We start from the raw sequence: 120,643 nt of genomic DNA, 5'->3' as shown, positions 1-120,643 counted from the left end.
TAACAGACACAACCAATAATGTAATGACATGGATAAATGTGACCATTTTAGTTGTAATAAAGCCAGTAATGACAGTGATTTTCCCCTGAGGGCCGCTCATGCAGAGCCAAAGGGCCACAACTGGCCCCCGAGCCTTATGATGCCCTCGTCTGATTCATGACCTCATTAAATAGTGATGTTACACCTGATTGATGCTTTTAACCTGAAATTGTAATTAATAAACAGCAAGGCCATGCCTGAGCAAAGAGGAGCACATACAAAACTAATGTGAGTTTCAAACAATTCCACCTTTTTCATGAAGCCATATTCAGGATACTTTATGTTTCCACAAAATACCTTATGAAGCAGGAAAGTCGTACCGTGTAGGAATTTATCCAATTCAAGCTAGAAATTGAGACATTTATGTTTTGTTTTTTTTCCATATCATGCTTTTTAAATTGTATAATCTTTAATGTGGAAACTTTAAAGGTGTTTTCCTTTTTTTTTATCTTAAATTTTTATCAGAAAACAACTTTTCCTTTCTTTTTTTTTCCCTTTTACTTAATCTTGTTCTTACAACAATACGATTGGTCCAGAACAAGTTCATGACTCAAGCGAATCAAAACAAAGTCTCTCAGTACGTCGTTAAATCATTTCAGTATTCCAAATTCAATCCCACAACTGCTGTCCGTTTGTTTCTGTTCGTTTCCAAATATAACGTTTATACATAATCCAGGATTGGTTTGTTCAGGGACGTCAAACCGGGAGACAGTAGTTTAACTACCTTCACATATTCTTGTGATTTGTAGTATGATCTCTGATCTACAGTCCAGTTTGTCGGACTCCACTTTGTGTGTGACGTCGTCCGCCACTTCGCCCAGAGGACGCTGCGTTTGCTCCCGCAGTGTTTACCATTCACGCTCGCCTTCCATTAGCCGTGGCGGCTGAGAGCGCCGTCTCTCGCGGCTCGAGGGCGCTTCCTCCTGCAGGGAGCGTGGAAGCGCCGCTGGTGCTCATAATTGGCCGTGCTGTGGGAGTAATGGAACGGGATGGATGGGAGCCAGTCTGACTCGCCTTCTGCAGATAATGAGAAAATATAAAGACGGCGAGGGAGCTGCGGCGCGAGCGGCGGGGCAGACGGCCGCAGAGCGACGTCCAGTGTGTCCACTGGCAGGAGAAGGTGGGAGAGTGCATTCCCACTGGCAATCTGGTGAGATTGAGGGAAGTAGCGGGGTGGATGAATGGAGCACAGCTCATGAGGGTGAATTCGCCACAGGACACACGTTCGTCTGTGGAGTGCGTCGGAGGCGGGAAGCTGCGACTTCCAACGCCTCTGCTGACACACACACGAGCCTCAACAAGTGTGTGTGACCTCCTTCACACTCCCTCCACCTGCCTCTCCCTGAACACACACACACACACACACATGTCCAGCTGGAGTCGTGCGGCCGTCTCGTCTCCGTCACTTTCGGTAAGTGGACACATCGCAGTCCGGAGCTGCAGCTCGACAGCGGCCGAGTGCTTTTCCTCCTTCCTCTGCGGCTCCGTCTCCACTGAGCTGCAGCTTGGCCTGTTTGCAGCTTCACAGCAGGTGTTCATGTCTTGAAAGAAAAAGTCCTCTTTTCTCGGTGAGGCTTTCAGGCTGGAGGAGAGACGCTGCCTGCAGCGCAGAAGGTGGACGAAGTCTGAAATGTAAGAATACCCTGAGCAGAGGTTTCTCTGTGAGAAATCTATAGCTGAGGTGAAAGGGAGGAAGACTATGGGCTGGCAGGCCGTTCCTGTGCGTACGTATGAAGGAAGAAAGTTTCAGCTCTGAGTGATGGAGGTTTACTCTGGCTCGGGGCTGAAGAGCATCTGGTCACAGCTGAAACAGGAGTTAGAGTCCATCCTGATGAAGCCAAAAGCAACAGCCGGAGTCCGTCTCTTAGTCCTGCCTGAGTTTAGTGTGTTTTCACTGGATCCAAGCAGCACAGATCATTTTTAAGTCCATCGCATTTTCCTGTCAAACCCCTTTGAGATCCATTCAATAACAAAGTCATTTCTAACTGAAACCTGCCCTTTCCTTTGGTCTGGCTGGTTTTTTGTCGTATTCAGTAAGCGCATGATAAAAATCTCTCAAATACTTATTTTTCACTCGTTAGCTTTTGTCTTCTTCACAAGCTCCCACTTGCTGATATCAGATCATAAGATTGGATTTTCCTGTATTAGACATTCCAGGTGTTGCAAAGGAGAACATAGATTTATTTAAAAATTAGAGTATGTTCATAGTATAAACCTGGGCTGTCAGACATGAGACCCATGGGCCAAAAAAAACACCCACAAGAGACTCCAATCTGGCCAAACCACCAAGCAAATAGTAAACATTAAAAAAACATTGATTTCTGTAACAAATTTCTCAGGATTAGTGGACACAGCACAACACTGAGATTATCAGCGATGCTGCCATGAAGGCATCCACCTCGTTGCTGTCAAACTGGCCTCAGAGCCGTGATGTCAGGGGCAGTTTGTAAGTACTAATTGTTTGCTTTTGTGAAAAAATAGACACTTTCAATACATAAACTCTGCACCACAACAACAAAAAAGTTAACATTTAAAGATTATTATGTCACTATTTTACCCGTCCGGCCCACTCAGAATAAAATTGGGCTGAATGTGGCTCCTGAACTAAAATGTGCTTGACACCTCTGGTATAAAATATTATATACAATACACAATATAGAATAATTTATACATGTATACTCATTATGAGAAGATAGTTGTATTATCAGGTGATATGTATACAATACAGGTGGGTGTAATAGATCTGTGTATTACCAGAACCTGCTGATAAAATGTAAATCACCCCTCATACCCCTCATACATATATTTATGCTGCCTATACAGTGTCATCATCCAGCAGTACGTGAGGATCAGATTGAAACCTGGATCACCTGGTTGGATGAAGTGCCAGCGTCTATATCCTGAGCCAATCAGCAGCCACGTTATGGAACAATAACCTCCAGCAGCATGTGGTCAAGTGACAAACAAATATCTGTATACAAATGTAAATATGAATATTTGCATGCCAATATTTATCATCAAAATGGATATATTTCCAAGTCAAATAGGGATGAGTAAAGTGAGGCCGCTATGAGCTCAGCCTCCCCTTCATTTGTACAATATCACACAAACTGCGTTTTTTACATTCTCAATGTTTTTCACTTGTAGAAAAACCTGCTTTTTCACTGCCAAGCAGCCATTTTTAACTCGAGCCAGGCTGTATGTTGCCTATTACTGGTTGTAGCCATGAAGCAACCGGTTAACAGTGAAAACAGAGATAAAAAGCACAAACTTTCTTCTCTCTCTCTTTGAGCTCTAAAACAGCTTTACTCAGCAGTAATAATAAATATCAATTCTACTCTGCAGTAAAAACCTGTTAACAATGATTTGTTTTCACCTCTAAATTACAAGAAACAGGAGCATGCTGGGAAATACTCATCTATTTCTCATCCAGAGGTCACTCAGAACTTAAAAGAACTTTTCCTCACTTTCATTATTATCAGTTTCATTATTCAGACCAGAAGTGTCGAACATCTTTCTGGACCGGTTTTGGCCCACGAGCCTTCTGTTTACCACTTAGACCATTTCATCTTGATTTCATGAAGATTTCTTATTGAGTAAATAATCACTTTTAGGCACATCAGGATTGTGATTATGACCTCTGACCTTTAAAGAGTCCACACTTTACCTGTTTCGAGGCTCCCGCCAATAAAAAGAAGTTTTATTGGAATGATTTTAGAACAAAATGGGCTGAAAGCAGAACTGCTGGCTCTCTGGGCCTGATGTCGTGGAGCTGCACTCTCTCTCAGCAGGCTCCACATCATGTCACTTCTTATTGGCTGCTTGTCATTTTTGGGGTTTGTGAATTTAATCTCGTTCCGCCGGGTTAACCTGGATCAGACCAGCAGCTCAATCCCCTGGAAACGTAACAGCTCGGGCGGGTTTGGGTGATATTACCTGTAGCTGCGTCTGTGGAGCAGCAGCACAAGCAGCCCCGATATGAAGCCCCGGCTGCTCGGGAATCACCGCCGGCCCTCTCCTGTTCACATGTCAGCTCCCATTCCCCTCAACCCCGCCTCCTTATTAGAGGCCCAGAGAGTGGGCTGTGATTTCACTGTTTACTGCCAGGCAGCCTGCAATGCACCACCGAGCAGAGGAGACACAACACTGATAAATAGTCTGAGAGGAATTGTGTGTATGTTTGTCACCACCCGCTCCCCTCCAGCAGCCACTGATGTGTAATCAAGCTGTATTATCCACCGTGTGCCGGCGCCGCACACACACATATATATATACCGACTCAGATGGAGTATCGTGAGTCCGTCCAGCGTCTCTCCACCTTCACACTGTCCGCTGGAACGAGGCTCGCTCTCCACGCGGATGGAGACAACATTACTTCCAGTGTGAAGGAATCGTGAGCTGAACGGAGACGGAGGAGACCGAGTAGCGAAAACACTCTCCGACAATCAAACAACAGCTGGTCTGCACCCTGTGGAAGGATCAGCAGTCTACAGTCACAATCACTTGTTGCAGCAATGCAGGAAAACCTCAACCTGAGTGTCAACCGCCTGGTGAACGCTGTTCTGTGACCGTCGAAGAGTTTCTGATCCTGCAGCTATCACTAAGTTCATCACGAAGAGGAACAAAACATTTCTAAGTGTCTGGGACACATTTCTTTGTCCATGTCCAGATGTAATGCAGCGTTGATAGTCCAGTAGCTTCTGTTCCAGAACCTTCGGTGAATTAGTTCCTCAGCTCTCAACCTCGACGCTTTGATTCCACGATTCTTTGTTTTCTTCATTGCAGTAATGGTTTCTCTGCTTCTCTCCACTCTCTCACCGGTCTGTCACACTCTGGGCTCTTTCTGAGGCTCTATTTCTGTTTCCTGATACAAACTCATTCATTCTTTGTTTAAATTCCGCTGTGTAGCTTTTTCTTTTTGGCCACATATTGTTTGTCCTGTCAGTCTAATACAGTAGTAATGGAGACTTTTCTGGCGCTAACGCAGCATTCACTGTTATACAGTGACATCTAGTGGCTCCAGATGGTATCTGCAGGTTCATTTTGATGTACAAGTTGCATGAGCAGGCAAACGAGTAAGAAAAGTGATTGATAATCCAGAAAATATCTGAACTAAGAATGAACGTACCCAAGTGAAGAAGAGTTATTGCTATTACTGAGCACATTGAGAGGACCGGTCACCACTGTGGGTCCATGAGCTTGACCCTTGACCCCCATCAGCTCCTCAGTGTGGCTGCTCACGGCATCCTAGAAATAGGAGGAGTAAATGTGGAAAAAACAATTTCCCCAATGGGATTAAGAAAGCGTGATGAGTTTGTTTATTTTGGATTTGCTGGCTGCGTTGCACGTGTTGTGGATGCAGTTTAATCTTTTGTGCTTTTTTCCTCGCATTCTGCTGCATAAGTCTTATCGTTTCTGGCTGACAGGAGGTGCAGATAGAACACCTCCTGGCAGGAGGAGAGCCACAGAGCTTCGATTGTCCAGAGTCCATCGGGTAGAACATTACACCTTCATGTTAATCTCACCAACTCGTGTGTGTTTCTGTGCAGGCGATATATAAGATGGTTTCCTCCGTGATGAAGATGCCCGAGGACGAGTCGACGCCCGAGAAGAGGACGGAGAAGATCTTCAGGCAGATGGACACCAACAGAGATGGTAAGCTCACATCGTCCACTGCACTGACCTCACAGAGGGTTTTTATTCTTCACTCTTTGGAAAACTGATGATTAAACTCTTGTCAGTGAAGCAGTGGTGATGGAAGACGTCGAAGTTATCATCACCTTCGATCCTGTGGTGACCGTCAGACTGTCGTACCCAGGGTTATGAAATCCGTGACACACAGTTCGGACTATGTAATGAATGGACCTTTGGCCAAGCCCCGCCCCCATTAGTTACTGTTTCTAAGATCTACAAGCCGTCGCAGCTGACTGCATGTTTACATGGAAACAGTCAGTGTAGAAACCACACCTCAACTGACACTGGACAGTGCTCTGCGCTTGTTGTTTGGGTTTTCAATAGAGTAAACGCCGCTGTTTATCCTTCCTCGATGCCGCGTGTCACTGCTGCATGAACCCCAGGCACATCGGTTGACCATTTTTGTCTTAAAGGGGTCTTATTCTACAGCTTTTCAACACTTTCACTTTGGTCTCACTGTTCCAAAAACATTGTATTCAAAGTTTATTGCCCTAAATCCAGCTTTTCCTTGATTTTCCTCTATTTGAATATTGGATCATAGGAGCTGCATTCAGAATCTGCTGTGTCTGTGTGAGCTGGACTGACTCCGCCCACACATGCCCATCTTGGGAAGAGGAGGAAGTACTTCCTCTCGTGGTGCCATGTGCCAGAGCAGAGCTGCCTAAATGTGGGAGGAGTCAAAGGGAGGGCCTCCCTTGATTGGGATTGGCTAAACCCCCGATGACACTATATAGGGTTTGATTTCTTATTGGCTGGTTGGAGCAACACACTTTTTAAAAACTGAAACCAGCCAGGGAGAGAGAGGACAGACTGTCTTCACTTCTGGAACGTCATTCCAGGTATGGGGACGATTATTACTGTTGGAAAACCCAAAAGTGAATTTTGTATAATATGACCCCTTTAAATGACTCAAATAGCCCAGAAAACAACAAAAGTGTTGCCAGCTCTAATGGTTCTCTACGGAGCTGAGAGTGTCCGTCCGAGTCTGAGCAGTTGGTAGTTGAATGCTTTTGGTTCAATTGCGTTGGGGGCGGGGCTTAACAAAAAGTCAATTAAAGGTTTAGGTATTATTCCCATATCAATACGCCTGGATGAGCTCAAACATTTCTGGCCTCGTTTACGCGACAATATTTTCAAGTGAAAACAGAAAACTGGAGCCACTGAAAACACAACTTTATGAAAAAGACGGCTCCAAAGGTGGAATTTTTTGAAAGCGTTCCCTCTCCATGTAGACGGAGGAAAACACAACTTTTCTGAAACGCTGCTACTGCGCATGCTCATCACAGCCGTGGTAAATCATTCTTCTGCACATGCTCAGTAGATGGACGATGACCACAATGTTTTGCCTCCAGAGTTGTCGTGACTCTCGGTCCATATTCTCCTGGGACTTGCTGGTTTTATAGTTTGCAGTCACCAGAATAAATAGAATAAAAAAGGAGTGTTTTCTGAGAGAAAGGAGGAGCAGCCTGTATTTACCTTGTTAATGTATGGAGCCACTTGTCACTGCCACCTGCTCAGCTGGTCGACAGCTGCTGTCATCACACACACACACACGCCTGCCTCCTCCCTCACACCTGACCTCACACACACACACACACACACACACACACACACACACACACACACACACACACACACACACACACACACACACACACACACACACACACACACACACGCACGCACTGCACCAGCTCCGTACAACATCAGAGAGAAGGCGGCTGATTGGGGTGTGTTGGTGCATTCTGTTATAGTAGTGAGCGTGGTGAGGGAGAGACTTCACAACACTGCCATCTGCTGGTGAAAAGGAAGCAGGAGGACCAGCTGAGCGATGCCGTAAACTAAATCTCTCGGGTGTAACGTCCATCCATCTTCCGTTCGCTTGTGACGCTCAAACCTGAAGCGTTGCCGACGCCTGGGAGTTCGTTCAAACAAAGTAGACACGACTGAAAGTTTTCAGATCGACCAAAGAGTTTAGAAAAAGACACTGAGAACCTGAACACAACGGGAAAGCCACCGCGTATATCCAAAGGAAAAATATAATTTAAAGAAAAATCTACAAGTCATGTTGTTTTTCTAAATGACTCAAAAATCCAGAAATAAGCAGCAGAATCGTCGTTCTGCTCCAAATTCAACGTCAGCCAGCAAGCAAACAAAACTCCAGCTGTGCTGATGTCATGAAAATTAACCAATAAATCAGTTATCTCAGCCAAACTAATCCCTGAAACAATAAAAGTGGACGCACTGAAAGAATAGAAGTCTGATCTCGGCAGAGTGAAAGCAGGTTTCAGTCTGAGGCACTTCAAATGCAAAGAAACACAAAACACACATGGAGAACATGCAAACTGAAAACAGCTCCGACTTTTGACTCCGTATAACTCAAACCTCGACAACGACTGCTTGGTTACCTTCATTTATTTCTGTCTTTAAGGCCCCGGTGGTGAATGTCGAAGTTGTTCAAGGTGTCCCAGCGGTTTTCACCTCACATCCAGTGAAAGTTAACATGAAGTTTATCAAGTCTGTGTCGCACACTGACCATGTAATGAATTCTATACACACTTATGAGTCGCTTTGTGTTGAAACATGTGGAGTCGATTTATCAGCAACACAAACTTCTAAAACAGCGAAATAAAAACAGGATCTAGCGATTACTTCTTAGTACTCGATCTATAAATAACCCCAGGGTTTATTGTGTACACTACACTTTGTAAGTCCTCGTGTGAAAAGGACATGACAGAAACACCTTTTTATGTGCCGAGCAGAATATAAGGAGGTGTTGCATTAACGGAACCCCCCCCCCCCCCCACACACACACACACACACACACACACACACGCAGAACACTTGACAGTGGGACTGGTGAAGCCACTCGCCCGCTGAGTCGCTGTGCTGGTGTGTGTTTCAGGGAAGCTGTCTCTGGAGGAGTTCATCAAGGGGGCGAAGAGCGACCCCTCCATCGTCCGCCTGTTGCAGTGCGACCCCAGCAGCGCCGGGCAGTTCTGAACCCGAGGCGCCAACCAAACCCCTGTGAGTCCCACCGAGCCACGTTCCTCCACCTTCCCTTACAGCAGGGGGTGTCCAAACACGAGGCCCTCGAGAGGCTCCAGTCCAGACCAACGAGCCTGCGAGCAAATTGTCCAAACACCCATAATGCAACAGCTCCAGGAGAAGTTTCATTTAAAGTCGTTTTATGTTGAGATTGTAGTTATTTTCAGTAGTAATTGGGTGAGCTTTTCCTCACATCAGCTCGGCGCCACAAAAAATCACTCAGGATGAAACTGGACTGGATGTGTTGGACGCCCCTGGAGTAGGTTCTTCAGCTCCTTAACAGCATGAGTTCAGTTTTAATTCTCACTACCAATCAAGGATCAGAGTAAAGCAGTTAGAAGATCAGTATCTCTGTTATTCTGCTTTAAAAAATCCATAGAAAAAAAGAGATGAAATGTGTTTTTCCTCAGAGGCGTCGCTTTTAGCTGGTTTTCATTTTTACCGACTGGCGTCACACGGTTCAACCACATTGAACTCGTCACATTAGAACTGATGCTGGTTTCATTCAACGCCTGTTGCTGCTCCGATGAATCCACAGTAAAAGAGATTAAAGGGGTTTTGATGGAGGGATAGAGAAGAAGCTACTCAGTGCTCCACTGAGAGTGTCACTCGCTGACCGAAGATCAAAAGAAAATAGAACATTTAGCCTCGTGACGGTTGAGATTTCTTATCATCACAACGTGAAGAAAGTCAGCTCACTTGTGTTTGACGGAGGTGAAGCTGCAGAGTTTGAGGCCTCGAGTCGAGTCGTGTTGCGTGGCGGACCGGGCTTCGCTCAGAGTCGTGCTGAGGAGGAGGAGGAGGAGGAGGAGGAGGAGGAAGACGGCCACCGACGCTTCGTGCCTCGCGGGCCGAGAGCTGCAGGGAGTTTATTTGAGGGAGGGAGCGCGGCGTGGTGCGGCGCAGGACGTGGGAGAGGTCATCCACCACGTCATGTAAGAGAGTTTGTGGGAGACGGAGCTGCTGATTCTGCTGTGGAGGAGAGAAGCTCCTTCTGAAGGCGCTGCAGTGAGTTTGGCGTCGGTGAAACCAGCTGAAGTCATGACGGTTTGAGACGGGCAGTTAGATTAGACTCTTATAGCATTGATTAGAAATTCCAACTTTTATTTTGGTAACTTCGTTGAGCTGAATTCCGGAGGTGAATTGAAGTGACTCAGCACGTTTGATAACTTCCCAGTAACAGTCCTGGACATGAACACTATTCTGTTTGTCTTTTTAGCATGTTCCTGCTCCTGACTGATGCTTTGACTTGTAAACAAACATAACAACAAGCACAGCTTGACAACACAGAGCACATATAAGGTGTTCGATTGGAGCGGGAGATCAGTGTGATTCTGCTGGGTTTGATGGTCGACCTGCAGATTTGATTTAGTATGAATTAATGACATATAGGATGAGATCTCCTGTTAGGTAGCGTGACTCCATGAGAACTCCATGAGAACTTGATGAGAACTTGATGAGAACTTGATGATAACTTGATGAGAACTTGATGAGAACTTGATGAGAACTTGATGAGAACTGAGGTTTCCTCCTGGTCTCCGCAGCGCCGCTCGGTGACCCTGAATGCCTGAAACTCTCCACTGGCGGAGCAGACTGAAGATGAAGGATGACACGATGATGACGATGATGAAGGACGCGAGCCTTCAAAATGTACTGAGGACTTTCAAAGATGGGCACAGGAGCCACATCTCCCCTCTTCCTCCCCCTCCTCCTCCTCCTCACTCTGTATCTCGACTGATTCCGGGTTTGCAGTCGATGGTGTACATATGCTGTCTGACCCGGAGTCTTTGTGTTTGATCGGCTGGTGGCGCCGGCCCTCGGCGTCCCTCCCTCCCTCCCTCCCTCCCTCCCGCCCTCCCTCCCTCTCTCTCTTCTCCTCTCTCTTCTCCTCTTTTTCTACCCTCACAATGTGTTCGTGCGTTTCTGTACTTTCCTATTATTATTTTTCTGCAAACTCGGCGGACTTTCCTCTCCCACGTGGAGGCGGGGACGACGCGCCGAGCGACCGAGCATCTCCAGCTCTTGTGGTGTGGTGAAGCGCCGCTCCTCCCTTTCTCCCCCCTCCTCCGCCTCCTCCGCCTCCTCCTCCTCCTCCTCCTCCTCCTCCTCCTCCTCCTCCTCCTCTTCCTCCTCCTCCAGTCCGGTGAGACTCGGAGAGACTCGGAGAGTCTCCGGCTTCACGTCAGACCCGTCCTGACGAGTATTTGTAGATCATTTTTAAAGCAACACCCAGCGTAGTCCGGAGCGCTCGGCTCAAGAACAAATGTCGTGAAGTAATAATAATATTAGCTGTTTTATTTAAGACCGGATGTCGAGCATGCGAAGCGCTTCTCCTCTTTTCCACTCCTTTATCAGACTTTTCGATGTTTTTCAGCGCTTGCATGTGAAATCCGGGGTCATGGCGAGTGCAGGGGAGGGTGTGTGTGTGTGTGTGTGTGTGCGTGCGTGCGTGTGCGTGCGTGCGTGTGCGTGTGTGTGCGTGTGCGTGTGTGTGTGCGTGCGTGTGTTCCTCCAGCCCCGCGCTCGCCCGCTCGCTTCAGTGTGTCAGTGTGGTCAGTAGTCGGTGTCGTGAGCTGCCGCAGCGGAGACGAACGCCGCCAACAAACACGTGTACATACCGACCGGTTCTCTGTGTCACAGCCAAGCACACCTGGAGAGCAGCTGTCGGCACCACACGAGTCGTTCGCAACGACGTCGACGCCACATTTCAAAGTAAAGATGAATATGATCAGAAACAGGGATTTTAGTGAGGTTTTTTTCTCTCTTTTTTTTGCAATTTTTATAAATGTAACTTCTATTAGAGTAACTTACGGAACAGGACAGGACAGGAACACACCGTAGCATCCCGACGGAGGAGACAAAATGTGTGACCTCTACTGCTTCACACTCGACGCCAACGATCCACAGAAACTGTGTCTGGAATCACTGGAGAGGAAAAGCTGCGATGGAGCTGCAGCAACGGCCAAAACACAGAAATGGATTGAATCCAATAATGGAATGGAATATATGAGCCTTTATCATAATGACAGTTTTACACTCTTAACAAGGATTTTTTTTATTTTTAATCTTTTCAAAATTCAAAATGTGCAACAAATATTTAAATTATATATAAATATGGCAGCATTTTTTTTGAAAATACCTGTTTTTGTGTATGTTTCTAAGTGTAATGAGAATACATACATTGAGGATGATATTTATTACAGAATTGGCTTTATTACATTCAAAATGGCCCAAATTATTGGAATAGATACAGATTATTTCATTTGGTATGGGAATTATGTTTTTGTTTTGCATTATTCTTTATTAGTAATCGACTTGAAGGCCACCGGCTGCTGGAGAGAGCTTTAATATTTCACGACGCATCGTACCAATGAAGGCCATTTTAATGCAACATTTCAAGTATGTAAAGTATTTTTGAGCATTTTGTTTTCTGCATCTAAAATAAAACATATAATGTGCTTTAATAAAAAATGTAAAAAAAAAAAAAAAAGAAAAAGAACAACACAGTGTCCCAAAAGGAGTTCCATTTCCCTCTACATGGGGAGAGGTGAACGAGTGATTTCAGACACAGATTAGAACAGATATCTCTTTTAAAACACTGACCAGGTGAAACTTGTTTCTTCACCCGCTGGTCCAGGTTTTGTCTCCTCGGCTCTGATTTTCCTCTCAGAAAACACAAAAACGGGGTCAAAAGTGACATTTGCAAAAGGTCCGAGCAGGATCCACGTTCTCCTGAATGTACCCGAGCACCCCCCCCCATCCCCCCAATTAGAAAATCTTTGAATGTTCATTTTTTAAAGAAAATCCTAGACAATAAAACAGATGCAGACCAACAAACAAACGAGAGAATCACAACTCCTGCAATGATACTGTCACTAAGTTGCTCTTTTCTCTCTTTATAGATTTTTGTTTTTGTCTTTAAACTGAGAAAAACTAAATCTGTGTCAGACGTAACATTTCTGCTAAAACAACAAAACAGCATCTTGTGATCAAGTGCCAAATAAAAAGAAAGAAACAGTATTGTATACATTTCTACTGTACAATTGTTATATGTTGAACAAAATGTTTGTAATTGTTGCATTTTGTAGGTTTTGTATGGTATCCTGTATTTTAGTGACTTCAGTTTTTGGAACACAGGATTCTGTTTTATTTTTGTTTTTGTTTTTCTTTCTGGTCAATTTGAAAAAGGCAAGAAATAAATTTACAATATATTGTGTGCTAAGGATTGGTGTGCTGTGAGGTCATTCTCTCACTTTGGGAGGTTTTATTTATGAGCCGTTCTCTTCGTGGTTTTGGTGCAGAGGTCTTCAACGCGGAAGAAAACATGTTGATCTTATTTTTAGTTTGTTTTCAAAATGACTCTTAACTCTCGGCTAAAAAGGACTTTTAAAAAAAAAATTGTAAGAATAGCTAAAACGACCATAAATGGGGAAAATGCTCAAATGGCTGGAATTACTAAAAGTCATTAAAAAAAAACAAGTGAAATGGGTGAAAAACATGTACATCTGCTTGAAAGAGGCAAAATAGTTAAAAAGGTCATATGTCAATTTTCTTTAAAAATAAGAAATTTTTAAAATCAGTTCCAAAAATGGAATAAAATGCTTCCCTTCTTAAATCGCAATAGAAACTTCATGATTACAATCTTTCTGTACGTCTCTCAAAGCTGCACATTAAACATTTTAAAGGTTCTGCCTGTTTTGCGGCTCCACTTTAATGAGATTTGATAAAAAGGGAGAAAAACTTTGATTTTGGCCGTCGAGGTTGCAGACTTCTGGTTTAATGGATCCAAAACTTCAAGACTCACACCTGAAACTTTGTCTTACTGCGGCGTTCAAGTTAAAAACTGCTTCACGCCAAGCGGGACCAACACCCTGCTGGAATGCAAGAAATCTTTATTATTATTATTATTATTATTATTATGTCCTTTTCCACCAGAACTGCTGCATTTTTTTGCCGAAACAACTGTGCGTGAAGTTTTGCACACACACATCAAAAGTAGCAAAAATGTGATATTTCACGAGAATTATGCACGCGTGGCTCCACAGCGCCCCCTACAATATTTACACATCTGTAAAGTTCACTGGGACGGGCAGCAGGTTTCACCTACGTCCACGGAGTTCCACGGGCCGAAGCAGCGGGTCCAGCCGCAGGAAAAACTCCCCGACTGTCGGACCAACAGGAAGTCAGGAATTTAGCCTTTACTGTGAAATGTTTGTGAGGATTTCCTCCTCGGGGGCCGCAGTAAGTCCAAGAGACCTGAAATTTGGCCCGGATGAATGAAAAGTTATCAAAAGTTTCCAAATCAGCTAAAAGAACCACTCTCATGGCGACGCCCTGGAAATCAACCATGAAACAGGAAGTGAGGTCTCTGCTCTTTTTATTTTCATTTTATTTTTTAACACTGACGTGTTACTTCATTCATTTTTCATAGAGAACACAGTTGAGATTTGTGTGGTCTGGTTGTCACACCCTGAAGTGAGCCTCCTGCTTCCTCACAGTCCTTTTATCCTAAACTTGCTTTTTCAAAATAAAGTCCAAACCACTTGTCAAGTTCTACACATTTATTAAGCAAAGTGTCGCTTAAAGAAAAGGACATCCGAGTGTCAGACTTTGGATTTCAAATAGTTTTTCCTCCAGGTTTGGTCAAACCCACGACAGGCTGGGCTTTACGCAGTTGGTCAATTTTTAGGAAATGACATGTTGCCAAAAAGACGTCCCATCAGACAGTTTCCATGGCGGCTTCGTGAGAAGGAGGCCGACTGGACGCTGTGGAGGCCCGACTGGAGGAAGAGGAGAGGAGAGAGAGCCAGACTGGACATCCAGACCCTCCGGCCGACTGGACGAGCAAACTGGACGCTGTGGAGGCCCGACTGGAGGAGGAGGAGGAGGAGAGAGAGCCAGACTGGACATCCAGACCCTCCGGCCGACTGCTCAGCTCAGAGTCCAGGGTGAAGGACGCCGAGAGGAGGCGCAACGAAGACATGGAGGAAAGAGGAGAGGACAGAGAACTGGGTTCACCTCCCTCCCTCCCTCCCTCCCTCCCTCCTTGTCATTACATCGTACATCATTTCCAACTTGTAAGTAAATTCCTCTAAACGAAAGCTGATGTTTGCTCATGTTTGGTAAATGAAGGTTTCCTTCAGATTTCAATCATCTCGTCCAGTAAACAACAAAACAAGCGTCCAGAACACTCGGCACGTCCACTGCTCGGCCCACAAATCACTGTTGATTTGAAAAAGGCACCCAATAAAAATATTTTACAATAAAATGTGTTAAAACAGAAGCAATCCAAATGAATTAGTTCTCCTGCAATGTACAGAATGAAAGACAAAATGTTAAAAGTAGTCGAAACAAAATGTTGAGAACTAGAATAAAGGGATTAACTGGTCACAATTTGCTTCGTGCATAAAAACTAAAGCAGCTGGAAGGAAAAATCAAGTATGTGAACTTCATGAGTGAACAGGTGGTTTTCATGTTTTCTACCTTTTATTTTGTGAAGCCGTCCTTCAACACAGGAAATCCCGAAAGAGTTCAAAGGTCAAACACCTGCTTTTCTTTCTGCAAACACTATTGAGACACTGTGCAGAGGATGATGACGATGATGATGATGATGATGATGAAGGTCCATGACTAGATGAGCTGTTTGGAGAATCATCACCTGAATCCTAAAGGTTTCATTGGTCGCCCGGCAGGAAATCATCACTGCAGTTATCTCAGTAATAAAAACCTGCAATCATCCGTTTGATATGAAGAAACTGTTTTAATTTGAAAGAGTTTGATAAAGTCTCCCTCTGTCACTGAAGCACACTGGCTGATTTAACGTTCACTTCTCGAGCTCCTTGCTGCGGTGAGCAGACACGCTGTTCCGTCTCTGCTGAATGAGTTTTAACCGGGCTGCAGGGAGAGAAGTTTCTGGAAACACGAGAGGGAGTTTAAAAAAAGGGATGAAACTGAGGCCACGTTCACACGAACCCAGGTATTTTATAAAAACTATTTTTAAAAAAGGTGTCATTTCTGGCTTTGGGCCGCGCAGTTACACAAAACTGCAGCTACGATTCACCACAAACCATGATTCCTGAGGAGTCCGGCCACCGTGGACGTCCCAACAGTCCCTCCTATCTCCTTTCCTATCCACTTTTCCTTAAACCCCCAAAGTGTTTAAGCGGCGGCCACGATAAGAAACATTTGAATCTCAATAATCTAAAGAAAGGAGGCTCAATACTTCCTTTACAACCTTCTTTAGCCTAAGAAACACTGATGCTCCCTTAACCAAAGGAGACCAGCTCATGCTGACCCACATTACCTTGTGGTGACATTTAAAGGGACCGGCTCATTGGAGCGTTCAGGGAAACTCAGGATGACTGAAAAGGGAGCAGATCATGTAAATGAACTTTAAATAATCTAAACCAGATCCCAACTATGAATGTTCTGTGGATGTTGTAAAACCAACACAGTAAACTTTGTGTAAACTTATTCTCAGTTTGATTGGTTCTTTATTCACCTGGCAGCCGTTTAGCTTTAGTTCCTCGTAGCCTGGAGCCTCTTTTCCTTTCATTTACATTCAGACCTTCTGATATTTGAGATTATATCAGTGGTTAGAAGGGGAAAATGTTAGAAATGCACTTTTTGTAGTCCGATGTCAGAAAGGTGTAGTTTCTTCACCACGTCACTAATCTGCACCACCGTTGGATTATTATGTCACCAAGTGAAAGAGCGGTCTGACTGTCACAACGTGATCGCCTTTCACTAGCTCCTTTAAGAAGCCTAACACCTTTACCTTAACCCCGTGACATCATCCAGGGGGGTGAAGGTAAAGTGGATAGGAAAGGAGACAGGAGGAACTATTCAGACACACCCTCAGTGACTCTGCATCGTAGGCGAAGATTTACGTCACAAGTAGTGAGGGTTTTTTTTTCCAGGGTTCCGATTGGCTATCACTGCTTCATGTTTGTTACACTGCCCCCTAGAGGTTTGGCTGCTCGTAGCAGCTCTGAACCGGGTGTTTATGTGGGGGCGTGTTTTAGATTCTTGTAAACAGGGAAGGAATAACAGTTTTTTGTATAATGTAAACGTGAAAAACTTCTTGAAACAAAAAGGCGAAGCTGTACGACGTGTGAACTTTAAAGGCACACAGACGACACACTTTGTACAAAACTATATTTAATGACTCGTTCAAAAGACCTCGTCCACCCTGGAGCCGCAGAGGAAGACTGACATACTAAAGTCAAACACACTGATGACTGCAGAGGACAAAATAAACAATAAATACATGCAGGCAGTAAAACAGTTCAACAGCATCCTGGGGACCAGCAGTCTTCCTCTCTGATGCTGCTTTATGGAATCAATCAATGACCAGCAAGAGGAACCGTTCCTCCGCTGGAACCAACAGAACATTGTCAATATCAAACATTACAAATACCAGCAAATGGCTGATCAACACACTTCTACTTCTACACAAGACTTTGTGAAGCTTTCAAACTTCTCATGATCACGTCAAAGCTCAGAGGATTAAAAAAAAAAGAAAAGAAAGAAAAGGGTCCTGGAGCTTCTGGTTCCCGAGCTGGATCAGCTCACACTCCGATCAATCAGCCACTGAAGATCTAGAACAAAGCTTCGTCGTCTCCTCCCAGCGTGGACTTTTCATTTCACCTCGCCGCTCGGAGACCCAGGTTTCCACTCCACGACTCGTTGCGGTTGGATCGCCGTTCAGACGCCACGCCTCCCGGCAGTCTGGGCCACCGGCCGCCGTCAGATCTCCGACAGGATGACCCGCGTGGTGTCGGCCGAGCTCTCCAGGGCCAGGATGAAGGTGTCCTCGTTGGAGAAGTGCTGGATGACGTGGTCGTCCAGGTTCACCAGCAGCCTGAGGACCAAGTGGGAAGTGTGAGAGTCAGACTGAAGACGTAATGTTACTCTGCCGCCGTCACTTTACGCTCATTTTTAGTGTGTTGGTTTTTTTTTTATTTTACATCTACAGGAAGTTCCACTATCTGATCGATCACTTCGTATGGACGTCCGTCTCGCTCACCCCTTTTTGCTCTTCTGGTAAACTTTGCTCATCTTGGCGACGGGCACGGCGTACTTCTCGGAGATCTGCGAGGGCAGAGTGCAGGTGGAACCTGGTAAACGTGCAGCTCAGACGCTCTAAAGTCAAACGTCATGAACACTCACAGCCTCCATCAGAGCGCGGAGCGTCGGGGAGTGAAGCATCAGGGCGTCGAACACCTCGTCACACTCCTTCCTCACGTAGAGGAGGACTGGGGGAGCCAACGAGACGTCGGGTTTAAATACTGCAAGGGGAAGGACGAAGCCGCGACAAGACACGACTCACCTTTGTTCTCCAATTCTCTTTTGAACTTCTTGGGCTGCGGTGGGCAGACGTTCTCCTCGGGAACGCTGGGAACCCTCTTCATCAGGACGCCTCTGAGGGAAACAAACACCGTCAGAGCGCTGCTGCTGGTTGGAGGTCCGTGGTGCGCCTCCAGCAGGTCCGCTGCAGGGCGGGTCGGAGCAGCTCCAAATGTTTCTAATGAGACACGTTTCATCGCCGCGGCCGTTTCCAAAGTCGTGTAGAGAAAAGTCTGAATCCAGACTGATTTTTTCCACTCATGGAAACTCAGTTCATTTTATCCTCCGTTAGACAGCACTGCTTTAATATCTATATTCTGTCAGCATTTCCAAGACTCATCCAGCCGACATATTAAAATATTGAGGGGGTGTAGTAAATCACTGACCAATCAGCAAACGGCTCCTCAAAACCGGACCTGTTCCATCCTGTCCCGAGTACTCTGACGGATAAACTCTGTATCTAGTATACCAACTATATTTGAGTCCGTTCCCACAGCGTGGCCATAAACAGGCAGGTGTTCAATAAGGATGAAAGCCAGACAACTTCCTGTTTAAAAGAAAAAACTCCCACCAGAAGTTTTGAGAAAGTTTATCACACTACAAACTGGGTGCTCAGACATTTTGTGTTTCATGGAACCTTTTCTTGTTTTTCTTGTATAGAAAAAAAAAAAGACCCCATCGTTTTTGGAGTTCTGTGAAAATGAGCCCATGTTACTGTTTGCATATTTTGTTCGTTACAATATTTCACATCCTTTTTCTCTTGCAAATGTCCTCAGTGGTTTTGTCTTGTTGCCAAATCAAGTTTATTTGTAAGTCCATGTAATTATCCATAAAATGTCGGATTAATTAATGATACAGAAACATGGCAGCAGCAGCGATGGAGCAAAACATAAGAGTTTAAAGTGTTTATCCGTTTGTAAACAGTGCATTTTGTATATTTTCCAAAAATATATCTAAAAAAACTGACCAAAATAGATATGGATCTTTTTTAATTTTTCCTGGCTTTGTAGTGAGGTGAGAGCAGGTGGAGTTTGATTTTATTGTTTGCTGCTTTTTATTAACACACAAAGTTCTTTAAAAAAGTTTCATGTTCAGATGAACAATATGATTGTGATTTAGAAATGCGTTTTCCTCGTGTACATATGTAAACTGCATTCCAAAAATGTTGCAGTATGGAAGTCGTCTGCACTAAAACGGCGTTGGGAGTTAAAGGAAACTAACAACCAACCCAAGTTTTCACTATTCATTCCTTCGACTGTGATTATATAATCGAATCAACAATGGACAACCCTACCCAGGAGCAGGGGTTGCAAAATTCCAGGAATTTTCAAAGTGGGAAACTTTTCATGGGGGAATTTATGTGAATTAATGGAAAGTTACAGGAATAAACCAAGAATTTACTAAGTGGAAGTTTGGCTCTGAATGGGGAGCTATACGAGCATAATCTTGACTAAAACGACCAGATTTCATGTTCAGTACAGTTGAATGTTGACGCCTCTCCTGAACCCCAAACACACAAGCTGCCTGCTGAGACGACCCGGCCCAGCGCACAAGACTAGTGAAACCTGTGGACGACATTAAGAGAAGCCGGGTTTGATGATATGTGGTAGTAATCTAACTACTGTCTAATGTTTAACTTAAATATCACACACAAACACTCAGAGTGTTGAATTTAATCACTTCTACCATGCACGGTGATTCAGACGTTGACGATTCTACATTGATGCGACAAAAACAATCGGTTAGAACAGAGGTTTCCAAAATTCCCCAGCTTGGCTTCCATCTACTGGAGGTTTTCCGGCCCTACCCAGGAGTCACTCACCCCTTCCTGTCCACGTCCCCAGTGCGGAAAGACAACACCTGAAACCAGAGGAGAAAGACATTGAACTAAATGCATGTGGACATTTCCTGCGAGGCGGCGGCTGGTCGGTCACCTGTCCCGCTCGCTGCAGGTTTTCAAAGTAGACGTCGGGGATGAAGAGGACGGGCTGGGAGTCCAGGTCCAGCATGCTTTGGAACAGCGTGCAGTCGGGCTTCTTGACCATGGAGGTCGACTCCGAGCCGACGGGTTTCTCTGAGAGACGGAGACGGCAGGGGAATCAGACCCCGTTGCCAGGCAACCACTAAGGGTCAGGGTTCAGTGAACCCTGACCCTTAGTGGTTGCCTGGCAACAGGGTCAGGTTCAGTAATACTTTTGTTAGGGAAACGTATAAGTTAATTGTATTCGCTTTCAGTCTTAATATTATATTAACATGTATTTCTAGAGAGCGCTCCATCGTTTTTTTTCCCCCCCAAGAGTTTTGATGTCAGCTGCAGACTCTTGATCCAAGGATTGGTAATAAAAACTCTATTCAGTGACTAGAACGATGTGGCCACTGTTCTGATCTATATCAGGGGGGGGTTTGTTTGTGGGTTTTTTTTAAACCTTTGGGTGGTTTCTTGAGCTGCTTCTTCTCCTCGTCCCGGAGTTTCCTCTCAGCTCCCTGAAGAACACCAGGAAAAGCCAGGATGGAAAAAAAAAAAAAAAAGATGCGGGCAGTGTGATTTGTGGACTTGTTGGTTACATCAGACTCCTCACCTTATCGCAGAAGACCTTGATCTGACTGAAGGCTCTGTGGATGGGCCGGCTGCTGCCGCGGTTGTAGCTGTAGGTGTCGATCTGAATGATGAGAGGCATCCCCTTCACGCCCTTCTGCGAGGAGAAGTCCGTGCTCAGAGAGTTCACTGAGATAAAGACCTGGCAAAGGGAAGGAGAAGACAGACACACAATCACAAGGGAGACATTCTGAACATCTTCACAAAGCCAACAATAAACACCCGAAAACGACTGAGATGTCATTTTCCACTTCGAGTTTCTCCACTCTCCTTCATAGGAAGGTTTCAACTTTTCACCGGAATTAGATTTTCAACTCTGGGTTGTGTTTCTAACCACCGTAATTTCCAAACTATAAGCGGCTACCTTTTCCACACAGTTTGAAACCTGCTGCTTAAACAATGATGAAGCTAATTTATGTATTTTTATGGGTTTATAAGCTTCATGCCGCTGATACAAGAGTGACGCATTCAGGTGCATCACGTAACTCCTACTTTTATTTATTTTTTTATTTATAAATATTGTGGATGCGACTTATTCAGGTGCACTCAATAGTCCGGAATTTAGAATACAATTAATTTTGTGAGGAAAAATACAAAAGTTTCACATTTCCTTTGTAAATTTGACTCTTTCCAAAGTCATTCTTCTGGCTGGTTTGAACCTGAAGACCAAGGCTGTATATCTGCTAGCCCTGCTCCACTGTGACAATAACCTTTGCTAAAAGTGGATGAATCTTCACACACTGAGAACCAGAGCGGAAACAATGTAGTGCACTTCCAGCTCCCCCCAAACATGTCTGACGAGTGTCATTTACCTTAAAATGCTCGATTTTAGGGACTGCAGTGTACTGAAAAGCTGCCTGATAAATCTGGGAGAGTATTACGTGACGTCAGCAGCAGGTCGACAAGAGAAGACAAGTCCGATAAGACAGTGGCATCAGTGCATCCTTAATGGATTTCATCTTTTCCAGATATGATAACCGGTAATGGGCAGCTGAGAGCCATAGGCAATAAAAAAATATATATATATATTTTATAGTCAATTTGGTTGGACTACCAAGTCTCGTCCATGTGGACTGGAGTCACGACACCATGGTGGGCAGACGCAGTAGCAACGTGTCAGAAAAGTTGTATTTACACAAAGTCGGACCATTTTCAAGTTTCACTTTGGGAGCAGGTTTTAAAAAAAGTTTGCATTTTCAGTGGCTCCAAAGAACGGTGTGAAACTGCAGCCTTGGAGCAATGCAGGAGCTAGTTGTCCATGTAACTACTGACTTGTTATTGCCAGTAACTAGCAACCAGTTTAATAGAAACAGCAACTGTGTCCAGGTATCAAGAAACCGCAAACAGCGATTTTGTTCCGTAACTCCTTTAGCCTGCCGTTAACTTGCTTCATCGCAGTCTGAGTCATTATTTAACATGTGAACTCGGTCATAAGGTTTCCAGTAATTTGACTCACTATAGACTTTGTTTTCTATCCGGGTGGTTTGCATCAACTGAAAACGAGCAGTCACTCCTCAACCAGTCGGGACAAGTTACGAAGCCAAACAAACTCGGTGGAAGTGAAGATCACTTCTGGAGGCAGGACGGAGCACAGGTCTCTTTACTTTGAAGTCTCGATTTCAACAATGTAAACTCATTATCCGCCGACGTTGTCAAACTACACCGGGATCGAATACCTCGGTAATCATCGTTTGCTCCAAAGAAAGACGTGGAACTCTGGGTCCATTAGACATTTAAGCTTCAAACCCAAACACGCACTCATGAGCAACACTGATGTAAATGTGGATTTTATACTGAATCATCAGTGCGTATTGTTCCAGGCGCCTCGGTAGATAATCCCTCTTTCACAGAGCTGAATACCTGTGAAACTAAAGCTACAGTCAATAGGTTCACTCAGATCGCAGTCAAATCTAATCCATTATCTTCTACTATAAACAGTACTTAGAGCACAAAAAGGTTTGCAGATTAATCTCATACAGTGGAAAGCCTGATTAGTTCATTTGATTAACCCTTTACAGGGCGATCACCGGGTTACAGCTGTGGCTTTTTAACAACCAGCTCAAAGTTGAGATGCAAATAAAAAAAGAAATCTGCTGGAAAGTCAAAATAAATTAATTCAAGTTCTAAACGGGTGAAAATTCTCATTGGACGTCTTCACAAAGCTCTCAGCTTCTGTTGACAGTCTCATCACCACATGCTCCTAAAATAAGTGTTTTTATCAGAAGGTGACATGTTCTGTAATTGTTAAAAGAAAAAACAAAACACTATTTTGCATTAAGTATAGCATTTGCAGGATGCGTCGCAGAGTAAAGTAGGCGTGTTGCGTCTAGATTTATACCTTTTAACGTCAACGTTTCCTCAGTATTGGCTTCCGAGCGCTATGCACTGGCTGCTCTACGAGCCATGACTGTTAAGCATGTCGAGGAAAATTTCATTGTATGAAAAGTGTTGGAAAAATGAAGGTCGATTAATTTGAAAAGTCCCAAAACTTCCTTTGTGATTGATCCTCGTTCGTTTTGAGGATTCGTCAACTTGAACAGACTGGAAGCTCAGACGTCCTCCTCATGCTGCTGTGGTGTCGCGATCGTCCAAGTTTCATTCAAATTGGCTTTAAGCTGACATTGTAGTAATTTAAAAAGGTTATTATGGCACTCTTTTAGCAAGATGAAATTGGACTGTATATGGCCCCTGAAGTAAAACGTGTGCATGAGAGCTTTTGTGCCGTGATGGAACTTCATTCATCGTCTCACACCACAAAAACGTTTCTTATTTTTGTGCCCATCAGACACTAAACGGTCAGCAACTCTCTGGGTTGGCAGCGAGAGAGAAGAGCACATATACTCTGCTGCTCATCCCACAAATGCATGCTTCTTAGAGATATAAAAAGGTAATAAACAGCTTTCCAGTGTTGAGCTCTAAGGTATCGTTCCGAAGAAAGAACCTCCCACAAACGTCCCTTCAGGCGTGTTCGAACACTCGGTGACGGCGTAGAAATTCTCATGATTAAAGCCAAATCACCTGAACATTGTAAACTGCAGCCGAGTCTTCCAGTCAAACCGGCTCAGCAGCTCCAGCAACAAGTCAACGGAGACCAATAACAGTGGATATTCCTCACCGCAGCCCAACAACGTTCTCACTGCACAGCGTCGTGTCTCAACCTGAAGGGGTGACGGCCGATTGGTGGAGAAGCCACGAGCGCACCAGCCTCCTACACACCCCCACAACACCTCCAGACCCCAGCGAGCAGCCACTTCACTCCGAGACGTGCCGGGAAAAACAATCACAAGTCCTCCCCCTACAAAACGTAATTCACACTGTCCTACAAGAAGGATGCCCACGGTTGCCCGGCAACAGCTCAACTACGCCCAAAAACGCAAAGCATGTGCACCTAGTCAAATTACATCTAGAAATGTGAATTTCCAGGTTTCACTTCACAGTATTGGATGAATTTACAGCGGCAGCATGAAGTCTGAGTGACAGCCCATCTCTTATCTGTGCTTTTCACATTTCCTTGAATTAACTAGTCATGGGGCCAACATCACAATGAACACATCAACTTTCTAAAATGTGCTCGGTAAAAATGAAAGATATAGAAAGTAAATCTAGAAGCCAAACAAATGCACAGTTTGTAGATCTGGTCGTCTTCATGCTTGATCAAGAGGTTTTGTAGTGGAGATTCACCGTTTTGTGTGATCATTAACCATCTGTATTAGTAAGTTACACTCAACTTCAGAGTCTTAACTTCTTGTCTGCTCTGTTGGAAAAGCGCCGTCAGTTTTTTTGTTTGTTTTTTACTCCTTCAATGTGAAACGATAAAAACACCTTGCAAAGCTGGAATCCAGCATGCGTTTCACTTTTTAAGTCAAAGTTCTGCCACAGGCCACTTCTGCATCCTCCAACAATAAATCTTCAGTTTCAGGAGGCAAAATAAAAGATGGAAGGCAGCGAAGCAAACGTCGCTCACGGTGGGAACGCACCGTTTGAACTGGAAAAACTCGGACTTACATAAGAGATGTATAAAAAAAATAAATTAAAAACATTGAAACAGTCCATCAAAATGAAAACTCAAGGAATTTTCTGACAATTCTCATGTCTTGAGGGATGATGGAATTAAAAAATGTGTAATAATTCAGCCATGCCACATGATGCAACAATGTCAGTGGTTGCGTGATTCTGAATTTAACATGTTGACGACCAGAGTCTTTTCAAAGAATCTCTTCATGATGCAAACATCAATAAATATGACTAGAATGGATCTGGTACATCGTCCTGAAAATTAAGCATCAGGTTTATGCTCTAAAGAACATTTTTTACTTTAAATTTGCAATCCCAGCAATTGTGTGTGTAAACAATCTATAGTCAGGTCAGTTAACCTTGGCTTTACTTTAGATTTCTTATACCAGAGGTGCCAGGTGCTCGAGGCCTCATGCTGTGCCTTGAGGAGATACAAAATCTTTTGTCAGTGATTGTAAATTAGAAATCATGTTGAGTTGAACTTCCATCCCAGTTTTTCTTAAACTGAAAACTTTGCATCCACCAGGACGAGCAACAAACTCCTTAGTTTCATCACCTGCTTTCCACAGGGAGGTTGATGGTCTGCTGCACCAGTATTGCAGTTGGAAAGAAGAGGAGTTGTCATTGTTAATGTTAGATTTCTATTAATAAGATAAAACAATAAACAATGTTGCTTCAGTATGACAACATGTCAGCAGCTGAAAAAACAAGTCAATTAAAAACGGTTCTGTAATCAACCTATAACACTTTAGAATCCAGGCCCTACTGCAAAGCCCAATTCTTGCCTTTGCAGGACAGTACCAAATTCTAAAGACCAAGTACGGTGGTTTGTTTTGTCATTTAGAATCTTGAAGCATCCAAAGATCGTCGAGGGAAACGGATTGAGCAGCACATTTGGAAAAAATGGGTCATCAGTGTAGTAAAAGGTGAGAACCATCTTTCCCTGCTCAGGTCTCAGAGCAGCACCAGGTCCACTACACTTCCAAGTACATGGATTAAAAAAAACCTTTTGCTCTCTGTCGTTTTAAAAGGTTTCAAGGTCATTCCACCATTTGTCCCCTTTTACACTGCAACGTCTACACAACTGGGAGCCACTGAACATACAACTTTTTGAAAATTCTCCAACTCCGTCTGTGTGTAGACGGCGAGAATGCCGCTACCGCTCATAGGAAATGGCCTGGCATTCTGACTACGTCATTTTCAGAGTTTCTGTCGTTTCCGTGTAAACTGACATGGTTTTGAAAACGTTGACATGGAAATGTCGCGTAAATGGGGAGTGGGAGAGTCACGTTTTGACACCTCTACTTTAGAATAGACCAATCCATCCCTCCAGAATGAGGCTCACCGTGTTGACCATGTCTGGTGTCCAAAGCCTAGAGTCACTAAATCCATTGTAGGATCAACCAAAAGAGTTCAGAGTCTAATGAAATTTTCCAACCGAGAGTTTCAGGATTCTATGTTAAAGTTTTGGATGACCATTTTGAAGGATTCGTTTTCAGTAGTTCATTAATTGGCTGTGTTGTGTTCACACAGGAAGGAGATGAACCTTTTAGAAAAATCAGTCACTCTGCACCAACATCTGTAGGACAAGGTGAAACTGAGCCGATGATGGAGCAGACTGAAGACGTTCATATCGACGGAAAAGACTGAAACTCTCCCATTGAAACTGGAGTTTCGGACTTCAAAAAAGGTAAATCGACAATTTAAACTGGGCAAGAAAATGTTTTTTTTTTTGTTTTTTTAAATGGACGTGGACGTTTATGAGGCAGAGACGATATTAATGGGAATGTAGGACCGAGTGTTCTCAGGCTCAGCTCCATATTACAGATTAGGAAAACGGGCGCATGTCTTTTGCTGCATCAAGTTGGATCCTATTCGTTTTATCTAAGTCAGCATTGCTTTATTCACCATTCAGGTCGGAGCACATCGAGCTGCAACAGCTTGTCTTCTGACGCCGAGTGTGAACTTTAGGACAACAGTGATATCGCTCACCGTCTGAGAATGGATCGTTCCTCATCTGCTGCAGAGCCACAGCAGCAATATGATGCTGCAATAGCACATTATTGTATTTAGGTATTTTGGCAATGTCCTGGCCTTAAAAAAAAAAAAAGAAACACCATTTCAGGGATGAAAAGGTGTCTTAATCATTTACCAGCAAATGTAAAAAGCTGCAACTACCCATCTAACAGACTGTTGGAGGAGAACATAGACGAAAGATGTTGATCCCAGAATTCAAAAATCAGACAAGTTGGACCAAAACAGAAGAGTCTGTACGGAAATGCTATTTTTTTTTTACCTTGGCTTCTTCACCGACGTCCCACGTGAAAGACACAGCGTTGTAGGCAATTTCCTCGATGTTCCCGATGCTGCTGATGCTCTCCTTGTAGTCGGCTGCATGTGAAGCGAGGAAACAAAAGGAAAGGCGCTTTGCAACAGATTCTGGAATTTTCCAACAGGAAGGCAACATTGAGAAAAATGGCTGAAATATCTGCTCCGTCTTCGAGACTGCTTTATAAACCTCAGGGTGTACAGAATAATCCATGCAGAGGGAGAACATGCAAATCCGAGACAGGAAAGCTTCCAAAGCCAGCCTGTAATTGCCGATACTGTCATGAGTCAACCACTGCACCATGGTGTGGCCCTGAATGCATCAGAGATTCAGTTTTATAATTGTAGGTTATTTCCAAAACCGACCGAGATCCCAACATGACACAAAGTCTTATTATACCTAAATCTAAAGTCCACATCTAAAGTCCAGCGCATTGTTGAAAGGAGTTGGTCCTATTTACTTATAATCAGTGGTGTTTTGGATAAAACGTCAAATAAGCTGATCTGTCTGGTTTCTTTAAGAACCACGTGCCCCGATTTGTTTCTACTTGTCCGCTAATGAAAGTAGCTCCCCTGTAAGAAACATCACAATATCTTCTGCTGTCAGGTCTCGTCCTTAAAATACACAAAGATCCTGCCGTTGAGTGAAACAGCAGGAATTTAAAAAGAATGCGACGCTTCTCATAGCAAGATTTGGTAAATCGCTGCCTGTAACATCCACACGTTGTGGAGCAACTGGGAGACGAGCAAGTTGCAGTCAGGATGGGTGAGATTAAATCAACATATCAATATATGATCGAATCAATCCTCTCAGTGATTACGGCTCCCTCACCGTAGCATAATAAAAACACATTCAACTAGAACTGCTGGAGGTTGAGCTCATTCTATAGAGCAGGGGTGTCAAACGTAAAGCCCGTGGGCAAGAGAGTGTTTATGTTGAGATTGTCTAGATTTTCACAAAACCAAAGAATTACTACTAAAAATGACAATTGAATCATGTATACTTTGTGCCACAAAGAAAAACATTAGTTTGTTTAAATTTAAACATTATTACGGTACCATTTTACCTGTCCGGCCCACTCCACATGAAATTGGGCTGAATGTGGAAAACAAACTAAAACGCATTCAACACTGCTGCTATAGGCGAACCAGCCAAATCATTAATGGACTTTCAACTTCAACCATGTGCTGGTACCGGTTCCACCGTCCTGGATCCATATACATTTCTTTATTCTTAGAAATTATCCCCTCGTTTTCCAGTAGAAAATCTATTTCAGTCATGTTTCCTGCATCACAATAGAAACCTGTTCACCCGACAATTCAATTCACAAATGAAGTTTCTGTGAAATGCAGACTGTTCAACGGAACGGGACAGATGTTGTACAAGGAATACATGACTTCTCCCACCACAGGTCGAGGCCTGTCTCCTGCAGATCGTTCAGGATATGGCTACAGTCCAGGCCCCCGCCCACTCCTCCCGTCACCGTTCATGTCAACGCTCACTCATTGGCTGCGTCTTCACGGGATTTCTGTGGGAACTGGGGCTCGACTGTTATTTAAATTGTTTTGGATTTCGCCTGAGAATACACAACAGGATCCTCGTCAAGCCTCCTGCAGGTCTGTCGCCTGCGGACTCGCCCCGTCTTTGTACCTGTGTGGGGCTTAGGTCACAAACGACAGCAGCTGTAGTCAAAGATCTGGAGGAAACGATCATCTCACCGATGTCCAGGACTCTCTGCTTAGCAGTGGGCTGGCGGGAGTGCCAGTATTTCCAATTCTTCAGCTGCTCCTCTTTGCCCTTGTCCTCTCCAAAAACCACCATGACGACACTCTGTGTAGAGGGGGTGAACGTGAAACCGCATGCAGTCAAGGGTTTCATATGCTGTCAAACTCTGTCCCTGCTGCTCCCTGTCCACCTCACTCACCTGAACAATACTGTCCCGTGGTAGCTGGCAGCTGTCTGCGTACTGCTCGGCGCTGGACGCCTTTCCCGACAGAGACGGCGTCGCTCCACTGCGCTTCAGCTTGTCCTCGGTTGGACAAAGGGACGATCCGATTCCGAGGTCAGACAGCGTCAGAGCGTAGAACTGGCCCCGGTTCAGATAAATCATGGGTCCGTCTTCTTGCCGCGGCCGCAGGGACATGCTGGCGTCCAAACTGTACTGGAACCTGCTGCTGTGGGAAGGACAGACAGTGAGCGATGCACTTCCCCCGACATGCAACTGAAAACATAGTTTTGTCTAAATACAAGAGCAGAAATTGGACATGAACATGGCTATTGCACTTCAGATTTATCCAATAAGCAGCTTTAACTACACAAGAATCAACTCAATGAAAACAGTAAAGACGAGTGAGGAGCACTTCTCCTCCGACAGTTTGCCTCCAGGCTTGTCCCTCTCTGTGTGGAGTTTACATGTTTTCCCTTATACATGTGTGGGGGTTTTGACACGATCCAAAGACATGCCCGTGAGCTAAACTGGTGACTAACTCCTCTGTGGGTGTGGATGAGGGCGTCTCTCTCTCTCTGCGTCTGTCTCTCAGCCGTGCCACGGGCTAGCAACCTGCTCAGCGTTAGCTAGGATAAACTGAAACCCCCAAAACCCAGACCAGGATGAATGAAATGGAGGAAAAATCTCACATGGATTCAGATCACGTGTCAAACAAAAGGCCCGTGGGCCAAAAGCGGTCGGCCAAACCACCAAGCAAATGGTAAAAATTGCAAGTCGTGGCTCAGTGCTAGAGTCGGTCGTCCAATAACCGGAGAGTTGGCAGTTCGCGTCCCACTTAATCAAAAAGTCATTGTTGTTGTGTCCTTGGGCAAGGCACTTTACCTCGTATGAATGTTGGTGGTGGTCGGAGGTGTTTTAACAAACTACTAACAAACTTTTAACCTTTGCGTTGGCGCAAAATGGCAGCCACGCCTCTGTCAGCATACCCCAGGGCCGCTGTGGCTACAACGTAGCTTACCATCATTGGTGGGACTGGTGTGAATGAATAATGATCTCTGTACGTGCTTTGAGTCAGCGCGAAAAAAGCACTGTATAAATCCAAGCCACTATTATTATTAGGAATTTTTAAGACAGTTCTTAAGAGCAGGGGACGCGACAACACCGAGACCTGAGGTATCCGGCGCTGCCATGAAAGGTAGCAACCTCGTTGCTATCAAACTAGCCTCAGAGCAATGCTGTCAGGGTGAGTTTGTTAAAACACCTATAATAGAACAGCTATAGGAGAAGCTTTTTGGGGACATTTCACTGTATTTTGCACCCGACTGTTTCATTAAAATTGGCTTTATGTTAAGATGTAGTCATTTTCAGTAGTAATTGTTTGGTTTTGTGAAAATAGACATTTTCATCACATATACGCTGCACGATAACAAGAAAAAACCGTAAAGATGAAAGTGCCTAATAAATTTGGTGCCTAATAAATACCTTCATATTTCAGATAATAGCGTGGACAGATGTGTTGGTCCCTCTCACCCTGTCAAACTAAAGTCACATTGCTGCAAAGAGACACTTTTGACTTAAAAATAACCATTTGATTTTGGTATTTTTGTGCAATTTGTCATTAAAACCATTTGTGTGATTTTTAGTAACGTACGCTGAAAGGATGGAGTGAGAGGCATCAATTCCTGCGGAGAGACTTCTGTGATACACCTGCAGAGAAAAAAATAAATGCTGTGTGATTGAAAATTGCCGGACACAGCCACGCAAAACAAATATGAAAAGGATTAAATCCAAATCTCTGTCTCCCTCTCCTCAAATGACTGGTCTGACCTCTTTTTTCAAAGTATCCTCAAACGAGTCCAGAGAGCTTCGCCGGCCCTTTTTAATACAGCCAGTGAGAGGCAAGTCATAGCGGCTCTGCTCGAAGACCAGCCTTTTCTCTTCTCTGGGGTCGTCTGGGTAGGAGCCACTACCTCCACAGTCCAGCGTGGACGTCTGGTTCTCCGTCCTGATCAGGGGACGAGGCCCGCCGTCTCCACCTTGGACTCCCGAGACGTTTCTGGCCTCAGACTTTGAGCCCAGATGTCCGATAGTGCTGTAGTTGCTGGAGAGGTTGACGGGGATGGACGTCAGAGCCTGGACGTATTGGTTGAGTATATCCTGGCTCGAGCGCTTCTTGAGCTCCATTACGGAGTAGTCGATGGGTTTAAAACCAGCGGTCGTACACTTGGTTTCCCTGGGAGCCTGACAGTGCTAAAGTCCACACAGAGAACAAGATTAGAAAGTGCCCTCTCTCATTTTGGCTTCTAGTAAAGCCCGTCTCACCTTGTAGTAGTCGTAGAGCAGTCCCAGAGTGGCGGCACCGTCCTCGTCTCCGTTGATGCTCATCATGGCCTTGGTGGCAGCCGTCAGCGGGTTCTCCATGTAGTTCCTCCAAGCCTGGTCCTCGCAGCTGAACACCCTGCAGGAAGGTGCAGACGCCTCGTTTGGTCCCACTATCGGCTGCCGTTTACTGAGAGAGGAGAGACGAGGCAAGAGAAGTCAGCAGCTCGGCCTCAGGCGGTTTCTCACCAAACTGCAAAGTAATTGACAGAAACATGTGAGGCGTGTTTATTTAGACTCACTTCTGAGGAATAGCTGCTTGTGTTCATCACAATTAAACAAAGCAGACTGGCTGCAGGCTGAAAGTAACCATTTTACACTTTCACAGTTTTTATAGCCAAAAATTATATTAAAATAACTCAATTACCTGCAATTCAATCAGTTTAAGTTCTGCTGAAGAAAATAATGAAGTAAAAAAAACTATTTTGTGATTTGTGTTATGACTACTGTATTTTACTCAAAACTTTTAATATAACAAAAGCGTGGGAATACTAATCACAAGGAAATTGTATAGACAGTTAAGACACTGACATATGCCATTCTTCTTTAGTAAAGGGTAAAACTGTAATAGAAATGTTTTCACTTACCTGTCCACGTCCATATTGCATCCAGCGCTCTGATGTTTTTAAAGACTTGCTTGAGGACAGGGCTTTCTACCATGAGCAGGTTCACGTTGTCCGCAGGACAAAGTCTCTAAATGACTTCACAGAAAACCACCAAATAAAACCATCTGTATCCTTGTCCTCTGGTAGTGATTCCGCGCTGACTGACGTCAATTCAAATCACTTTAAAGCGTTAAGGTCCCTCGCGTGGCACATGTTGGGTTTTCTAATTGTTTGGAGGTTAATAACCTGAGAGGTGTGAGCAGACCAGCACCAGGAGACGCTGCGTAAAGACGCATGTGAACCCGCCCGTCTGACTGGTTGGAATGCTTTTACGCAGGTGGAATACTCGCACACCATTGGTTAATCCCGATCAGAACGTTGTGACCGTTTGTATGAAACCAAAAAAAAAAAAAGTATGTCAATACAGCTTTTTCTATCTTTTGGGCGATTCTAAATCAACATCTTTTGGTTCTATCGGTTCCAGCATGAAAAAGTGCAGGATGAGAAAATGCAGCATTTTCACTCAGTTGCAATTTGTTTTCTTTTTTCTTTCAGGTAAATTGATATTCATAAATATATTATGTATATTTGCAGAGTTAACCAAACAATACCCGTAGTTTTACACATAAAGTATACCGTGTGTGTACAGTTGGAGGAAATTGAACTGTCAGGGCAGAGTTGATTTTACTGTTGTACTGTGACACCTTGTGGTAGGCAGTCCAGCACGAGGTCCACAAAAGCTTTAATTCAAACACAAGTTTCCAAAAAAGTCCCTTTTTTAAACAAGGAGGTTTCATAATTAATCATTTTTAGTATAGTTTTAAAAGGTTTTCTCATTTCCATAAGGAATAATGAAACTGATGATGCCTTTCAGACTCTCAACGACACATAGAATAGAATAGAATAGAATAGAATAGAAAAGAATAGAATATAATAGAATAGAATAGATATTGAATATTATTAATCCCAGGAGGAAATTCTTCAGTAGGAAAGAACAAATACAAACGCAGTAACAGGGGTCTGTAGTTTGGTAGAATCCCACTTGATCTTTCCTCTCTTTACACAGACTGCATAAAATCATGGTTTAAACTGATTCTCCTGATTCGGGAATGAAATGGGGGGAAAACGTAATGTATATATTACATGCAGGAAAAAAATGTCTGACCAAATGTCTGTATGAATTTTATAAATGGAACATGAATTTATGATGTATTTGTGTGAGAGAAAGAGAGACAGAGAGAGACACAGAGAGAGAGAGAGAGAGAGAGAGAGAGAGAGAGAGAGAGAGAGAAGAGGGTGAATATATGACAGAAAAGTCTGAATCTTGAAACTGACAGACAACATTTAAAAAGTATAAGATAATTTTGAGTGGTCTTTTTCGCGATTTGAATATTTCACAGTTTTTGAAGCGGTCCATGAAGGCAGCATGAGTTTCCTGCGCATGCGCGCCAGTGAGGTCAACTCTGTCCGGAGGTTTCATCCAGGATTACCAACTTTATTTCTATTAAGTCGACTACCTTCACTGACAAGCTTGTTACTGGTAAGACGTTTGCTGAATCGTACAGATGTTATTCTTTTTGTTCCTCCTCACATTCGTATGCTCTGCACGCGTTTTTCCATCCACCGAACTCGCCAAGCCGCTGAGACAGTGAGTGGTGTTACGGATTAAATGGTTTCGCTGTCACTTGGTGTCCGACTTCCTGTGTTTCCGCTCGTTACGGCAAATGTTAAGAACTTGATAGAAATCCGTAACTGTCCCTGTGGAGTCCGCTTAACCGCATTTACAATACATGTTCTTAATGTCGTGCCTTTTGCGAGTCTTATTCTATCATATCTGCTGATACGAGCAGTAAGAATGGCAGCTAAAGGAAATCGGTCACCAGTTAACAGTGAAACCAATTAATCCGAAACACCAGCTACTTCGTTCTTGTTTATGAATGTGTCCTGAATTACTTGCACGTTACGTCTGTTTGTTGTCCATATTAATGCACTAAAAGATTGGAGTCTTGTCATTTTAACACATCTTTCTGGTGATCATAACTAAAAGCCACTGTTGAACCAAATACTTGCTGAAGTTGGCTAAGTACTACATAAGTACTGCACATCTCCATCACCCGGAGTCACTCACATACAGAACAACTTCTCTCCGTCTGTTGAAGAGCTGTTTTTATGCCCTAAACATTAATATTTAACCTCCTTCTCACTGCTGTCTTGTCTATCAGCGGTGTTAAAGTGTCAAATAGTGTTGCTTTATTCAAAGCCTTGATGTATCTTAACAGTTTTGTTGTTGTTTATGTGATTTCCACTCCTCTCATGTTGACCATGTCCATCACCTCCTGCAGTCCACTCCTTCCTGCGATCTCGGCTCTATAAGCATCCCCAGCTTATGGCTCATCAGAATCCCGTGTAATTTCTTCAGGTGTGACGTCAGATATGGCCCGTGGGCACCAGAAGTTTCAGTCCCAGCAGACAAATGCCAAAAAGCAGGCGGAGATCAAGAAGAGCAAAGGCCATACCCAGAAGACAGCCGCTAAGGCTGCTTTAGTATACACGTGCATCTCAGGTTGGGTATGTGCTTCAGCTTAAACTGAAACTCTTGAGTGTGAAGTTAGGACGGGAGGCTGGTAAATGAGTTATACTGGTTAATAGTAAAATTACATTTTATGTGAAAAGTATGTGTCCGAGAAAGTACAGCAGGAGCCAAATCATCCTCACTTTGCATCATGGTGTCTTTTGGAGTGCTGTTTAAAATATCAGCAGGAAGTGAGCCAGGCAAAGTATGAGTTCTGTTTGGTTAGTTGATGACCAACTATACAGGAGTTTACTTTTCCAGCTATTTTTAGCTTCTGCCATTATTAGGATGTTGCATCATTTACAGCCTCCAGCTGACTCGCTCATCCTAACCCTAACTCAATTTTGAGTGAAAATGTAAAGATTTACTTTGCAGAGACGTTCCATTTATCCCCACAGAGACATGAATCTCCATGGGCAAACGCACACGCACCCACATAGACAAAGAAATGGTCTTCTGGCACATTTCATTTACTTCCACTCGTATTCTGCAGACTTGCACGACATCTTCATGCAATAACCACAAGCTTTCACGTTGGGAGTCACTGAAAACTCACTCATATCACACACATCTGATTGGGATATGTGACTTGTTGTCCAGAGTTTTATGACGATACACTCAATACATTCGGGTGTGTTGAAGCAGGAAGGCATTGAATATGCGTTTACTGAACACCTTAAAATATATCCCAGTTTTTGTGTGTTGCGGATAACTGTACATCCATAAAGTTCTCTGCCTTGCTCGTTGGGCGACCTCTCAGCTCAAACCCGTGGCATTTGGTCCACGTTCTACTGAGATTGCTTTTCACGCTAAATTCAGGCCACGCCGGGGCTCAACGATTGCAGGTTAGTTTGGCTGCGGCACCGAAGTCCAACCAAAACCTCAAATACCGACTGTGTGAAAACGCCATGGACAATCCTGCACTTAAAACATTGTTGTGTGTCACTGACTTCATACTGTGGTTGTAGTGTGGTTGTTGAGTGGTGCATCCAGTAGAGGGCAGTGTGATGTAGGGGAATGTAATACGGGTGATCAACAGTGCCACTAACTGTGTTTTTATAGCTTCTCTGTCCCAATGCCCAGGCGTGGTAAAGTCGTAGATATGCTTGTATCCACCATTTCTTTTTTCTTGCTTCTTTTGCTGGTCACACATGAGCGATACTGTGCAACGCCGCCCCATGACCATCAGCGGTATTACTCAGTTCGCTACACATCCACAGGCACCCTGGATATGTACCAAATCATGTACGTTATGAGTGCAGAAGACAGATGAAACGAATGTCTGTTTAGTGTTGGACATATATAGGGCTTTTACACTGTGATATGCTCAATCTTAATCAAATATCCATGACTTGGATTAAGGTCAGGATTTGTTTCTATTTCCTGTTCAGTGATTCTTTTATGCTGCTGGATTGCCTGTTTTTCACCTGTTTGTTCTCAAACGCCAAGGAGTGTCATCACAAACCCACATTTCTGACAATGATTCAAACATCCCTCTCATGAATGTCGCAGTAATATTCAGAAATAATCATTCCTTTTTATTTAGGCTCCGTTTTCCCGTTTAAATTGAGAACTAATTGTTTCTGCGTTTTTGTGTCGGAAAAGTTTCAACAGCAACGTTTGAAAAGTGATGCCCGTTTGCAAACAGCAGGAAAACTGAAAACAAGGGAGTATTCATGTTGGGCCACTAGTAGGAGCTGTTGTTTGGTTTTGTAATGAAGCCACACACATGCACGCTGAGAGAAATGTGCTATAAACATTAACAACGGGAGTATACGGATACTCTTAAGGACAGACGATAAAGTTGGATTGCACGTACGAGGAGCTCTCAACTCTAAAACAACCAAGGCCCAGGAGCAGGTTGACTGGGAGTCATGTTATTGACCTTCTATTCAGGAATGCGCAGAAAAACTACGAGGGCCGTGGAGCGCATGAGCAGTAGCGTTTCAGATTGCGATTCCCCCGTTTCCATGGAGACGGAGTCAGTGTTTTCAAAATGTCTGTGTTTCAGTGTCTCTGAGCACTGTTGTTGTATAAACGGACAAAACGCAGTGAAAGTTTTCTGTTTTTACGTTACAATGTTTTCTTGTAAGCAGGCCGTCAGTGTGCCTAGTATGAGTGGCAGCCCTTCAGCCTGATGATACTTCCACCATGTTGTACAATGGGCAGGCTGGGTTTTTCTCTTCTTCGTCTGGTGACCTCATCTTTACTCCTCTCTTATCAAGAGATAGTGTGTTCGCTGCCGTGCTTCGCCACCTGCCCGGACAGCAGACACTCCCTGTCAGCCTATTTAGAACACTGCTGCCAGATTAGTGGAGGAGATGATACATTTCTCTGTTGTTTCACTCTCTGGCTTCCTGAATGTGGCAGGAAAACAAGCATCTTTTGAGCTGTTCGAAGCAGCTTCACCGATCGAGCCGTCAATTCATGTTACTCATGTTGTCTTCTGTTGTTTTGGTTCCAGACCCAACTGCCTGGCATGAAGACCTTCAAGCAGCACTTTGAAAGCAAACATCCAAAGTCCCCGACGCCCTCGGAGCTGCTGGGCGTGGACGCGTAACACTTTAACCCACGTTTCAGTGGGACAGCTGAAGCAGATTCAGGACGTTTTACTCTTGAAAAGCCACGAGAAAATATTATGTGTATACAATGTACACTGATTTTTGTTTGTTTGCATGATTTTAAGAGAAGTGTATCATTAATGTTGACATGAATATACTATTGGACTACACCAGTATTTAAATCCTGCATGGCTTCACTCATCATGTGCAGTTATAAAAACTGACCAGAGAGGGCGCTGCTGGTCTGCTCATGACAAACCTGCTGCAGAAATCCTTTCTCTTGACACTTTCTGTGCTTTATCAGCTGCAGGGTCAAAGTTTGCACTGGGTGATGTTAATGTAGATGAGCTACTCATGACTCATTTCCAGTTTGTCATCATTCTAACATAACAGAAGCACAGCTGTAGTATTTGTTGAAGAATTAGTTGACCACTCTAGTATTTGGCGGTGTAATCCACTCTGTTTGATGTTATCCTGTCATGATGGTGCAGCAGACCGAACGACATCGCTCTCTAAGTTTACCTTGTTCTCAATTTTTGTATTAGTTTCCTATCATAGCACGCTAACGGGCGGATTTAATGTATAGAAATAACCTATCTTCAACACATTCTGACCCACTGACATTGGATCACTGTGCTAAAGTCTGGGCTGACCACCAGTCAGGTTTCTACTTTTGTAATGATCATATCCTTGTTCTCATGTATAGCCCTTAATAAAGGTTCTACTTTTCTATGAACCATTACTCCAGTGTGTTTTCTGGCCCTAATTTCTCACACAAGTAGAAATGTCAGACTTCAAGGCTGAAGATGGAAATAAGCCCAAGGGCCTTTTTATTCCATAGCTGGACCATCAACCTTTAAATCCACCTTTTGTTTATGCTCCCTGGAAACTCACCAGCTCCAGCTATAATCTGATTATCTATCCTGCATGTCAGTGATTGGCACTTCCTCAGTAGATGGCCGGCGGAACCTGTTCTATACAGGTCTGGCATTTTGGCTCCACTCCTTTGTGCTGGAGCCGCACATACAACTGATTATCACTGAAAACACCAGGAAGATGAGAAGTTATCAGAATGCATCATATATCCTCATTCATCTCCGCATCGCTAACCAGCACAGCCAGAACCCTGTTCCACCGATTTAATCTCTCTCTATATTAATGATCCGAGCTTTCTTCATCGTGTCGATTCATACGCTGCCTGGAGCCTCAAAGCCCCTCCCAAGAGCTGCCCAGCCACGCTGGATCCAAAAACATTTCCATCCTTAAGATCTAACATAAGGGTAATAGTTGAATTGGTAGGAATGTTACATAAACTGACAGACGCCAAGCACATTCTTTATTAGTTACATCCTTCAACCTGCAGACACATTTTAATGTACCAGTAATTAACCTTTCATTATGTGCCATTTATATGTAATAAAATGTATTGGAAGTAATTACACTGCCAAGAATTACATATTGTACAAGTTCTTCCTCAGTGATACTCTTTGAATTGAATTATTTTCTCACTGTCGTTCAGTAAAAGATTGCTGATACACTATTAGGCACCACTGGTGTGATGCATGCTGTATAATATTAAAAAAAAAAAAGCAAAAGCTCTGCATATGTAAATATGGTCGTATAGTCACTGACGGCAGGTATATGTGCACTGCCAACACACACATACATTCCCTGGCTTGTAAAAGTCTTGATCACCTGAACCTTTCCACTTTTTGACCCATTACCACCACAAATGTAAGTGTAATTTATTTGGGGTTTCATGTGATGGATCAACAAAACGTGAAGCGGAAAGAAAATGAAACATGTTTGTCAATTGTTTTTCACAAATTGAAAAAAAAACCTGAAAAGTCTTCATCCCCCTCAAGTCAACACTTTGTAGAGCCGCCTTTAGCTGCAAGTCTTTGCCAACTTTAAACACCATCAGTCTACTTTTTGCCCAGTCTTCTTTTCAGAATGGCTCAATCAGCCCGACTGGACGGAGAGCGTCTGTGAACAGTAATCTTCAGGTCAGGCTGGAGATTTTCAACTGGATGAAGGTCTGGATTTAAACTTGTCTGTTCTAACACATGAATATTCTTTGATCTAAACTTCCCATCATGGCTCTGCTGGATGTCTCGGGTGGTTGTCCTGCTGGAAGTTGAACCTCCGCCCCAGTCTCAAGTCTTCTGCAGACTCTAACATGTTGTCCTCCAACGCTGCCCAGTGATTGTTTCCACCCTCGCTGTCCCTCCAGAAGAAAAGCATCCCGACAGTATGATGCTGCCTCCACCACGTTTCACAGTGGGGATGATGTTGTTCAGGATGATGTTCAGTGCAAGTTTTCCACCACACATTTAGTGCATTTAGTCCAAAAAGTTCATTTTTAGTCTGACCAGAGCAGCTTCCTCCACATCTTTGCTGTGTCTCCAACACGGACTTCTTCTGGCTTTGTTTCAACAATGGCTTCCTTCTTGCCACTGTTCAATAAGAGCCTGGGTTGTGGAGTTCAGACTGATAGTTGTCCTGTGGACAGGTTGTCCCACCTGAGCTGTGGATCTCTGCAGCTCCTCCAGAGTTACCACGAGCCTCTGGTCAGTCCCCTCCTTCCTGTCAGTTGAGGTGGACGGCCATGTCTGGTAGTTGTGCCATACTCTTTCCATCTTTGGATGATAGTTTACACGGCGCTCTGTGAGATGTTCAAATCTTTTATCACATCTTCACCCTGCTTTAAACTCATCTACAACTTACTCCCTGACCCGTCACGGGTGTTCCTTGGTCTTCGTGATGCCGTTTGTTTGCAAATGTTCTCTAATGAACGTGTGAGGCCTTCATAGAACAGCTGGATTTATACTGCTGTTCGATTGCGTAACATTTACATTGTGTGGTTGTCATTAGGGATGTCCCGATCAAACTTTTTTGCCCCCGATACCGATCCGATTTTTCAGAATTGAGTATCGGCCGATACCGATACTTTCCCGATCCGATACTCACATTGCTATTGCAAATATACTCAATAGTCTATTTTTGGAGCGACTAAGATGTCTGAAGCTAAAAGCACTATTGGCAGAAGCTTTGTTTAGCTAGAAATTATTGTAAAACTCACTTATTGAATCAAAATTCTTCTCATTCTCTTTAGTTGTTGTTGTAAACTGAGGGTACATCCACACAACGGAAAAAAACTATCTTTTTCCTCCCTGGCCTTCTCCCAAAAAACTTCCGTCCACACCTCACTATGGACACGGCTCAACACGAGGCTTCAGGGCATGTAGTACACATGCCAGGCCTTTAGGGGCGCTGTGACTCACCAAACACAATACAAAAGCAGAAGAAGACAGACCACATAGAAATTTAGAAGTAGACCTCTGCACATAAACACATAAACCACGAATTATAACTCTAGTTTTATAGGTCTATGGCCCCGCTCCTCCTGCTTCTAGCTTCTGCATCTCGACCGGAGCTTGTAGTCCGTGATTGTTGTGGTTATTAAGTGACGTTGCAGACCACGTTTTTTTTTTTTAGATCGGCGGGGTGATCGGCTGGATTTGCCGATCCCCGATCACTCACAAATCACGAATATCGGCCCCGATCCGATATCTACTGATCGGATTGGGACATCCCTAGTTGTCATGTTACAAAATGTGTGAGAATTCAAGGGGTGTGAAGACTTTTGCAAGCCGCTGTAAGTTGCAGAACATGGCGGTCAGTGTTTAGCATGACTATATAATCATATGTTGTCCAACTTGCATTCATGTTCCAGTTAAGTTTTTGGAAGAAAACGGAAAGAAATGTGGAAGGTATCAAATACTGTCACAATGAGGGTTATGGTGGATAATATTGAAGATCTAAGGTATTTGGTGTTGCGTGAGCCTTCTTCCTTTCTGCTCTCTATGTATGGCCTCTCGCGCTCCGGCCCGACGAGGAAGCTGAGAGCTCATCTTGTGACTGGAAGGGTAAACAGTGGGGTCGGCGTCTTGTACTACTGGACCAACAGGTTTCATGAGCAGCCCGGCACAATGCTTCCTTTCACCATCAGGACAAACACCACTTGTTCACAACCCCCACCTCAGACACGGAAGACCCGCTAGTAGATGGGGGGCCTGCAAACAAGAGTTTTTCCACAGTGACCGAGCGATGACCAAAGAGGTTTCTCAAGTGAATATATACAGAAAACACAAAGGCGTATTCACACATTGTCATTTAAGTGGCATCCAGGCTTTGGAACCCTCTCCACAATCTGTCTGTCCAATCTTTTTCTCTCCTTCTAGCTCCTAACCACAACCGAAACAGCAGGAAGTCTCCACCTCTGAGTCTGGTTCTGCAGGTTTCTTCATTTAGAAAGGAAGTTTTCCTTTTCCTCATGTGGAATTGTTGAGTTTTTGTCAGTTAAAGTGCCTTCAAATGACTGTGCTGTATTTGGTGCTATAGAAATAAATTTGAATTGAATTATATTAGCTTTATTTAGTCATGGTAATCTGCAAAATCCCTATTAATAACCTGGCCTGAATTTAAAGTTCTTATGCAAATTGACCTGACTTGAATGCAGGGTACACCAGAGTCACCAGAGACACCAGAGACACCAGAGACACCAGAGATACCAGAGATACCAGAGATACCAGAGATACCAGCGACACCAGAGATACCAGAGATACCAGAGATACCAGCGACACCAGAGACACCAGAGACACCAGAGACACCAGAGACACCAGAGACACCAGAGGCAGAGCAACAGTCACTCACATTCACACTAAGTTACAGTCACCAATTTCCTGAAAACATGTTCTAGGTAGAACCCAATGTGAGACACACACACAGATAAAAAGCCTGCACCCCATGAATGTGGCCACATTCTTCGGTCACTGTGTTTCATGGGTGTCATCCCAGAAAGACAATTTCCAGTTTGACAACTGTTTTTTTTCCCAGATAGACGATTCCCATTTAGACGACCTAATATGATAAGTGAATTACTTGTGACATGTCAGTGACCTCGGATGAATGGTAATGTATTTTTAAACATAAAGACACATAGTTTAAAATCGCGGCGGGGGGAGAAAAAAAAAAAAAAGCATGCCGGAGTAAAAACATTTAGACGACTTAAGATAATAAGAGAATTATTTGTAACATTTCAGTGAACTAGAAGGAATAATAATGTATTTTTCACATTAAGACACATAGTTTAAAATTGTGGCGGGGGGAGGAAAAAACCCCAAAGCATTTCAGAGTTTGCAGAAGAAAAGTTCTGCAGGAACTCGATCGGCCGTGTCATTTGAATTTTATAATGATTATGATCAAAACAAGGGATGAATTGACAGTGTTGGTGTTTCTCTCTAGTCAGCCCATGTCTGTATCGAACACAAGAAGAAAACAACTCAGAAACTACATAATTCCCCAAATTGGAATCAACACAAAAAGATCAGTGAAGAACAGAGAAGATCTGAATGCCTCATGAAGAAGCGTTCGGTCTGTCATCAGGTTGATTCTGTTTACTTCAGTTCGAAGCACACATTACTGTAACATGTGAAATGATTTCACTGAGAGTTTTTTTTTCCATTGTTCTAAGTCACAGAAGGGGAACCTGGGCGTGTCAGCAGGATTTTCACAGTTAAAGTATGCCCCGTCATTCTTGCCTGGGCGTGTGTGAGTGCATGTGCGTTCAAGATCTCAAGGTGTGGCTGCTGGCTTTAGTGAGAACTCACCAAACTGGTTCCATGCCTTTAAAGCCACCCAGCTCAGCCTTAAGACTTTTAAAATTGCCTCTGAATTGGTGAAAAACACCTCCTCGATCATAATATTTTTTACTTTTTGCTGGATTTATGTCACACTGTGGCCTGCACACTGTCACTGTGGATACGGTCCGCTCTGTCTTTAAATGGGTTACAAGCTTGAAGTCTTGGCCTCGAGGGAACACATGTGACAAGGCAAAAATAGTAGCGTCAGTCTCTCCCTTCGGAAAACCTCCAGAATGCAGAGATAGTGAATCCTATTAGGCAACATAAACTGAAAAAGTATTCAGTCTTCTAGTTTGGAATGGATAAATAATTGATGAACTATTTTTAATTGATTGAGTTCAAATCCAGGTCTGGTCCTTCCTACAATATCCATATCATGGGTGGTACTCAAGACTAAAAAATCCTTTCCAGTCTTAGTCACAGGGATAAGACGCATATGCTATTTGGGTTTCATCCCAGATAGGCGCTTCAAGTTAGACGCGTCCCACATAGACGATTCCCAGATTGACGATTCCTATTTAGACGCCTTATTATAATAAGTGAATTATCTGTAACATTCAGCGACCTAGGATGAATAGTAATGTACTTTTACACATAAAGAAGAAGTACTTTGAAAAAGTAGCTATACATTAGTTTAAAATTGCGGCTGGAAAAAAAAAAAAAGAAGCAGGGTCCCAGTGTCAGACTACAAACATGTTTTATTAAGACACATAAAGTAGCTGAACAACGGCCAGAAAAAATGTAAAAGCCGGTCCCGATGTCTGGCTAAAAGCACAAGTTTTATGTTGTATGTTGTAAAATGTCAGTGACCTAGGATGAATAGTCATGTTTTTGTAACACATTTACACATTTACACATAGTTGCTTCGAAAAAGGTTGCTCATCATTAGTTTAAGAAAGAAAGAAAAAAGCTGTCCCCGATGCCCTTTTCAGAAAACACTAAAAACACACACTTTTATTTTTTTTTCTTTACATCTGGAACCCACCTATAAACCAACTATTAGGTAAGTTACTATACTTTTACATTTCTTCCAATTTCATCCAGCTGTTCGATAATGAGTCACAATCATAGATGAATAGAAAAATATAGATGATTAGAAAAATTGCTATTTATCTTTAATTGCTGTAATTTCTTGTCCCATCCATCAATCCATTTACTGAATCTAGAGCAGGGGTGCACACTCCTGATCCTCAAGGTCCACGTTCCTGCAAGGTTTCAATGTGGCCTCACTTCACACACCTGATAAGAATGATTGGCCCCCCCTTAATTTAGTTTTTAGTAAAAAAAATAGAAAATTAAAAGATTTATTTTGCATTAAGTGATGGAGTCTGTGTTTTTCTGGTCAGTTTAATTCCTCCCAACAGATTTTAATATATATATAAGAGGCACACAGGGGTGTTTATGACACTAGTTTACTTTACCTTTCAATATTATATCTGGTAATTGTGACTTCAGAGAGCAATGAACTTGTGTTGCCCATAAACTACATCTCCCATGCTGCCCCGCGGCGCCGTTGCCTGGTAACCATTGACGTCAGCCACTGCCGTGATTGGAAGGAAACCCCGAGAACAGTGTTCAGTCGGACGGGCTGAGAGTCAGCTGTAGTTTGGTACGCCGACGTCTGCAAGTACACAGGTACGGAACGACTTTAATCTTTACAAAAATAATCTCACCTTATCTAAGGACAGTCTGCTGTAAGTGCTAGAAGATTACAATGATTCCAGTTCTGTGTCCTTATTGACTACGTGGCTCTGGGTGCGACGCACCACTATGAAGAACAATAGCCTAGCTTAGCCAGGATGTGGGATCCGTCTAATGGCTGGGTTCTGCAGCGGAACATCAGACAGAGAAGGCGTGTCAGTGCGGAAGGTTTGGCGCTCTGAAACGATCGTCCACACTCCCCTCCAATTTTAAATCTTATTAAAATTCATTCGTGAAGTAAGCGTGTGTTTTAGCCGTTATCTCAACCATTTGTGGTGCAGACGGCGGTAATTTTGTGAATAATGGCAACACCTGGTGACACGATTTATTCACGTTTTTGGTCCCGGCGGCGCCCACACAGTGCAATCATGTTATATAAAATTGAGGTATTAATTAGTTCATTCTTTTCTTCTGGTTTTTAATCCACAGTTGGTAGAAAGCCGCGTATGATCGTCATCAGGCGGAGAGCGAACCAATTAAGACGCACACCTTTTTTTTTTTTTTTTTTTTTTTTTTTAAAGCGGCCAATCGAGCAAGATTATTCTTTAATTTGAGATAATTACAAAAGTCTGAGAGCCTTTATTCTTTACACAGTATTGACCTGATGTTAAGTCTGAAGATTTACATAACCGTCCGTCCCTTCGTCCCCACCTTTCTCGTGGTGCGCTTGTCTTTCAGGAAATAGTTGGCACCATGTTGGAAACGGGCGCTCAGCTTTAGATTCTTTTGAATAGAATTGAAGGATCTGGTTTCTAATATTAATTTTTGATTGTGAATTCGGCGCTTTTTTGTGTGTGTTTTTGTCCGCGTGCGTTTAAAAAAAACGAGTGAGATTGTAAGCGGTAGTTCGCCACGTTCAGCCGCGCCTTGTTGCGCTCATGCTGCTTCCGCTTGTTGTGCAAACCACAGGTAGACAGAAGGGTGTGGTGAGCCTCTCTCTTTCTCTTTCTCTGCCGCTCTCTCTCTCTCTCTCTCTCTCTCTCTGCACCCCGCAGGCGTCTGTCTCACTCTGGATCAGGTTCTTCCTGCAGGTCTCTACCTCGACTGCAGCGCGAGATTCTTTCCACACGTTAAGATCAGACTGAAACCATGTAACTCGAAAAGCCTGCACACCTACAATCATGCTGGAAACCACGTGGAGCTCCAGTACAGACATTTACATCTATCAGTTGAATCTTAACGCAATTAGGGAGTGATCTCAAGGAAGTATTTGCTTTTGAAAGGTTCACTGAGGGCAAAACATGTGGCAGACCAGACCAGTAAAACTCATTTTAGTTGATTGCGATTTGCATGAAGTCTTTCTAGTTGCATCACATTCTGAAAGTGTTGATTTTTCTGAAGCCGATGTGAAGTTGTCTTTATTTGAAATGATCCGTGTCATGGTGACTCGCCAGACTATAGTGCTGAGGCGTTTCTACAGCCCTCTGCATGTCGTTTCTCACACGGTTGCAAAAGGGATTTCATGCAAATGTAGTTTAATAACCAAAAAGGTAGCTGGCGTTCTCTGCGGTTCGGTTCTTGGCACGATTATGTGTGGTTACCCGACTTAAACACAGCGAGTCACAGTTGATGGATTACTTTCAGACCATGTTGAGACGTTGAAGTTTTTTTATTTTTATTTTTACTTTTTTGTCATCCTGCAGGTTGGACCTGTGTAGGTTTGATGCCCATGCAGTAAATATCTGACTTTCTCAAAACATTTCCGACAGGTTAAATCTTTTTTTTTTAACTTCCTACCTTAAGGTTTTGTAATGCTTTACTCGATATGTAATGCAGTAGTATTTTGGGTGCCTTCTTTGGTGTGAGCATTAATCTGTCCAGAGGGAAAGTGACAAAGCCGCTACACTTTTCTCTGTGTTGTGAGACTTTTGGCCGCAAAATGAATCGATGGTCACAGTCCTGATGCCAAATCTACACAACATCCTCTCCCGTTTTGTACTCTTTATTGGTTTGTAAAAGGAGAGAAATGGTCTTTTTTTCAGATTTTGAACATGCCACATATTGTGGACGCTGATGGAAAAAGTGATTGATCCTTTGAAAGCCCTCTGGCTGTTTTGATGGGTCAGTCGGATGTAGGCTGTCGACGCAGTGATGGGTTAAGAGGTCTACATAGGCATGCTTTACATAGTGAACTGGGAGGGAGGCTAATGCAGTGTCGTGGCAGTAAAGCACCCAACAGTGTCACTGGTCGATTCAAGGCACCAGAAGAACTTTGATTCTAACAAGCGGCTTGTGCTCGGTCCCACATCGCTTCTCGTCTTAATCATTTTACCTGTTTGGTCTTTAACGCCTCCATCATTCTATATTAAACCTCTCAGGCAACTCCAATCCAAGTGAGTTTATTTTGCTTTAGTATCAAACTTCTGGCCACATTTATGTAATTCACTATGAAGTTTGATTGAACTGTTTTTTTTTATGCTGCTCATTTTAATACTTGGTATCGTACCACGATGGCAATTCATCTGACCTTGTAACTGAATAACAAACTTAATTTACTACTGAAGATTGATTCAGTTCGTGTCATTTCCATGAGTTTATCACTATTGTTTTGGGGGAGGAACGAAAATTTGATTCCAAAATATCAGATTATTTCCTGAACTTTCCAGAGTATGTCTTGTCAGTCAATAAAAGTTGTGAAGAGGCAAAAACGAGCGTATAAGATGCATGCATAACTGCACTGCACCGTTCTTTTTGCCTTCGATTAGCCTTTTTTGTTTGTATCCTTCACGTCACGTTTTCTCCAGTTTCTCACACACACAGAACCATTTAAAAAGAAAAATTGTTTTCTGCTGTATGTATATGTGTGTGTGTGTATATATATATATAAATAATGTGTGGCACTTACTCTAATCAGTTAGATCCAGTAGGAATTGGAAGGTTTTCTGTGGCGCTTTAGCAGCTTTTTGTTGCTAGGCAGTGACATCTAGTAGTCCAACATGGTATGTATCTCTATATTTCGATAAATGATCCTGTTAGCTCTCTTGCTCGAAGAACCTTCACAAGGTGTAAAGGCTTCTTGCAGTTCAAAGGCCTCTCCGGTGGTCGGCCCCGATGAAGGGCTGCATATGATGATGCTTTATTCCGCACGCAGTCGCCATCTTTTGCAGTCCTAAGCATTGACTGCTTGCCGGATCCCAGAAGAGAGTGAACCCCCGGGACACATGATGGCACCTCTCTGTCAAGAAGTGGTCCGATCTGCTTACATATCTGTAGCAAATGGTCTGGTGCAATATGTCTGCTGGCTGCCACCACATCTTCATATGTTCTCGGGTGCTCGTTCCCCTGCCAGTCCAATCCAATTACTGGCCAAACCATGAAGAAAATGTAGATTATCTGGAAAATTGAGTAAATGTCAGCCAGAAAACTTTCACATGCAACCTATTGGCCATTTTTTAATGACATTAAAATAAACTTTTAAACAATTTAAATATATATATCATCACTTCATTCAAATTAAAAGCGATTGTGCCAGAAAGTGTCATTGCGTGTGTCCCTGTTAGTTAGCATATGTGAGTGAATTAGCTCTAAAATTGGGAGGTGTGAATCTTGAGAAAAATCATAAATCTATGTATGAACAAAATCTTTCTTGCTCTTTTCTCTTGCTTGTAGTGAAAATTTTTTCAAATTAAGATCAACGGTTGTAGCCTACATATGACTATATACAAGATTTCAAGTAAAAGCTATGAAGCGTGAGAACAACCGACTTTTGGCTAAGCCCCGCCCACCTTAGATACTGTTGCTAAATGAGACAAGCCGTCACAGCGGACTCCATGTTTACGTGGCAGCCGTTGGTGTCGAAACCACAACGCAACACGCGCGAGACCGCAATTAGCGCTTAGCCACCTAGCTCACGTCGAGAGTGTGTGTGTGTTTGCTCGTACACAGCGATTAACATCATATCGGGCGATTTGCATGAGATTGTCAGTTTAGTTTCTTTATCCGCCTGTTCATTTTGAGGAGTTGGTTTGAAGTGGTGATTTGTGCTTTATCACTTCGTATCACGTTCCTAATATTGATGTACGTTAGCGAATGTTTTACAGGTGATCTGATCATCTCACCAGCAGAGAAAATGGATGAGGTGTAGTTCGGCCTAACGTCCCAGGAACTAGAAGAAAACGATCCCATGGCCTTTAGTAGCACTTAGTGTTGCAAGAACGAGCAAAGATGCTGTAAATATTTAGAGCACCTAAGGGCACAGCTGCTGGTATAATCAATTGATCAAAGAGTGTGTTTTTTTTTTTTCTATGTGCTACAAAGTAATAAAACACCCCCCCCCCCCCCCCCTTTCTTTTTTTCCCCCCCCCATATCTACCCTCCAGCGCAGCCATGTCTGACGATAAAGACAGTCTGGTGACTTACGCCAAGTTTGCGGAGCAAACTGAGCGTTACGAGGACATGGCGGAGTACATGAAGAAAATGACGGAAAGCAGTGCCGAGCTGTGCAACGAGGAGCGTAACCTGCTGTCGGTAGCCTACAAGAACGTCGTGGGCGCCCGCCGGTCCTCCTGGCGCGTGATTTCCAGCATCGAGCACAACAACGAGGACGAGACGAAAAAAGAGCTGGCCAAGTTGTACAAGAAAAAGGTCGAGGAGGAGCTGACCAAAATCTGCAACGATGTGCTGGTAAGACCTTTGATTTGCTAATGTGAATGACTTGAGGTGACTTCTTTAGCCATGCGTGGCCATGATGGAACTATTCACTCGTCACTGAGTCCAACTGAGCGTAGTCGGACCAGTGAAAGCTGTCCATTAATAACTTCCCATGAGCAGCAGGAACGGAGTATTAAGTGGAGCATGCCTGTGCTGCCTTCTCTAGGTGACCTACATCTCCAGCAGAAGCTCATCAGGAGTTCAGCGGCCCGGCTCCCTCTTCTTTCTCCACCCCCACCATCCTTCATTCACGCTCCCATCCCTTCTCGTTTCCACTGCCTTTTCCCTCTCTCAACCTTTGCTCCACGCTCATCTGCTCAGCCCGTCTTGTTCTCCTCCCCCATGCTTTTATGTCATGTGCATCCTCCCTCCCTGGGCTTTAAAGCAGCTGTTATGTAGCACAGCTGGGCTGAAGGCAGCCAGCTTGTCTCCCTGCTCGGTGTAGATCGGGGCGACGCGCATGTGCTCCAGAGCCGCATGTGGCTCTTTGGTCCCTCCGCTGTGGCTCTTTGAGCCTCGGCTCCACTGCGGTACATCCCGGAGCGGGCCGGCAAAGCGCACCCAGAACCAACTGTACTGCGCGGTCCCACTACAGAGGGTACGGTAAAATGTGGGCGGGGTTGTGAGCGACGCGAGGCTGTGATGTCTTTACGCAACAACAGTGCTGCGAAGAGCGCACTAGTTGCGGTCACTGCTCACAGCGGCTGCAGTTGCGCGGCCGTCCGAAGCTGTTGGGCTGCCCGCCTCCGCAGCTCAGCGGCCACGTGAAGCCGTGAGCTTCCTTTTTATTAGTGACCCCTTGGAAAACGTTCTCAATCCGAACTGCAGCGGCCATCTCCCGCTGGATCTCTTCTCCTGTTGCAGAGAGGAGAGCGCTGACATTTCAATAAACCCAGTCAACTAAACAACCAGTGTGTGCAAAGCGGCGTATGTGAGCAATAGCTGGAGTGTTCACGGCAGATGAGATATTTTAATATTTCAGACTTGTTGAGAGTGACGATGGTCACTATCAATAAGCAGACGTGTGGCGGAACGATGCTTCATGTTCACAGCCACAGAGAGTGGCGGTTATTCACTTGAAGCTAAATAATCCAGAATTACACAACTGAATGACATTGGTGTTTTTGGAACCATGAGTGGCGTGGCTTTCAATCTGCCGCATATATGCGCTGATTTAATGATATTATAGCGACCGGGGGGCAGTGCAGCTCCCAGTGTGTTCTGTTCAGTGGGAAACGAGTCCAAATGGCTCTTTGAGTGTTGAAGGTTGCCGACCCCTGATGTCGGGCAACGCTTGCCAATGTTGACTGGAACACATTAAGAGAACAGCCACTGAGTCCGTTATATTTCCTACCACAGAACCTCCTGGACAGTCCTCTGATTGCCAACGCCACGACAGCCGAGAGTAAAGTATTTTACCTGAAAATGAAGGGGGATTACTACCGCTACCTGGCCGAGGTGGCTTCAGATGGAAAGAAAGGTAAGTGGGTGTCCACAGGATTATCAGTACGTCTTAATCCCACCTTGTTGTATCATTCACTTTGTAGTATCTTGACCTACTTTATGCTGACTCATTATAAGACTGAAGTCAGTCAGGACACGCACAGCTTTGGCCCCGTTTCCACATTTCAAGTGAAAACGAAACATTCATTGTGTTTGTGGATTCGGTTTACGAAGCGACGGTGCCCAGACCCACTGAAAACGACTCCCGTGGTGGAACTTTTAAAAAAAAAAATGTTTGGGCTGTGTCCCAACTATACGGCGGAAGCACTGATACCGCGCGTGTACACCACGGCCATAGTGAATAGTTCTTCTGCACGTGTACAAGTAGATGGACAATATTCAAATGACCGTTTACTCGCCGTTGTCAATGTTCATAGCGTATTGTTCTCTTTGCGTACGTGTGTGCGGTTTCATTACAAAAACAATCCACAGCGCCATCTCATGGCCTGGCATGCTAACGACATCGTTTTCAGCCTTCCTTCTGTAAACAGACATTTTCAAAATGTTGCCATGTAAACGTGAAACTTTTCTGAAACGAAAGCGACGCTTGAAACATTGACGTGTAAACGGGGCCTCGGTTTAGTCTTTATCCGTTTAAAATCATGTCGAAGTCGTATAGTTTCTGCGACGGAGGGTGGTGACTACGCCACAATAATTTTAACTGGTGAGCAACTTTAGCAAGCCGGAGGGTCAACAGTGGACGGTGTTTATAGTCGGCGGACTCGGCGCCAACATGTTTAGTTTTAGTCGTACTGACGCAGTAATTCAGCTTCTCCACATTCTGAAATCTTTGTCTGCAGCTGAATAGCTGCCACGTCACCGATCTCCGGCCCTGACTGTAAAGCTGCTGTGAATTTAATTTTCACGCTACGATGAACTGATGTGCTCCTGTTTATTCATTTATTGATAGATTTGTGAGTGGTATTGATCTTTTAATCCAACTCTTGGCCAGACCTCGGATTATATTGAAGCTTGGACTAACATCCTGCCAATGACTCTTGCTGCTCTGTGACTGACCGCTGTTTTATGTGAAGTCACCATTCAGGTTTCAGGTTCCTCTTCTTGGTACTTTTCTCAAGTTCTGTTTCCACCGGTTCTTTAGCATTGGCCGGCTCTTTGTCTTCCACTCTGGAGATGATTTACAACATCTGTGTTCTATCATTCCCTAACTGGTTTCTCTCCTCTTTTGCATCATTTCAGAAAGTGAAGAAATTCCGCTGCATGTTGAACATTCGCAGGAGGCCTACCAGGCAGCTTTCAACATCGCCAATCTTGAAATGGAGCCGACGCACCCGATCCGCCTCGGTCTTGCCCTTAATTTCTCCGTGTTTTACTACGAGATAAAAAATTGCCCTGGGGAGGCCTGCGACCTGGCCAAGCAGGCAAGTCCCCATGACCATTAGGTTTTTTTTTTTATTGTTTTATTGTTTTTTTTTTTTCTTGAGATTTGTGAGGTCTTTTGGTGCTTTGGCTCTTTTTTCCAGCGTTTTAACAAAGTGTCACGTGTCCTGCAGGCTTTTGATGCCGCCATTTCGGAGCTCGACAAACTGAATGAAGACTCGTACAAAGACAGTACACTCATCATGCAGCTATTGAGAGACAACTTGACGGTAAGTCGGCTCTTATAAACAAGAACTAATCGAAGGGACAGACGTATATTGAGACTGAATCCAGTAGTCAAAAACAATATTTTTTCATACATAATCCAGAGAAGTTTATATTTAATGATGTGAACCTGGATTAGTGGGTTATCTATTGATCGTCCAGGAGATGGACAGGGTGGAGTGAGGAGCGATGGGGGGGGGGGAGGTGAGGAGCGATGGGGGTGGTGGGATGAAGAGCGATGGGGGTGGTGGGATGAAGAGCGATGGGGGTGGTGGGATGAAGAGCGACGCACTGTCTCGACTGTGGGGAGGAGTTTCCAGCTGTCCTGATGAATCTGTTCAAATGAGCTCATGTCTGTGTTCCTGACCCTCCTCTTCCTCCTCTTCCTCCTCCTCAGCTGTGGAAGTCTGACATTCAGCCCGATGAAGCAGAACCGCAGCAGAATTGAGCTGGGGCCCCCTTTAGTTCATCCCCGTCTGTCCAAGCTCATCTTCATCACGGTCACCAACACCACCTCATCATCATCATCATTCCACTTCCATCTATTTTCCTTTTTCTGTCTGTCCCCCAGCACTCCTCGTCCTCCATCGGTTCACTCTTCTCTTGTAACTGTGGAGGGGGGGAGGGGTAAGTTCTCAGAGGGTGTGGCAGGTTGATGAGTGACCCCCGGTTTGGGGACCGCTGACCTTTCTGTTTGGGAGCAATAATGGAGTCCCATTATTCTGGTGGTGGGCGGCCGAGCAAACGAGGAGAGCGAGACAGAAAAGTCCAGTTTGTTTCCTGCTTGTCTGAGCGGTCCTGCTGGGGTGGTTTCACTGAACCAGCCGCGGTCTGTACGAGGACGGGAGGTGTAACCGGGAGCGCTGGAGATGGAGGATGAAAGATTGAAGACATTCCATTTACTCTGTTGCTCAATTTCTACTCATTATGTTGGGTGTTTTTTTGTTTGGGCTTTTTATTTGTCGGAGGGGGGTGACCTGCTTTTTGTACATGTGTATTAATTACGAGGTATGAAAAACTTTGAAGAACAGAAGAGCACACAACCTTGTATTGTTGCTGTTTTGTACAAGCACAGCAGTAAAAAAAAAACAATCCCACCTGCTTCTCTAGTTACTGGTTTTTCAAATTACAAATGTATTTGTTTTTTGTCTGTCTTTTTAATACTTGCCTGAACTGCATGTTGGGAGGAGGGAGCTTGTGGAGGAGGAAAGTCGTCATAGGGCTGGTTAGCTTCGTTTGTCTTTTTCATACAGAATGCCTGAGCATAACTGTTATTTGGGGGGAAAAAACATGTAATTTCATGTAAGTGAAATAAAAAAAAATATATAAAGAGTCAAGGTCTGTGTGTTGATTTCCTCACGTCACTGCTGCGGTTTTTCAGATTAGTCAGAGCTTCATGAAGGATGAGTGAGTCACATCGCGGTGGAGGCTGGAAGCAGAAAGAAGCTGAGTCTCCATCAATATGATGGGAGAGTTACTGGAGGAAGAAGTACAGATGGCCTCCTGCAGTACTCCACATTTGATGTGATTCAGCAGCGAGTTAAAAAAAAAAAAAAAAGTCTCCGATGTGAAACGCATACTGCTTCGCAGTAACTGCCTGAAGACGAGCGAGAAGGCTTGGAAAGTATTTTGGTCTCCAGGGAGTGTCTGCCCTGCTGCTATGACTGGACTTGCAAGCGGCACAACCACCGCAGAGCAGCTGCTGAGTCTGCTGCACCGAGCCCTCTGGTCCACACACCGTCCATGACGGGCCCTAGGAAACTTCGTCTGCTCAGTGGAAATTAAGCCCAAATCGTTTGGCTTTCAGCTTTTAATGAAAGACGGGACTGGGGTGTTTCCCGGTCATGCTGCAGATTTGTAATTATTTCTTTTTACCACCTCCTCCAGGCCTCTGCAGAGTAGAGCATGAGTACTGTAATAAACAATCTGGGCTGTTTAGTGCTGACGCATCACAAAGAAAATACCCTGCATGGTCCAGTCGCCTGCTCCACTCAGTGTCACCTGTTTGGCAGGAGAAAGGAAGTGTCGGTGACGATCTTAACTCACTGAATACTAAACTGATTTTCACCTGGGGTCTTTTTTGTGCAAATGTCATACATGTAGGTATGATACTGGACACATGGTTCATAGTGGGCTAAACAGGAATAGAATGTTGTGATTTGTGATCTATGATAGGTAAGTTTGTAAAACACATACATAGAAACACTAATATATGATGGAGAAGCAGATTGTGCTCTACTCAATGTTGAGTTAAAAAAGAATGAGTACACGAGTAGAATAGAGGACGCCGCCCCCCTGGTGGATGAAAGAAGGATTTATTTAAAAAAAAATTATATTTAAAATATATATGAATAAACTGTAATACTGTCGAAATCTCTTTATGCCAACAAACTAACAATGTACCTTCAACTGTATGCGCTTAATTTTATATAGATAATCTTCAATAAATGAGAGGATTTCGTGATTTCTCTCTATCCAGTGGTGTGTGTGTGTGTGTGTGTGTGTGTGTGTGTGTGTGTGTGTGTGTGTGTGTGTGTGTGTGTGTGTGGTCTATACTTTTAAGTGGGTGTAGTGGGAATATCTTACTTCTGTTCGAGTGAAAGAATTACATACAGCCTGTGTCTAATGTCCATTCACAGTAACAGCGCCACCTATTGGTAAAAGAAAGTTTAAGGAACTATATTTTCACATTTCATGGCCCCACACTTTGTGACATCATCTTTGAGATTAGTAGGGATATGACGCACATCAGGACACACACATTTGTCTGAGAATATAATAAGATTTAATCTGGACAGTAATGAACCATCCCAGGTAGAGGTCATTCAGTTTGCTGACACATGACAAAGAATCCATCAGGTAACATCCATGTTTGAGTTCATGCCAAACCTTCCTGACCAGCAGGTTATTAAACATTATTGTTTAAATAGACTGAAACGGAGGTGGTGAGTTTTATTGTGGCTGGGGGCGTGGCCCAAAGAGGCCATCCTAAGTTGAATGATTGATAACACTACAGATGTCATAAGAATCTTGTCTTTGATGTTAAAAAAAAAGGCATTTACCTCTTTTCACATCAGCTTCACATCTACTTCACATGTTTGATTAACTTTTTTTCCAGTTTCTGATCATTTTAACTACAAATATGTCCACTGTGCAGATATTGACACATGCTGACACAGAACACAAACAGGTTATTATTATTTGACATCAGAACACTAGCGTTGGGCGTTTTTCACCCAGGCAATTATTGACATTTGATTGTGTGAATGTTAATTCTGAGAATCATTTGCTTTTTTATGCCTCGCATTTAGACTTTTTAAAATAGTGTAACTTTTCTAGAATTTATTTTTTTTAATTCTTCAGGTTATACCTCTTTAAAACCTTCACCAATTTAAACAATACAACCTCTAAACTTGTTTTTAAACTTCTTCATAGCTTTCAAACTTTTTAAAATATATAAACTGACTAAAATTATTGTTAACATTGAAGTGGAAGGGGAAAACCCTTGAATTTCCTTTAAACTCCTTCAAGTTTGAACAACTACAGGTGCCATACTTTTTATTTAAAACTATTTCTATTTAACTTTCAAAATGTTCCCACATCGGTCCATTATTCAGGTGACATTCTCAGTCGAAATCCCGCAAATAATAATAATAATAATAATAATAATAATAATAATAATAATAATAATAATAATAATAATAATAATAATAATAATAATAAAATCTAGGTACCACACAGTCGATTGATCAGTCTGAATTAAAAAAAAGATCTTCTAAAGTCTCGCGAGACTTGTGACGTCAGCTGGCTGTGACCGCGCCGTGGTTCGGACGGGATCTGGAAACAACCTCCTCCGACCTTCCTTTCATTCCCGTAATCCGTCTGCGTAGGGTGTGCTCCGGAGCTAGTCTCGGCACACATTTTATTATTATGAAACAAACCAAAAGCTAGAGACGCACGCAGACATATTTTTATAAGAAAACTTGAAAAAAAAATCGGTGAAGCAGGATTTGATTTGCCAAAAAACCCACAGATAACGGGAAGAAGACGAAAGAAAAAAAAAAAAAAAAAAAAAACCGGAACGTGAGCAAGCTAAAGCTGTTAGCCGTCATTGTTGAAAGCGTGGGCGATTACCGTTGGCTGGACAAACCCGTCAAACACACGTTTCTTCGTCTTTTTGGAGATAGTAGCTCGCTAGAACATTTGTTTACTACACTGCCTCTTCGGAGCTCTGTAAAGCGACTCGTGAAGGATTTATAATGCCAATTTGTTGAAACCCGCTAGCCACATCGGGTAGGCCGCAAGCCGACATTTTGCTAATCTTGCGCCAAGGAGCGCACGCTGCAAGCCGGTTGGAATTCTTTCACGCTGCTAGTTTGTTTTTGTCAAGATTCTCTGAAAGTCAACAGTTGTCACGTTGTTTGAGGACACGAGTCGTCCACGATGAACCCAAGCGCACCAAGTTACCCCATGGCCTCACTATATGTGGGGGACCTGCACCCGGACGTTACTGAGGCCATGCTCTACGAGAAATTCAGCCCGGCAGGCCCCATCCTCTCCATCAGGGTGTGCAGGGACATGATCACCCGCCGCTCCTTGGGCTATGCCTACGTGAACTTCCAGCAGCCTGCAGATGGTGAGTGTTGCCTCCTCGTGATGTGTTGAAGATGCACCGTGCCTTCACCTGACTCCATTTTGAACACGCACGCCTGGTACCGTGTGTGTCGGTCAGCAAGTTGATGGCTCCAGATGAAACACCCAACATCTATTCCTGCTGTAACATCGACTATGTGTACTGTTTTCTGCCACTGTGGCCAGTCTGAACAGACATTGACGCCATTGCAGCGTGAATGTGGTGATAACCGATGTCCGTTACACTAGATATAACTTGGAACTTAATGACAATCCTCAGTTTGATAAAGTCTTATTCATTATAATTCACCTCAGGGTTTCCCTTCACGTGCTGTACAGTTAGATGCGTTTTTGCTTTTAGCTAATGCACTGTAATTGTAACCTATGTATTGACTGCTTGATACGTTTGCATTGCCTGGGTTTACAACAGTTGAGGCTTGGTTGGTACAGAGGTTGTCTGTCAATTGAAAGGTTGTAGGGTCAAGTTCCAGTGTCCACCTGTTGCAGTGTCCCCGAGCAAGACACTGAACCCCAATTTATTCCCAATGTGAACCATTATGGCACTTAATGACAATACTCATTTTGAAAGTAGTAATCACTGCAGGGTTTCCCTCCACATGCTGCTGAGTTAATGGTTTTTGCGATATTCCACTTTAGTTGGCTCATTGTAAGTCACAATCCATCTAATATATTCTCCATGCTTGCATATGCAGAGATATTTGAAATAACTGCAGTTGCTTTTCTATTGCGATCTTTTGCAAATATTTTTGGTAAAGCTCCTGGGATTTAAATTTCCTCGAGGGAGTCATCACAAGGGATATATAAAGTCGAGTCTAAGTAATAGTTACTTTTACATTTGACTATTGGTTTGGGAAGATTCCTCAACAACTCATATTATAACATAGTTAGCATAAAGGTTAAAGAAGCTTGTAAAGGTTGCCACCGCCCTACTCTCAGTTCACCCAAAGAGCAGTGTGAATCTATAGTGTTTCTGACAGAAATGATCCTTGTGGGTGTCTTATCTGGATGGTTTCAGTGTTCATTATGTTTGATGGTGCATCTTGAGGAGCTTCTCTGCTAATAACGTTTCTTTTTGTGGTCTGTGTGTAGCCGAGCGAGCTCTGGACACAATGAACTTTGATGTGATCAAAGGCCGGCCTCTCCGCATCATGTGGTCTCAGCGTGACCCCTCCCTGAGAAAGAGCGGAGTAGGCAACATCTTCATCAAGAACCTGGACAAATCCATTGATAACAAGGCCCTGTACGACACCTTCTCCGCCTTTGGGAACATCCTGTCCTGCAAGGTAAGCGCGGGGGACTTGTTCCCCCCGTTTGTGCTGTGTGTTGGCGTAGAGCACTACTTTGCATGACAGCAGTGGAACTTGTTGAGTGGATTGTGTTTGAAAGCGCATGGTGTTTGAGAAGGTTTTTGACTCCCTAAAATCTTCCTCTTCCAAGGTGGTTTGTGATGAAAATGGCTCAAAGGGTTACGGCTTTGTGCACTTTGAGACCCACGAGGCTGCCGAGCGCGCCATTGAGAAAATGAACGGCATGTTGCTCAATGACAGAAAAGTGTAAGTGTGCTTACTGTTCCTTAACTTGTCAACGCGATTGTGAATTTTTACATCTAATCGGTGTGATCTTTCTTTTTGTGTGTGTAACTGCATCTTGTTTTAAAACTCATCTCTCAGTATCGACTCACTCTGCAGTGTGTCTTTTATATGCATAGTTCAGAAAGCAGGGACATGATCAGTTCAATCCAGGTAGTTTTATACAGCACTAATTCAATGGAGTTGTTTCAGTAAAATGTAGATTAAGAGAAGCAAGCATTGCTGTGAACACTAAATAACCTGGAGATGAACATGCCTCTGTGGTAAACAGCTGCTCTGACTGGTGAGAGAAGAACCAGACACAATGATGAATTAGTAACTTTTAACTAGCTGTAAGTTGGGCAGAAACAGAAAAGTCAAGAGTAAGCCTTTGTGCTCCTGCTTTTCCCTGTACTTCATTCACTGGTACAAGTCTTATAATGTACTGTGGCACTGCTGAAGCATTTACTTCAACATAGAGAGACAAATACATTATCCATGTTGCTACTACAAGTTACAGTGTGAGGCTTGGACGTATGACTTTGTGTTTAACAAAGATGTTTTCCTTCACAGATTTGTTGGACGTTTTAAATCGCGTAAGGAGAGGGAGGCTGAGCTCGGGGCCCGCGCCAGGGAATTCACCAACGTTTACATCAAGAACTTTGGAGAGGACATGGACGATGAGAAGCTTAAAGAACTGTTTGGTAAATATGGTAAGATTCTGGTTTAACATGTTTGTAGCGTTCACAGCAGAGGATGTGAGCTGAAGGACGGAGAGGCGCTGTGTTTTTATTGGCTGCTGTTTATGACAGGGCCCGCACTCAGTATTCGCGTCATGACTGACGAGAGTGGCAAATCTAAGGGATTTGGCTTCGTCAGCTTCGAGAGACACGAGGACGCACAGAAGGTTAGAGCCACTTCTGAGGGCAACTGATGGGATAGATTGACTATTGACTGCCCTTCAGTCTGCTTCAAATCACTTCAGCCATGGTTGTTTCTTCCCAGGCGGTGGACGACATGAACGGCAAAGAGCTGAACGGCCGGCAGGTGTACGTGGGCCGCGCACAGAAGAAGGGCGAGCGGCAGAATGAGCTCAAGCGCAAGTTTGAGCAGATGAAACAGGATCGCATGACAAGATATCAGGTTAGTGGATTCAACTTGTCTCACTGGGTCAAGCAGAAGCTGGTTCTTCATCAGGCTCAAGTGTTGAGAACTTCCATCCAAAGCCTTAATTTGCGGTGAACCGAGTCACCTTGTAAACTTCTTTTTCAAAACCCAGTTTGAGAAGCGCAGAGACGTACAGCGGTGAATGACTGTGTTTTGGGACGACGCACTAACTCGTCATTTGTCTTTGAATAAACCAGGGGGTCAACCTGTACGTGAAGAACCTTGATGACGGCTTGGATGACGAGCGTCTGCGCAAAGAATTTTCTCCCTTTGGAACCATAACAAGCGCCAAGGTAAGCACTCGGCAAGCAGTGAATTATAAACGAGTGCATTTTTCATTCCAAGGGGAAAAATGGGGTTCGACAATATGAGAATGAATGAGCAGAAGGAAAAACCATTTATCAGCTGTTTGTCCAGATAGAATCACTTCACCTAATTTCAGAATACTTCCGTAGTGTTCAAACATAAGTGATTTTGTGCTTTAGAAGTTATTAAAAACTCCAGAACCAGATGTTGGGTCTGCTGATGTGATGATTCCTTCCAGACCTCAATACATCTTTTATAAACTCGTCTGATAGTAGCAAGAGTTGAACTGGTGTCTGCTTCACAGGTGATGATGGAAGGTGGCCGCAGCAAAGGCTTTGGCTTCGTGTGCTTCTCCTCGCCGGAGGAGGCCACCAAGGCTGTGACGGAGATGAACGGCCGCATCGTGGCCACAAAGCCTCTTTACGTGGCGCTGGCCCAGAGGAAAGAGGAGCGTCAGGCCCACCTCACCAACCAGTACATGCAGAGGATGGCCACCGTCCGCGCGGTGCCCAACCCGGTCCTCAACCCCTACCAGCCTGCCCCGCCCTCCGGCTACTTCATGGCAGCCATTCCCCAGGTACAGTGGCCGTTACAGAATGATGTCAAATATAGGGCTTCAGCAGCGATGTATCCCGTTTTGATTTTTCTTTCTTAGTCCTTCATCTTGATTCGCCTGATGTCTCGTTTCATTTATCACAGGCAGCTCAATGTTGATCTTAGGTACCAGGGAGCAACGTGTTCAGCTTGTTTCTGTCCAACAAAGGGCTGTGGATCATGGGATTTTTTTCCCCCTTTATTTTCAGGCCCAGAACCGCGCTGCGTATTACTCTGCCAACCAGCTTGCCCAGCTCCGTCCCAGCCCCCGCTGGGCCACTCAAGGCGTGCGCCCCCAGCGTAAGTGGTCATACACATTATGTATCTACGTTTGAACTGAGCTGAATGATGTTGATCGTGCATTAGTAACCAGATCATCCTTGTTTTCCATTCAGACTTCCAGAACATGCCCAACACCATGCGCCCATCAGCTCCCAGGCCCCAGACCTTCAACACCATTCGTGCGACCACGGCCACCAACACACAGGTCCCACGCATGATGGCCTCCCAGCGTATGCGTAAGTGTCTCTGTGGTCACCTATTTTTACCCAAAACACTTGGCAAACAATCAAGTAACTTGTGTTTTTGGTCCCTTTAGCCACTCAGGCCCTCAGCCAGCGCCCGGCTAGTGCTTCAGCCACCGCCGCCCCGGTGCGCGCCATGCCCCAATACAAGTACGCCGCCGGCGTGCGCAACCCTCAGCAGCACATGGCCTCCCAGCCACAGGTCACCATGCAGCAGGTAAAGAACAGAAGTCTCACTGTTAACTGTGAGGAAGACATGAGTTCTTCACTCAGAAATATGTGAGTGAGTTTAGATGAGAGGGAAAACTTCCTTTGAAATATTCAGCTTGTATGTCAGTAATGTAGAAACTCCACAACAGTGGATGAGTGGATGTAGGTTTTAAAGCTGAAAACGGTTGAAGAATGGTGAAGTGTAGCTATCAGGGAAAAATCAGTGACTTTTTGTTTTAACTCATGACTAAGATAAACGTCTTGCAAACTTTGGCTCTGTATGGTAATTACTCAGTGCTTCGTCTTTGGACTTACATGTTGGTCTTCCTCCCTCAGCCTGCTGTCCACGTCCAGGGACAGGAGCCCCTGACTGCCTCCATGTTGGCTGCAGCGCCACCTCAGGAACAGAAGCAGATGCTCGGTCAGTTCGTCACCTGATGAGGGATATAGAGACGCATTGTTTTGAGTGAATGGAAGAATTCTTCCTAAAGAATTCCCTGGAAGAGGTTGTTGACTTGTTTTTCCTGTCCTGCAGGCGAGCGTCTGTTCCCTCTGATCCAGAACATGCACCCCAGCCTGGCTGGAAAGATCACCGGCATGCTGCTGGAGATCGACAACTCTGAACTGCTGCACATGCTGGAGTCGCCGGAGTCGCTGCGCTCAAAGGTCAGTTCATTCGCTCTTCTGCGTGACTCCTTGCACCTCTTTTCGGACCGGCAGCGCTTTGCGGTGTGGCGTGTTGAGCAGGACGGGCTGTGACCGCTCGGTGCTTTGTGTTGCAGGTGGATGAGGCCGTCGCCGTGCTTCAGGCCCACCAGGCCAAAGAGGCCGCCCAGAAGTCCACCACCCCCGCTGGCGTGCCCAGTGTCTAAGGTGAGTTCGTTGTTGTGACGGTAGTTGAACGCAGATGTCGCAGTGGAAGAGCTGCAGTGTAATGTGTGTCCTCTCTTGTCTTGCAGAGCATTTTGAAACCTGCTTCACCGATGGAAAAAGAAAAAAAAAAAAAACAAACATTGAAAAAGCTAAAACTCTGAAAACATTGCAAAATGATAAATTATTTCTTAAAAAAAAAATAAAAAAAATTGACTCTGCCGGGTCTATGGATGGTTTGACTAGACCTTGTTCATAAAAAAAATTTGTTTAAAAAAAATAGCAAAATAGAGAAAAAAATTGAGATGATAAATTTGAATGCATTCCTGTTTTATGTCATTTTATTGTGTCAGTGCTCAGAATGTCGACAGCGTGGAGCGAGGCAGAAGCTGAGTGTTCTGAAGGGTGATTTGTATCGTAAACTACTGGCTGTAATAAATTGTCATTCAATAACTCCTGCTGCAGTTTGAGTCATGATGTGAACTCCACCAGGTGGCGCTGTCACCCAAGTCTGAGCTTCACCTGCACTGATGAGGCTCATGTTTTTAACAGTATTCAGGAGTCAAACTACATCTTAACTTGCAGAAAGTAGGGCAGCGTGCATAAACACATCAGCTGTTTGACTGTTAGGAGTGAATATTATTTGAGTCCATGAGACCCTGCAACTCGTCCTTCAGAAATGCAGCTGGGTTCAATTCTTGATTTCTTCCACATCCTCACGCTCTTGGTGTCTTCCCTGTGATCGACTTACACTTCATATAGACACTTAAATCAGCTTTAAAGTGTAAAGAGCAAAAATCACACTGATGCCGTCATATTATTTGGGGAAAATCGACCAGAGAGATTTATTCCTAGGAGACCCCCTCTACCAGGGGTGTCAAACATGAGACCTGTGGACTAAAACGGACCTATATGAGGTTCCAACCCGGCCCACCAAACCAAGCAGATGTTTAGAGCCAGAGCTGAGACATCGGTGATGCTGCTCAGTCCGGCTGTCGGGCCAAGCTTGGAAAAAACACCCATAATGCAACAGTGAGAGAAGCTTCTTAGACATCTCACTGCATTTTGCACCAGAAGGTTTTATGAAAATTGGCTCTATGTTGCGATAGTAGTCATTTTCTGTAGTAATAGTTTTTTTGTGAAAACTGGACATTTTCACGAGTCATCTGCACCACAACAAAGAAAGCTTGAATTTAAAGGTTATTATGGGATTATTTTAACCAGTCAGGATGGAATTGGTTTGTGTGGCCCCTGAACTGAAAATGTGTTTGACACCCTGAGACCTGCAGGAAGGATCCCGACCATACACCAGTTATATTTTGTCACAAAGGGGAAAAAGAAATGCAGAAACCCAGAACTAAACAAGCTGATATTGGGAGTGGACAGCAGTGGAAAACCAGCCGCACTAAATCAGCAGTAATGGCACACTGTGCAGGTGAACTTTTGTCAATTTCTGCACTAAAGCTGAGGAGAAAAACTTTGAGATTATATCTTTATTGAAGTCAAACTGGGTTCATGTGGAAGTACAATGAGTTTGAATGTGCTGCACTATACTTCACACTACTGCTGTCTGACCACACAAATCGGACTAAATGAGTTTTTATGTGACCCTACTGTATTTTCTTCTGTTTTTTGACTCCTGAAGCCTCTTTGACCCACAAAACACGCTCAAAAACTCACCAAAACTTTGCACGCTCATCAAGACTGGTGAAACATTTAAGGAAATGTAAAAATTAAACCCCAGAGTTCCAAAATGTGCTCTCCAGCGCCACCTAGAAACACTAAAACGGCCACCACAGCCCGTAGGAATGTTGTAGGGAGATCAAAACAAAAATAAATTGTTCGCCTCATCAAGACCTAAATATCGCGTGCCAATAACCCTGACTTAAATCCAACAGGAGGTATGCAATTTGCCTTTCAAAATAAGATTTGCAAACGCTGTCTCCTTTGAGGGTGAATATGGTACCGGCTTCAAAACACTATTAAATGACAGAGGAGACTCTCCTGATCATAAAATCAGTTTGACTTTTAGATTAGTCGAGCGGTTTCGTTTTCATTAGTTGTCAAAGTTCTGAATGCTGAATCTTACACGTGTGTTTTGTGGACTTGGAGAAGGCTTATGACCCTGTCCCCCGAGATGTCTTATGGGAGGTGCTAAGGGACTACAGAGCACCGGAACCGCTGCTGCAGGTAATCTGGTCTTTGTACTCCCAATGTAAGAGCTGAGTCCGTAGACTTGTCACTAAGATGGACTTGTTCATGGTGGGCGCTGGCCTCCACCAGGGCTGCGCCCTGTCACACCTTTTGTTTGTGATTTTCATGGACAGGGTGTCGAGGCCCAGCCGGGTGCAGGTGGACGTCGTCCTTCTGGCGGCGGCGCATGAGGGCCTCCAGTGTTCACTGGAACGGTTCGCAACTGAGTGTGAAGCGGTTGGGATGCAGGTCAGCACCTCCAAATCTGAGTCCATGGTCCTCTCATGGGAAAGGATGACATGCCCCCTCCAGGTAGGGGGGTGGACCTTCCCCAGGAAACTCTAAAGTCGAGCCGCGACTCCTCCACATTGAGAGGGGCCAGCTGAGGTGTTTCAGGCATCTGATTAGGTCGCCCCGTTTAGAGGTCTACTAGGCATGTCCGACTGGAGCCGAGGTGAGCCCAGGACTCGCTGGAGAGATTATATCTCTGGCTGGGCCTGGGAGCGTCTCGGGGGTCCCTCCAGAAGAGCTGGAAGAAGCTGCAGGGGACAGGGATGCCTGGGCTTCTCTGCTATGTGGTGAAAACCTTTGTCCTAGATTGGTTCAATCTGAGCTTGTGTTCCACTGTTAGTTTGTGCCTGCCTGTTTAAAACAGTTTAATCAAAAGATGTTGTTGATAAAGTTGGCCTTTCTATATCGATTCTTTCAGGATTTTATCTCAATGTCCATGTTTACAAAACAAGTCTCTCTAAACAAGGCCAAATGAATGAGCTACAGTGACGTCATGCTACGCGGTGATATCAATGCATTTTGATTGGACGGCACTTTGGGTGGCTGTCCTCTGTTACTGGATTAACAGATATAAATATTTAATAATAATATTTTATATGTTTATGTTACATTAGATATAATGTTTAAATGGTCCAGAGGCCATGATAAGGCCGACCCCGACGAGCCAGAGGCCAGAGTGCGAGGTCCCGATCAAGGCTGCTTGCAGTTTTAATTTAAAAGAAAAATGTTTTGTTAAAAGTGTCAACAAGATTCAGTCACCGGCAGTGAGAAGTGAATAGGAAAGCATCAGGCCTAATGTAGTGCCGAAGATTTTGAAAACCAGTGTTGAGCACAACTATTTCCATTATCTATACCACCTGGCCCGAGGGCCAGAACCGGCCTGTCAGCGTCCAGTCCGGCCTGCGAGAAAGAAATCCTGCCAGCTGTATGAAATTATGACATTAACTGCAATGTATTGATTTGACCACCAGGGGCGCGTTTTAGTTTCTGTTATGTGGTGATCAGGGTTACTACACAGATGGAGAAAAGTCTTGACATTAAAGATAATTTCTTGATTTTCACAATTTGTTTTTATCATAACTAGAACCAGCCCACTGTATTTGTGAGTTCCAGCTTCATGTGATTAAACACTTCATGCCTTGAAAGATGTAAATAGTTTAATAAAAATCCACTGTGATCTATTAGTTGTAAAGCACATGGGGTAGGTTTGTCAAGCAATAGTTAATTAAATATGAACTTTCTTAATGACGTATCAACACTTTGTTGCACTAAAACGAAGACAGAGATTTTGAGTTGTAGTTATTCATCGATTGTGATATAATTATTTACTGGTCCAGCCCACTTAATATTGAAATACACTGTATGTGAAGCAAAAAGAGTTTGACACCCATCATCTACTGTAGACCATGACTCGTCTGTTTAACCCCGGTTAGTTTGGGAGCAACAGGAAGAAATGCACAACTTATTTAACATGACTACTTCATTCATGAAAGGTTAAAGTGCCCCCCGGGACAAAAGTTTTAAGTTTTCCTCTCAACGTTTGTGGATTTTTTTCATTTGTAACAAAAAAAAAAGAAAAGAGAATTAAAAACAATACAACTTTAACATGTTAATGTTGAGCCAGATATATTTTCTCATGTCTAAGTTGGTTAGATGTCAGCAAAATCGTTGAGAAAAGCTGGAACTGTGCTGAAACAGGAGCCTTGTGACACTGGAAGCAGCTGCTGGAGCGTAGCTGATGAGGTTAACGATCAGGTCAGAGTGTGGAAAAAGCATCTCAGAGATTCCCTCAAAACAAGAGGTTGAGTTTTCAACAATCCGGAAAAACTGCAGCAATTCTAACAATTTCTAGCTTTAATGTAAAATTACATCGTATGGAGATTTGCTTTGTGTTACAGATGTTTAAATATGATGAAAATGCAATATATTATACAAGTAGAACAACCTTCTATGGTTGGAGCACATTCACTGCAGTGGCCTTTCTGTGTGGAGTTTGCATGTTCTTCATGTGCATGTGTGGGTTTTCTGCAGTTTCCTTTCACGATCTTAATCAAAGAGTGTGACTGTCTCTCTGTGTTTGACAAGCTGTTCAGTGACCTCCTCCAGCACTGAGGTGTCAAACATATGGCCCGGGGGATAAAACTGGCCACCATAAGGTAGCCTACAGGATGACCTCCAGGAATTACAAAGGAAACTTTTTTTAAAAAGTCTGACTTTTTTTTTTTTTGCAGCAAAATGAAACAAAAGGTTTTTTCTTTTGACCGTCTCCTCTTGCTCATGAGCAGTTGTTGGTTTTTCTCTATAAAGTTGCCTTGAAATGACTGTGTTGTATATATAGAAAGAAAAATGGAATTTAATTGAATCAAATCTATTATATTCATATAATTTATACATAAGGGTGATTCAGAGTCACTAATTAATCACAAATACATGATTTTAATATGCCCAGGGAGCACAGGCAAGCCACACACACACACACACACACACACACACACACACACACACACACACACACACACACACACACACACACACACACACACACACACACACACACACACACACACACACACAAAAATGGCTCCCAAGTCCAGACTCAAGCCAGAAACATTTCCTGTATGAGCAGTAACCACAATACGCCTGCTTGTGAAATAGAGTTAACACAGTAAACTGCAATCCTTTAGCAGTTGTCATGTGTTCAAGGACTTTCTCCTTATATCACCTTGTCTCACAGTGTGTTTACTTTCCTACACTTAAAACCGTACGTCGCCATAAATAATAATGCCCGAGAAAATGCAATTTCAATCCATGTAGCTTCCTTCAAACAGAGATAACCTTTCCGGGCCAAACCGAGGGGCTGCGGCTGCGGCTGCGGCTGCGGCTGCGGCTGCGGCTGCGGCTGCGGCTGCGGCTGCGGCTGCGGCTGCTCTATTGCGTGAGGAGGACGACGCAGCCGGGCTCTCAGGAATACAGTCACTGCTGTTCCTTCTCAGGTTTTCATTCCAGGCCGCAATTTTGGATCAGAAGACCTTTGGAAGTTCATGTTCTGAAATTAAATCAATCATAATGATTTTTTTATTTTTTTTTAAAAGCCACTATTTAATACGAGGATAAAACATATAAATTTTTAAGCAGTCAGTGGAACAATATAGGAGACTGGCTGCATAGGAGAGATGATTGTGGTTATATTTTCAGTCTGTATGTATTTTTACAGAAATCTATTGAATAAGACACTACAGTGTATTAAATGTTTGAAGAGTCTGAAGTCAAACATCAGTTTCTATACATAGCCTATTAAAAATGTTGGAAAGTCCGAAAAGTCAAAGGAATGTGAAGATTCAAAATCCTTTAAAATATTTAAAACTTTTAAAACCAAAGTCACTGAATTAAAGCTTTTCTTCGAGAGATTTACCTCAAATGATAAGATTGAGTGAAGTAAATTCAGTTCAATTGAAATGTATTTCTATAGCACCAAATACAATTTCAAGGTACTTTTACAGAGAGAGCGAGAGAGACAGAGAGAGAGAGAGAGAGAGAGAGAGAGAGAGAGCGAGAGAGAGAATGTTAGTGACATGTAATGAAACATGAAACATCACTGTGTGTAGAGTAAGAAAGGAGAGAAGCTCAGTCTCCCAGCAGTCTTCACTTATAGCAGCTTCACTAGAAAATGATCCAGGGTGACCTGAACCAGCCCTCACTCTAACTAAATATATAGTATATTAAATACAGAAAACTCTTAAGTGTAGCCTTTAAGATGAACCTCGGTCATGGAGGTTTATTTTCCTCATTGATAACTTTACACCAGGTGGTTTTACTAACTCTACCCAGAGAAGTAAGACATGTCAGAACGATTATTCCTACTGGATGAAACTGAACTGGAGATCTACTGTAGCAGGAAGTCATAGCACCATCAGCCAGAACCTGTCCATCGATTACTGCAAATGACTTCTGTATAGAAAACGTTCATTGCTGCCAGACGGGTAGGATGACCTCTTTTCAGCGGGTAGTTGTTGACAATAAAGAAACTGAAATGTCCCTTCTGTTTTCAGTCTTTGCCTTTGGTGAGAATTCCCCTGAACTCCGAGCCAAGTGTTGAATCTCTGAGAAATGAGACGGGTTTAGAGTAAGCGTGTTCTCTTCGCCTTCCAAAAACTTGCATTTGGGATTAATTGATGGACTCTTAATGTGTAGGTGTTGATATGAGTGTGTGTCTCTGTCTGCCTGCCCTGCCTTCACCCAGCTGAGATCAAGTCCAAGCTCCACCCAACCTTAAGTAGGACAGCGTGGTGTAAAAATGGATGGATGGGTGGAGGCTAACACTGATATTTTCATCGCCTGCTTGCTCAATCTTTGCAAATCACTCACTTTTGACTGAGTGGTTGCCAGCATCATTTTCTTAGGCGTAAACTCTGACCTGGATTAGTTCCTCTTATCAAACTCCAGAAGAGTCCACCGGTCCGTTTGCTGTAAACTGGACCAGATGACCAACGTGTTTCACAACTTCGGATTGTACATGACTAACCTTGGGGGATTTTATAGGATTATCCAGCTTTGGCTCCCATGATATTTGTTCATGTCTGTTTATGGTTCACAGGAGGAGGATTTTGAGTGTTCATTTTCGCCCTTTCAAGCACTATTTGTGCCTCCAGTTCCCAGACAGTCTTTGCGTACACTCATGCTGTTTCGCTTTGTGGATGGGGCTGTTGTGTAATCTGTTTGTGAAACTCGGATTCTTTGGCAAATACAGAATGTTCCGCATGTAGGTGGATTTTGAAAACACTCTGACCTACACCTAATGGTGAAAAAAAAAAAAAAAAAAAAAAAAGCCTTTCAGCTTACCCTAGATTCCTGCTATCACATGTTTTCCACAGTCTGGTTCAGTCTGTTTCTTGTTTTGTTTGGCTTTTCCTTCCTAATTAGGCTTTTTCTGCGAGGAATTCATGCTTCAAGTAAACAGAGCGCTTCAAAGACGTCATCGGCGACACGAGCAGCAGTAATGATGAGGGCTGTAAATTCCCAGCACTCATTCGTCACTTCCTCTTCATCTCTGTAAACGATCATAAACACACTGGGAGCTGTCGTGTAATCCTTTTCTGCCTGGGATTAGATTAAGTTTGTCTGTTACATACCCCCTTCAATTATGACGGCTTCAAATCCATGCAATTAGAGTCAGAGGTCACAAGTAATTTGCAGATAATTAACAGATGATTATAGAGCGATAACTGGAAACTGTCTAAATTAAACCTTTGACATTCATCTCTGCCGTTGTCCTTTGATGAGGTGTGTGCTGTCCTCATTCCACAATCAAGGGAGTTTTCCTGGGCCTTCAGGAGGAAGGTGGGGAACTCCCCTGTGCCAGATGACGAGGCAGATTTCTGAATAATCTGAACTGAATGATTTCACTGGAACTGGTGTGGTATTCAAACAACTGCTGGTTATTCAGATGGCTCTTCAATAACACTACTACTACTACTACTACTACTACTACTACTACTACTGGTACTTCTACCTCCACTACTCCTACTACGCCAAATATTCAGGGGCTCACAAAGGCATCTTGACTCTAAGGCAGGCGAGTCAAACATAATACCCGTGGGCCAAAGCTGGTCCACAAGAGGCTCCGATCTGGCCCGCCAAATTCTGAACATTTCAAAGAAAAACATTTCAAAACACATTTCTCAAGGGTAGTAAACATGGCAGCACTGAAACTCAAGCTGAGATATCAGTGATGTTGCCATGAAAGCTATTAAACGACATTTTTATCAGGCAACAGAAAAAAACCTTTTAAATTTAGAGGTTATTATGGCATTATTGTACTGATCCAACCCACTCAGGATGAAATTGGGTTGAATGTGAGACATTTCATCATGTATACTCCACACCACAACAAAGAAAAAGAAAATAAATAAATAATGATAACAATAAATAATTATTAATTCAATTCAGTTCAACTTTATTTATATAGCACCACATAGAACACAGTCATGTCTAGGTGCTTTTAACGGAGAGAACCACCCCAAAAAATTATTATTATTATTATTATTATTATTATTATTATTATTATTATTATTATTATTATTATTATTATTATTATTATATAAAAAAATGTCTGAAGCACTTATTGATGTGACAATTTAGGGAAAATTCTCAATCACAAATGAGTAGAAACAGCAAAGCATAAAAACTATTTAAAAGCATGTAGAACATGATGCCCGAAATAATAATTAAAAGTTTTATATCTATAAAAAGTCAAAATACCTTATATTAATATATTTATATGACGTTATTAAGCAAATTAATTTATGTATTTATTTGTGCTGTCAAAAATAGCGCGTTAATTTAATTAATTGATTTGAAACGTTTAATTCGCTAAGAACGTTTTACGTAATTAATGCCGTTTTGTTTACTCGTTTTTGTTTTTTTACTCCCTTGCCGGAGCTGCAGCATGTGCAGCGTCTCTGGGTGCAGCACTGTGACTACAGAGCAGCATAATTTGAGTGGAATAATATTTAGGCAGAAAGTCACTTTAAAAAGTTTCCCGAGATCTGATTGAGAAAGTGAAAGTAATTAGCTTTACTTTGTAAAGCCGAATTTAACGACCACAGAAGTAATTCTGCATCAAAACTGCAGGTTGCCATGTCGGCTGACCAGGAGCCAAAAAAACTGACGAAACTGGAGGAAAGACTGGCAGGTAAAATATTACTTTCTCCTCTTTCTTTCCCTGGCTCTCATGTGTACTGTGTGTATGTGTGTGTGTGTGTGTGTGTGTGTGTGTGTGTGTGTGTGTGTGTGTGTGTGTGTGTGTGTGTGTGGGTGTGTGTGGGTGTGTGTGTGGATATTACATTATATTATTGCCACTTTGTTCATGTAATAAGTTTACAACTTTGTTTCTAGAAATATTCAGATTCTCAAAGTGATGGACCTGCACTCAAACAAAACCCAGACTTATGTCAGATGTTTATTAATTTAAGGTTCTTAATTGGTGCAATGTGATCTGGGTGACAGTGTTCAGACTGCCACCCCAGCGACCCGGAAACCGATAAGCGGGAGAAAATGGATGGACGGATTTATGTTTTAATTATTTTGTTTATCTTGGAGAGAAACAGCATTCATGCAAAGCTGAAAGGACATTATAAAAACAGTCTTTGAATTTAAATATAGTCTCTGTGTGTTGAGTCTACATTAATTCTGTGGTTTTTCCCTGAATAAATATCCATTACAAGCTTCAGTCTTCAGGAGAGAAACAATGCAATTAATCACAACTAATTACAGAAAATTGTGCAAATAATTAGTTACTTTTTTTAATCGATAGACAGCACCAGTATTTATTTATTTATTTATTTATTTAGTTAGTTAGTGTTCAGGGTCAATGCAGTTTGATGAGAGCAGACCACCACATTGAAAGCTGCCACGGCCTGAGAAACTTTTCTCCAAGTCTCGCGATATCTTGAGAACGTGTGCTCGCGAACGAGAGCGGCGAACAACGGAGCTCTGTGGAGGCTGTTGTCGTTCAAAACGGAACGGATAGGTGGGACCGAAGACCAGCAGCACCAGCGGGGAAGTAACTCGGGCCACCACAGCGGGACCAGGCGTTGATAGTCGCGGACGTTTCGTTTTTTGATTAGCGGGACGTGTCGTTTTGGGTCGCTATCTCCGGAACAAGTGTCATTAGCAACAGACGGTAGGTTCTCACCGTTCCCAGCTAGCCGCGTTAGCCCGCTGCTAACGCTCGCTGTGTTTGGTTAGTTTGGTTAGCTGGCTGGGTCTCAACCTCACAGGGGAAAACTGGCACCTATCGAGCCTTTTCTGAGAATACCTGGCGAATTTCACACACTCACACACCCTGCTTTCTTTCTCGACGCACGTAGCACACGGTGAGCGTGTGAACTGAAATTAAACTGTGTGAACTCTCGCTAGCGCTGCTTTCAGTGGAACGTTTAGGAAAAAAAAAAAAAAGAACAGGCTTCCTAAATTATTACTACTTTCAGCTGACTTTTGTCCCAGAACATTTCTTGGAACAGTTATCCTCTGTTTTCGCAGTTGGGGCGTGTGTTTGTAATATGCTGGAGAGAAGTCTTCTCTTTAAACGTGTGTGTATTTGAAGCTCTCCTTTTCTCTCAGTCCACACCTTGTATGTCCATCTGCCCCTCACAGGTATGTGCAGTTGTAATAGTTTAAGCTTCAAAGTGGTAGTTAAGGACTATTCACCTCCTTTATTCATTCAGATTGTATGTAACACTAAAATCAGGATAATGTGTTGCTTGAGTTGGAACTGCAGTTTTATGGTGTAAGCTGGAAACTTCTTGGCCACATCCCTCCCCCATTGTCTCCCCACTCTTAACACACCTGAATCTAATGAATCTGTGGCAATGAAGCTCTGCAGAAATCCTGGTATCTTACAACCAGGGGGCACATTGAAACCACGCAGGCTGTGAGCCTCCAGGACAAGGAGTGCCCACTTCTGGGGGGGGGAAGTAATTTCGAAGCGACTGCTTTTACACGCAGAAGAGGCAGCCTTCTGTTTGGGTGTCAGTGGCCTCACTTAGTTCTCCAGCATGTTGTCCAGACCTGTGTGTTCTTCTAAAATGTCATTAACTCTGCATATGTGTATATATTTGTCAGGACCTGTGTGTGATTTCCCTCCCTTGCTCAATGGTAAACACAGCTGCGAATCGAGGCGGTGCTGGCTGGGTTAACACACCACAGTTTGTATTGATCAGGGCCTGCATGTATGTGTCTTCCTACCAGGTCTCATCTTGCGCGTGGTGCTCAGTCATACTTGGCATTAAAGTGTGTCTTGTTTTCCGGTAGTACCCAGTCATAGTCTTACCTGACCACTGTGGTGTTATTATTCATCAGTTTGTCCAACTTGCACAGTATCTTCTTTAGTTTTTCTGGAGTGTTGATTCTCCCATAATGATCAGACCTGTATTGCACTGAATTATTATGAATACTTCAAACTACAATTTCCATTTTTTTGTATGGCTTAGTTTCACATGTATACTCATCGTATGCGTTCTAGACCTAGGGGATCTCCTCTGACCCTGTCCTTGAATGCACCTTAGAAACACAAAAGAGCACTCACTGCTGTACTGTGCAAAAGTGCTCCTCGCATGACTGAATAAGAAAACCTATATATGTGCCTTTTAGATTTTTTTGTGCAGCTGTGTTTTTGGAGAAGAAACGCACTGATGCTCAGCTGTACAGTTATTATCACAATGTAGTGTAAACATGTACTAATGCATTTACTCTTGTGTTGAATGTGATGTGGTCACAGAATGTTTCCAGCTTTCGCCGCTCATGGTTTGACAGGTTTTTTGTTGGACTTTATCTGGTTAATAACAAATTTAAACGCAATCTAGTCAACCACAATGCAGTTTAGTGCCAGGTGGAAATGGGTGTGTTACATACTGCAGTGTAGAAGTAATCTGTAAAATGTCAGTAATGCAGTATGCATATGCACAATCGGCACATCAGAAGACTTGCAACATCAGCTAATGCAAAAACTTGTGATCAACACCCTTTTTAGCAAACGTTCTCATTACCTCTCTATCTCTCACACACACACACACACACACACACACCTAGATGTATAAATAATTGTGTGCAGTCCGATGGTGACATAAACGCACTGGAAAGACTTTTGGAGACTGACCGTCTTTGTCTGCTATTTAATAGGCTGCCTGTCCGTCCAGCCTGGACTACTCTTCTTACACTATTTGCACCTCAACCACAATGTTCCTATGAGCATTTTTATGTTGGCGTACACAAGCTACATCAGGCCACATTTACACAACGTTTTCAAGTGAAGTCCCAAAACTCTCGTTGCATCTTGGAGTTTCCATTTACACGACAATGGTGCTTGGATGCACTGACAATGCAACTTTCTGAAACTGGCTACCGAAGTGGAACTTTTCAAAAACACACAACGGAAAATGCAATGTTTCGAAAATGTTTGGGCTCTGTCTCCTTGTAGACTGCTGAAACGCTGGTACTGTGCATGCGCACCACGGCCGCAGTAAATAGTTCTCCTGCACATGCTCAGTAGATTGACAATAACAACAATGTTTGCCTCCAGAGTGTCATAACTCCCAGTCCATATTCTCCTGGGATTTAGTGGGTTTATAGTTGATCGTCTCCCGTGATAGTAATTAAACTTTATTGTCTGTCCATACGAATGTCCGTGTACTGCCATTGTTAATGTTCATAGCTTATTGTTCTTGCTGCATGTGCTTGTGGTTAGGCCTGTCACGATAACAAATTTTGCTGGACGATAAATTGTCAATAAACGATAATAGTGCCGTTTTGGTACCATTTTCCCACTAATATATTAATAATGGTATAATAATGCAAGTATACCCTTTTAAAGATAAATAAACTTTTATTTCTAAAGAATATTTAAAATTGGAATTGTATTATGAAAAAAGACATTGAAAATATCCAAAATAAATAATCAAAACAACCTCTCTCTCTTTACCCCCTCATCTCTCCATCTCCTCCTCACGGGGCTCTTGCTGCACTCAGGTGTGCCAGGTTCCCCGCCTCCCCACACAAGAGTGATTGACAGGCAGTGTTGGGGAAAGTTCAGTTTCTACATGAACGAGTTCAAAGTTCAGTTCACAAATTTTAATATGAACTAGTTCAGTTCATAGTTCTACATTCATAGTTCCAAAAATGAACTAGTTCATAATTCTTTTTTTTCCAGTATGTCGCTGCGAGCGTTGGAGTTACGTGATGCTCTGAACGCATCACCAACGTATCAGCAGCATGAAGCTTGTTAACAGTTAAAAAGCCGAGTCGTCCTCAGCAGTGTTCAAAGCATGTAAAAAAAAAAAAAGTAGCGGCTTGTCGTCCGGAAAGTACGGTAACCTAACAAAGATGAAGTATTTATTGTGGAGGCAGAGTCTGAGGTAGTGCTGCTGTGTTCTATTTGTTTTTGTTGTGATGCTTTGCGTTTTCATGACGTATGCGGCGATGCTACTCTGGTGGCTGCTGTTGCCAGATTGGCTGTTTTCCCCCTACATGTTAAGGCCCGTTTACAGTGAGCCTTACCCGGGTTTTCCACTGAAAGGCTCAGAAATCTGGCAACTCTCTAAAACAACATTAAACTGTGAGAGCGCCATTAACTAACACCAGAATGAGCGCTGCTCACAGTGACGTCTTTGGGAAATGAAAAATTATCGAGCCTGGCAAACTTATCAAGCTCGTTTTTAATTATCGTACAATTAATTGATTTATTGATATCACGACAGGCCTATTTGTGGTTTCATTGCAAAAACAAACAGCACAAACCTGTGGCCCTACAAGAAAACAACATAATTTGCAGTGTTGCAAACTGCAAACTGCCATCACTGTGTAAACGCAAAACTTTTGTGAAACTAAAATGCAAGAACAATGCAAATTCAATTGAAACGTTGTGCAAACGGGGTCTTGGTCTGTATACACAAGCTACATCAGTCTTTTTTTAGATTTGTGTTCAAATGAGCTTCACTACAAAATTTCCCCAATCATTAAAGAGTAAATGTATCTAAACTGAGCAGTTCAGCACATCTGGAGATAAGTTCTGCAGATGTTACATATTGCAGTCCATATTGCATATAAAACTTGCCCATTTGGCAGTTACTTTAGTTTATCGTGTAGACTTACTCAGTGACTGAAAACATGCAGAAACATCTCGCATCTTAAGTTAGCTTGTAGCGTTGCACACTGCATGCCGTCTCAGGATGTTGTGAAATCTACAGCTCAACTTGTTTTGACATAACCATCTGCGTCAGCTAAGATATGGGTTAGGGTTGCATGATTTCTGAAGAAAATGTTGACAGTTAAGGAAGCTGAAATTAGAGAAGGACTTGTGGAAGGTGTGAGGCTTCTGGAGGACAATGTCGTGACATGCAAGTATAGTTGCTGTAATTGATTGGGCCATTTCCTTGAACGTATTTGTTTTTGACCGTATAGTCAGTCACACATACGTTATAGTTTTCATTTTACTATGCCATTGTCTCACCTCACATCTGTTTAAAGGTGGAAGTATTTGTGCTACTGTACGAAATGTTTCACCACCCTGCAGTCTACTGGTTAATTCCTTGAAAATTCACACCCTTCCTGAGCTCCTCGCTCTCTCAGCTGAGCAGAAATGCCAGGATGCTTACTTCACTCCCGTCGCCTGCTCTTGAGTGAAGTGGGGGAGGACTGAAGGGGAAGTCTGAGAGGAGGGGGACAGCTGGAGACTGTACTGGCTTTGTTGGGGTTGGAAACTTTTCCTTTTCTTCTCTCCGTCGGCCAGCTCTGCCTCTCTTTGTACATTCAACAATGCCTTCACTGTTCACAATGCTGGTGTTACTGTAATTTGCACCTCTTCTTAATTCTTACTGTGCATTGGAGTCAGATTTTAAGCACGGTTTTTAAATACCTTATTGTCATGTATTAGCTGTAGACTATCTTTTGTGTATTACATGTGCTGGGTTGAAATATCACTTTCTGACTGTTTTTTTTTGTAATGTCCTGTGGTACAACCACTGAGGACACCCCGTTTCCCACATGCTTTCACAGTGTGGTAAATCGGTAGGGTCACTTTTGGACCTCTGTTGGACATCTGTCAATAGTGGCTGTACTTGGCTGCCAGCACGCCACTCTGCGTCCAGTCACCAGCCTGTAGAAGCCCTTGCTTATCAATCGACTGTCCCCAGCCCCGCAGAGGCCCAGGAATGTGCATAGAGGCAGCATTACACAGGAGACAGGCAGGGCAGGAATGTAGCCGGAGTGGTGGCGACTGGCCCACTGGACCAGCTCGGCAGCTGCATGTTTTCCACTTCCTGTTTGACGAGTGCTCTGCTCGCACCTAACCTGTAGTTTCAGTCTGCCTCTCGGCTCCGATGCTCAACTGCAAATTCCTCTTTTGACTTCACTATCTTTACTTCACGATCTCTGCCTTTTGTGATTGTTCTGCCTCTTTTATATATCGACCTCTGTACTCCTGTGTTTGTAGCATCACAAGCTGGAAACCAAGTGGTGAAGAGCCGGTGGTTTGTTTGTGGTTAGTTTTGCTGGCCCTCCTCCCATGTCACCCCACACACCCTGCGTACCGTTTATAGAAACACAGCTCAGGAGTGAGTTTGTGACGGCTAAGTTTAGACCAAGATGTAATCATCCACTGAGTGGAATGACTGGCATTCTTCTGCACTGCTGAGTCACACAGGGTGGTCCACTGCTTTTTGTTAGCCTGAAGAGAGATGCAGGCATGCCTCTAACAGACGATGTAAGTTTAGGAGAGGTCTGTCCGCTAGGGTTTCCTTTGAGCTTAGAGGTGGTCTGATCAGGTTTATGTTTTACCACTACATCAACCGGGCTGGATAAGAACTTAATGTTTCAAGTGTCTTAAGTGGTTTGTTAGTTTGTTAGGTACATATGCCTTGGGTGTGTTGGTCATGTACACATAATGTCAAAAGGGTCTTGGCTTTTTTTTTTTCTTAAGAGGTTCCGATAGTCCTGGCAGGGTGCGGTGGATTTAGTGCTTTTGTGAAGGAAAATCAAGTGGTTTTTTGATAAACGTTTGCTGGTCGACTGCCTTCATTTGAAGTGAATTAGTAATAAATTGGTGTTCAAAGTCCATAACACCAACCAGCCAAGTTTGAAATACTATGCACAATCAGCAGTCATATCAAATCCTGTCTTAGGACCAGTTTACACAATGTTTTCAAGTGAAAACACAAAAGTTTCGTTGGTCAGGGCTACTGAAACCTTTTTGAAAACTGCCTTCAAGGTGTAACTTTTGAATATTGCTCCGACTCGACACAACATTCTGAAGACTTTAAGGTGTGTTCAGCAAAAGACTCAAATTGAAATCGAGTAAACTTGCAGTGCTCCAAATGTAAACGTAGAAGAGCAACTTTATTTACGCACAAAGTAACAGAGTATTTGGTTAGCAGGTACTGGTGATTATGCTACCTGAAGTTGCTGCACCTTAAGATTATTAGATAATCCTCATTGAGCGGTTCTTTGATTAAAGCAGATACAATGATCTAGTATGAGGTGATCACGGATAAATGAACCCTCTTAATTCATTTATCATTACTGGAAAGTTCAAGAAATTCCAGTTGACTTGTGTTTTTTTAAGGTTATTTCCTTAAGCAATCAGAACTAACATGTCAAGACACGTGTATTAAGCGGGCATACACCCAAAGTTTTTGTCCACTGTAATCAGTTTTTCCCATTATAAGTGGATTGTTTTGCCATGCGAATGTCAGAATTGACGTCACGAGGCAAAATGGCTCCCAGAAACAGAAACAGCAGACCTGTTGATCATTGGGTTGCTTCTTGCTTTTAGAATAGCATTTGCCACAGAGTCTCAGAAATGACAAATGTGGAGGAAAATAAGATGCTTCTGAATTTTTCTCATTGAATTTCCATGTAAAAAAGAAGAGCGAAGGAAGGAAGAGCGAGTGAGAGATATACAACTTAAGGGCCGGGGTTTGGCAGTAGTAACAATCTCTTGTTAATAATTCAGTTATGTTTCCACATTCATGTCAACAGAGTGATTTTCGTCACATGGGAAAGTCCTGAATCCCTGCTACAGGAAATCTGCGTTGCGTTCATAGGTTTAATGTAGCGTGGTTCTCAGCATGTGTTTAGTGGAAGCTGCACTCTCCCAGGCTGCATCAGGACAGCTGAGGTCAGTGCTGGATCTGCGCTCTTACTCTGGAATGTCTAATGAACTCTGTCCCCAAGGAAAGATCTGGCACGCCGACCACCTCTCATCTTTCTCTGCGCTCTTACAGTTTGTTGTTCTTCTGCTTGCTCACACAGAACATGCCACAGAACCCATTTACATTCTTCTTCAATGTTTTGAATTTGCGTCAAATCCGAATCAGTGTCTGCACCAGAGGTGGTCCTCTGACTAATATACATACAGTAGTGGTCAAACTACCGCTCCCAGTTTGTGTCATGAGCCATTTCCGAGTCCGCCTCAACAAGATATTTCCAGTTTTGTCTCGTGTGAAGGCCGTGGCTCATTGCCACCAAAACTGGAAGGTCGTAGTCTGAACATACAGCTGCACCTTCCTCTGCAGTCATCCCTGCACATCTTCTGATTGGAAAGGGCAGGGATTCATGTATTTCTGTTCCTGCTGCTTGAACTGACAATCTACTGCGGCATTTACTTCTGGCACCATTACCAGAAGTACACACTAACTAAGGCCACATCCACACCAGGCAAATCTATCTTTTTTCTCCCAGAGGTTCTCAAAAAAAACTTCTGTCCACACCTCACTATAAACACAGCTCAACACAAGGCTTCAGGGCATGTAGTACACATGCCAGGTCTTTAGGGGCACTGTGACTCACCAAACGCAACAAAAATGCAGAAGAAGACAGACTATATAGAAATTTTGACGTAGACTGCTCATAAACCATTATACAACTCTAGTTTTATAGGTCTATGGTCCCGCTCCTCCTGCTTCTAGCATCAGTAGCTTCTGCAGCTCGACCGGAGCTTGTAGTCTGTGATTGTTGTGGATATTAGATAACATTGTGGACCGCGGTTGGGGGGAAGAGGGGTGCGATTACGTCATCTTTTTTCCACAGATGATCGTCTTTGCCGTCCACACCCTGGGGTGTTGGACGGCACGAGCCTGGGTTTTAGAATTTACCCACTCTGGGACCGGTCTTCAAAAAAAACCTGTTTTCATGCTCCAAAACACCACATCGTCTGGATGATAGGCCAAAAACAGCTCGTTTAGGTTAACCAGCTTGCTTGTGTGGACGGCCCCTAATACTGCAGCTTACTGTGTGTGCATAAGCTATAGAAGATGTTACGCTGTCTGAAACCATTCACATTCAGGACACTTCAGTTTTTCTTTTTGTTTTGCATTGAGTCAATTTTAAAGTAAATGACACAGTAGATAGTTGAAGAATATTGTCCATAAGTCCCTACAAAAAAACAAAACAACCCAGCGTTACACCGAATTGGAGGGCTGTCTGTAATTTTGACTTTCGTGTTATATCGCCTGCATAAAAATGATTTTGCGATCATTGTCTAGTGATTCAGTTTTTTTTCTATCAATCATTTAAATTTGATTCGGTTATTCCTTTTTTCATGGCTTAATGAAGGTAAAAACTGTAGCTTTTCTGTGACCACAGCTCAATGGTGAATATCTCCACCCAGACTCGGATTGGCTTTGCACACAATACCACCAAAGATGAGCAACCTTCTTTTTCTTTGCTAATTCAAACATGATAATCAACCTTGGGTCCTGTTTACAAGAGAACAATGTTTGTTAACGATTCCTGAACACACTACTTAGTGTTTTTTTTCTTCTTTTAATTGCATCAACAGATACATATACAAACTGTACGATGTAAACATTCAAGCATCATTTAGCTGCCATTGTTGTTGATTTACTCTTGCATCTGCTGAAAAACAACTGAATCAAACTGTTTCACAAGAGTCATAACACAGGCGCGACCATAGTTACTTTGCGAGTTGGAAAGAAAGTGGCTAGTTTGTGTCCAGCAGTCATTGCAGAGTTGTAGTGGAGTGTTTGAGGTGGCATGCAAACAGAAAACTAGTGCGGTGGAGACGGTGTATTTGAGCTACATTCACCTGACGGATGGTTGTTGTTTCTTGTTACAGCAAGTGTTAAACATCGAGGGGTGTAGCAGTAGAAGTCGATATCATCCTCACAAGAATTGATCAAGGAATTAAGTGTTTCACTGAACATTACATGTTCCAACACTCCCAAAATGTAGTTTTGTCTTTTTTTAATAAGTTGTTCAACTTGTCTGATTAGTTTTTATTAAAGTTCCTGGTCTGTTTTAAATTGGAGGTTTCCAATTCAGCCCATCAGATGCATTTTTAATCATTAAATGTTATCCCAAGTTAAATCTAATTTATTGAAGGTTTCAAGATGTCTCTACTGGAAGGTGCTTGTTTTAAGTTCCTAAAGTGACACAAACCATCAGTTTTTTGAAAGGTCTGGGGAATGTAGGGCCTATACGTGTTTGCTTTCTCTTCAGTCTTTTCAATTTTTTTTCAGTGGCTGAGCTTGCTTCCTCCCATCGTAAATGTAAACAGTTAAAAGCTGCTAAATCACAGAGTGGGCTTTAGTTTCTGGGAGAAGCTTCTTCACACGCTCCTTCAGCACCTTTTGGCCATGCTTCTCTCCCTCTATGATTACTCTTCCCTCCTTCTTTTTGTCTTCTGTTTTTAACTCGTCTGTGAATGGTCTTTGCTGTCTCGAAGCCTCTTTTCCACGGTTTGTGAGATTGGGCAGATTTGTGTTAATGTACTTAAACTGGCACCATGGATGAGAAATGCCTTTGCTGCTGACCGCAGCCTGCAGCTTGGATTGAGCTGACGGGGGTGTTTCATTCCGTGTCTGAGACCCGGCCTGCACCTTCAGATGACACAGCTGGCCACGTTTCTGTGCATCATCAGTCCTCTCATCACACTCGCGCTCACACAGCTATCTGCTGGGCGGAGATAAGCGGGGACAGTCAGTCCTCGGCTGATTTAGATGCAGTGTTGCTTTGTGACGGACGTCAAGGGCAGGACGACGCACCTGCCTTACAATCGCCTTTTCATGATTGACTGAAGGCTATTACCCTCCGACAGTCAGTTCACTACACACACGGCAACCTTACATCTCCCCGACAGCACAATGCACTTAACTTTAGTGCTTTTGGGCTGTAGCCACTTTGAAAGAACAAAACTACTTGTGTTTCGCTTTTTATTGCTTACAATGTCTTTTAGAGTCATTATTCCTCCATTTGTATGCACATTGCCTCATTATAATAAACCTCTTCAAGGTTGATTGCATCAGTATGTCCAAGTTGGATCTAATCTAATTTCTCGAGACGACATCTTGGGTCCCTCTGTGATACTCATCACATACATGTTTTTACATATTTTCAGAGAAAATTGCAATCTTTTATTGAACATACCACCACATTTTATGCACCCATACTTTAGAGCAGGCTTGTCAGACATGAGGCCCGTGGGCCAAAACGAAACCCATTGATTTTTAAACAAATTATTTAAGAGTAGCAACACAGCACTGAGACCCGAGCATCAGTGATGCCTCCATTAAAGCTAGCTACCTCATTGCTATCAAACTAGCCTTTAGGCCCCTGCATACTCCCCTTTTGAAACCGTAAGAACGAAGAACATTCGGCAGTGACGTCAGCCAGTTCCCCCCCAAAAAATGCTTTTTCAGCAGGACTGTTCATACTCCAATAAGAAGCTGTCGAACTCGCAGGCCACGCCCCCTCACAGCAGCCACACGTCTGTGAAGTGGCATTTTAACTATTTAACTGCACAGTTTATTTCTCGCCTCCGTTGCTTTCAGAAATGCATTGGGCAACAGGGCTTGACATTAAGGATTTTGACAACATTTTACTTGCCAGAAGTTTAATGGAAATTTATAAGCTTGGGAAATTTATGAATTCGACCAATAAATAAATTGTAATATGTTTCTGGAATTGTTTTTGGAATAAACTTGAGGTATATTTGACTCCAATTAAAAATGACTAGACAAACATAATAGGATTTCACAAATAATCTTTACAATTTACACTTCTTTCCATGAGTATCCATGCAGATTCTGACATAGTACTGAAACATTTAGACATTTAGCCTATCATAGTTCATTTACATATTTAATTTATTTACACATTAACAAAGTCATTTCAATTACCTTAGAATAGTTGAAAACAACTGTCTCTTATATACAAATACTGGATTAATGATTTCAAGGGAAGAATTAAATTCTTGTGCATACTAGAGGATTAATGACTAGTTTTAGGTAAAAAATAAATTGCAGTATCATACATTAAATGATATTATTGAGTGACTAGAGTACACCAATAAAAAGACAAAACTGATGTATGACAGAGTCCAGTAATGGAGAACACAAACTGACAAAATGTGGATCCAGTTTGTTGTCACTAAAATATTTTGAAAACGCGTATTAAAGCACAATTCATGAACATTCAACTGTTCTTATTTCAGGTGTCTGATCGAGGGACAGCTTCAGGAACTTGCTCATCTACATTGCAGTAGGGATGCACCGATCCACGTTTTTTCACTTCTGATTCGATCCCAATATCTAGGCCTGTCACATATAACAAATTTTGCTGGACGATAAATTGTCTCAGAAATTATTGCGATAAACGATAATATTGCAATTTTGATACCATCTTTCAACTAATATATTAATAATTGTATAATAATGCAAGTATTCAGAAAGATCGGGGTCAAAAGTGTGATCGGGACATCCCTAAAATTTAAAGGTTATTATGGCTCTATTTTACCCGTCTGGCCCTCTCAAGATCAAAGTGGTCTGTGTTTGACCCCTGAACTAAAAGGTGTTTGACACCCCTGCTGTAGAGCTTTCATTACCAGCAATAAATATGAAAAAAACCAAAACAACTTTCTTATAGAGGAGCTATCTTTAGATTAATCCGCCACTGAAACGCTGTTACAAACTAACAGAATGTACGTAAAACACAATAATCAAGCAATTTAGACAAAAAAGGGAACATATTAATGAGGTGCTTTTTAATCCAACCACATACATAGAGACACTTGGGGGGGGATATACAAGGACATCCACTTAGATATAGCTGTTGGAAAATATTAACATGTATGCAGACTCATAACAAGAGAGGAAAATAAATGTGCCCCACATGGGAAACATGAGCACTTCCCTCTGTCGTCAGAGCCGTGGAACAGGGAGTGGATGACTGTCTCGCTGTCTTTTGTATGTGAATGAGGGCAGGGAGAAAGGAGGATATTGTTGAGAGAATGAGCAGCTTGTGTTTCAGAAGACTGTGGTGCTGGTAGTGTCAGTGGTTTTGCTTGCTGTGCTCAGTGCTGCTTTTGATGTTCGTGGAGCAGATTGACAGATTTGTAGAGGTTCAGTTGTATTACAGTTTCAGTGCACTGTATGTGTGTGTGTGAGAGAGGCTGCTCTGGGTTTCCTTACTCGTGTCTGTATTATAGGTGTGTATCTTTTGGCAATGGTTTCCACAGCATGGTCCATTACTAAGGTGTAACCAAACACAGATTAAAAAAAAAGAAGAAGAAAGAAACACGCAATTAACTTTGGACTCCCAGCGAGCAAGCAAGACCTCAGTAGCACTGCTCTCCTAAAATAACAGACATTCTTCCTCCGCCCCCATCAGCACCGCTCCCAGAAACACAAAGCACAGCACAGCAGTACAGCACAGCAGTAGCATTGCATCGGAGAGAGTGCAGGCTGCACACACTGTTGTGGCTCCTGGTCCAAACCTGCAGCTGAACACTTTGCCAGGGGTGTTAGTACTGTTTTTTTTTTTTTTTCCATTTTGTTTTGTTTTCCTGCCAATGCTTGGTTTTACACTGTTTAGTGAGGTTGAAAGTTAAATTAGTATCTAAATCGCATATTACATGGAAAGAGCTGTAACTGGAAACATACTTTCTTGATCTTGAGCATGGTTTCTTGAAAAGTGATTTACCCAAAAACTAAATACTGTTGCTGGGTCTGCTCAGTGGTATGGTGGTTAGCACTGTGACCTCACAGCAGAAGCTTTCTGGTTCAAACTAAGGCCCCATTTGTTGAGGTGATTCTCTGACTGTGCTAAGCCATCTGTCCTCTGGTGTTTGTTCTCAGATGATAACAGCCTGCGTGGAAGATACCAACCGTTTCCGTTACTCATGACTGACATATCAAATTGCATTGACAAATACAGATGAAGGTAACAAACTGCTTAGATTACAGCTTGTTTTAAATCTCTGTGACTTATCACAAAACAGGAGATGGCAGTGCGGTCGGTAATGGTTAAGATCGGATTAACTTTAAACGGCATGGCTTGGCCCACTTCATTGTGAGTGCAGTGTATTTGAGAGAACTCATTTTGTTCTACACATAAATGTGTTATTGTGGTGCGTTGACAGGTAGTTGGAAAAGTTTTCAATTGTTTCTTTTGATCAGTGTAGAGATCATTCTTCGTGTTTCAGAAATCATGGTGGAGCAATTATGATCCCTGGTGCTCTATGAATATAAAACTTGGAAACCATATCTTTCTAAGGTGTAATCGGCGTGGGAGCGGCTAATCAGTCACGGAAGAGCAATGTGTATAGAAGCAATAATAGTAAAACTGTTACAAACAATACTTTATGCTTTTGCTTATCTCTGGTTGTATATTCTCAGTTGAAAAGGACGGACATTTTTTGTTTTTATTCCTCTTTGCAATGTTGAGCAGAAAAAGCTGTGAAGTGGCACTGGGTTCATGCTAAGTGATCCTAAGTAGCACAACTACACAGTTGTTGTTTTTTCCAGCAGAAGCAGCTCAATGCTTCACTCTGAAGACGAATGACGGCAAGTCTAATTTGGACCGAAACCATCTCAAGTTGTGCAGAGTAAAGCAGGAAGTTGTCACAAGAAAGGCTCAGTTAATCTGCTTCTTTTCTAACTGAATGACCTTGTCAGAGATTTGTATTGCGCTTTATTTATTAAACTATACAGAAACCTGGTGGCAACAGGCCAGAAGTCACAACCACGAAAGAACTTTGTTGCCATCACCACGCACTTGTTTGAAATCTAACCTCCCGTCAAAGTAAAAATAAATGTAATAAAGGTTTGTAGTTACAAAATTAAGTACTCATGTCAGCTGTTGGTATTCATACTTGGTCTGTGAAATAGTGGTATGGGTGAGTTATGATCCAGCCACACATGACCCTGTAAACGTCTTATTAGCTGTTTTGTATCTTGGTTTGCCTCTGCAGCTGTACCGTCTGCTCATCTCTTCCGTTTTATCTCGCACATTCACAACGTGTGAAGTTCTCAAGTGCACGGTACACTGATTAGACGGGCTCAGAACCCAACCAAGTGACAAGACCACTCAAAACATTCGAAATGGAGATAACTGAGAAGTAATTAGACTTTGCCATACAGGAAATTGTGAAATTATCAGATCCAGCCTGCAACGTCCCATCAGCAGTCAAAGCCATGCATTCTTAGACAATCCTTATCTTTATCCCTTTATAGTAGGTGTGTTGTTTGTACTGGCTCGTGTTACCATCCCTGCAAAGTAATGCTTGAACTGCCATCGACCCCTGTTTTATGAAGTATTTGATTCTCTAGCTGGATAATAAGATTGTGAATAGAGACTCATGACAGCAGAAGTAATCCATCTTTCGTGTGTGTGTGTGTGTGTGTGTGTGTGTGTGTGTGTGTGTGTGTGTGTGTGTGTGTGTGTGTGTGTGTGTGTGTGTGTGTGTGTGTGTGTGTGTGTGTGTGTGTGTGTGTGTGTGTGTGTGTGTGTGTGTGTGTGTGTGTGTGTGTGTGTGTGTGTGTGTGTGTGTGTGTGTGTGTGTGTGTGTGTGTGTGTGTGTGTGTGTGTGTGTGTGTGTGTGTGTGTGTGTGTGTGTGTGTGTGTGTGTGTGTGTGGACTTCCTTTTAAACGTCCTCATCTCCTTTGATACTTCACTTAACTATAATAATGTTACTCAGAACTTTATTTAAATAGTGTAACGCAGCTCTTAGTCAATGTGGAGTTGCTGTTCTGACGGTGATTTCCAGTGTTTGCTTTATAAATGCTCGACGCTTCAGAAACCAGTGAACCTCGATAGAACCTGTCTGTACTTTGTCATGTCACGTGACAGTTTGGGTAAAGGAGTCGTCGCTGTCGATCTTAGAGAGATCAGAGGTCTGTCTGTGCAAAGTGGGTTTGTCAGCCTTCCATCTTCTCTACTCAGATCTCTGACTGATCCTTTTATCAGCAATGCAAACCTTTACCAGATGTGATGGCAGCTGAGCAAAATGCCAACAAGTAGCAAGTGCTCTGAAAGGCTGCATTTTGGTGTAGAAGATGACAATCTGGAGCCTTCACTTCAAACCAAATGTATGTGGTGATTTGCGATGGTTGAGCATTATTTTTTTTTTTCAAGCTTGTATCATTTAACACAAAAGATGTTGGCCTTCACATCTCAGTGAGATCTGTTAGGAAAAAATCTGCAGATTTGTGTCAACTTAACATGGATATAAACAATAATAGATATTATCAATGTTATAAAACACAGAAAATACATTAAAGTGACCATAAACGTGTTAAATTGTACAGAAATGATCCATCCTTGCCTCAGTTGGCCCAATTCCTTTGCTTTCTATGATTAAACTGTTGACTGTTGTTTGCTCTTACACATTCAGTTTTTGGTTTAGATGTTCTAAGGCCTCAATTACACAACATTGTCAAGTGAAAACGCAAAACTTTCGTTGGGTTTTTGGTGTCCTTTCACACTGCTATTGTGCACCGGGCCACAAGGTTTTGAAAAAGGCTCCCAAGGTGGAACTTTTTGACAACTCTCCAAATCTGTTGATGTGTAAATGGGCAAAAGTACGACTTTCTGGAAAACCTCAGGCTCCACCCTGCGTAGACAGCCAAGATGCTGCTAGGCGCATGCACAACATGGTGGAAGTAAATAGTTTTTCTGCACATGTGTGAGTAGATCAACAATAACAACATTTTCCTCCAGAGTGTCATGACTCCCATTCCATCTTGTCCTGGGACTTTGTGGTTTTATAGTTGACAGCGTCCATAATAACAATCCAATGTGGTCGTCTCTCCATACGAATGTCTGTGTGCTCCCATTGTTAATGTTTATGGTGTATTGTTCTCTTTACGCATGCGTGTGGATTTAGTAAAAAACAAACACCACCACCCACTATTGGCCCTGCAGGAAAACTACATAGGGTTCAGCATTTCTGCCGTGGCGTAGGAACGCCAAACTTTTCTCAAACAAAAATGATGCTACTTCACTTGAAACATCACGTAAACGGGGCTTAATTCTGTGTATTTAAGCTTAAAGCAGCTTCTTGATTTGATTATTATCTTGTTTGATACTGACACGTTTTTTTTCTTTTCTTTTTTCCTCAGGTTCTGTTGCGCATTTTCACAGCACGCGGCTCCCACCCCTCCGCCAAAATCAGGCTATTAGATGTGACCACGAGGTTGATCAGGAGAAGCCATCATGTCTTAAACGGAGACGGGCCCTCTGGAGCCCTGTCCCTCCACCCTGGCCCCCCTTCCCCCTCCCCCCTCCACCACCTCACCCCCTCTCCCAGCCCCATCCAGCTCCCTGACCTCTCTGCACATGCACGAGACAGGCTGCCCAACCCCGGCTCCCCGCTGGCACACCCCTCCCCTCCGTTGGGAGAGATGAGCCAGCAGAAGCACCAGCCGATGGGCCGAGGCAGCGGTGGGGTAATGGGTTCCGACCGGGACCTGCAGTCCACCGCCTCCTCCATCTCCCTGCCGTCTGTGAAGAAGGCGCCCAAGAAGAGGCGCCTCTCCCTGGCCTCTCTTTTCAGACGGCGGGGACGGGAGTCCAAATCGGCGCGCCAGAGGTCTCGAGAGCTCCAGCACCCGGGGCTCGGGGGGCTCGGGGTGCTCGGGGTGGTGGACGGGATCACCAGTATTGAGAGCATCCACTCCGAGATGTGCAACGACAAAAACTCTGCCTTCTTCTCTGTGGCCGGGGCTGGGGCTGCCTCTGCTGCTGCTTCTGCCTCCACCGCGTCTGCCTCAGGGCCTTCATCCTCTACCTCCTCATCCTCCTCCAAGACGGGGGCTGGGCCTGGGGCAGAGCTCCTGGAGTGCCCGCTGTGCCTTCTGCGACACTCTAGGGAGAACTTCCCTGACATCATGACCTGTCACCACCGCTCCTGCATCGATTGCCTGCGCCAGTACCTGCGCATTGAGATCTCAGAGTCGCGCGTCAACATCAGCTGCCCCGAGTGCTCGGAGCGCTTCAACCCACACGACATCCGCATGATCCTGGGCGACCACGCCCTCATGGAGAAATACGAGGAGTTCATGTTGAGGAGGTGGCTCGTGGCCGACCCTGACTGCCGCTGGTGCCCTGCACCAGACTGCGGGTAAGTCACTAATTTGCATGCAAAGTTGCCCTGCTGCACAGTCTCATGCAGCTCCCACTGATGATCTCATCGGATCATCACATGCGGTGCTCTCTGTACAGTATGTTCAGGTTCTGCCATTCTTGTTGGTCCGAAGTGAGTTCAGGTGGAGTTACTGGCTTGTTTTGTTGTCTGGGCTGCATAAAGTTGATAGTGAAACGGTCTGTACTGTACAGCTATTTAAGATAGACAGTTTCCACTAACAGTACTGATATACCCTCATTGCTGTACATTCACTTTAATGAACGCGCTGAAAATACAAGCAGGATAACAGAGTAAATAGACTAATTAGTTGAAGAATATTGTGGAATTCACCGAAATACAAATATAGGGGTCTCAGCATAGTGTTTGTTCAACTTATTTTCATATATGAATTTGAAATTCTACAGTAAAAGTCTGGACAGCAGAGCTGCTGTTGCGACATGAATCTTGTGTCCTTAGCTGAGGCATTCAGGGAGTGTCGGTCACTTGCATGTTTTTGCATGAACTCTTGTAAGTTCTCAAAACCCAAGATAACTTTCTAGACTAATGAAAGTAAGAAAAAGACTTGATGGAACATACTATGCTGATGCTTTTATGTTAATTCTCCACCAATAGTTATGGTAAATACTGTCTATATATGGAGCAGGTGAACATCAAAATGACGGTACTTTTTAAAAAATTATTCCATCCACAAGTTTGGGATATTTTGTTGTCGCTTTGTTATGGAAAAAATGCTTGAATGGAAAGCGGATAAAAATGAAGCATTGATGTGTGTACAAGAAGCTTGAGGCCTGGAAACTTCTCTGATAATGAAACTGGTGATTTAGATAAAGTGATGGGAAATGAGCTAAATGTGGCGTGCTTTGGTAAATTAGTCCTGATTGTTATTGTAACCGTGATCCAATTTTGTGTACTGAACTGTTCTATGGTCTGATCCCAACCCCACTCTGTCACTGCCGTGGTCTTTGTAGACCCCACAGGACAAAAATGGTGACTGACACTCTGAGCGATCACATCAGCAGCTCATTTGTATGAAACTGAGTTTACATTTGACTTGTTTAGCTTCAGTAAGTCAACCAGTGAAGTTCCATGTGCTCAGACGCAGAGGCTGTTCTTGGTAAACATGCTGACGCATTTGAGAGTCATGCTTGAGCAGAGTTCCCCACAGAGCCCCTTTTTATCTGGTAGGAAAACTCTCCTTGTCTTTGTTCTCCTTCAGTCTCTCTCTTTTGGCTGTTCCTCTTTCTTCCAGGAATTGTTTGAGGTCAGTCGGCTATAAAAAAAAAAAAACCCTGTCCCTTCTGACTTACTTGAGGTGGTGTTTGTGCTGCATTCTGAAGCCATCGTAACCTTCAAAAGTTGGCCCGCTGCATGTTTTGTTTTGTGGGATGTCCTGTTTTGTACCCTCAACCAGAATAGTAGCAAAGGTATTTACAGGGGACAAACTGTTTTATTCTTCAGAAACTCCAAACTTTCAGTGAATCTGAAGTAGCCATTAGACAAAGAAAACAATGGATTGCTCTTAGATGGCCTTCCCTGTCCTGCGTGGATCGAGACAGTAGTTCTATCTCCCTGAAGTGGGCAGCGCTTCAATGAAGACACTCTAACATTGAGCACAGCAGTCTTGTTTTGATCTTGCTCAGCAGGATTAGAGGATTTGCCTAGAAGGTTTTTTTGATCGGTTGATTTGGAGCCACACATGCTGACTCCATCTGAAGCTTCACTTCCCTGAAAATATTAATCAAATTCTGACTGAAGCTGTGTCAAGTCATGCGGAGTGGATGGAGTTGAATAATTCTGACTCGAGGCATTATAAATCTAGGATATGTAATATATAATATCTGTTGTGTTCATTCATAACTACAGTCATTGTGAAAAAGAGTGTTAATAGAAAAGTCTGGTGGCTTCCTCTGATTCTGCTCTATGTGGCAGTGATCTGAGCAGAGTATTTCTCAGCTCATTTCAAGATGAACAAAAACAAAGCTGTATTTTGGCCATATTTGTAATACTATTCTACGTTGCTACAGTTAATATTTTCTTACAAAATTCCACATTTTGGTTTATTTTTGACATCCGAGACATTCAAAATAGCATTGTTTTCACCTTCATACAAGTTCAGTTGCCTTCCAGACAAGAATGAGATGGACATCACCCATAGAGATTCTAGTTTAAAGACGAGCCTGAATCCTGTATCAAACATGCAGGCTGTGGGATGTCCTTGCAAAGTGTAAAAACCAGCTAAAAAATGACAACCTGTTCTTTCAAATTGGCCAATTGGGGTTGATTAGCGAGATTAACAGGCATTTCAGGACATTGAGATGCTGCTACTGCAATGCGCACCACGGCCATAGTAAATAGTTGTTCTGCACATGTGCGAGTAGATGAATAACAACATCGTTTGATTCCTGATAATCATGACTCCCAGTCCATATTCTCCTGGGACTTGGTAGTACCTGGAATAACAATCCTACTTGGTCATCTGTATCTGCCACTTCTGTGTAAATAAAAATTGTTTTTAAAATGTTGCCGTGTAATTGTGAAACTTTTCGGAAACGAAAATGCAAAAACGCTGCATTATCACGTTGTCGTGTAAAGGGGCCTTTGAAATCAAACAGAGCTCCATTTGGCCTCTCAATACTTTAGCACCTCCGGCTGAGAGTAAAGCAGGAAAGAACGCTTGAGCTTGTCAAGGTTTGGTTTAATCACACACACCAGTCGTACAAGACCTGAGGTTAAATTGGCACTTCTTTCACGTCTTTTGTGATCATCCGTGTTCCAGCAAAATGTTTGTTTTTTTCTTTCTTCTTTTCTTCAAATTAAAAGTGTCACCTCAACACTTTCGCTCCTGATCTGGCTTTGAAGGGAGAGTTCTGGCACAGCAGGGTGAGAGGGTTCATGTATGGTCCAGCTAGTCCTGCCACAGTGTTTCACTATCGTCACTCATCTTTCAGTCCTGTCAGTGTGCCGGGCCTCAGTACCATCCAACACAATGTGTCGAGCTGACTGTGGCAGCAGTCAGGGAGGCAGAATTCTTCTTCTTCTCTTGACAACAAAAGACCTCAGACTCTCCTTGCGTACATAGAACAGCTGTTTTCTCGACGGACAGCTGTTGGTTCGAACCCTTCCTTGTAGTGTTTGCTCTCATCTTACGCTAAGTGAGTCGTCTATTATTCTCCTCAGCATTAGCCCCCCCCCCCCCCCCCCCCCCCCTTCCTGTTTTGCATGTTTTTTTGTAGACTGCACATGTGCATGTCTCGTGCATGAAGCCTGTATTTTTATCATCCAGAGGTTCACAGGAAGCTGCATTGTCCTTCTGTGTCAGTTTTTCCATTTCTCTGCAGCTTCTCTCCATCCTTTCCGCTTGCGTGTCCTTCTTTCCTGTGGCTGTGGCTAACAGGTCATCCTGTGAATACTTTCTGGGAGACGTCTTCATGAAAAGTTGGAGTATTTAAAAAAAAAAAAAACGTGATAGAAGTGAAATGGCTTAGTTGTTACACTAATATTTGGGGGACTGTAACCATGGCTGTTGCTCATAGTGGCTCTGTGTTGTGGTGGCTCTTTTAACTGCCAGGCCTCTCGTTGGTTAGTTAAGTGTGCACATCGGGGACTTTGTGAGCATCTGAAGGACCGCCTGGTAGTTATTGTGGTGGACTTCATAATCAACAGCGCACCACAAAGCAGCCTTAAAACAAATTGGCCTCCTCTCCGTGCTGTCCACAGTTTGTAGTCTGCAGAGTGTTTCTCACCGGTGGATGATTTAGAGTGTGCTGATGTGTCTGTGAGTCCTCAGTAGAGTAAATTGAGCCATGCTGGAGGAAGTCTCCCAGACTCTTCTGCGCCACTGTGATTGAAACTTAATCTGTGGTCAGTCGCAGAGGGACTGTGAGACGACGTCACGCACTCCAGGGTTTCCCCGAGGACGGTGGCCAGCCAGGACTTAGCAGCTGTCACCTTTTACACAGATTTACTCTCCTGTACTGTCGTGACCCCAGCTCATATTTAATGCATTAGACGATGTGCTTGAACCCTCTCCACCTGGGTGAGGTGCTGTTCACATCATCTCTTCGCTCCACGTAGGCTGCATTGTGAGTGCAGGGACTTTCTCCCTGTAATAGGAACATAACATAAAAACTTTGTGCTTCGACTACCTGATTCAGAGTCTACGTTTAGTTTTGTGGTTATTTATTACCTCCCAGAAAGTCCTCAGTTAGGGGGTAGTAGTCTTGAAAGTTTCATGAACTTTGTGGGACCTGCTTTGCTGAACCTGTGACTGGATGACTACTCGCTGTATCCTACCTCACCTGCCATCTTTAAAAATCTCTCTTGTTTTTTCCTCATTTATTCACCTTTCAATTCAAGTCACCCTCATTATCCTCAGGCTTTGATCAAGTGAAGGTTTTCTGGCTCTTGACTCACCTCCTTCTCAGCATTGTCTCAATGAACCAGTTGACCAGCAGAAACAGACCTGGCTGTTGCTTCTTTCCTGTTGTATGACTTGGGTCTTATCACCCCCCTTGATTGGAGCTGTGGTGAAATAGTTTTTCATTACTTTTCACCTAATCACCTTGTGATTCGCTCAATACTCCCAGGCCTTCAGGCAGTGCTGAAAAAGCATGAAACAATGAGCACAGGAACCTTTTCAGTTCCTTGAAGAGAAGTAAATGTCCCATGTACGTTTGATTGAGTGTGAAGCTTTGACATTATCATGAAAGCATCATGCATTGCGTCACACCTGGCATCAACTTTTCAGACATAGGGGTTCCCCGCACAGCGCTGTGTCACATCGATACACAGAATTGTAGGAGACGAGGCTTTTTATGCACCAGACAGAGACAACAGCTGGAGAAACTGACTCAGACATCGTACAGTCGCGCCAACTAGAAACGGCTTGTTCAGATCAGTATCTGCCGTTTTGTGTTTTGCAGGGATACAGAAGGAATACCATTAAATGTGTATTTGCATTGAGTCAGTTTTATAATATCACACTATTAAAGGCTTGGGAAAGCCCTGAGCATGACAGTTTTAATATTGTTGATATAAACAAACATGGCTGTGACCTGCTTTCACATGGCTGATACGTCTAGATATGATTCACAATACTTATTTAATGCAGTCTCTCTCACACTTTTGTAAATGTTGCTGCATTTATTGAGCGGTGACACACTTGTTGGGGACTTCATCTTTTTGTTTTGCTCTCATCTTTCATTAGGCAGCGCCGCTGTTACCCAGCAACGCCACTTTTGCATTGTTTTCAGCCGAGACGTGCTGATCAAAGTAAAGCCTGCTGCCATAATATCTGTGAGCCATTAGATTGTGTTGGCTGCCCCGACGTTTCCGCCACTCCTCATACTTTAACCTAATGGCTCACAGGTTTCAGTGTTGCTGCATGCCAGCCAGCGTAGCAACCGCAAAAACAACAACTGGCACCCTTGTTAAAATTCAGATGAGAACATGATGAGTAAGGGATGATGCCAGGTTGTCTTACAGCTGTTTCAGATGAATGATTACCCCTGGGAACATCACACACATTATTTAATTAAAGTCTACAAAAGTACTTTAGTGCTGCAGGTGACTAAAGAAAGACTTTATAATGACCCTCAGTCATTATCAAAGCAGTGCAATGTTTCCGCGTCTTCAGCAACTTTGGATTGATGAGCAAAATCTATAAAAGGACATTTTTAGATCAGAGCTGCAGTTTGTTTTAATACCTGGACAAGTGAAGAAACGGCACAACCAGTTAATAGCATTCTACATTTTCCTTCGGTTTTAATGTGGCGATTGAAGAGTAAATTATTAAAAAGTCAACATTATGTCTTTAGAACTCGCTTCCTAATTTGCCTGCTTTCTTCAGCCTTGTCTGTCGGTCTGTGTCTGTCCGTCTGTGTCTGTCTGTTCACACTTTCAGTCTCGGACCCGTTTACACCTGGCGTTATTGTGCGATTCAGGTGATTCGATCACGTGGCGAGCCCTGACGCAGACTGACTCAGAAGTGGTTTGAGTGAAAGCGGCTTGGTGCCTGCTCACACTTGTCTTCAGGGTTCAACACCTGTGATGTGGTCACCAGAAAGCAGGTGTGGACGGACTCAGAGTCCAGCTGTGATGCTAATGCTACTTTGCTAGGAGGCTATGGTCTCAGTGTTGTTACATATCTGCTTCCTGAACACAACAGTGTGAACCACAGTGAATAAATCTGAAACGTTTCTGAAGTTACCAGCTTCCTCGAAGTTTCATCACTAGATTGGATTCTGATGTGGGTCGTTTTGGATCCAAGGTCCCTGTTTCACACCAATGCTTTTATAGAGTCTGTAACATTTTAAACTGCACTGCAGTAGCATTAGAGTGCTTGTATCTCTCTCCTTCCTTCCCCCTATATCGCTTCAATTTCTATGAAGTCTTCAACTTTAATGGCTTAAGTTCTGAATGTGTATTTTCAGAGCCGTTGCCTGGTGAATGTTTTTTATCTAGAACACACGTTCACCCTGCTGTATTGTTCTGCTCGTCTCCCTCCAGGTACGCAGTGATAGCGTTTGGGTGCGCCAGCTGTCCAAAGATCACGTGCGGCAGGGAGGGCTGCGGCACAGAGTTCTGTTATCACTGTAAGCAGCTGTGGCATCCCAACCAGACCTGCGACGCAGCGCGGCAGCAGAGAGCCCAGAGCCTCCGTCTGCGGACGGTGCGCTCGTCCTCCCTCAGCTTCAGCCAGGAGAGTGGAGCTGCAGGTGTGTGGACTCCACACACACACACACACACACACAGCTGCATCACTCCTCCTGCCCTGTTGTCGGTGCTTGAAGTGATATTCTTTACATCATCTTTTAACCTTGTAATATCAGTTTCTCAATTTGATCAATCTTTTGTTTTTGCATGAATCTCACTGCAGGTAGGATTTGCCTGTCACCTCATGACATTTAAATCCTGCAATAAGTTTTATAAAACTGTTCACATTCTTCCAAAATTGTGTCGCCTTTGTGCCAGTCCACACTTCCTCTATCAGCATTGCGGGACAGACGGTTCTTAGCATTTTTACTCTAAACTGAACTTGTATAGTGTTTACTAAAGTCGACTGGTTTTATCTCACACCAAATATATTGGCTCTTCTTTCATTATGGTGTGTGTTTCTAGCGAAACTTCTCCAGCCAGCTTTCTCTTCCTTCAGTTCCACCAATAAACACGTCCCTTCATCACTAAAGCTAATGTGTCCTGCTGCAGACTCGGTGTCTTTACACTCAAAATGATTCTTTTTTTCTGCAAATCTTCAAGTTAGTCAGAAAGTTTCAGCTGAACTTTCCTTTTTTCCCACTTTTTCAAGTTGACACCAGCTCTGCTATTACGTTCAGTGGTGTATTTTCTCTGAAACATGAGGTTTTAATCACAAAACCAGAAGGACCTTTTGCGTTTAAGAGCATTTCCCCCCACAAAATTGGATGCTATGTAAATTCTTCTCCTCCCACTTTTCAGTTATTTGCTGACATGTCTTGACATCACCCGAAAGCACCGAAGCTCCATCTGGAGCCGAGGCGTGACTTGTTTCCAGGTTTGATGCAGAAAGTGTCGACCTTGGCACGTTGAAGTGTGCAAGAAGCTGCAGCTGCGAGAATGTAGAGTCACAGTAACATCCAGGTTGAAAGCTGCTTTCAGTTTCCCCCCAAATAGTTTTCTGCCTGCATCAGTTTGGAAAATGTTTGTTCTTCAGACACTCGCATATTTTCTTCCCTTGGAAACTCCCCAAGTGGAACCAAAGTGCTCCTCCACCCTGCAGCGGGCTGCGTCATCTGATCAAGTATTCACTGCTGATGTGGATTTATTTCTTTCACCTTAAAGATGGAGAATATTCTGCCCCCATGTGCTAAAATGTCACTTTTGTTTCCCTCAGCCGACGACATCAAGCCGTGTCCGCGCTGCGCCGCGTACATCATCAAGATGAACGACGGCAGCTGTAACCACATGACCTGCGCCGTGTGCGGCTGCGAGTTTTGCTGGCTCTGCATGAAGGAGATCTCAGACCTGCACTACCTGAGGTCAGTATACGCACGCACGCACGCACGCACGCACGCACACACACACACACACACACACAGTAGAGTTCCACAGAGTTTCATCTCCTGCGCTGGTTGTTTTCAGTCCGTCAGGCTGTACTTTCTGGGGAAAGAAGCCGTGGAGCAGGAAGAAGAAGATCCTCTGGCAACTGGGGACGCTGGTGGGCGCCCCCGTCGGCATCGCGCTCATTGCAGGCATCGCTATCCCCGCCATGATCATCGGCATCCCCGTGTATGTGGGGAGGAAGGTGAGCCCTTCGTTTGTTATGCAAACATTTAATCAGAGCTACTGACTGAGGTTTCATGTGTTCAGCTACACGGCGGTGTGGTTACTGGAAATCTGCTCAGGAAGTTAGAAAACATTGTAGAAAATGTGTGCAGGTGTAAACTCCTCTAAAGTTGCTCATGTACGTTAATGTGAAAGTTCTGATGAGTCACTGTCAACATGCTGTACAGCCACACATGAACACGTGATTATGAAAACAGTCGTGTCTCTTCCCCAGGCTCTGAAGCTACCTGAAGTGGCGGTAATGCACACACCCAGTGTAACATCGCGTGTGCGTACACGTGTGCTGCTCAGAGGCCTCGGTCCGTTTAACAAGAATTTCACATCACAATAAAAGCAGAACATTCAGACTCTCCAGAAATCCCCTCTGCAGCCTGCCAAGAGGAGGCCGGGGCCAATAAACTTTTCTTCCCTCGCCGCCTTCACTGTGATCACATGACGCACACGAGACGTCCGCCTGCGCTCCACATGCACCAGATGATTCTGTCCAGTCATATTTAGTTCAGTCTGCATCCTGGAGATCCAACCTTAAACTCAGTCATACAGCCAGCTGATTGTTGATGGAGGTAGTTGAACTGGCACCGTGGTAAAGATGTTAGAAGGGATGATTTGGCTCCCAGCTGCTCGGACTGTGTGTCTTTCTGTTGCTAGAACAAATCTACTCAGCTTCAGTTTGTGTTGCTTGGAGAATGACTTGTAGGAAAACTGCTGTGATCACTTCCTAAAATAAAAGCTGTGTGAAAGATAAGGTGAACAAAAGGAAGCTTGGCTGGCTGCAGCTTGTTTTGAGGTTTTATCTTATTTTGAGGCGTCATCAGAACCGAAGCAGTGAGGCGGGGGTGACGGTGGACAAGCGCTCCACGTTATGGAATATAATCAATCTGCGTTTATTTTCCCTCCATCAGATTCATAACCGCTACGAAGGCAAAGACATTTCCAACCACAAGAGGAACCTGGTGATCGCCGGCGGAGTGACGCTCTCCGTCATCGTGTCCCCAGTGGTGGCTGCAGTCACTGTCGGTCAGTCGCTCCCCGACCCGCCTCTCCTCTGTCCTCTGCATGCCTGAAGAGCTTCATCCAGCCACTGTCTCTCTGTTTGACTTGGCCCGTGTTCAGGAATGTCATTTGTTTAGTGTCTGCATTCATACGATGCACACGTTTGTTTTCAAGCCGTTCGGTAAAGATGAAAGAGCGGCGGGAGCTCTCCCCTCCGTCCCACACCGCTCCCTCTGAAGTCTCTTCTCCCCAGGCATCGGCGTTCCCATCATGCTGGCGTACGTCTACGGCGTGGTGCCCATCTCCCTGTGCCGGAGCGGCGGCTGTGGCGTCTCGGCCGGCAACGGGAAAGGAGTCCGCATCGAGTTCGACGACGAGAACGACATGAATGTCGGCGGCGGCGCGGCCGCCACCGGTGAGTCTCCACACCCAGACCCCAAAGGCACAAAACAATCTGCCTTTTGTCAGCAGGCGCATTACTCAGTCAGAATGAACTGTGCTGCTGCTGGTTTCACTTTTATCAAAAGCTCAAACTCAGAAAAATGATGAGACCAAAAACCTGCCGAGTTCAGAACTTGTTCCAAACTTACAGATCTGCCATTTGTTCCTCCTGGAAGTTTAGTTTTTATGTTTACCTTCGTATGGCGCTTATTGATTTCAAGACTTTTTTTTATAAATGATAGTTTTTGATAAAAAGGATTTATGTTTATTGTAAAAACTGACTAGAAGTGGTTCGGATGTAGCGACACCCGCTTTTTTAAAGAGCGAGTTCGAACCTTTAGCTACTTGTTGATACCGAGTACCGATGCCAGTATTTATTAAATATGATTCAGAAACGGATTCGTTGCCAGGTGTACTTTTCACAATAATTCATTTCATTTCAGTTTTATTGATATAGCACCAAATACAACACAGTCATTTCTGGGTGCTTTTTACAGAGAGAGAGAGACTCTATAAATAAAACAAAAACAATAAAAGGACTTAGTTCTGGTGCAAAACGTTGAATCAGTTCAAACAAGAAATAAATAATTAATCCTAATTCATGCTCCATATGCTAAGGCTCTGCGTCACAACCGACACATGATCACTTCCTGTATGAAAGATGAACTTATTTGAAACGTGTGTCCAGATACGACGTCGGTGGCAGACACCAGGAACAACCCCAGCATCGGGGAGGGCAGCGTGGGCGGGCTGACGGGCAGCCTGAGCGCCAGCGGCAGCCACATGGACCGGCTGGGCGCCATCAGGGACAACCTGAGCGAGACGGCGTCCACCACGGCGCTGGCCGGAGCAAGCATCACCGGCAGCCTGTCGGGCAGCGCCATGGTCAACTACCTGAACAGGTAGAGTTGCAGACGCGTGGTTCTGGTCAGTTGAGTGGCGACGTGTCCGCCGCCCGCTCTGAGTCTGGGTGTGTTTCAGGCTGGAGGTGCAGGCCGACGTGCAGAAGGAGCGATGCAGCCTCAGCGGGGAGTCCGGCACCGTCAGCCTGGGAACCATCAGCGACAACGCGAGCACCAAAGCAATGGCTGGATCCATTCTTAATGCCTACATGCCTCTGGACAGGTGAGCAGCAGACGCCGTAACGTTAGAAATGATTAGATTGACACGTCAGCGTGATCGATTACGGAAATCCCTCGATAGGTAAAGGCGTGCGTCGATCCGTCATTTCAAAGATGGCGACATTCGGTCAATGTGGCAAAAAGCCGATTTAAAGAAAAGCTTGCCCATGGGTCTCCAGTAAAGAAAAGGTTCCAGTTATTTTCCTCGCCGGTGAAGGTTTTTAAGTCAGTCATTGTGCCAGAATACTTTACTTGATAAAACCGTCCTGAACTCGACACGACTGTCAGATCTTATAACTTTCTCCTGCTGGCTGGCCGGCGCTCAGGATTTCACATCTGACATCCCTTATTGGAGTGTAAGTTTAAGCTAGGTTAGCTTAGCTTTAGCTCGCTAACGTATCAGACACGAGGCGGGAAACGAGTTGTTGTTTACGTCGTAGACCAGTTAGCTTAGCGCTGAGGCGAAACGCTCGGTTCAGTAATTGTGTCGTCTGCTTTTCACTCTTCACTGCTTCACTCTGCCTGTGAGGCGACATGAAAGGAGGCGGAGCCTCGACTGGACACGAAACACGAGGACATCAGAAAAACACCACATTCCCTACATCGTAATAGTGAAAAATAATGTTGTTTTTTTGTGTACCCTTTTCCATTACAACATAGTTGTCATCTGAGCCTTTCCCGTCATGTACAAGTAATCAACCCTGATATGATGCGGAGCAAATTGTGCATTGGAGATCAACTCAAATAATAAATTAATTAGTAATTTTTTTTTAATCTATTGACGGCACTAATAATATTACAAAATGTGGATAGTTCTGGTCGTGCTTCACTGTCTGGTGTTTCGGTGTCACTGGTGCCCCTGTTAACTGGTGACTTCAGCCATAAGTCATTAGCAGCAGCTGATGTTAAAATAAGACAAATACTGTAAACTTTAATTGAAATGCGATTAAACGACGTTCGCCAGGACATAACATCTGTTGTGAAAAGGGGAAGCTCAAGGGAGCCGGTCACCAGTTAACAGAGAAACAGATTAATCCAAAACAGCGGTGTTATCCGTGGCTCAGAGACCCCCAAGTGCTCGTAGCAGGTCGCCCTGTTGAGCTCCTGAATCCTCTGGTCGCCACCAGTGTTAATCGGCGGATTTAATCAGTTGGGATCGATATGAACACGGTGTTGAGTAGACGGAGCCTTCATGACGTCGCTTCTTCACTGTCTGCGTGGTTTTGCGGTGAAATGGCGCCACCGTGTCTCATTAACATCAGTTGTTGTTCTTTCCAGAGACGGGAACAGCATGGAGGTCCAGGTCGACATCGAATCCAAACCCTGCAAACTTCGCCATCACAGCGGCGGCAGCAGCGTGGACGACGGCGGCCACATGGGCCGCTGTGGCTGGAACTGCCCCTCCTCCGAGGGCAAAGGAACCTCCACCAAATGCTCCGCCTCCTCCTCCTCCGGCTCGGGGGGCAAGAAGAGCAAAGGCAAGCTGCGTAAGAAGAGCGGGGGAGGGGGAGGCGGAGGCGGGACCAAGATCAACGAGACGCGAGAGGACATGGACGCTCAGCTGCTGGAGCAGCGCAGCACCAACTCCTCGGAGTTCGACTCGCCATCGCTGAGCGGCAGCCTGCCGTCGGTGGCCGACTCCCACTGCAGCCACTTCTCCGAGTTCAGCTGCTCCGACCTGGAGAGCATGAAGACGACGTGCAGCCACGGCTCGGGCGGCGCCGACTACCACACGCGCTTCGCCACCGTCAGCCCGCTGCCCGAGGTGGAGAACGACCGGCTGGAGACCTGCCCCGCCGCCGCCGCCGCCGCCGCCGCCTCCTCCCACGGACAGGGAGTGGCCGTCACTCCCCACTCCCCCGCCTCCACCTCCACCACCTCCTCGCTGGGCCAAGGCACCGAGCTGTCGCCGCTCTGCTTCATCACGGAGGAGAACGTGAACCTGGTGTGCCCCGCCGAGCTGGACTCTCACAGCAACACCGCAGAGGTGCTAAAAGAACCCAACAACAACCAGCAGCAGCAGCAGCAGCAGCCGCCACCGCCCAAAAACTCCTGCATACAGACCGATATATGAAAGCTCCGACCTTAAGTGCTGCACAGACTCTTTATTTCTCCTCCACTCAGCCTCCATCACCGCTCATCTCACCTGAGTCGCTGTTTGTTTCACGAAGAGTAAAGACGGCACAGCGAAAGCTTTCCACTGCAGCTCCGTCACTTTCCGTCACTCTCCTCTCCGTCACTCTCCTCTCCGTCACTCTCCTCTCCGTCTGTCAGTTCAAAATAAAACCACTGTGCCCGTTCAGTCAGTGTTTGAGTGAAGGTGAGGGACCAGACGACAGGATTCACTCGCTCGTCCCCCCGCAGGGACGACCTCTGCATCTTGGCCTGTATTTATTATTACTTCTTTTTCTTTCTTTTCCCAATTTCCCTGGATGTTTGTTTGAAACAAATCCTGTAACATCTAATTCTGCGATATCCCCTTTAGTTTTGATCCACTGGGCCGAGATCCCCTCCAGGTGGGACGTGCTGCTGGACGGAACCTCAGGGTGACTGTTTGTTACCGAGACGACACTGAAGGTGGAAGGCTTGTACATGTAGGGTGGGTGGTGGTGGTGGTGGTGGCGGTTCGGGGGTAGGGGTCCAGGTCGAGGTCTCTGGAAGGCCGCGGGTTTGTCCAGATAAAGCTGAAAGTTTATCAACACGAACCGACTGGTTGGTCGATTCTGTGAAATTGTACAGAGCAAAAGTTTTGATCCTGTTCTGATGGCGAATCGCCAGACTGACGGTTTCGCCTCATTGAGGGAGAGAGAGGGGGGGGGGGGGGAGAGAGAGAGCTGATATCTCTTCGTTAACTCACGGTGCCTTCAAGAAGCTGTTTGCGTTCTCTCTCTCTCTGTCTCTCTCTCCCTCTCTCTCTCCCTCTCTCCACTGTGTCTTCTCGACTCAAACACCAACAGCTGGTCGATGGCAGAATGTCTGCGTAGGAGAGTCGCTCGTCCACACGCTCAGCCAAGACTTGTCAACAGCCTACCAAAGACAGCACTCAGGCTCTTGTTCAACCTAAACTAGAGGAGGCTCCTGCACTGTTAGCTGTGTGTGTGTGTGTGTGTGTGTGTGTGTGTGTGTGTGTGTGTGTGTGTGTGTGTGTGTGTGTGTGTGTGTGTGTGTGTGTGTGTGTGTGTGTGTGTGTGTGTGTGTGTGTGTGTGTGTGTGTGTGTGTGTGTGTGTGTGTGTGTGTGTGTGTGTGTGTGTGTGTGTGTGTGTGTGTGTGTGTGTGTGTGTGTGTGTGTGTGTGTGTGTGTGTGTGTGTGTGTGTGTGTGTGTGTGTGTGTGTGTGTGTGTGTGTGTGTGTGTGTGTGTGTGTGTGTGTGTGTGTGTGTGTGTGTGTGTGTGTGTGTGTGTGTGTGTGTGTGTCTCTCTCATTGCCAACCGGTGCTGCTGAGCAGACTTGAAGTCTTGAATGGAACGGTATTTCCGACGCAGGTCTGTCACTGATTGAACACTCGTGTTCGCTGCTTCTTCTCCTTTTTTTTTTTTTCTCTTTTTTTTCCTCCTTCGTCCTGCCGCCTCCGTTCTGTTTCTCATTATTCACCAGAACCGGTTTCATGATCCTAATTTGAACACTAGTGCCAGATATAATTTGTAATTTGTGCAGGATGGCATAAAGGTATTTGTATATTTGTTTGGTAATTTGCTTTACTATATGCGTATAAATGCATATCAAAAATAAAAAAAAATCTATGAAATGTTTCCTCTTGGTGTTTTTTTTTTTATTTTATTTGAAGATTTTAGTTTTTAGGTTGATTGAAGTAAAGCACATAATGTAAAAAAGACCAATAACGTGATAATTTTAACTATTTTAATTGCAAATAAAGCCAATTGTGTAATAATGTAAGTTATTATACAAAATTCTGATAGGATGCTTCTTTTCAAACAAGGAATGAGTGTCGGCGAGGTGCAAACCATCTTTTCTTACTCGTTTGGCGTTTGGAAAGAAAATCTATTTAAAGTAAGAAATGACTAATTTAACGTAATTCGGCTATTCTGGGGAATTTACTGGTATTTATTATTAAAGTGGATTAAAAATCTTTGGAAAATGAAATAGAGGTAATAGCTAAATAAGTCACAATTTCTTGACAATGAAGTATTTCATCAGTTATTTTCTGCACTTATTAGAAACGGGTTTAGAATAAATATTTTATTAATCCTCTTACACTGTCAAATATTACTATTTAATTTGTATCCTGTCTCATTTGATATTTTAACTGTCTATTCGGTTCGTTCTACCTGTTTTCAAGCCAAATAAAATAATTTAATTTGGGTTATTTATACATCATTGCCTGTAGTTATTACATTTTAAATAGATTTTATAAATTCACCTTAATGGAATTATTGGCTGGCAGAGTTGTCACATTCATTTGAGGATAAATACTCTCCATTATGGTTACAAAAAATGTGTGTTTCCATTATGTCATTGACTCTCTGCTGCGGTTCTGCTTCTGGTTCCGATGGGCTCAGTGTCGGCAGGTTTTAGCGCCCCCTGCTGCAAAGAGGAGATTTGTCCGGAGCTCATAAAAACACTGAGGCGTGTAGAAGCAGTTGGAGGTCAGCAGTCCACCTGGTTCCCCCGTATTGGACCCAAACAGCCGGAGGTCGTCTCACTTCTTCCTGAACGTTCAAACCGCTCCTCCCTATGAAACTGGTCATCACAAACACACACAGCTGTGTAAGTTTCCAGTTTATTGAATAGCCCTCTGTGAATATTGAACATTCTTTACATCTCTATAGAAACATCTAGTTCAAACCACAGTGAAAAGAAACGGGAACGTAGAATTATTGCCTCTTGCCACTCAAGTGTTTCCCTGAACTTAAACTCGGTACATTCATGTACTTGATTTGGATGCAGGCAGTCTTCAGGTTCTATGAATCACTGGAATATAGAAGGACTTTAAATTAGCACAGAAAGGACTTTTTCTTTTTTCTTTTTTTTTTTTTTTTAGTGCATGTAGTAAAGTGAAAGTGATTTATGACGCATAAATCCAAGCAAACGCTTCCGTTAAAGCTACAGACTTGACATAAATAGACGCTCGGCGGCCGACACGCTGAAATCCAAGGCACACATCTGTGACAGATGCTGCTTCTCTCCTCCGGCGGGCCGAGCAGACCTCGGATCAGCTCGTTGCATAGATGAGACCCGTGAGGTGGTTTCTGGTGTCGGGTGACGTCGTCGAGCTGCCCGGAGCGGCGGCGGGACGGCGTGCGGGCCTCGCCAGATCAGAGCAAACCTGCCACCTTCGTCTCCCGAGCCTCTCCTGGACAGAAACGTCTCGCACTTTAACCTGCACGGAGTCACTTCTCCAATCTGGGCTGCTCCTTCATCGATGGACCGATTTTTAAAAAAAAAAAAAAAAAAAAAAAAGGGCAGAAGGAGCCAGCAGGAGCAACGTTGGACCCGCGTTATCAGTCGCACTCTAAGGTCAAAGGTCCCCTGGGCGTCTGCTGCGCGACGCGAATGCTCAGTCGGTGATATAAAAGTAGGTCTGCATAGCAAAATGTTCCGGAGAGAGAGAAAAAAAAAATAGATTTCTTGTGATGGTTTTTCGCCGGCAGAGCGGGTCAGACTCGGATCGGCTCCGTCGCTTCCTGCCTCGGTGGCGTTCTCAGTTCCTGCGCAGCGTTTTTGCATAGACCGAAGTCGGTTGGGAGAGGCGGAGAGTTCATGCAGCGGGGAGCGGGGGAGGGGAGGACGGATCAGATGTACTTGTTGGCCAGATTCTGAACGTCGTGCCGGGTGAACCCGCCGCGCTCCGTGGCGGCGAGGTGCTCGAAGAGCTGGGTCATGTGGCGCCGCTCGTCCTTCTCCAGCAGCATCAGAACGACCTGAGGACGGCACGCAGACACCGGTCATCACAGGCCAGACATTACGCGAGCGCGAGTATCTGTGGGTGTACGCTCACCGAGAAGCGGTCGGCGGTGTGCAGGTGGCTGAGGTGTCGGTAAACCAGGTCGGGGTCTTTCTCCAGCAGGTGCGAGTCCAGCGCCTGCATGATGAAGCCGACCGTCTGTCCGTCCAGCTGCGTGCTCAGGAACCGCGGGAGCGACTCCGGCGCCGTGGAGGCCAGCAGCTCGGCGCAGGCCGCCGCGTTCCCGCTGCAGCGGGCGGCGCTCAGGGACTGGCCGAAGTCGTACGCGTTGGTCGGGCGGAGGTTGATGGAGACGTCGTCTCCTCTGCGGTTGCCGTCCGAGTTGGGGACGACGGAGTCTGCGTCATCGTCCACCTGGAGGAGAGACGGAGAACACCCTCAGAAGAAGTAGATCCAGAGGAGGAACACACAGTAGATTGCCAAAAGTATCTGCTCAGCTCTTCAAATCAATGGATTCAGGTGTTCCAGTCGCCTCCGCAGGGGAATAAAATCAAGCAGACCTCCGAACGTCATGTGACCTTCAGAGTAGCTGAGGAGTCAGGACTTCTCGTCTCACCTCACAAAGGATCTAAACTCCAATAAACCCTTGTGGAGAGTTGATGCTGTTGTAGCTGACATCATATTAAAGCCTAAAGTTTAAAAACGAGACGTGACTCTAGTTCATATGCATGTGAAGGCAGGCGAGCGAATACTTTTGGCAATATAGTGTGTCATTAATATAACACTTCCATTTATTTCACACTGAAATCATTGAATCTGAGGTTCCAGATCAGGACCACATGATCAGAACCTGGTTGGAGGAGGTTGAAATCAAGCAATGCATTGTGGGGGATATTTCATATAAGAGTTCAGAAATTCAAACAATCTCTCGTTAAAAAAACAAAAACAAAACAACAGAAGGTGAGGAGCACCTTAAAGCGGAGCGTCCTACCTCGGTGATGGGGACCGTCTTTCGGGGTTTGGCCGGTGAATTGTTGGCCAGACTCTGCCGGAGCAGCACCGTCACCTCCTCCAGCTCCTTCTCAGCCTCCTGCACGTTGGGGTCCTGCTGCAGCACCTCCTGCAGGTCGGAGCTGCAGGCCAGGTAGTCCTGGAGGAGGGGGGGGGGGGGGGTCACATGTGATCTCAAACTGCCCCCCTCCACTGGTGGTGGAGGTCAGCGAGGAGGACGGTGCTCACCTTCAGGCCTTTGTTGGCCAACGCTCGTCTGTAGAAGGCCTTCTTATTGGTCGGCTCCAGTTGGAGCGCCGAGTCACAGTCCTGCCTGGCCTCAGTGAACCTGTCCAGCTTCAAGTAGCACAGGGCTCTACGCACACACACACACACACACACACACACACACACACACACACACACACACACACACACACACACACACACACACACACACACACACACACACACACACACACACACACACACACACACACACGTCAGAGGAATACATGACTAAAAGCCGTCAACAGCTTGTGACTAATCGACTGAACAGGAAGTGATCACAAGCTTTTCAAACGTCTTTCATCCTTGAATTTTTTTTGTTTTTCCTCTTGTGAGTCGGCGTGGCTGTTTGCTCTGGTGTGGCTACACACACACACACACACACACACACACACACACACACACACACACACACACACACACACACACACACACACACACACACACACACACAGAGTTTCCCAGCACAACATTCAAAAGCAAACAGCGAAGCACAAAGGGACTTTTTTTCACGGCACCGCGGGTTTCCTCAGTGACGGCGTCAACAATCTACCTGCCATTGTGAGAGGAGGTGGGGGGGGTGTTTCCCAACAATACATGTTGATTTATCCAAAACACTGATATTTTGGTGATCAAATGTCTTTCAACTGTCAATGTGCCAGGAACTCCCGGGCAACATTTAGCTTGTTTCTTTTCTCATTTATTTCACCTTTAAGAAGCTTCACAATCTACAAACTGGTGTTGCTCAGAAATGATAAAGTTCCAAAGATCCTATTCATTTCTTCATTTTCCATCCATCCACCTTCTATTCTGCTTTATTCATCCAGTTAATGGTTAAATGGCAGGGTTCATCCTGGACTCCATCATAGACCCACGATCTGAAATCTGGATGAAATCTCCTCTTGGTCATCGTTTACACTGCAGCAGCGGACACAGACAACGATGTAGTCACTATGCCGGCCCACTGGAGGGCGCTCTTGCTTGATTTTGTAATGAAGCCACACATACGTGTGCAGAGAACAACACGCTATAAACGTGAAGAAAATGGAGAGAACCTGACATCTGCATGGACTGATGACACATCGGATGCTATCAGGGGAGAGTCTCAACTATTAAACTACTGATCTGGACGATAAAACTAGAATATGGACCGAGAGTCATAACACCACGGGCCGCCATGTTTGTTTACAAGTGGATGAGCAGGAGGGAGGGGGGGGGAGATGTGCATGCGCAGTAAGAGCGCTCGTAGCCTCCGGCAGTCTGCAGGAGGGAATAGGACCGTGAAAGAATCTTTCAACCTTGAGAGCCGGGATAAAAAGTTCACAGATACAGTGGATCTGCACACTGGTGTAAAACGGACCCCCAAAATGAAGAGAGCTTCGTGGATACACTCGTATTCGTTGTCGTGTAAACGGGGCCTAAAGAGCGGCTCCCAAGGTGGAAAGATTCTTTCAGTCGCGTCTCCGTCCTGCAGAGACTGATGGAGGCGACGGAGCGCCCCCCCCCCGTTACAAATAGCTTCTTCTACTCATGCGCTTGTCCACCAACATGCCGATGGTACGACTCGCGGTCCATATTCTAGTTTTACTGTCGGTATCAGTAGTTTAATAGTTGAGACTCTCCCTGATAGCATCTGATTGGTCATCATCCCATTTCAGTGTCGGGTTCTCTCCATTTTGTTTAAGTTTATAGCGAATTGTTCTCTGCACACACGCCTGTGTGGTTTCATTGCAAAAACAAGCGACAGCGCCCTCCCGTGGCCCGGCAGACTAACTACATAATATGTCAGTGTCTCCACTGCTGCAGTGGAAACGAACCACTTTTTATCAACGCATTAGGTGTCGTCACATGAAACGTTGTGGTGTAAACGGGGCCTGAGTCTCAGTGTTGTTAATTTCTAACAGGATGAACATGACTGCATGTGAGCGTGTTGATGAGAGCGTGTTGATGAGAGCGTGTTGATGAGAGTGTGTTGATGAGAGCGTGTTGATGAGAGTGTGTTGATGAGAGTGTGTTGATGAGAGCGTGTTGATGAGAGTGTGTTGATGAGAGCGTGTTGATGAGAGCGTGTTGATGAGAGCGTGTTGATGAGAGAGTGTTGACATGAGTGTGTTAATGAGAGTGGAGAGTGTGTTGATGAGAGAGTGTTGATGAGAGTGTGTTGATGAGAGTGTGTTGATGAGAGCGTGTTGATGAGAGCGTGTTGATGAGAGCGTGTTGATGAGAGCGTGTTGATGAGAGCGTGTTGATGAGAGTGTGTTGATGAGAGCGTGTTGATGAGAGCGTGTTGATGAGAGCGTGTTGATGAGAGAGTGTTGACATGAGTGTGTTAATGAGAGTGGAGAGTGTGTTGATGAGAGTGTGTTGATGAGAGCGTGTTGATGAGTGTGTGTTGATGAGAGTGTGTTGATGAGAGCGTGTTGATGAGAGCGTGTTGATGAGAGTGCTTCCTGTACCTGTTGGTGTAGATGGCACACTCCTCTGGCTTCAGCTTAAGGCATTCGGTGTATTTCCCCAGAGCCTCCTGGTACTGGCCCTTCTTCACAAATTCGTTCCCTTCTTGCTTGGCAGCTGTGAAGTGGACTTCTGCTCTCCTCTCTGGAAGAGAGGAAGGAGAGAGGCCATCACTTCATGTCGCCACGAGAACCGGTCTCCTCTGGTCTCGGGTCAGGAATCTGCACTGATGCTGGCAATACGCTCTGAGTGACCTCCTGTTGAGAAGCCGGAGCGGCTCCGGGGTTTAATGCTGCGCTGGCGGGACGAGAGGCAGGAGCGATCGGTCGGGGGTCTGGACGGAGAGCTAATCAATCTGCTGCCCGGCAGCTCCATTCCTTCATTACACTTTAAAGATAACCGCCGGAGCAAAGCGCTGGCATGGAGGAACTGCCTGGTCAGTGGACGGAGGAAACTCGGCCGCTTTGAGAGGCGATAGGCAAAGAAGTGCAGGCATCCATCCATCCATCCATCCATCCATCCATCCATCCATCCATCCATCCATAAATCAGGTGAAAGCAGGATGCATCCTTGACCGGGGGTGTCAAATATAAAGCCCGTGGACCAAAACTGGCCCTCAGAGGCTCCACTTCGGCCAAACCACCAAGCGAACACAACACAACACTGAGAGCCGAGCTGAGACACCAGAGACGCTGCCATGAGAGACAGCTTCCTCGTTGCTCTCAAACTGGCCTCAGAGCCGTGCTGTCAGGGGGAGTTAGTTAAAACACCCATAATGCAACAGTTCTAGACGTTTTCTGGACGTTTCACTGCATTTTGCATCAGAAGGTTTCATTAAAATTGACTTCCTGTTGAGATTATAGTCATTTTCTCTAGTAATTGTTTGGTTTTGTGAAAATGTAGATATTTTCATCATACACACTCTGCACTACAGCAAAGAAAAACTTAAAATGTAAAAGTTATTATTGCTCTATTTTACCCGTCTGAAACACTCAAGAGGAAACTGGACTTTATGTAACTCTTGAACTATAATGTGTTTGACCACCCTGATATACACAGACCCCCTGTCATCAGCAAACAGCCCAAAATAAACCAAAACAAATCAATCTATCAATAATTTTTTTTAATTTTTTACTGTATTTGAAATCCTCTGTTCATTCTGTATTTGATGTCAGGAATCTCTCTGACAGACGCTGAGATGCAAGCGGCCAAAGATAATAAAACAAAAAGCAAACTGCTGCTGACAAATCCCACGGCGATTCATTCAAACTGAGACTTCCCAGGATGAATGAATGAAGGAGGCGATGAAAGGCCGTGGCACAGCACTGTACGGAAAACAAGCGTGAGTGTGTAGCGTGAACCGCCGCGTGTGAACACACACACACACACACACACACACACACACACACACACACACACACACACACACACACACACAGAAACAGACCTGCGTCCCTGGCTGCCTTCTGGGCTCGCGCCTGCAGGACTTCTGCGCTGGGCGGCTGTTCTCTGCGGTGCTGCTGGGCTGCCAGCGGCACCAGGGGGATCTCGGGGAGCTTCTCTCGCCACTCGGTGCCGTCCTGCTCGATCAGCAGCCGCGTGATCCTGCAGGAGGACACACACACACACACACACACACACACACACACACACACACACACACACACACACACACACACACACACACAAACACACACACCACTTCATACATCAGCCCACACAGGAAATCTTTATTCAACCCAAAACTCTCACTGTTCAGCTTCAGTCTATTAAAAGACTCAATCCTCTGCTGCTCCACCACACAAAGCAGAGTTTCTGGGTTGTGTAACGGTGGAGGACAAGCAGTCTGAGAGCCAGAATTAACCTTTTAGCTGGAGCTGCTTCTGACAGCCAGCTAAATCTGCTCACCGCTAATTAGACTGTGTGCGCCTGTTGATTCAATTTGGCTTATTTAGCCTTCTGACTATGTTACGACGCAACTTGTGGAGGTGAACTAATGTGAGATACTTCCTGTCTTGTTGGTATTTCTGTAGATTACTCATGGAAGAACAATCCTGATAAAAGATAAGAGTACTTACAGATTTAACTGAACATTAAATACACACATTTTTAACACTTTTGAAGTCTATCTATCTATCTATCTATCTATCTATCTATCTATCTATCTATCTATCTATCTATCTATAAAAAGATTATTTAAATTACCAAAGGTAAATACACTAAGAAAATCTCACCAACAACAAAATATTTACAAATAATTAACAACACCTACAGGCAGTAGGACAGAAAGCATAACAATTCTTCAGTTCTATGGACAAACCATTGAAATGACTTTCCTCTTTGGCTTTTTGTCAGTCTAAACTATTAAACTATCTCCTGTCTAAATAGTATCCCACTGATAATATGTTTCCTGAACTCCTTTTGTTTGTTTTCTCTGCTTAATGTTCCCTTCTTCCTTTTTATTGTTATGATCATTACAGTATTGGTCGGGAGCTTCTCTCCTCTCCTGCACAGTCAGTTCTTATTTCTTGCAATGACATATTTCAATCTTATTTTCTGCAAATGAAAGGGAAAAAAAAAAAAAAAAAGAAATCCTGCAGTGGAAATGCAATAAACGGAGGTGTGTGTTTTTCTTCCCTCGCCTAATGACAGAATGTGTCGGCAGCAGTGTGTGACAGCTGATGGGCGGGAACATCTAGAAAGTCTCTTTGCAGGCGGTGAGACGGGAGTTTCACCAGCGGCGTGGGAGGTGAGGGATAATACCTGTTGACGCTGTCGTGCGCCGCCTGCACGCTGATGTCTATCTGCAGGACGGTCTTGTAATCCACGTAGGCCTTCCGGTAGCGCTCCAGAGACTCATAAGCCATGGCCCGGCGCAGGAGGGGCTTGAGGGAGAACGGCTGCAGCTCCAGGGCTCTGCTCGTATAAATAGACGTGACGAGACATGAGCGAAGGATCAAGCCTGCTGCCCCTGCTGCCGCTGTGGATGCTTTGAAAGGAGGGTGTGTGTGGGTGTGTGTGTGTGTGTGTGCGTGTGTGTGTCTGCACACCTTGACCGTGTCTCAACATGTGCATCTTTTATATTCAGGTGTCTCCATGCAAATGTGACACTGGGAGGAATGTGAACTATAATCTAATCTCCCTGCGAGGGAGGATCCTTCAAGTGATCCCGAGTTTGCTGCTTATAAAACCACTTTTACAGAGATTAAACACAATCCCTGACAACACAACGCAGCGCAAATCTCCCCCAAGAAAGACTGTGATCTGCTACTAAGACATGAGGAGGCAGTCCACTGGGTTTTGCTGGATTTCTTTCAAATGAAATGCTGGGAAACTTTGGGATTGCCGTCGTTCAGTTCACCCGTGTCTCACCGTGTGCAGTCCTGGATGCAGTCCTGACTGTTTCCATCTTTCAGGTAACAAGCTGCTCTGTTAGAATACAGAACACCGAGATCGTCTGGACTCTCGAGCCCTGCAGAGAGAGAGAGAGAGAGAGAGAGAGAGAGGGAGACAAACAAACAAACAATAAACATGTCAAACAAGGAGCTGACCATATTCATAAAAGGGGGAATAAATCCACTTGACTCCGTGTGGAAGCTCGTTGAGTTTTATCACTTTGTGATTGGACATGAATCATTCATTCACAGGCTCAGTTACTTCAGTTATTGTAGAACGCCACTGAAGCGACGACACGGAGGGACGCATGACGGTTTTATTGACGAGGCCACGCCGTACTCTACCTTTGGTCCTGTGTAACGTGTGTGTGTGAACGTGTCTTTAAAGCTGCTGAGGAGACCGGAATCCGCCTGCGTACAGACACTAGATGTGTATATGATGACACTAATTGAATACTGAGACCCACGGTGAGCGTTGAGGGTTGAGGTTAGAATAGACTGAACATAAATCAGTGAAGATCCTTTTAGTTTAGGGGCCAATTACAGCCTGACCTGACCGGAGGTGGACTAGAACAGGAAAGATACGGCATGAAAAAAAAACCCTTACAAGACAGCAAACACTTCTATTTGTGTTTTTATATATATATATATATATCTCAATGTATTATTATGAAGACGTGAAAGATTGACACCGTGGAAATCTGCTTAAATATTAGAAATGCTTTCTGCCACGAGGTTTCGTTTCAACAGAGAAACACTTTCTGCAGCTTCAGCAACGATTCCACGTTCTGGATTTGATGACAATGCTGAGTGAAAACTCATCTTTCACTTCAGATCTGACTGTCCTGGTATTTCTCCTACTGGGTATATAAATAAGAAACAGACCTTTCAGCCCGTATTGGATGCTCTGGTGGGCCCTTTAAATCAGGGGTGTCAGACATGAGGCCAGAACTGGCTTTAATCCAGCCTCTAATCCAGCCGCAAAAACAGTTTCTAACTAATTTCTTAAGAGAAACACAAAACACCACTGAAGGTACCAGAGAAGCTGCCCCGAAGGCTCGCTGCCCGGTCGCTATCAACCTGGCCTCAGAGCCGTGCTGTCAGGGGGAGTTTGTTAAAACACCCATAATGCAACAGTTCTAGACGTTTTCTGGACGTGTCACTGCGGTTGGCACCAGGACGTTTTCATTGAAACTGGCTTTATGTTGAGACTGGAGTCATTTCCTGTGGTAATTGTTTGGTTTTACGCTGCACCACAACCAAGAAAAACTTGAAAGTTTCAATTTAAAGGTTATCATGGCTGGATTTTAGCGGTCCGGCCCACTCAGGATGAAACGGGACTGTGAACGTGTCCTCTGAACTAAAAAGTGTTTGACGCGGTTTAAACCTCAACAAATCCACTTTAAGGCTGCGGGCCCTGTTCATTCATAAGATAATAACAAGTGCTCTGGGGGGTGAGCTGCGCGCTCGAGACGACACTCATCTCCGGAGGCGGGAGTAAAGTCACTGAAAGAGGAAGCAGATCTGTTGTTTTTAACGCCCTGGTTTTGTTTACCAACTTCCTCAACAAGCCGCAAACCTCATGACGTTGCGGCGCCGACAGAACTGAAAGACAAGCTCTCAGATAAATCCAACGCCTCGTCACACAGACGCCACGTGCTGCTTCCCTCGTTTCCTCCCCCCCCCCCCCCCCCGGGCGCCGCCGCGCACACGACAGACAGATGGACGTTATTCTGCTCGGCTAAATACGGTCCGGTCAGCGTGCAGCCTCATCAGATTATGGATGATGACACAGTGTGGCAGGGATGATGATGATGGTGACGACGATGATGATGATGCCTGTGTAACTGTACACATTTAATCAGAGGGTACTTTGGGAGGAGACCATGTAGAGAGCCTCTATATATATTACAGGACAGGATAGTATAAAGGTTTAAATGATATAGGAGCGTGTTTTAATAAGCCCGCTCTGCTCTTCCTCCGCATGCAGCTCTGGTCTCTCACTCTGACCGCACGTCTGCTTGTGCCGCGGGTAGTAGAACACGACGAGTGGAGGCAGTAGTGAATATTCCGTGCACTATTAAAGTGAGCGGGAGACGGGACCCTGGTGTTTGACCCCTCAGCAGCTCCTCTCCTCCCATCGGCTGCTCGCCCTCCTCTCACTGGAGGAGAGAATTGCTGCTCCTGCTCCGGCAGGATTCCGTTTCACAGCGAGCGGTTAGCGGGTCACGTGACCCGGATGGACCTGAGCTTGAGAGGCTTAGCGGCGAGCTAAAACAGAAGCGCTGCCCCCCGGTACGCCACGGCAGTCACGCTGTGACGCAGTGCTCCTGAGCCAGCAAACATCCTGATGGCTTGTTATTCAACTCTTTGATTAGGTCTCGTTTTGAAGAGAAAAGCTTGTTTGCTGGATTGTAACTCGTGTTGAGGGGAAACGTCATCAGCGGGGGGGGGGGGGGGGGGGGGGGGGGGGGGGGGGGGGGGGGGGGGGGGGGACGGTTTCCTTTAATGTTTTGGCTTTTCGCATTTGCAAAACTATAAACCCACCGAGGCAAAAGAAGAAGAAATATTAGCGGAGGCATGATAATCACAAGGTCACGACCTTTGGTTTACAATGGGTCCCGCTCAGGATTAAAGAGCATAAATATTCTGGAAGGTCCGGCTATGGAGGAATGAATGAGGATCAGTGTTGAACTGATTACCCTGTGTCATGTTTATAATCCACATAAAGGTGCAGTGGAGCGCTCTCACACAGTGAACTCTCCTCTCACGGTATGTCACCTGCAATCGTTCACACACCTCAGGAAGAAATAAGAACAACAACAACAACAACAACAACAACAAGACCATCCGCCGCCTCACCTGCGTCTGTGTAGCCCTGAATGGCTTGTGAGTATTTCTCCAGAGCATCTGCAAACTGTCCATTTTTAAAGAGCAGGTTCCCTTCGTTCTTTAGCCGGGACAGATGTGGAGGCAGAGCTCCGCAGGGAGCGTCCAGGTTGACAGTTGCTCCCGAAGGAGTTCCATTCCCGCCGGAGCTCTGATCGCCCGGCGCCGAGGCTGTCGAGCCCCTCTTGCTCGAGCCGTTGGCGACCTTCTCCTTGGACTCCTGCGCGACTTTGTACTTGTCCGCGCTCCCCCCTTTGCCCCTCCAGTGTCCGCCGTGGTGGTGGGAGTTGTTTGATTCGCTGTGAGGACCCCCGTCCCCTCTGCCCTGGGGCTTTTTCTGAGCGTTCCCCATGTTTCCCCTCTCGGCAGGAGTAGCTGAGCTCTCCTCCCCTCCCACAGGCTTCTCGCTGGGTTGAACCGGACGAGCTGGAAGGGAGGGAGAGAGGGAGGGAGGAGAGAAACGCAGAGAGAAGAGGAAGAGAGGGGGGGGAGGAGGAGGACACACCCACAGGAAGGAGCGAGCGGTTACATCACAGTGGGGGAGGGGCGGTGGACTGACAAACCATGACACACACTCTCTGCACAGGGGGACGTCCGGGAACTTGTGGGGGCAGGGCGACGCACACACACACACACGCACGCACGCGCGCGCGCGCGCGCACGCACGCACGCACGCACGCACGCACGCACGCACGCACGCACGCACGCACGCACGCACGCACACACACACACACACACACACACACACACACACACACACACACACACACACACACACACACACACACACACACTACATCTAATGCAGACATCTGCAAAGGACAAAATACTGTTTTTCACATTTACAATTAAATAATATCATTTAAAACAATGATCACATTTGTCTGCAACACATTTAATCTTTGAAATAGAAACAACAAAGCTCATTAAATTGTTCATAGTTTTGTGATGTATTAATAACTACAATAAAGAGTGATATCATTTTCCCTAAATGTTTTCTTGTTTTGCATTTTGCAGCTGTTATTTAGCAGTTGTAGTAATTTCATCGCTTTTCTGTGATTTTAGCTGTAAAACTAATTTTTAATAACCCTTCAGTTTTTTTTTTTTTTAACTGCTTTTCATGATTTTAGCAGTTTGGACTCTTTTCTGACATTTTTCTTTTTAAACTACTTCTAGCAAGTTAGGCCAGTTTGAGGTATTTTAGGAATTTCACTTTTTTCATTTAAAAAAAAATTATTGTTTTAGCCATTTTTACTGGAACATCGGTCTCCACCTCTGAGTCTGGTTCTGCAGGGTTCCTCCTGTTAAAGGGAGTTCTTCTCTGCACCGTCTCTGCTTGCTCGTGTGAAATTGTTTGGTTTTTCACTGTAAAAGTGCTTTGAAATGACTGCGTTGTATTTGAAATTATAGAAAAGATCGGTGGCAGTAAAAGCGAATTGATCAAACTTTTCTTTCTTTGGATTTAATCATGTGGTCACCTGGCGGCAGTGAGACCTGAACTTTGACCTTCTGGTTGCAGGTTCCCTTCTCAGACCTTTAGACCAGCACAAGCCAGGACGATGACTGAGGGACGAGCTGCAGAACTCTTCATTTTCATATCATGACTTCTGTCGTTAAACTCATGGAATGTTGCAGTGAACCAGCCGTTAGTTTGTCACTGCACACAAACAGTCGTAAAGAGGCGACCTGGTCTTGTTTGTGTGGATCTTTTCTCTTCCGTTTCACTAAACTAGCAATAAGGAAACAACATGTAATCTCACTGACATGTATCCTCATCTGTCTGATTTGAACTCCAGTTAAATAAATGCCGAGGAATGTTTAAATCAATTAGCGATTGATTTCTGGATGCACTCTGGGAATCATTAATGGTCACTGACTTGTTTATAGTCTCTGTCTCCGAGTGCATGGCGAGTGTGTGTGTGAATGTGTGTGTGTGTGTGTGTGTGTGTGTGTGTGTGTGTGTGTGTGTGTGTGTGTGTTGATATTGATCTTTTTGGAGGGTCTCACAGGTCTGCTGGGCTTCAGTCTCCTTGCTGCTGTCGTCTTCTCTGCCTTCGATCTCTTGGATGAGGATTTTTTTGCTCTTGCGTTGTTGTGCCGGTTGATTCTCCCTCATTTTCTTCTCGATTTCACACAGAAGTTTCTAAAATACACACACACAAAAAAAAAAAAATCAATGAATTAGACTTTATTTTAACAGTAGGGAGTCACCACCATGACCTGAAATGTCTCGGTAAACAGAACACAACCACTGAATTCACAGTTATCTGGCTTCCACTGGGCATGAATGGAAATGTCACATTTTCCTCCAACTTAGTTCAAATGAAAATGACACCACCTCTTAAAGACCCTAATTAAAGTCGTGAAACGATATATAAACAATGTTCCTGAGGTGGAAAACAAAGCAGGAGCTCTCCCTCCAGCACAGAACTACTGAAAACATCATCCATTCCCTGTTTACCAGAACAGACCTCATGATTCATGTAACACTGTTAGTAACACAGATTCACCTGCTGCCACCTGCTGGGCAAATGACCAGCTCACACAGATATAATCTGCTGCAAATTCATTTTAGCCACAAACGCACCCATTTCATATCAACTGCATCGAACCAGTTGAAAAGTAACATATGAAGTTTTCCCAATGTTTCTGGACAACAAACACATATAAGTACAAATTGATAATCAATGGACTTTTTTTCCTCCTGACCTATACTATTTTAGAAAAGTGAAAAACTAAAACTATTTTGCCGCTGAATTGCTTCATATAAAACAACAATAATAATACAGCACTTTTTTTTTTAACATTCAGTGCTAAAACCTGAGTGCAAAATTAAAAAAGGGACTCGGGTAAGGTAATAGAAAAATACAATGAATTTAAAGAAAATAGAAACTTCTAAGAGACAAGAAAAAAAATGACCATCCCAAATAGCATGATGATATAAAAACACTAGTTTTCACTGCTGCTGCAGTCGATGTCAAACTTGGGCATCAGTGTTACATCTGTAATGTAAATAAGACAGTCCCCTGGTGGACAGTGCAGGAACAGCAGGTACTTCCATTGAAAAATAGTGGTGTTTTAAACCTGGTCTTCTAAACCGGAGGTGTCAAACATCAGGCATTAGCCTCAAAGCCAACATGCCAAACGCTGCAAAGTGTATTATCATCATTATTATTATTATTATTATTATTATTATAGGACATTCTTTTTGGACATCTCACTAGTGGCAGCTGGTGATAGATTTCTTAGGTGGGGCTCTTCATTATTATTCAATTTCAGCCAATATTAACTTAATTTAAATACAGTGCGTTTATAAACCACATTACAAAAATCTTGCCTTTTTTAGATTGAGAGAGGCCCCCAATGATAAAACATTATAGTTCTTTGAAACAGCTAGTGAACAGAGAGCCCTTATTAATACTCTTTTATTAAAATAAGTGTAAACAAATACAAGCAGAAGCTTTATTAGTCCCTTTTAGAAAATGAATGCATTTTGCGGCTGGTTTTCTTAAAATGACAGTTAGTCTGAGTTTAGGGAAAACAAAAGGTATATCAGGTATATTTTCAAACAACACATCAATCCATCTTTTGAAAGTATTTTAGAATGCTTTCGAAGAAACCTCAAAAGAAGCGCAAAATAAACTGCTTTTATAAGCGCTTAGGTTTTCAGTCATTAATCAATAAGAGCGTATCTCAACATTTATAAACATTAACAAACTTGAACACATTTGATTAAATCTGAACACATTTCTGTTTGTGTGCATTTAAAAATAACTAACCTGGAGAAAGTTGAAGCTGACCTGCAGCTTTTCAGCCAAAATTCTCCTTTCAAATGAGTCAATTAGAAGAGAAGTGTGATCATCTCACCGCTTGTTGTCTTCATCTTAACATCTGGTCCAAACACACCAGAACAAACCGGAACTGACTTTCAGCCAATCACAGAGCAGGTCTGGAGATGGGCTAATTAAATGGCGCCTCAAGTCTCGGACGTGAAATGACGCTGATTGGTTAAATTTCACGTCAGTCACTCTGCTTTTAATCAGTAATTGGTCAGATCACTACTCAGCTCCGCCTCCTGAGGGCGGCTTTCTGCAGCCCCCCAGGCTGCTCACACACACACTGCTAGAGAGAGAGAGAGAGAGAGAGAGAGAGAGAGAGAGAGAGAGAGAGAGAGAGAGAGAGAGAGAAATCAAGAACTCCGCCTCACTCTATTCTCCCCAGCTGCCACTGCATCTCACTGTATTTTATATCCGGATACATTGAAAAGGCCTGTTTTGA

At 44.2% G+C, this 120,643-nt stretch overlaps 7 protein-coding genes across 16 annotated transcripts in view; 5 read left to right on the top strand and 2 right to left on the bottom strand.

Annotated features, from left to right (window-relative positions):
* Positions 1–12,243, top strand: part of ncalda (neurocalcin delta a) — a 91,147-nt gene extending 78,904 nt beyond the window's left edge. For all 4 annotated transcript variants that reach the window (XM_080471034.1, XM_080471036.1, XM_080471035.1 and 1 more), the window contains 3 exons: positions 5,589–5,694; positions 8,639–8,760; positions 10,326–12,243. In XM_080471034.1, coding sequence (XP_080327160.1) covers positions 5,589–5,694; positions 8,639–8,736 — 204 coding nt within the window. In that variant the 3' untranslated portion in view covers positions 8,737–8,760; positions 10,326–12,243. The remainder of the gene's footprint in view (positions 1–5,588; positions 5,695–8,638; positions 8,761–10,325) is intronic.
* A 4,642-nt stretch (positions 12,244–16,885) lies between these two features.
* Positions 16,886–32,304, bottom strand: LOC308114279 (grainyhead-like protein 2 homolog). Of its 4 annotated transcripts, none has more exons than XM_080471027.1 (15): positions 31,983–32,304; positions 31,339–31,525; positions 30,844–31,266; positions 30,668–30,723; positions 28,993–29,242; positions 28,787–28,898; positions 27,036–27,130; positions 20,709–20,867; positions 20,556–20,613; positions 20,064–20,203; positions 19,952–19,989; positions 18,113–18,204; positions 17,953–18,038; positions 17,810–17,874; positions 16,886–17,644 (listed from the first exon to the last, which is right to left on the bottom strand). In XM_080471027.1, the coding sequence occupies exons 1-15, from the start codon at positions 31,994–31,996 to the stop codon at positions 17,530–17,532; spliced, it is 1,890 nt and encodes a 629-aa protein (XP_080327153.1). In that variant the 5' UTR covers positions 31,997–32,304; the 3' UTR covers positions 16,886–17,529. The 4 variants fall into 4 exon arrangements, with proteins under 4 accessions (XP_080327153.1, XP_080327155.1, XP_080327154.1 ...); XM_080471029.1 differs by having other exon boundaries at positions 16,922–17,644; positions 31,339–31,588; XM_080471028.1 differs by having other exon boundaries at positions 16,922–17,644; positions 28,993–29,239.
* A 2,123-nt stretch (positions 32,305–34,427) lies between these two features.
* Positions 34,428–37,132, top strand: LOC308114282 (zinc finger protein 706-like; the record flags this gene model as incomplete). The annotated part of the gene is made up of 2 exons (XM_080471037.1): positions 34,428–34,568; positions 37,037–37,132. The coding sequence occupies exons 1-2, from the start codon at positions 34,434–34,436 to the stop codon at positions 37,130–37,132; spliced, it is 231 nt and encodes a 76-aa protein (XP_080327163.1). The 5' UTR covers positions 34,428–34,433.
* A 7,245-nt stretch (positions 37,133–44,377) lies between these two features.
* On the top strand, positions 44,378–53,634 carry LOC308114280 (14-3-3 protein zeta-like). Of its 2 annotated transcripts, none has more exons than XM_080471031.1 (6): positions 44,378–44,473; positions 48,859–49,162; positions 50,549–50,669; positions 51,893–52,074; positions 52,207–52,302; positions 52,695–53,634. In XM_080471031.1, the coding sequence occupies exons 2-6, from the start codon at positions 48,866–48,868 to the stop codon at positions 52,743–52,745; spliced, it is 747 nt and encodes a 248-aa protein (XP_080327157.1). In that variant the 5' UTR covers positions 44,378–44,473; positions 48,859–48,865; the 3' UTR covers positions 52,746–53,634. The 2 variants fall into 2 exon arrangements, with proteins under 2 accessions (XP_080327157.1, XP_080327158.1); XM_080471032.1 differs by having other exon boundaries at positions 44,411–44,473; positions 48,864–49,162.
* Positions 53,635–56,120: 2,486 nt separating this feature from the next.
* Positions 56,121–62,330, top strand: LOC308114278 (polyadenylate-binding protein 1A). 2 transcript variants are annotated; one of them, XM_080471025.1, is made up of 15 exons: positions 56,121–56,933; positions 58,040–58,233; positions 58,388–58,503; positions 59,092–59,231; positions 59,331–59,425; positions 59,524–59,661; positions 59,883–59,978; positions 60,296–60,568; positions 60,795–60,885; positions 60,981–61,103; positions 61,184–61,326; positions 61,656–61,740; positions 61,855–61,985; positions 62,102–62,192; positions 62,279–62,330. In XM_080471025.1, the coding sequence occupies exons 1-14, from the start codon at positions 56,741–56,743 to the stop codon at positions 62,189–62,191; spliced, it is 1,908 nt and encodes a 635-aa protein (XP_080327151.1). In that variant the 5' UTR covers positions 56,121–56,740; the 3' UTR covers position 62,192; positions 62,279–62,330. The 2 variants fall into 2 exon arrangements, with proteins under 2 accessions (XP_080327151.1, XP_080327152.1); XM_080471026.1 differs by having other exon boundaries at positions 56,126–56,933; positions 59,092–59,222.
* Positions 62,331–72,169: 9,839 nt separating this feature from the next.
* LOC308114277 (E3 ubiquitin-protein ligase RNF19A-like) lies at positions 72,170–102,786 on the top strand. The gene is made up of 10 exons (XM_080471024.1): positions 72,170–72,354; positions 88,584–89,584; positions 96,116–96,324; positions 97,479–97,623; positions 97,727–97,889; positions 98,833–98,947; positions 99,177–99,338; positions 100,053–100,266; positions 100,346–100,489; positions 101,764–102,786. The coding sequence occupies exons 2-10, from the start codon at positions 88,866–88,868 to the stop codon at positions 102,557–102,559; spliced, it is 2,667 nt and encodes an 888-aa protein (XP_080327150.1). The 5' UTR covers positions 72,170–72,354; positions 88,584–88,865; the 3' UTR covers positions 102,560–102,786.
* Positions 102,787–105,210: 2,424 nt separating this feature from the next.
* On the bottom strand, positions 105,211–120,303 carry LOC308114740 (sperm-associated antigen 1A-like). 2 transcript variants are annotated; one of them, XM_080471861.1, is made up of 11 exons: positions 120,145–120,303; positions 118,373–118,508; positions 116,339–116,791; positions 113,454–113,553; positions 112,845–112,997; positions 111,529–111,686; positions 110,084–110,225; positions 107,589–107,715; positions 107,341–107,499; positions 106,443–106,763; positions 105,211–106,365 (listed from the first exon to the last, which is right to left on the bottom strand). In XM_080471861.1, exons 2-11 carry the CDS (start codon positions 118,479–118,481, stop codon positions 106,237–106,239), a joined length of 1,851 nt encoding a protein of 616 aa, XP_080327987.1. In that variant the 5' UTR covers positions 118,482–118,508; positions 120,145–120,303; the 3' UTR covers positions 105,211–106,236. The 2 variants fall into 2 exon arrangements, with proteins under 2 accessions (XP_080327987.1, XP_080327988.1); XM_080471862.1 differs by having other exon boundaries at positions 120,233–120,282.
* Between the last annotated feature and the right edge of the window lie 340 nt (positions 120,304–120,643).

This window comes from Lipophrys pholis (genome assembly GCF_963383615.2).
Source record: "Lipophrys pholis genome assembly, chromosome: 9".
Lineage (NCBI taxonomy): Eukaryota > Metazoa > Chordata > Actinopteri > Blenniiformes > Blenniidae > Lipophrys > Lipophrys pholis.
Note: the sequence above shows the minus strand (reverse complement) of the source record. Positions and strands in the feature narration are given on the sequence as shown.

What these genes read in the sequence shown, in the direction of transcription:
- LOC308114279 (XM_080471027.1), bottom strand. An exon ending in CACGGGACAGTATTGTTCAG is followed by an intron (nt 28,899 to 28,992) that starts GTGAGTGAGGTG and finishes CCCTCTACACAG; the next exon opens with AGTGTCGTCATGGTGGTTTT. An exon ending in TCCGCGCTCTGATGGAGGCT is followed by an intron (nt 17,875 to 17,952) that starts GTGAGTGTTCAT and finishes CTGCCCTCGCAG; the next exon opens with ATCTCCGAGAAGTACGCCGT.
- LOC308114280 (XM_080471031.1), top strand. Translation starts at nt 48,866, where the DNA reads ATGTCTGACGATAAAGACAGTCTGGTGACTTACGCCAAGTTTGCGGAG. An exon ending in AAATCTGCAACGATGTGCTG is followed by an intron (nt 49,163 to 50,548) that starts GTAAGACCTTTG and finishes TTCCTACCACAG; the next exon opens with AACCTCCTGGACAGTCCTCT. An exon ending in TATTGAGAGACAACTTGACG is followed by an intron (nt 52,303 to 52,694) that starts GTAAGTCGGCTC and finishes CCTCCTCCTCAG; the next exon opens with CTGTGGAAGTCTGACATTCA.
- LOC308114277 (XM_080471024.1), top strand. Translation starts at nt 88,866, where the DNA reads ATGAGCCAGCAGAAGCACCAGCCGATGGGCCGAGGCAGCGGTGGGGTA. An exon ending in CCAGGAGAGTGGAGCTGCAG is followed by an intron (nt 96,325 to 97,478) that starts GTGTGTGGACTC and finishes TGTTTCCCTCAG; the next exon opens with CCGACGACATCAAGCCGTGT. An exon ending in CCGTGTATGTGGGGAGGAAG is followed by an intron (nt 97,890 to 98,832) that starts GTGAGCCCTTCG and finishes TCCCTCCATCAG; the next exon opens with ATTCATAACCGCTACGAAGG.
- LOC308114278 (XM_080471025.1), top strand. Translation starts at nt 56,741, where the DNA reads ATGAACCCAAGCGCACCAAGTTACCCCATGGCCTCACTATATGTGGGG. An exon ending in AGAACTGTTTGGTAAATATG is followed by an intron (nt 59,232 to 59,330) that starts GTAAGATTCTGG and finishes TGTTTATGACAG; the next exon opens with GGCCCGCACTCAGTATTCGC. An exon ending in TCAAGGCGTGCGCCCCCAGC is followed by an intron (nt 60,886 to 60,980) that starts GTAAGTGGTCAT and finishes TTTTCCATTCAG; the next exon opens with ACTTCCAGAACATGCCCAAC.
- LOC308114740 (XM_080471861.1), bottom strand. Translation starts at nt 118,481, where the DNA reads ATGAGGGAGAATCAACCGGCACAACAACGCAAGAGCAAAAAAATCCTC. An exon ending in TCAGGGCTACACAGACGCAG is followed by an intron (nt 113,554 to 116,338) that starts GTGAGGCGGCGG and finishes CTCTCTCTGCAG; the next exon opens with GGCTCGAGAGTCCAGACGAT. An exon ending in TGCATCCAGGACTGCACACG is followed by an intron (nt 112,998 to 113,453) that starts GTGAGACACGGG and finishes TTATACGAGCAG; the next exon opens with AGCCCTGGAGCTGCAGCCGT.